The following is a 126,831-nucleotide window of genomic DNA, read 5'->3' as shown; positions in this document are numbered from 1 at the left end:
ACTTTATGTCTTATTTGCTTATGAAATAAGATATAGCCAAACAGACGATAGCATAGAGTCGAGTCGACTGACGATTTATGCATGAGCAGCAATTTTCAATATGATTTTATTTGCTGTTTATGCGTTCGCCTGACGTTTTTATGCACTTTACGAGCAGTAGCCAAAAAATAAAAAGGGTTGGAAAATTGAGTTTGGGAGTTCAAAGAAATTGCTTGCGCTTTTCAATAAAATAAAAGCAGTTATTTTAACTATAAATAAATAAATACTTGCATGACTTGAAATGCAATTAATTTTATAATATAATATACAAAAATCATTCATTTATGTAATTAATTTTGTAATGGCTTAGAAGAATATTTGAACTGCAATATTAAAATAAAGCAAAAAAGAAATTTCATTCATATAAGAATAAATTCATTAATATAATAATACAAGTAAAAATCATGTTACAATTGCTCAGAAGAATATTTAAATGGCATTATTAAAATAAAGCAACATAGAAAATTTATTCATTTATATACAAAGAAATGTTGATTGTTATATTTGCTTAGAAGTTTATTTCAATCACATTACTAAAATAACATAAAATAGAAATCTCATTCATATATTTATGCACTAAAGTCTGGCTCTAATTGTTTAGCTGCATTTTGCAATTAAAAATAAATCAATTTCCAATACTGATCGCAGCATAAAACCTTAACAAAGGCTATTGTTGCACTTTTTGGTGGCGCGCGTGCCAAAAGTATATTTCAAATTGCCACAAAAGGTAGCAGCAACACACCTTGCCACGAGCTGAGCTCAGCTCGATGACCAGCTGAGAATTTTTCACTAAATTGCAGGCGTCAAACTCTCGGACCGGGCAGCAGCAATAAACGCCAACTAAACAAAGAGGAAAAACTCAATAAAAGAGAGAGTGCGAGAGAGTGAAGAGTGTGTGGAGTTTTTCCAGAAGTGAGACGCGTGTCATTGAATTGTGATTGAGAGTGGAGGCGAACCCTTCGCTTGAGCTGACCGCCTGCTAGGCACCGTTACAAATTGTTGTGGGCGTGCCCAATCCGCTTAACAACTTCAAACTCTAAGCGCTTCACATTTCATCTTCACAGCCAAAAAAGGAAATTTCAGTTGAGCGTTAAAATCGACAAAAATCGTTCGTTAATTTTGACATTTGTCTTTTGTTTGACCAGCGGTCATTGCTTCTGACCCCGCACTGACCCGCAGCTAGGGTGACACACACACACACACACACACACAGTGAAGTTCCCCTTCATGTGGGTGGAATGCGCTTTGGCTGAGATTAAAAATTTAATTCGAAATTAGCGCAATTGTTGGCATTGCTGCTTCCTTTTTGCCAACAGCAAATGGAAAAGTAAAAATCAATAGCAAACAATAGCAAAATTTGATGCGTTTGTTTGCAACTGTCTGTGCATTGTTTCAATTTCACAATTGATTGCGAAAATATTTCTTGATTATTTTCTACAATTTTCAATGCATTTTTCAATCAATAGAGAAATTTGTTGAGGTTTTATGTACCACATAAGACAATAAAAATAATTTTATTTATTAAATGAAATGAATGTATAAAAGCGCATAGTACTAAATGCAGTTGTAATCGGCAGCAGCGCTGCGCTTAGCTAAGCAAGCAGCGCAGTCATAGCAAAAGCAAAAACAAGCGAAAGCAGCGCAGTCAAAACCGTGAGCAGCGAAAAGTTATGAGCAGCGAAAAATATGAGCAGCGAAAAAGCGAGAACAGCCGCCATATTCATTTGGCAACAACAACAACAAGAGCTGAAAGCGCCGTTAGCTCAGAGCGCAGCTTACCTAACTTAGAAGAAGCAGAGCGCGCAGTTGAGTGCATTTAAAGAGGGTGGGTACTGAACTTGGCATCTCTTAAGCTAAGCACCGTTAGGTTAGTGCTCGTTTAACTTGGAAGAAGAAGAGTGTTCGTATGAACTTAGCTTAAGAGCAAGAGTTGAAGAGTGCACTTACCGCTTAGGCACATGTCAAATTATGAAAAGCAGCAAACAAGCGAATTATTTAACACAATCACTAACACACATTTTTTTTAACACGCACACTTACACATTATTTATGCACTTTTTATTTCATTTAGCGCTTTGCCAGCAGCTTTGCATTAAACATAACAAAAAGGAGAAAAAAAGAAAGAGAGCGCATGCACTTGCAGCTAAGCAAGCAGAACGCATATTTAAGCAATTGATTTGCACTCTTTACACTTCAACATATTTATTTATTAAACACTTATATTTTATATATTTAAACACTTATTGCACAAGTATTAATTTGCACTTAGTGATCAATTGCCACTGCACAATTAGAACGTAAAAAAAGGAGAAAAAAAATCAAAGCTCTCTCTTGCCGCCGCGCCTAGCTTAAGAGAAGAGCGCGCGCACTTATTGTGCAGTAACTAAGAAAATATGAATTTACTATATTAAACATTGAATTTCACTTAAAAACATAGTTGCACATATGCAGCAACTTATACTAAGTTAAATAAACACACCGAACACGATTTTACTTTATTATTTGATAGTTAAAAAACGAATTTTCACTGCGAAAAAATTAGCACAGCTTCCCGCTTAGAATAAAGGCGCCGAAATGACTTACGATTGACGTGGGCGTGAGCAATTATGTAATGTGATAGTCACGAACTATCGATGATTACGCAACAAGTGCTTCTGATTAATTGAAATCGAATATTTATGCTTATTAAAGTAAATGCAAACTGCAAACGCGCATAAAATGGCATAATATGAAATATTAATATATAAAAATATTTATAAATAAAAATATAAGCGAATAGCTGTATTAGTTATTTAAGCTACTGCAAGCAGCCATTTCGAAACAATAATTAATATATGCAACTGTTTGTCTCTCTCTAACTTTTTCTAATCTTCACGCTGACCAAGCAACATTAGTGAGTTAACGCCCTCCGCAGCACCCCCGTAGGCTCTAATTTCTGCCGGACATATCAATCAGACGCAAAGAAATTGGATCGTGAGCGTGAGTTCAAGGGAAACTGTGTCGACCCATAATAAAAGCCAAACAATGGCGTGTTAATGGCAACTTTAAAATGACACCAGGCCACGGCCACCACCAGTGGCGGGGTAACTGGCTACTGAGCGAGCACCACCCGCTGTTATCAACTGGCTTAGAGACGTGCCCAAGAGCCGCGCCCCGCCGCCAAAGCGTGTGATAAATGAATGCACATAGAGTTGTTCACGCATAGAGTTGCCACTTAAATAAACTCAAAATTGTGCTATCAATTTCAACAAAAAATGTTTTATGTTTCAATTAGCTGTTCAAGCTAAAAACGCTTTGCCTATATATTTATTTATTTATTTGCAATGCTAACAGCAGCGGCATCAAATTGTCAATTGATTTTTGTGGTTTTTAGCAAAATTGTTGCACAAATTGTGCGCAATGTCAATTTTTTCTTGTTAACGCGCAGTTACAACTGCCACGCCCATTTTGGCACTTTAGCCCCTTGTGTGTTTTCTAGTTGTTTTTTGTTAACCAACGTGTTGATTTTATGGCCAACCACAATATAAACATAAATATTTTTATTTAAGCGTCGTTTTCAAATATTGGCGCAACTTCTACAACAAAATCTTCTAGTGACTATAAAAGTGCCCTCAATGTAGTTTAATGCTAATGTTAATGTTAATGCTCATAAAAAATTCCCCAACTACATTACACGACACTTAAATTGTCGCAATTGCTGCCAGCTTAACCCCACAAATAAAATATATAATGCATATAAAAAAACAAACTCAATTTAAATACAAACAAAATAAATGTAGTGCGTGCTTATCGCCGCTGAGCTCGATAAAGCGACGAAAAGGCGACTAGAAAATAAATTAAAAATACATTTTTCTTCACTCTTTACGTAAATGTTGAACACTTTAAAAAGCAACTTTGGAAAAGGCACATAATAAATATCAAATAAAATTCACACACACACAGACATACAATTAAATAAATGCATAGACAACTGTTACAATACATGTAGACGTGCTATAATATAATAAAATAAAAAAAGAGCGACACACACAAATTAAAATAACACCAAGAAATTTCAAGTACCTCAACTCAACGTGAAAGGGCAGCACGAATATATAAAATTGAAACAAAAAAGACCGAAGCGAAGCCACACGTGTGCATTCTCTTCAAAAACACATTGGAACCAATGAATTACAACGAATTTGAATACACTAACATTAAGCTAAATGCAACTAAGTGCTCAAAAATATTAAAAATATAGCAAAAATATTTTTTTTAATAAATTTATGAAGTGTATAGCTGTTTTTAAGCGTCTAAAAATATTAAAATATATATAAATTGTTTATTTTTCATTTTTATATTTATTAAAATATAGTTTTGTTATGTTAAAAATTTTATTTATATAAATTATAATCATTTTTGTCATTAAATAAATTTAAAATTGAACAAAATAATTTTTTACATATTTTTTAGCATTAAAAAAAGTGCAACTAAATCAAGTCTTCATTGGCATATAGCAAACTTTTTCTTATATTTTAACCCCAGAGTTCACAATTATCAAGACTAGACATGAAAGACACAAATAGGTTTAGGTGTTTGTTTATGTAAATTTGCAATTGTTTTAATTTATGTCGCTGCCCTTTGCGTCAGTGTCACGGCACTTGGATGTTAATGCTATATAATAAAATTGTATATTTATATAAAGTAAAATGTAAGCAGCACACACAAGCAGCAAAATAAATACTCTTTGAATTTAACAGTAATAATTTTAGTTGGGAATTTGGCTACTGGCTAAAGCTACCGAACATATTTATATACTCCGAGCTATAGAGCGCTCTTATATTAAGTGTGGGTCGCTCAGCTGCTGACGCTATCGCTGCCCATGTAATTGCCATGAACGTGACTAGCATATGTATATAGCATAAACAAAATAGAGCGGGGGTGTTGGGTTGGTAGTCAAATATTTGGAGCACAACGAATCGCCTCATAACTGTAGCAAAGACACAGTTAGTTCAAGAATTTTGTTAATTCTATTTGGGAATGAAAAATGCTTTTGGTTTACCAATAATCCGCTGATCCACAGCGACAGATCATTACACACGCGCTCCCGTGAAAAAAACCAAAGAAAATAAATTTATTAATAAAAATGTATCTTTAGCTGCTGCTGCGCTCTCCCTAAACTTGGCGCATTGCAGTTGTATCTTTTGTTTAGTTATTTATGGCACTGCCAGTCAAATGACATGCTAACTAATAGTATCATCATAATTTATACACTTGAACCCTCGCGCAGATGCTGACAGAGGTCACAACAGCAGCCAAATCGTAGGTTAATGCAGTTATTTTGAATAATTTGCAACCCCTGCAGTTCTAATCAGCAACAGCAGCGCAGTTGACGCAGGCATAGCAAAAGCAAAAGCAAGCGAAAGCAGCGCAGTCGAAACTGTGTGCAGCGAAAAGTTATGAGCAGCGAAAAATATGAGCAGCGAAAAAGAGAGCGGATTCCATATTGGATTCGGTAACAACAACCAACAAGAGCTGAAAGCGCCGTTAGGTCAGAGCGCACCTAAGTTAAAAGAAGCAGAGCGCACAATTGAACGAAAAAAAGAAGATGGCGGGTAATGAACTTAGCTTAAGAGCAAGAGTTAAAGAGCGCACTTACCGCTTAGGCACATGTCAAAGTATGAAAAGCAGCAAGCAAGCGAAGTATTTAACACAATCACTAACACACATTTTTTTTAACACACACACTTACACATTATTTATGCACTTTTTATTCAATTAAGCGCTTTTCATTAAACATAACAAAAAGGAAAAAAAGAAAGAGAGCGCATGCACTTGCAGCTAAGCAAGCAATACGCATATTTAAGCAATTGATTTGCACTCTTTACACTTCAACATATTTATTTATTAAACACTTATATTTTATATATTTAAACACTTATTGCACAAGTATTAATTTGCACTTAGTGATCAATTGCCACTGCACAATTAGAACGTAAAAAAAAGGAGAAAAAAAATCAAAGGCTCTCTTGCCGCCGCGCCTAGCTTAAGAGAAGAGCGCGCGCACTTATTGCGCAGTAACTAAGAAAATATGAATTTACTATATTAAACATTGAATTTCACTTAAAAACATAGTTGCACCTATGAATTAACATATACTAAGTTAAATAAACACACCGAACACGATATTACTTTATTATTTGATAGTTAAAAAACGAATTTTCACTGCGAAAAAATTAGCACAGACTCCCGCTTAGAATAAAGGCGCCGAAATGACTCACGGCGGGACGTGGGCGTGAGCAATTATGTAATGTGATAGTCACGAACTATCGATGATTACGCAACAAGTGCAATGATTAATTGCTAGATGAAATCGATTAAATATAAATAAAAAAATACTGCTTAACATTATTTTTGGCTATTATTATATTATGCATTTATATAAATATTTGTAGCAGCTCGAACAACAATTTCCATATGCCAAAACAAGATATAAAATATAAAAATATATCAATTCAGAATTTTTGTAGTGCGCGCAAATATGTGTAATATTTTTTTTTATAACCAGTGAGAGAGAGAGAGAGAGATCACCAGCTACTGCTGTAGCCGCTGTTGGCTGCACCACCCATGCCAGCGCCCATGCCGGCGCCCATGCCGCCGCCCATGCCGCCGCCAGCTCCAGGTGTGCCCAAACCATTGCGGGACATGCTGCTAGGATAGCCGCCAAAGCCACCCATGGGACTCATGCCCATGCTATTGTCTTGCTGCGCACCCTGCATATTGCTAAAAGGCAAGTTTATTAATTATTATTTATATTGAAAATTAAAAACTTACTACATATTTGCTTTGCCTTCAGATTTGGGCATGGCAAACTGACGCATCATGGACTGATTGTAGTCCTCGAAGGGCGCGGGCGAGGCCTGACCTTGTGGCATAGACGATGCATAGTTGCCGCCATGATTCTGATTCGAATGCAGCCACTGCTGACCGCCGCCAAACGAGGAAGGATTCACTTGTCCCATTTGCGGATACATGTTGGGCGCGCCGCCACCGCCGCCCATGTAATCCCAGCCGAACTCGGCCATGCCGCCGCCGCCGCCAGCGTGGCCACCATTTCCACCATAAGCCATATTTATAATTTACGTTTTACGTATTTTTTTTGTTGCCAAAAATTTAAACTCAACTCGCGTCAAATTTTTATTTATTAAAATAAATTTTTACGATGTTAACTGTGGGCGGGCAAGATTTTGACTGTCGAAAAAAATTTTATTTAAGCTACAAGCTACAGAAATGAGAGAGCAGCAAAATCGACGATTGCTAAGTTTTAAGAATAGTCATAGTTTATTTAATAAAATAATATTAAAAAAAAAATAAAGGCAATATCGATTTTATAGCATTATATAATTATATAACTTAAACAAATATTATTGCATTTTAATTTCATATAAGTTGAATTTAAAATCTTTTTATTTCAGTTTAAATTAATTAAAAGTACAACTTTTAAAATAAATATAGCTCAGCTTTAAATGCAAAATATAAATTAGCATTTTTTACTCCACTTTACAACTGTTTAAAATATTCTCAAGCATTTTTCTTATATAAAAATTCAATATTTTAAAAATGTTGCTTGATTTAAGATTAAAATTTCTAAGTACCTACAGCTGCTTATCGCTACAGCTGCGTTACAGTTATGTTTGAGCGTTTTAAAACAGGTTTATTTATGGTCGACAGGACACACAAAGGACACGCTCTACAAAGAGCGTAGACAATGCAGCTAAAGATGACCTCATAAATCGCCTAGTTATGAGGTTCATAAATATATAATTGCTATAGACACATAATGCACTTAAGCCTTAGAGGCTTAGAAGGACACAAGTGTCCTTGAGCGCGCCAGGAGCTGAGCACAGGTAAATGCTGTTGACTATTTTTTAATGCAGCTCAATATTTAAACAGCTCACGATTTATGTTAAAAAACATAAAAGCCACAAAGAAAAAACAAATGATTTAAATGCTATAAATAAATGCTATATAGGGGAATTTGTTTAGTCACCTGTTGAAAGCATTTTTTATAGCTAAATGAAAAATATGTGAAAATGTAGAAAATGCAGCAGCTAAATTTCATAAATTTGAAATGTCAACGCTAAAAAAACACAACAAATGTTGTTTTTAGAAACTATTTTTAGTGCAGTTCGCTCTCTCGCTCTTTGTCTAGTTTTAATTGCTGACAATTAACACCTTAAAGTCTTTTTGGTTGTTCATTTGTCTGCTGCCCCCTTTGATTTTGATTTATCAACTCTTTTTAAATTCCAAACATGAAATGCAATCGACAACAACAAGTCGAAAGTCATCGCAGTCATACGCATTAAGATACACTCGAAACGATTTAACTCTTTTGAACCCAGGAAACACCCACCCCAGAGTTCTGGCAACGTGTAGCGCGTCTATTCAAAAATTGTTTATGAAAACAAACAATTTCTGTAGCGATTAATCATCAGCAGCTATGCAGCTCGTAGCCCCTTCTTGATCTCTTGCCTGCTGCCCCCCAGTAGCCAAGCCAAACGCTTCTCCATGGCAGCTGAGCGATTAGGCACAAGCGTAGGGAGACTGTAGGCGTTGTAAGGGGAGGGGCGCGCGCGGGTTGTGGGTCTGAAAGTGTTAAATGGCTGCCAATTAGTGACGCTTGTTGGGCTGGCTCCATTGAGTTTGCTTTTCTAATTGGCTAAAATATGAAATGCGTTTCAATTTGATCAGCTAAATAAATCGTAGACTCATTTAAGTTTATAAGGGGGGGAGTGCGTGTATTAAAACGCAATTCATCGCTGCAGTGTGCTCAAAATTGATTAAATAATTGCTTAAGCTATGTTAATTGATTAAATATATAATAAATAGTGAAATAAGAGGCGAGTTTAAATAGATCGCTTCATATTAAAATGAAATTATTTGCCTCAGTTTGCGGCAGCTGTGCTCAACATTTATTAAATAATTGCTTAAGCTGTGTTAATTGTTTTTTACTTTTATTTTAAATGCATTTGGTGCCAGCTATAACATTTGAGGCTTATTATTGCAGCTTTTAGTATATATTAAATTATATGAACGAGGGCAAGACTAAGTAGTATATGCGGCGCCTTGGTTCCCACTACTTTCGAAGTGGTCAAGGAATTCACATACCTTGAATGATGTCAGCCTGGAGATCAGACGAAGAATCACACTTGCTAATAGATGTTACTTTGGGCTAAGTAAGCAAATGTGTAGCAGAGCCCTCTCTCGATCGAACCCTCTCTCGATCTACAATACGCTCATAATACGCAAGCTTCTGTATGGTCACACAGATGCAGAGATGCAGCTGCTCTTGGAGTGTTCGAGCGAAAAAATTCTCCGCAAGATCTTCGCTCCCGTTCGTGTTGGGGACAAACCACGAGCTGTATGAGCGTACGTTGTCCAGCCCATCATACAATAATAAAAGGTAGTGGACTGCGTTCTTCGTTTTGAGTGTTTTGGGTACTTTGCTTGAGTCGCTCGCTGGCGATCAGCACAAACTAAGTAACCCAAGAGCGCAGTCCGCTACCTTCTATTATTATATCATGGTCCAGCGCATTTTAATACAACGTTTGCGCTGGCCCGGACATGTTCTACGCATGGAGGAAGCAGCTCCAGCGAGAAAGTTATATGAAGCGAAAGCGAAGGGGACGACCGCGCCTCCGATGGTAGCAGCAAGTGGAGAAGAACATATCCACACTTGGGCCAATAACGGCTTGTTATGGCCACCCAAGTAAGTAAGTAGTATATATTAAATAACTCCAAGTATTATTTATACTAAGACAAGTTTAATTAAAAAAAGGTGAATTAAATTTATGGAATTTAAATATATACAATTTATTCAAAGCTTTTGCTAGCTGCCTCAACTCTCTCTCTCTCTCAATTTAAATAGCAAACTAATATTAAATAACTTCAAGTATTACTTATACTGGGACGAGTTTAGCTCCATAATTCATTCATTTATTTATTTTGCTGTTGATTTAAATTTATAACACAATATTTAAGGCTTATTATTGCAGCTTTTAGTATATATTAAATAACTACAAGTATTACTAATACTAAAATGCGTTTAGTACATAATTTATTTTTTTATTTATTCATCTTGCTGTTGATTTAAATTTATAATATTTTATTTAAAGCTTTTACTAGCTGCCTCAACTGTAACTTTATTAACAATTGTGCAAATCAATAATTTAAATAGCGTACTAATATTAAAAAAAATCTAAATATTACTTATACGAGTTTAGCTCCATAATTCATGCATTCATTAATTTATTTTGCTATTGATTTATTTATAACACAATATTTAAAGTTTCCTCTAGTTGTCTGCTACTTTATTAACAATTTCTCCCAACTATATTTTAAATCCGAAACTTGCTTGCTTTGAATAATGCTTTATATATATCATTAGCAGCCTTTATTGATATCGTATGTGACAGAACCCACTCATAGTTGGCACTTTATGTTCCCTGCTGCTTAATGTGCTGGGTCATTTGGTCAGCTGTGTGGCAAAAGGTCAAGCGAAAAAGGCTGCATTGTGTTTTTGCAATTTTAACAATAAAATGTGTAATATTTCAATTTTTCGTACTCGCATGCTGGGCCGGCTGCAGCTCCAGTAATAGAGTTATCACAATAGAGACAGAGCTGACACAATTTAAACTGCTGACCTCCCCCTTTTTTAAATTTTTATTTTGGCTGAGTTGCCACCGCATTTGGTCCAGCAGCATTGTCTAGTGTCTAAGGTTTATTGTTATTGTTATTATATATGCTACCAACTGGCCAAAACGGAACTATTTGCTTGCTCTAAAGGTAGGGCGGGGGTTGAAAAGTCTGACACGCGTTCGCCGCCCTCAGCATTGAGCATTGGGCATTGGCCTAATGACAAGGCCCGTCCAGCAACGGAAGCCTGTTCAAGTGCCTCTTAAAATTGTGCCATTGAGTCCGAAACTGACACCCGCACGAGCCGCACACACACACACACATGGACACACACATGTATACACACATTTTGACGAAGGAGTCAACTATCATAAAGCCGAGGCTAAATGATGCAAGGAGTGTCCGAGTCCTGACACACACACACAAAATCCAATAAATGTCATCAAATTTATTGCTTTTGATTCTGTAAAAGAGAGAAAAATTCTTTTGTTTGTCTCGGTTTTACAATAAAAATCTATTGCCTCTGTTAACACTGGACACCATTAGATACAACCCTTGGCATCCAAGTTTATTCAACTGAAATGTGAAGCAGGCCCAAAGATTAGTTTCAATTGAAGTTTCTTATATTGAACTTCAAACTTTGTCTATGAAAATTTATTTGTATCTCAAAGTGGGCTTAATAATCTTTCATTTTAGACTAATATTTATTTATAAATTGTTAGAGCTGTAGAAATAAATTTAAAATATGTTACAATCAATAAATATTAATTAAAAAATATTTTAGAATATATAAGTGGCTTAGTTCTGTTGCTGTAGTTAAGGAAATATAAATAAAGAAAGTAATATTCATTAATTTTTAATGAAAAAATATTTTAATTTAAATAGGGCTAGTAATCTATAATTTTTCACTAACAGGTCACTTGCTATAGCTGAAGCAATATATTTAAAAAATGTAACAATCAATAGTTATTTATTAAAAAATATTTTAGAATAATTTAGGCTTAATTATCTTTTATTTTTGATTAATATGTCGCTTGATTCAGCTGCTGTAGTTTAAGAAATTCAATTAAAAAATGTTATAATCAATAAAAGTTCTTTAAAAAATATTTAAAAATATTTAAGGCTCAGTAATCTTTAATTTTTCACTAATAGCTCCCTTTGTTTTATTGCTAGAGCTATAAAAATATATTTAAAAAAATATAACAATCAATAATTATTAATTTAAAAAAATTTAGAATAATTTAGGCCTAGTTAGGCTTTATTTTTGATTAATATGTCGCTTGGTTCCGCTGCTGGAGTTCAGGAAATATAATTAAAAAATGTAATGTTCAATAATATTTAATCAAAAATATTTTAAAATATTTTAGACTCACTAATCTTTCGTTTTTTAGAAACAGCTCCCTTGGTATCGCTGCTCGCGCTATAGAAATTTTTTTAAATGAAAGTTCTAATCAATTTACATAGCATATGCAATTATATAATAAATTAGCTTCACTCTATTTTAATTTATAGCTCTCAATAAGTCATATCATATCATATCTTTAGAGCCCTGGAAATTCCTTTTGTCTACGCACATGCAACTCAAGAGTAAAGACATAAATAAATAATTTATTTTACTTTTTCTTTTCTTTTTATGTGGGGCACGTATCCTGACTAACAGTTGTTCTTACCTACGAAACTGTCAACGCAATGTCAATGCTATTTTTATGTATTATTTTTCTTCTTTTCTTTTTAAGGGAAAATTCTACACTCAGCGCTTCCGCTGGGCTCGCTTCAGTTCACTTCCTTTTTGCTTTTTTAATATTTGAGTGTAATATTTCAGTTTTTTTTTCATTCTTGCTGGGGCTGTCTTGTGGTTGTTGCCGCTGTTGTCTGTTGTTATTGTTTGTGTTGTTGACAATTTGTTGCTTGCCTTGTTTTTTAGTGAGTGTTGCGGCTACGGGGGGCGGGGGCAGCACACACCGCTAAATAGCTACAAATTTATGAGCGTAAATGGCAAACGTAAATCAATTTTTAATGCATTTCCATTTAGTGCTCTGGGTTGTGGTCTAATGTCAACAACAAATTGATGGGGCAGACGCGCAAGGCAGTGAAGCGAATGATATTTGTAGTAAAAAAAATATTTATGTATTGCTGACTAAACTATCGTTTAGCATTAAAAAAAATGCTGCATTACTGTTAATACTAATGTTAAAAAATAATAGCATCTAAAATAAGTTAATCAAATAGTTACTTTTATTAAAGCTTTTAATATTCAGCCTAAATGTTTAATAGTTGAAAAAGCTAATGATATATATAAAATATGTAATATATATCCACTATAATTGAAAGATTTATTCTTACTAATAAAAAGTTTCTTATATTTAAATATGAAATTAATATAAGAGCTGCAATATTTTCTCAAGTTATTTATATTATTTATATAATACAAGTTATTGCTTCTATTAAATTAGGCAATAAAAAATTATATTCCTACATATTATTTAATGTAGGAATATTATTTTTGATTTGGTAATTTAATAGAAGTAATAACTTGTATGTAATATATTTTAAATAATATTTTTTAATAATTATTAACTTGCATAATAGCACAAAAATATTTTTTTAATAATATTTATACTAAATATAATTTTGGAATTGCTGCTTTAATATTTATTATTTCGCTGCTTGTTTATTTGTTTTAATTTAGCGTATAAAAAATTATTTAAAGCAGCGCATTTTAAGTTTATATAACAAAATTTACTTATTAATACAATTTTTGCTTAATAATAAACAAAATATTATTATAACATTTTTACAAGATTTTTTTTAAATATGTTCTATGCTTTTTTTTGCCTAAATCTAAATTGTTTTAATATTTTAGCTGCGTTTTAATGATTTAATGCTTGCATAAATATTTATAAAAAATTCCAAACATTATTTATGCATTTTAAAGCGCTTGTGTTAAAAATTTGTATAAAAAAATTATACCACAGGCTTTAAAATTATTTTATTTTGTAAGCTATGCATATTGAACAGCTTAACAATATTAAATGTAGTCAGCTTAGCTGCACAATATTGTAGCATGTTGCAAGCTTAGGTAAAACAATAAAACTGCTATAAAATTTAATTTTTATAAAATACTTTAGTATGTAAATAAAATATGCATTGAAAGCAAAATAAAATAAAATATGCAATTTTTTGAAGACTCATGCATATGCATAAAGGCAACGAGTGTTGCTTAATATAATGTTAGATTTAAATGCTATATACATATGCAAATGTACACACACACACAGATACACACACACATACAGCCATGTTTATTTGCAGCTTTTGAGTACAAATCCAATTTAATACGCTTAAGTTCTTACTTTTTTTTTTTTTGTTTTACTTTGTATTATATGCAGTAAGCGTAAAAAGAAAACAAATAAAAATAAAGCAGACAGTGTAGCAGCAGCCACGCCCACTGCACGCCCCAGCATATCGATTTTTAATTTTGCTTTATCTGCATTTTATTTGCGCAGACTTTGAACAATTTTTCGTTTTCTATGGTTTAATGTGCATTACAAGCGCTCGCGCTGTCTCACTCTAACACACTACTTCGCTCTCTCTTTTTACCGCAGCTAGTGTTAAGACTTGCAATTTAATCGCATTTGTATTGCAGCTTTTGTTGTTGCCATTTTCTTTGCACTTTGTGTGTTTTTTTTTTAAATGCAATTTAATGCAAGGCATGAAAAAATTGTTATATATATATATATATAGCACAATACGCAATGCAATGATATATGTATTTATATAGAGTGCTCTACTCTAACCAACCACCCACCCCCCCAAAACGCCCCATGCGAAGCCCTAAAGATGCGACCCCGAGGCGTTTTAATTTGCATTCGCTTTTTATTTTGTTGCTGTTGCTGTTGCTTTTGTTTTATTTTATGTGTTGTTATCGATATTGTTGCGGTTGTTCTTGTTATTGTTACTACAGCGCTACTGTTTGTTGTTGTCATTTTTATTGTTGTTGTTGTTGTAATTTAGCAGTGTGTTTATTGTTAGTTGGCAAATATCAAATAAATGCAGTTGACGCTCTAATTGGATTTGTCGTCGTCGCTGTTGGGCTCAAAGGCTTTTTGCAAGCGCTCAGTGCATGAATTTGTTGCGCAGTGTAAAGCGTATAATTTTTAAATAATATTGCAACATTTTTGAAACAAACTGCAAGCTAAAATTTGCTTGTAACTTTTGCTTTTGAGCTTGTCTGTTTGAAAAAAGCTACAAATTAAAATATTACAAAATGCAATAAATTTATTTTTAGCTTTATAAATTAAAAAAAAAATGTACTTGTTATTTGCAGCTTTAAAAAATTTGTTACATTTGTTTTTTTATATGTGCCTTTGTTTATTTCTATTTTAAGCTTGTTTAAATAGAATAAGCAAATATAAAATTTAATGCTACAAAAATAATGTTTTTTTTAAATCTTAAAATATTCTATTAAATTTTATAGCTACATATTTTATTACAATTTATTTTTATTTAATTTCTAACTATAAATAATTGTTTCACTTTTTTTATTTAAAGTATTCTAAAAATGTTGATACCTATTTATTTTATTGCTATTTATTTTAATTGAATTTCTTACTATAAATAATTATTTTACTTTTTCTTTTGAAAGCACATTTAATTTAAAATATAAGCTTGATTTATCTTAAATGCTTTTAATAAACTCTTCATAATTTAAAACATATTTTAAATTGTTGAAAATAAATGCATACAAATTTATTAAAATATTAAGCTTAAGCTATAAATATATTGAAAGCTTAATGCTTAAGCCAATTCAATTTTTATTAATAAAAGTTAAGTATATAAGTAACATTTAAATGAAAAAAAAAACACACACAGTAGTCTCAACTTTCTGCATGTATTTGTGCCTTACTTTGTAATGCGTTGTGGCATTTTGTGCTTGGGACAGAGAAATATTTTACGCGTTAATTAAAAATCGAAATTGAACTGCCAATAAAATGTTTGTTAACCAACATAACCGCAGCTGTTAATGTTAAAATGAAGCGACGACGACGACGTCGGCAGCGACGTCGACTGTGTGCAATGAAGCCAAGGCAAACGTTAACTGTAAAAATTGTAAAGCGTAACGATGTATATATCAATTTTTTTTATTTTAAGCTGCGCCCTACGATATCAACGAGAAAAATTTGATAAAAATGCGCGCTGGTAATAAATTAAATGTATAAATTCAATTTAATGAAATTTTTATTTTTATTGTAGCAAGACCGCCAGCTGACCGCTTAGCAGTGAAATAAGTAGGCGGACACACACACACACCCACATGTATGTGTGTGTGCATATTAAAAAACCATCAGCGTGTCAATATGTAATTTGTGAGGCATATAAATTAAATATCAATAAAAAATACGCACAAAAGCAGCTGGTTGCATACTTATGCAAGCAACTGTATGTGTGTGTGTGTGATCTATAAAGCCGCAGCCAAATTGATTTAAGTGCCGCTTCAGCTTGCAACTTGTGTTGACAAATTTTCTTTACATTATTTTCTATTTTTTTTTGGCTTGGCAACAATGCTGCAACAGCTACTGTTGCCGCAAGGGACTCAAATCGTGTGCAATCAACCGCAATATCTTAAACAAAAGCCACTGAGTCGAGCTCCTGCGCTCTGCTTTGTATAAGGATCAGGCTCAGCAAATTTGTCAACTGGCATTTCATTTTTCCTTCTTTTTGTGCTCGAGTTCATTAAGCCTCAAGGCTGCTGTCTACCTAACTATTAAATACCAATCTCTGTCGCTTCGTCCTTTGATGATTGTCAAATTATTAAGCATTTATTATGATTATTATATTAAGCGCACAGCAGGCAGCAGCAGGGACAATAAAAAAGGAATCAACAGTCCCACACAATGGCCGAGCATCATCATTAGAGATTTGTCGCTCTCTCTCTCTCTCTGTCTTTGTTGACAATATATATTATTTTACATATCAATTATTTCATTGTGCGACGACGCAAATATAATTCCCGCTTAATGCCTAAGAAATTTTTGAGCAAACAAATTGCATTACACATAATTTGCTTTTGGTAGCGACATTTGATATTTTGTCAGTTTGCTTCAGTTTTCAATTTATGGCTGCGTGGAAATTTTGTGCTGGAAAACTGCAAGCTATATCGATTACAGTTTGTTCTTTTTATTTATTTCTTTGGTGTACCACTATAAATACAAATTTGTCAAGCACTTTGTATAATTTTGTGGGTACAAATAAATAATTATCATATCTATTACTGAAATAAACAACAAAAAAAGATGGCGCATTTCTATTCTAAGAAATTTGCTAAATTTTTATTATATTAGCTGATTTCTTTCTAAGCGTAATTTATAATTTAAAAATTAGATGGCGCAGCAATTTTTCTATTAAAATGCTTAAAAGTTAAACACTTTTCTTTCATATATTTGTTAAAAGTAAATAAAAAACTAAAAAAAATATATATATATAGTAATATTTACTACAATAAGATTACATTTTTAATTGTATTTATTATTTATTGCAAGCACAATAATAATTTGTATGGTTAATATATTTATAGTTAATTAAACAAACGAAGTTAATTTTCAACTTACATACAATAATTTATGCATAAGCTAAAATTTACTTGGTTTTGTGTTTAAAATTTTAATTTTAAATATTTTATTGTAATCATTTTATTTTATTTAAAATTTATTTGTTTTTATGATTAAAATTTTAATTGTAAATATTTTTTGTAATCATTTCTTTTACCGTCGACTGTTTATAGTTGACATTAAATGAATTAATATTAAAAAAAAAAGTATAGCAAACGCTTTGAATCTATTTTTTACAACTAAATAAAGCTTTGACTAATTTTTATAAATTTTTAATACTATAAATTTTTAGCCAAATGCCTTTACTTAGCAACAATAAAATTTTTGGCTAGCATAAGCAGCAAATGTAAAGTACACACACCCTAGTATATAAATATATATATACCATATCGTCTTGAGGGTAATAATTATGTATTTATGCAAATGCGTTGTCCGTTTCGTTTTTTGTTGTTTTTTTTTGTGCCGCTGCCATGTTGAAAGTTAAAGTTGCAAAGCGTTTTGCCTCCATATTGACGCATCATTTAGCATTTTACGAAATTGTTTAATTCAATTATATACATGCATATGCTTATATGTATATAAAAGCGTCATTATATGCATATGTTTGTGTAACGTGCATGACACCCTCACACACACACACACACACACACATACGAACGCGCATTGATGGGTACATTAAAAAACTTGAACTGCCAGTTGCAAATTACGAGCAACAATAAACTTGTGTCAATGTTCGAGGGTGCTGAGCTCCCTCATATAAGGGTGTGAGCTTAGAAAGGGGGGGTACGGGTGGTGTGTGGGTGTGTGACAAAAGTCTTAAGCACAGCAGCAAGGAGTGTGCCAGCTAATTCATGTGTGTGTGTGTGTGAAATTCATTTACGTAATGCGTGAGCTCAGCGCAAAGTTCTCCAAGGATTTGGGGGGTGTGTGTGGGGCGTCTCTTTGGGGTGTACTTAGCGTTTCAATGCGGGCTCATATGAAAGTTTATGCGCGGATTTTTATATTGCTGAAAATTCGATTTCAAAATGCAAATCCCCATTATGGCAGCTGGTTTTACCTTAAAAGAATTTCCAAGCCAAGTTTATGAGCCCTTTAGGCTCAAAGCTGACGCAATTTGGATACCAAATAAACATAAATTGTGCCTATTGAAAATAATTGAAATGCAAGCCGCTGCATTTTATATATATGCATATATATTTTTTATCTTTAATTATGTGCTAGAAATTAAAGTTTGGGCGCATGTTTGGCATAACTAATGAGAGAATGTGTGAAGTGTGTGAATTATTTTTGAGGTATTTTTGATACCTTTTTAATGTGCTCATTAAGCCAGCAGCGGCTTTGGGCATTTGAGGTTTTGGGCTAAACTTTTCATTTTCTCATCATAAATTTTAGAAATGAAGCAAGCGCTGCTGGAATTTTATATATAAAAAGCTTGAGCTGCAGCGATTCTTAATTGTATGCCATTTAATTTAATTAAAAACTAGAATTATATAATAAATATGTATAATTAAAATATTTAAATTAAAGCTATATGTGGTTTAAATTAAATAGAGTTTATTATAATAAATTTAGAAATGAAGAAAACGATTCTGGATTTTTATATAAAAAGTTTGAGCTGCAGCATTTTTTAATTTAAAAACCATTAAATTTAATTAAAAACTAGCTTACTTTGTAAGAAATATATAATATATATAATGCGTGCTTTATTTTATTTAAGTAACAATTTCTACAAATTTTTAATGAACATGAAGTTTATTCGTTAGCTTTGTGACTAAAATATTTATAATAACTAAAAAATATATAAGACAGTTTTTATTTAATAAATTAAATACTTCAGAAATTGCTCTTATTAATTAAACATATAAAGGCCAAAGTTTGTAGTCCTAAAATTATTATTGGAGATTGAGTAGCCAAATAGAAAATAATTATTTCAATCATAACCAATTTTTTATATAAAAATGTATTAGAAAATATTTTGTTGCTTATAGGAAATAAGTTTATTTGCAATTAAAATTTTTAGAAATATTTTTCACACTTATTTTTGCTTGAGCATTAAATTTGCGCTATCATAACATTTGTTAATTATACAATAATATTTATGACAGTTTGTTTTCTTGCATTGAAAGCAACACGCATAATCCTGTGTAATCCTTAAATGGAAATCAAAACTGCAGCAAATTGTCAAACCTCTGTCATATAGACAAATCGTCAGACAACAAAAATAAAAACATAAAAAAAAAAACACAAAGCAAGGACAACAAATAGCCGCAGGAGCAGTCAGGATCGGAGCTCAGCTGGAGATGAAATTCGCAAGCGGAATTTATTCTTTTATGATGAGCGCACAACAATGGCAGCGATCGTTATATAGCATATATATAACATACATGTGTGTGTGTGTGTGTGTGTGTGTGTCTGTTGCCAAAACCTAAACAAACAATAAAAATGTTTCAAGCAGCGTTGAGAGCATTAAACATTGCACTTTAATATGATAAATGTAATTTAAACTATGTAAGCTTGTTTTTTTTTGTATAAAACATATGTTAAAGGTAGCGTAATGTGCACGCTAGAGGGCGCTAGCTTAGACATTGACCTGAAATGAAAATGTAGCCCGCAGTTTTTTTTTTCTTGTTAACAATTTGTAGCTAACTGAATTATTTAAGCTTTAACACATATACAGTGAAATGTAAGCCACACATATACACACATATAGAGTGAGAAAGAGCGAGATAGAGCGAGATAGAGCGAGCTAGCGCTAGAATTGGAGACAGTTGTTTGCAAAGGGAAATTTGAGCAACAAAAACTGACGCCAAAATTACAAAAAAAAGCTGCAAAAACAAAACAATGCGCACAGAGTAAGATAGAGAGAGAAAGCATAAGAGTAAGAGAAAGAGACAGCAGCTTGCAACTGCTGCTGCTTCTTTTTTATATTCGGGGGCAAGGACAACGCTGTAGCGCTTAGAATAAAGCGGAAATTGTCAAGCAAAATAAAGACACACACACTTACACAGTCACATGTGTGTGTGTGTCCTGCCTGGCAACACTTTCGCTTGTGGGTGGTAGCGCTGCCTGCCTCATAATGAAACCAGCTAATACATCTTGTTGACGTTTTGCGAGTCTGCGACAGTCGCGTCCGTTCGTCCGTCCGTCCGTCTCGACAGTCTACAAAATGCAAAAAAAAAACAGACACTGCCAAAGGAAGCGACTGCGAAAAGCAACAGACATTTCTATTTTTGGGTTCTCTTATGATTACTTTTGTCAACACCACGCCCCCCAACGCCCCCTCAGCCAGCTAAACAGCCTGCAAACTGGCACAACATTTAAGTAAATGCAACAATTGTCATTAAATTTTCATTTCGCACAAACAATTTAAAGTTCAGCCACGCAACTTTAAGTGGGGCGACTTGACGCTGTTTAGCATTTCGGCATTTAAAGTTGCTTTAATTTAATTAAAAAAAACAAGCAAGGAGTAATGTGCTTATATATGAGCAAGTCAATTATTTTAATATTATTATTGTTTTTGAAACTCAAGCTGACTTTTTTAGCTATTTGGACAATTTAAATAATATTGGCTTTGTATCTTAACTGTTATTATAAATGATATTTATTACATCAAATGTAATAGATTACGATCTTATATTTTTTTTTATTTATTGTATAGTACGTAGTATGCATTATAATAATTATTATTTTAATAATACAATAATAAATAAGTCAATATCGCAGCTAAAAAATTTATTTCTTAAAAATTGGTTGTGAATGACTATATATTTATTTTGTATTTATGGCTAAAAGATCATTGCAAAAATATAAATAATAAATACATAATAAATAAATACTATTAGTATTACTTTTGAAATAAATAAATAAATACTATCAATATATTGGTTGCAACTAAATTTTGATTATGCAATTTGAAACTTTATGCATAAACTCTTAAATTTTGTTAGCTATTAGCTCAAAAATATATTCGAGCTATGTTAACTTTAGCTACAACTCTAACTACAAATTTATAGAGCTTAAAATTAATGCCAATCCTTAGTGAACTTATGAGCACAAAATTTTAAATTCATTACTTTATTAATTCAAGACGGCAGATCAAATTTTTAAAAAGTTCAACAATTGTATTATACTTAATTGTTATTATATAATTTAAGTCTGCTAATTTTTATTTTTAAGATGAAAGAATAGCTGCTGTCAATTTAATAATTAAACGATTAAATATAACAATATTAAAATTAATATAATAAACAGGCTTAAATATTAGATTTGAATACCTTGTAATTTCACCAGTCGTCGTGGCCTGATCTTGCTTACTTGTAGCATTTACTGTATTTTAACGCCTGCCACTAAAACTACTTGCAACATAACTCATTTGCACTTGTTTATGCTACAGTCAGTCGGACTGGCTGGAATTTTTATCTAGACATTTTTGAAAGCCAATTAAATTTACATATGTGGCATGCAGCATGAATCATTGCCACATGCGGCACGCGCGCTAACATTTTAGTATATTTATGATATTTTAGTTGATGTAATGCCACATAAATTGAGCTGTGCCGCATGTGGCAAGAGCAATTAACAAGACACTGGGGCGTGTTAATTGCAGCCAAAAGAAAAATCATTTGAGTTATGAGCAGCTAAAATCAATGAAAATCTAGTGGGCGGCAGTTAGTTTTTCGTTGCTCCTGTTGCAAGGACAACAGTCTCATGTAACTGTTAACTGTTGCTTATTTACCTATGCGACAGGCAGCAAATTTAAGCCAACATCATTTGGTTTTCGACATTCACACTTTGGCCGAACGAACGAATTTTCCAAGGGTCTCTCTCTCTCTCTCTCTCTCTCTCTGTCGCTTTGCTGTTGTTGCTTTTCCTCGTTTAAGTGTGTAAATGTTTTCTCGCTTCGAGTGGCAAATACCAAAAATGTTCTGTGTACCGTTAGCTTCGTTTTTATTTCCCAGCTCCACTTGAATTTGCTTATTTGTGTATAAATGTATCTACAGCTATTTGTAGCTGTGTCTGTGTATCTGTGTGTGTATCTATAGTCTGTGTGTTTTGCTTTAAGGCTGTTGACATTGGTTTCGAGTTTACAAAGAAATCGATTAAGCGCAATCGAGTCGAAAGTCTTTTGGCACAAGGTCAATTTCTTAAATTTGGTTAGAAAATTAAACAAAATACATTTTAAATGAAAAATATACAGTGCTTGCAAATTTTAGAGAAATTTATACAAGCCGCAAGCAAATGTAACATAAATATTAAGCTATGAATGTATAGTTTATATATATAACAATATATATGTTGTGCACTCAAAGGCGCAAAAGTTATTGCAATTCAATTTTATATTCAATTTTTATTTTGCATTTTTATTACAACAGTTGACGTGCAATTATTATTTTTAATTCTTAAAGTAATAGATATTTTCTAATTTGTATCATTTAACTGAAAAATAATTTTTATGATAATAAATCTTATTCATTAACTTTTTATTTTAATACACAGCAGTAGGAAATTTGTTTAAATTGCTTTTGATCGCTTGGAAATTTATTTAAGCCTCAAATTTATTATATACATCATTATTATATTATATTTATTATATTGATATTAGATAGATAGACTTATTATATTGATATATATCAAATTATTAATGCATAGCTTATATATATACCAATATATAATATGAAGCTAAGGGTTTAAAAATTATTTTAATTCTATTTTTATTATAAAAGTTGATGAGTAATTTTTATTTGCATTATAAATTGCAATAATTTTGATTTAACTTATTTAAAAATTTTAATATACAATATACATAATCTGAATATCAAAAGTTTTATATTACCATTCAACTATTTCATTTTACATTCTTTACTATAAAGTTGACGCGTAATATGTTTGCATACAAAAGTGTTCTAATGTGGCCTTGATGACTTTACATCAAAATCATCAACATTAATAACTATGCTTAAGTATTAAATTTATATAAATAATGATAAAAAAAGCACATATACTTACAACTAACGTGTTTAATTTTAATACAAAGCAAAGTAAATTCAATTTCGTTTGCTTGGAACTGAAATTGCTGTAAGCCTTAAATTTCCCATGCCCAAAATTTAATGTCATACGTGTCTTTCTACCTTTATTTTATATATTTTTTTTTCAACGCATGTGTGGGCTGCACTATTAAAGTTCGTTTGTCAATTTAAATAAAATTATTTTATTGACTATTTAAATGTCGATTTATGTGCATTGTGCGTGATTTGAGCGTGAGAGACATTTTACGCTCTCGAGAGCGTAAGAGCGTTGCCTCTCATAAGCTGCTTGCTTTGCATAATGTATAGTTACATATATAATTGTCATATTAGTGCAAGTCTCTGATGTAGCCGCAAGGCACGTATAATATAAATTTATTTCAACCTTTTTTTTTTATATATATGGTTTGTTTATTTAAACGACATTAAGCATTTGTTGCATACACAATTTATTACGTTTTTTAATTATGCTTTGTGTTCTATTCTTTTTTGATTTTTCCGTTGATTTTTCTAGCGCAGACAAATCGGCGTCATTTAAAAAAAAACGAGTTTTAAGAAAATTCCAAGCGTAGGCTTTATATATAAAATATATACTTTACACTTAAATGAATTTTGTTGCTGCAGCTTGCTAATTTCAGTTAGAGCGAGCTAGCTATATATTTAATCTAAGCTGCACCCTATAATATTTTTTATTAGGGTTGCATTCCATTGTTCTGTTTGTTATCATTTCATTTTCGTGTTTTTTTTTTCTGCGCATCCATTTTGTTTTCTAATTTTAAAGTACTTTTTAGTAATTCATAAACGCACATGCAGCTGTTACGCACGAATTAACGTGCCGCATTTTGTGGCAGAAGGGGTTGCCACATCATAGCCAATGTATCTATGTGTATTTTGTATCTGTATCTGTAGCTGTAGCTGTAACTGCATGAAATGCAATTGGTGGCGTTGCAAGTTGCATGCATAATTCATGCCACAGGCTGAGCAGCATTAACAGCTAATAGGGGCAACAATCTATAGCACCCCCCACTCCCCACTCCGCTACAATTCCAGCAACATTTCCAATTTCTATGCGTTGATAAGGCTGCCAATTGAATGATCGATGTATATAAACTGTTAAACAATTAAGCTGCTCAGCTGGCAGTTAAATAAAAAAAAAAAATTTAAAAACTATTTCTACATAGTTTAGATAAGTTATATATAGCAAAAAGTTATATTTAAATATAGCAGCATTAAATTTATTAAGCACAGCATAAATTTTATGCTTATTACTTTTATTTTATTTATTTTCTAATAAGCACAAACAACGCATAATATATATATAACATTAATTGTGCTTTAAAAAGTAACTAAGTAAAATAAAAATTATAACTAGACTTAACAAATGTGTGAAAAAGCATAAAATTAAATATTTCTATGCCTAACTCTTTAAATTAAATTAGATTTTGTCTTTTAAGGCAATAATTTTGCAGCTTTACTGCTAACTTAAAGCATAGTTTAATAATTTTATTGATGTATAATAATTTTAAAACATTTAAAAATATATTTCATTACTAAATTTATTTTTTTTCCTTGCATTTCAAATAAAAATCTCTGCATGTGAATTTTTACCGACGGCATTTTATCAGCGCGTCAGCCCAAAGGACCAAAGAAGCTAAAAGCAAAGCTGAGAAAAAAATAACAACAACAACAGCAAAGATATAAAAAGAAACGAAATATGTTTAAATAAAGCAAACGCACACACACAGATACGAAGCCGAGCGCACACACACAAGCGCAAGCAGCAAAAATATGATTGAGCCAACGAGTAGCATAAGAAGAAGCGAAGAAAAAAAATCAAAATGAGAGCAGCGCCAGCAGCAACAACAACAACAACGTGAGTCGCTGTCTGTTGCTCCGCCTAAAGTTGTCATAATTTGCTTTTGCGTTTTATTTACCCGAAGATGAGGCTTGTCTGCTATATACACGCACACATACACATATGCGCATACATATATTGGTTAGCTTATCGTTTCGCATCGATTTGTGCGCCGTCGGGCCCTTTAGTGGCGCTCGCCGCAGTCGTCAGCAGCCGGCAAGAGAGCAAGCAGCACAGCGCGCTCTTTTTGATTTATGACACACAAGCACACACACACACACAGACATTGTAAGTGGCAATCATAAATGCGCGTTTGCATGCGTTAGAGCAGCACAGCTAGTGTGTGCGCTACAGCGCTGGCTAACATAACAGCAGAGAGCGCTGAGCGCATTTCCCCAAGCTGCTAACAGCAGCAGTTCGAAAGAGCGCATGTAAGCTAACATTTGTAGTTAACAGCAACAAGTAATAAACGCGTTTAATGCGCTTATGCATGTAAAATAGTTACTAAGTAAATTGCATAAAATAATTTTACACATTTTATATTAAATTTTTGTTAAACAAAAATTAACAGCTGCTTCAAGTTAACAGCGCCATTGCTTAGCAGCGCTTTTAGCAGTCTTATACTACAGACATTTCTCCAAGCTTGCAACTATGCTACGCACTTTATTACATGGCGCGCTCTCTCGCTCTCTCCGCTGTTACGCTTGTTGTTATTGTTGGTCTAAGCTTTTTGCAAGTGGCTCTTGCTCTTTGTGCTCTGTTGCTGCCACCCAACGGTTAGCGACACTTCGATTCGCTGCTGCTGTACGTCGGCTGCGCTGCTTGCGTTGGCTGTCGCTGCTGCTTTTGGCTGCCGCTGCTGCTTTTGCAGCTCTTTTGGCCATTTGGCTGCTCGTTAAATCCATAAAGGACATTCGGTGCTTCGGCTCCAGTTCATAGCGAACGACTGCGACTGCCACAGCGACAGCGCCAGTTTTTAACGTCAGCGTCAGTACAGCGGCAGCAGCCGCCACTTCTTGGCTTTTGCTCAGGCCGACCACCGACAGTTGCTCACACAGCAGTTTTACAGCTAATTTGCCATTCACAACAACAGCAACAACAACAACAATAACAACAACAAATTATTATTGCTAAATTTTGACACATACACACATACAAATACATTGAATACTGAGACTGCAGGCAGCACCAAAGCGCAGCCCAGTGGCCATTTAACGGGTTTTTATTATTATCAACGCCGCCGTTGCCGTTGCCGTTGCCGCCGCCGTCGTCGTCGTCGTCGTCGTCGCTGTCGTTGTCGTTAAGCGTTTGTTGCTGCTGCGGGCCGCACGCACGTTACTCATTTTTTTCTCGTCCCAGCCTCAAAGTGCGTGCATGTATGCGTGTCTGTGTGTGTGTGTGTGTGTGTGTGTGTGTGTGAGTGTGGAGCTTAGCGACATGTGGGCGGCGTGAGTCGCTTGTGGCAGCAGCGGGGCAACAAATTTTGTGGTCGCGCGTGTTTAATTAATCATAAAACAAAAAAAGAGCAACAACAACAACAACAACAGCTATAAATAGCGCGCAAAACAATTTAACAACAATTTCGACAATGTGCAATAAATCCAAATAGTGAGCAACAATTAAATTAAAAACAAGTCCTGCATTAAAAACAAAAAAATTAATCGAGCTGCCGTCGGCAAATTCAAGGAAGCAGCCAAAGCAACAAAACTAAAGATGCTAAAGCAAAGCGGATAAAAAGTTTAATAGGGTAAGTAGCGCTAACAATTGTTTAAATAAATAGCATAATAATAAAATAGTGTATTGATATAAAAGTAGTAATAAATTGTTGAGCATAGCTGGCAGCAGAAAAGTTCAAATAATAAAAGCTGCTACTGCTTTTAATGCATTTAAATTAAATGTATAAATTATTATAACAATAAATACTAAAGTGCATACATTTTAGCAATAAAATTGGCAATGCAAAGCGCATTTGTTGTAACAAAATTTAAAGTTAAAAATGAGTTGCTTGCAAATACTTAAGCAACAATTTCAAGCTCTTTAGGTACTAAAGGCAATTGCAAAATTTATCAGTTGCTATAACTTACATACATTATAAACTATAATCTTAAGCTTTAAATTGTTTAATTATTGTAGTCATATATATATAAAAATTGCTGCATTAAACATAAACCTACAGCTATTTGACTAGCTATAAAAATTAAACATTCAAAGTTAGCAGCAATCGCCAGACTTAGTTTTAAACTTTAGGGCTAGCATAAATATTTAATACAGCGTTTTGTTAAAGCTAAAGCTAGAAAATACATTTAATAATTGTAACTTAACATAAAACAGTTATTTTTTGCTATATAAAGTGTCACTTCAAATAATTTATAAAGACATTAAAATGCAATTTATAAATTTTGAAGCGCTTGCCTGCAATTAAAGCAAAGCTAAGTAAATTGAATTGAATTAAATTAAATATAAATATAATATATAAATTTAATTAAATATTTATTGTTATCAATTTCGCTAAGCGTCGATTGTTCATAGTTGACACTAAATAAATAAATAAATAAGTATTGCTTTTGATTATTATAAAGTTGCTTCTTTATTTAAGATCTGGCCAAGGAGGCCAATTATTAAATTTTATGGTAAATATAAATTTATAGCATATTATTATGCATTGAAAGCTGCGCTATTAAACATTTTATGCTTTATTATCCAACTGTTTTTAAATAATTTCTATATTGATATACAAAAATTGCTCTATCGATATCAATTGATAACAAAATTCGCAATCAAATTGGCATTGGCAACACTTAAACGCTCTCAGCAGCCTAGCAGCTTGTTCTGCTTCTTCTTCATCACTATTATTGCTCATATATTCAAGCTATATATTATTCAACCAGCCAACCATTCAATATTTAACTGCAGAATCAAAATCTTAAGTCAATCATGAGGCATAAGCTCAGTTATGTGTGCATGTTGCCTTGAAGGCAATTGATGCAAGCTGTGGAGAGTGAGGGGTGATGAGAGGGGTGGAGAGAGCTGGCAGAGGTACAGCAGCCTAAGGTGCTTGTCACACGTGTTGTTGTTGCTGTTGCAAGTGCAGAAATTGTTGCTGTTGCTCTTGATGTTGCTGGAGCAGTGAGTGGCGATTATTTAACTTTGACACTTTATGCGAGGACATGCAAACGTAACAACAACAACAAGTTGCATGTCGAGCTTATGTCAAAGTTAACATAAATACAACTACTTTGTGCCTCAAAAGCGCAACAGCAACAAACAAGAGCAACATGAGTTTTGTAGCAAGCGAGAGAGAGAGAGAGAGAGAGAGAGAGAGAGCGCAGCAGAGAGGGTGGCATAGGTAGAGCTAGTGGGATTATTGAGGTCTTGACATGGGCACACGAGATGCTTGCACCAATTGACAGCAACAGCCAAGGCAACAACAGCAACAGCAACAGCAACGCGTAGCTGAAGACAAAAAAGTTGCAAGCAGCAGCAACCAGCAGCAGCAACAAGCGCAGAGCTTAGCAGCAGCAGCGGAGGTGAAACAAAAAGATGACAGGTGTCAGTTGCGTGTGGCACACACACACACACACATATGTACAGTTAGTCAAATGTCAGCTGTTAAGCGCGTTTAAGATTTAAATAATGCGACGCTTCAATTTCAGTCGAGCGATAACAACAACAAATACAAATATGTCTAATTAAAGCTACAGTTATAGCAACCAGCCAACAAACTCAACCCCCCTAAGCAAGCCAAGCAAGGGCGTAGTCAAGCATAGGCAGCGGGGGCGGCAGCAAATAATAAAAATATATTAAATAACAAAAATTGCTTTAAAAAATTTAAAGCATTTATTTAAGCTTAATTTTATGTGCTAAAACATATTTTAATTATTAAATTAGCATTTATGTCATTATATTTTTTGAAAAATAACAAAACTATAAAAATGTTGGCCCAAGCTCGATTTTAATTTTATTCCAAAACAAAGCAATTAAAATGTTTTGATTTATTTAAGAGCATATTTATAAACTTAAAGTATAAACTTAAATATATATAATATATATATAACTTAAATATAATATAAACTTAAAAATTATTAAGTTTTATTGATTGATAATAATTTTGAAGTTTATATTATTTAATTAAAATGTCTTTCAAATAAATCGAAATATTTTATTAGTAATATTACATTATTTCATTATAATATTAACTAATTATTAAAAATTAAAAATTATATAATATTATTTATTAGTTTATTTATAAAATTTGCTAACGTAATAATACAAATTTCTATTGCTAAGCTTAATATAACTGAAAAAAAGATCAATTTTAAATTTACTGACTTACTTTACTTTTAATTTTATATGTTATTAATATGAAGTTTAAAAATTATATACAAAATTTTGTTTAAGTCTTAACAAAATGTATTACAATTTATGCTGTACCCCTCCCCCTCTAAATTGCGTGCTGCCTACGCCACTGCACTCATGCCTAATGCATTTATTGTTTTAATTAATTTATGAGTCGCGCGATTTCATTTAATTTTCAGTGACGAGCGCCAACGGCCATAAGCTTTATAAATTTATATAGACTTTAGACGACGACAACAACAACAGCAGCAGCTACAGTACGTCTGGCAAGTCTACGTACACTGTCAACAATAAATTCATTTAGCTGCTGCCAACGTCGCTTCATTTATAAACATTCGAATAGTCGTCGTCGTCTATTTTTCATTTTTCGCAGCACCCCAGCACCACCCCCCCACCCCTGCAGTTTAGTTTAATTTTATATTTGCATGCCACACATTTCAATTTTCTTTACGTTTTAGCATATATATAATTTTTATTTTAATAAATTCATTGCGCAGCAACTAAAACTTTTTTTGTCGCTGTTATGACAGCAATGTGTGCTTTAGTTTATATATATAGCATATATATATATTTGCTAGATTTTTGTCAGCTTTCATTTTTCAACATCAAAACCAAATATTTGCCAACAAGTCAAACCAAATTTTTATTATAACCTGCGTTCTATATACATTTTAGTTTTTATTTTATTTTATTTCTTGCTTGAACCTTTGACAAATATTTTTGCACGCCTAAAATCCGCGCACGCCACAAGCGCACAAATATATATATATATATGTAAATATATATAGCTGTCTATATAGCTAAATACCTATTAGCATTGCCCATTGCTTGATATATAGCATATGTCTGTATATATTTCAATTTGCCGATGATTTTTGCTTTTCATTTTTGCGGCTGTTGCTTTTAATAAATGCATTTGTGCGCTAATTCAATAAACCGCAACAAAAACTACGAACGAAACATTTTTATTGCACATTTCAAATATGCTAAGCAGACATAAACAGACCTACCAGCCAGCTAGACAGACAGACAGACGGACAGACAGACAGCTAGACATAGCAATATACATTGTAATGTGTTTTTAAATAGTCTGCGAAATATTTTTGAAAAATTGCTGCAACTAAATTATGTTATTAATGCGTTATATTTGTTTATACTGTTTAGAAAATATTTAAGCAATTTTAAGACAAGTCTGTTATATATATTTTGGTTTAATTACAGTTTGTAATTTCAAACTTTAAATGACATTGAACTAGTAACAAAATTGCTGCGCTTTACTGTTTATTAAAATTATTTAAACACACTTTGCTTTAAGTCCAATTTACATTAATAAATACATTTAGTAAATGTGTATATAATTAATTGTAAATTTATATAGCAAGCTTAATGCTATTATTTAATAAATACGCATAGCTTCATACAAGCATCTAACAACTTGCTACTTAGTTACTTTACTTTTAGCTTGTTTAAAATATTAAAAATATTTAAAATTATCAATCAAGTAATTTCATAAATTATTTTCTATATACTCACATATCTTGCCTCATTTACAGCTTTACTATATCATTAAGCTATGCTCATATATATTTGCATATAAATTGAATCAAATTTTTCATTTATCACTTAACATTAACATTGAGAAAATGCACTAAAAGTAATTTTAATGCATTAAATTTAGCACAAATAAATTTGTTAACAAGCAAATAGTTATACTGCATTTAAATTTTTTTATAAATAATTTATTAAATATTTTTTATTACATGCCAAGCTTTGAAAATGCCACAAAAATATTGAAATTTTTTTAATACTTAACATTAACATTGAATAAATGCACTAAAATTAATTCTAATGCACTAAATTTAACAAAAATATTTTTTTTTAATAAGCAAATATTTATTCTACATTTAAATTTGTTTATAAATAATTTTTTAAATATTTTTTATAACATGCCAAGCTTTGAAAATGCTACAAGAATATTTCAATTTTTTTAACACTTAACAAATCATTGACAAAATGTTCTACAATTAATTTTAATGCACTAAATTTAACACAAATAGTTTTGTTAATAAGCAAATAGTTATACTGCATTTAAATTTGTTTATAAATATTTTTTATTATATGCCAAACTTTGAAAATGCCACAAAAATATTTCAATTTTTTTTAACACTAAACAAAACATTAAAAAAATGTACTACAATTAATTTAAATGCACTAAATTTAGCAAAAATAAGCTTGTTAGCAAGCAAATAGCTATTGTGCATTTAAATTTGCTTACAAATATTTTTTTAAATATTTTTTTTTACATGCCAAGCTTTGTAAATGACTTAAAATGATGCCCAACTTCTATTTTACAACAAGTCGCTGCTTTAGTTAATTAATTATGCAGCTAGTAAACTAAACTAAAAGTCAGCGGTTAATAAGTGACATTAAAATTGCTTAAATATAATAAACAAAAGTAGTTAAAGCTAACTAAAGTAGCTGCAGGCGCTAAGCAAGTGTTCAAATACATAAAATACATATAAATATGCTTACAAAGTAAGGCATAAAGGTAAGCGGGGTTGCATGTGTGTGTGTATGTGTATTGGGGAGTACTTTGCATAGATTGTCCACTTTAGATTAAGCCATGAATAATTTATGTGCGTCTCTTATGATTTTAATTGTTTGCAATGGCAGCTTAACAACTTTTCCTGCCCCACAGTGCACCGCTCAAGTCTACAAGCTGCTACCCCCATTGATACTGGACTGGCCTTTATTATTGCTGCAAGACAGCAAAAAAAATAAAAATAAAAACAAAAACTAAAGAGCGTAGCATAAAAACGAAAGCGTAGGCAAAAACAAAGTAGCGCCCCAAAAGCAAATGCAAAACAATACAAATTCATCTACAAGGGCTACAGCGACGTGTGTGTGTGTGTGTGTGTGTGTGTGTGACCCCTCTCTACGCCGCCTGTGCTCACCACTTTATGCAGTTGGCATTGGGTCTGGGCAACTGATTGCGTCTTCAATGCGCCGCAGCCCGCCCCGCCCCAACTCAAACTCAAAAGAGACACGCAGACATTTGCATTTCTCTCTCTCATTGTGGCGCCACCCCCCCAACACCCCCCGCTCAACTGGTTGATTGCCTGTATGTCCGCCCCTTTCCATTGCTTGTCTGGCCAAACTGGTCGTCGCCCGTTCCATTTGGTTTCCTTCTTCAAAAATTATATGAAAATTATACCAATTCAACTCATAAAATTTTTTCAGCTTAATAAATTTTGCAGACATTTTGTTGCACGTCTCGTTTCCAGTTTCAAGTCCCGACTTCATTGGCTACAAAGCGCTGTCTCGCTCTCTTCTTCTTCTCTTTCTTCTCTCCCTTCTTCAGCTTGTGCAGTTACATGCTCTTTTGGCATATTTAAAACGAAGCTCATAAATTTGGCCAACAAACAATTCTCATTTTTTTTTCTCTTCAGTTCGCACTCTGCGCCGTCTTCCGCTTTAGGCTTTTCCCCAGCATTTTTTTTCTGCTGTCTCTGAGCCAATGGCTTTAGTTCTCAGTTCTCAGTGCTTGTCGCGCTCTGACTGCAAAAAAAAAAATTAAAATAAATAAATGTTCATCAACTGAAAGCTGCGCTATATAAAAAATATGTTAATTCAACTTTAAAAATACATTTAAAATTGTTATAAAAATAAAAGAAATAAGGCAATGCAACAAATTGTATAATTTTAACTTTTGTTAAGCAAAGTTATTATTTGCAAATTGAAAATTGTTATAAAAATACAAAAAAATATATCTGCATCAAATGGTAAAGTTTTTAACTTAAGTTATGCAAAATTATCATTTTTAAAAAAAATAATTTTTTTTGGTTGGATATTTCTATAAGAAATAGTAGCCCAATTGCTATAATTTAAAAAAATATTTTATAGTTTGGCTAATGCTATATCGATTATTTTTTTACAGCACTCATTTTAATGTTAAATGTTAGTAGTTCTGATATTAGAATATAAGCACATATGTTACGCTAAAAATATTTTTGAAAAATGCTGCAGAAATAGAATTAAATTCAATCAAAGTTGTAGATATCAATAGATCAATAAAAGTTCGCTATGAACAGCATATTGTTTTTAAACTCTATTGTTTATTTACAAAAAATATTTCTACAATTCTTAAAATATAGTTTAAAAGTTAAAATAATAGAGAATTACTTATTAAATATTAGAGCTTGAATGTGAACTTAAAATTTTGTTGACTTGCTCGCTTCATTGTAAATTTGTTACAATTTTTAAATGGCAGCTGTAATAAAAATAAATAAATCTAATAAAAATAAAAATATATAAATATATATATATATAAACTAAAAATGTATAGAATTAATTATTTTGCTTATTAAATAATCATAAAAAAATTTAAGTTAAACACACGCAACATAAATTTAAAAGTAAACTAAATCGGCATTAAATTAAATATATTTTAAGCTTTATTTCTGCAGTCATATCCAGTGCTTAAATTCCTCAATATTTAAGAAAACAAATTGCAACTTATGCGTTTACTCAAAATGAAGAAAACTTCTTCTGCTGCAGCAACAACAAAAAGTCCGAAATTGAAAAATACAATAGCGCATTGTTTACTCATACGCCGCGTTGGCTTTGGCTGCTAAGTTCATTCAGTTAACTTACTATATAACAAGTTGTATAGTCATTCATTCATTCATTCATTCAATGCGTGCTGTTTGCTGTGCTGCTGCGTGTGCCATCAATCAATCAAGCAAATTGCATAGAATTTTGATACATATCCGGTCCGGGTGCTTCGATCTCGATCTCGTTATAGTTCCATAATTAACAGAGAGTGTGTGCTGTGTGGCAAATGATTGACGCTTTGTTTGCGCACGAATTTGAATGTGAAGATTTAGAGTTCCTTCTGGACCACCTGCTGACAGGAAGCCCAACCCCCCAGTCCCCCACAAAACGAAAAGAAATGAAAGCCAAAGCAATTGCGGAAGTTTTAGGCGTAAATCGCTCAAGAAAATCAACTCAAGTGGAAGCAAGTTGTGGCCACACTCAAGGGTTACCAACTTTTCTTGGTCAACAGCAGCAGCGCCTCGTGCTAGGTGCCGCCCAACCCAACCCAACCCACCCCCTTGGCTTCCCTTGAGGCGCTTGTGCCTTGCATTAAACAAATTGATTTTGTTGCGAGCATAGGCATTGTGCTCAATCGATATATGTATGTGTATGTGTGTGTGTGTGTCTGCAATGATTTTGCTCCAACGCTTCTTGTTTACCTTTGCCAATAAATTCAGTTAATTGCCGGGAAATAATCATAAAGCAATCGCATCTAATGCGCTGCTCTGCTCTCGCTCTCGCTCTCTCTATCTCGCTCTTTCGCTTGTACACTGCTGCGTATACGCATTGTGAAATATACTCTGCTCATATGAGCTTACGAATTTAGCTGCTGACTGCTGCAAAGGTAACTCACAAATCGTTTTATGTGGAAATCGATTTTGCCGCTGACTTTGCTTTAATTTGATTAAAGTTTGCAGCAGCAGCAACGAAATTTGCTGTGGGCAGCGGCAACTTTAAATGCTTGTTAGTTGATTTTATTTATTTTATAACCAATAATTGATGAATTATAAGTATTTACATACAAAAATGTGCATAGAATTATTCCAAGTCAAGTTATTTAAGCATTTGGCATAATTTTAGCAAAGCTAATAATTAATATTTAAATAAAATAATTATTTTATACAATTTAAGAAATTTAATAGATTGTTTTTTATAAATAATTAACGTATTTTATAATTCAAGTTTGATCAAAGCAATTAATTTGTAGAACCGCTAAAATATTAATAAATAAATAAGAGTAATATAAAAATAAGTAAAAAATTGTAAATAATTAATAAAGTGCGTTTTATGTATTATAAAAATTAATTATTATAATATATTTATTTTTAACAAAGTTAATGTTAAATTTTAGCATTAGAGAAAAAGTAAATTTTAATCTTTTTTGAACGGAATTAAAATAGTAAATAATTTAAAAAATATATTTGCATTTATATTAATTATTGTATAATTCTTAGCATTAAGTGTCTAAATAAATTGTTATTATTTTTCAAGTAATTAATACAAACAAATTAAATAGATTATAAAATATTTTTGGCATTTATTTTAATTATTGTACAATTCTTTACATTAATGTATAAATAAACTGTATTTATTTGTCAACTAAATACAAATTCTAAATAATTAAAAATAGGCAAACAACATTTAAAGCTGGTACTCAATTTTGTTAATTAAATTAAAACATTATAAGCAATAATTTTCTTAAATGCCGCATGTGCTTACCTCTCTCTCTCTCTCTCACTCTCTCTCCAACCTTGTCTGCCTTGCTCTCTCGCTCTAAAGCTATGCATATATATTTTTTTGTAACTGAATATTTTTGAGTGAGTTTTATAACTCGCAAACTCAACTCGAGCCGAAAGGTTCAGTTACATTGCACGTAATCCCTTTTGGGTGCAACATTTCCGCGTGTTACGAGAGCAAACTGGACTAGACTAGACTAGAATATCGATAGATATATATATATAACCTGGTGGCTAAATGAGCTTTGATAGGCATAAAACCAAAAGTAAAGTAACCGAATGGGATCAAATCAAAGTTATGCTGAGTGATTCCAAAGTAATATATCAATAAATTACGTACACGGCACGTACAGCGCAGCAATAGATGGATGGCTAGATGGATGGATGCATACGGGAGAGTCCAAAATCGTGTCCGATGTGAAATTAAGTTATACGCCCCTAATAATATGCAATGCGCTACATTTATTCAACGGCCGATGACAAATGTTGCGACACGGATGGGGGCGACACCAGCAACAACACGAACTATTCATATATTCAAAACCAAAAATTTATCATAAACCCAACACTGGTTGGGGCCGTCTCCTTACGTGACTTACGGCTAAAGACCGAACGTCTACGGCACAGAAAGTTATAGCTATATAGAAATCGAGAGAGTGAGAGATATCGTTACATTTAATTAGCGTGCGAATATGTGCGTAAATTTGTAACATGAGCTAGCATGGGCGTAGGTCTGCATTACAGCAAAGGGGGTGTGGGGCTTTGAAAGCTAGCAATGCGAACTTAGTATTTATTTATAATTTAATGTTACATATAAAACTTAAGCTCATTATTTATTATATTTTTATGTGTGTGTCTGTAAATTATTCGAAATCTATTAATATCTTTTTAATACAGCGTCATATTTTTCTAATATATTTTTTTGAATTATTTAACATGTAGTTAATGTTAAATAATTTTTAAAAATTTTGAACACACGTTTTTGATCCTTTAAAAATTAAATTGAGTGAATATTAAATATAAAATAAAGTTTAATCCTATTTAATATTATTTTTTAATTAAACCTTATACAGAAAAATCCAAATATTATGATATATTTATAATTACAACACTTTTCATGATCTCTAAGCTCTAAGAATTGGTCAAAAATTAATTTTAAGGCTAAGAACAATTATTCTTATTTTTGTAATATAATAGTAAGCTTTAAATAATGTCAAATTTATTATTTTGTGTATAAACGGAATAAATATTGCTTTTAAAATAATTTTATAGATAAGAATCAAGTTATTTTAATTAAGAGAAAAAATTGTACACATAAATCTAATGATATTTAAAATTGTAAAACAAATTCTGTCTAAATTTATTTTACAGAATTTTAGCCCACCCCTTTTTTCGACACCTCTGCCCAAAGTCAATTGCCTAGCTCAACGATTTTTTGATAAATATTTCTCATTTTGTTTGCAGCGGTGCATGAGCCAAGCAGTTGAACTAGCCAGCAGCTGGAGATTGGAGTTGCAGTTGAAGCCAAAGCCGGCAGAGCGCGATGTGTTCGATATTTCGGAATCGCATTAATTATCGAGGCACTCGCACGGGCGGCGCCAGTGCAGGCGCTGGCGCTAGCGAGGAGCCAATGAGCAAGGAGCTGAACGCGGATAGCAACAACAATGCGGAGGAGTCGACGACGACGACGCCGCTGGAGCTGGAGACAGCAAGTGCTGCGGAGGCGGAGCAGTCGCAGCAGCAATCGGAGAACAGCAATGAGGCGCTGGATTTATCGATAATAACAGGCAATAATAATAATCGATTGCCAAGCAGCGGGCATGTGGCATTGGAAGCTTTACAACATACCAAAGTGGCGGTGGCACAATTTGCGGCCACAGCGCTGGCAAATGCCACAGCCGAGCCCAACGAGCTGACGCTGGTGCAATCGACGATCTACAATGTGCAGCGGCAGCATCTGATGCAGCTGCAGCTGATACAGCATCTACAAAGTCAATTGAAGCGAGCGGGGGGAGTGCTGAACGGGCAGCTGCAGCGAGAGGAAGAGGAGGAGCAGGAGTTGGAGGAGGAGGAGCAGCAGCTGGAGCTGGAGACTAAAGTAGAAGAGGAGGAGCAGAGTTTAAAGACTGAGCAGCAAGTGAAAGCGACGACGCCAACGACACCAACGACGACTGAGCCAGAAGCTGAGTCTGCATACTCCATGCCCATGTGCGATATAAGCTCCAGTTTGGCCAGCAGCATTATAACCAATCACGATCCCCCACCAGCGCCCAATGAGCCGAACTGCCTTGAAATGTTGCAAAGACGCACGGAGGAGGTGCTGGACTCGGCGTCCCAAAGTTTGCATGCAGCACAAATGCAGGAGGAGTATGCGGACTATGCGTCCAAGGAGGCGCAGTCACGTGGCGAAATCTTTAAGCATCGCTGCAAATATTGTGGAAAGATTTTCGGCAGCTACTCCGCATTGCAAATTCACTTGAGATCGCACACAGGGGAGCGTCCGTTTCATTGCAATGTGTGCGGCAGCAAATTCACCACCAAAGGGAATCTCAAGGTGCATTACCAGCGGCATACGCAAATCTTTCCGCCTATGCTAATGCCTGGGGTAATCAATGGGCAAACAGAGTTTACGCCGCTGCGACTGCCGCCGCCGCCAGCAGAAAAAGCAGCGCACGAAGCTGAAGCTGAAGATCTAAGCAAAACAGCAAGCAAATCCCCAACGCCTGAGCCAGCGCCAGCGCCGCCAGCAGCACCCCCAACCCCAGTTGTAGCTGAGCCAGAGCCGCCCAAAGAGCAGGCGAGACCAGCAAGCCAACCCAGACGCAATGGCAACCTGCGTGGCAAGCGTCCAAACTCCGCACAGCCCAGTGAAGCGCCTGATACGCCGCCTGAGCTGCCCAAATTGTCACGTCGCTGCAGTCGCGAATCGCTGCCCATTGCAGCCGAATACTCGCTCAGCCAAATGGAGCGCATTATAGACAAGTCCTGGGAGGACTTAATTGAAATAGACAAAACCTCGGAAACTTCAAAGCTGCAGCAGCTGGTGGACAACATTGAGAACAAGCTCACCGATCCCAATCAGTGCATCTTTTGCCAGAAGGTCATGTCATGTCGCAGCAGCCTGCAAATGCACATACGCACGCATACGGGCGAGCGTCCGTTTCGCTGCAAGATTTGCGGACGCGCCTTTGCCACCAAGGGCAATCTGAAGGCGCACATGTCCATACACAAGATTAAGCCGCCCATGCGCAGCCAGTTCAAGTGTCCGGTGTGCCATCAAAAGTTCTCCAATGGCATCATACTGCAGCAGCACATACGCATACACACTTTGGATGAATCGCAGCAGCAGCAGGCGCTGGATGCAGAGCGTCTCGCAGGCGAGGATCAGTGCTCGCAAAAATCTTTATGCAATTCAGATACTTTGGATTTCTCCACTACCATATCCGATCATTCAATTGAGCGCTCCGAGTCGTCACAAGGTGGCGACTTTGATGAGCTGCTAACTATGGACAGCACTGAGGATTCCATTGACAAGCCGCCAGCGGATGCTGCAGATGAACGCAGCCGTTCACGCTCTGATCTTGAAAGCAACAGCGAGCTGCCTGCTATGGATTTGCGTCTTTACAATGGCTCAACTGGCTCAACTTCGATGCTGAGCATGCCGCCGAATCTGCTGCTCATGGCTGCCGCACGCGAGGAGCTGCAGGCACATGCCAAGTTTCCGCTGCTGCCCTTCGGACCGCTTGGATTTATGGGTAAGTCGAACAGACACACAGCGTCTCTTTGTCTCTCAACTTTGACCTGCTGCAAATAAAAATTCAGCCACATAACTCAATTGAAGCAAGACAACGGCACTCCCCACCCCACCCCACTTTGTTTACATTCCTTTAAATTTATTTTTAAATCTTGCGCGTTCTCGCTTAAAACAATTTCCCACTTTTTTTGTGTTCATGAATTACGCGCTCTTGTCACACATTTTGACGCTGATGTTAATTTATTATATTTGCTAAATTTTAATGTCTGCTATCTCGCTCGCTCTCTCTCTAGGTCTGCAGGCGCCGCCAAATGTGTGCAATTTATGCTTCAAAATGCTGCCGAATCTCGCAGCATTGGAGTCTCATCTACAGAGCGAACATGCCAAAGAATCTACGACCCAACCAGGTCGCAATCAAAGCAATGAAACATCCGCCCCTAGCTATGGACCCAAGGTGAGTGCACAACTTTTCCAAACTGTTCGGCAAGTTCAATGAACCAAGCCTCAGAAAGTCTGCTCATGTCTCATATGCATATATAATTAAATGTTATATACATAAATTCATATATAATTCAATTTTGAATATAAAACTGATGGCAAGTAAAAAGTTATTGATCTCAGAGCCCATAACAGGCGATAGCTTAAATTAAATATTACAAACATATGTTAAGTAATTTTTTTTTACCATTCTATGCTTCTGGATTTTTTTAACATTGATTTCCAAATTTTCAGAAATTATATAATATTTAAATTATACAAAAATGAAGTCAAAAGTGTGTGGCCAAATTATTTGTTAAAGTTTTCTTTGCTAATAACACAATAGCTAAGAATTATGCATTATAATACATTTAGCAAATTATGTACAAAAAACAAAATTTCTTATAATTTTTGTCTCTTTAATAATTTTCTATACCTACTACATTTTTTTTAATTTTTTTACATTTTTAAAAGATTTTAGTAAGTTAGTAAGTTTTTGGTCTAAAAAATGTTGACTCAAAAAAAATTAGTTTAGAATAATAAACAATTTTAAATTTAAATGTTATTAAATGTTTATGTTTTTTTAATTCCACATTTAATTTTAATACATTTTTAAAAATTATTTTTTTAAATCCAAACTCACATATTTAAATTAAACTCAAACTTAAGAAAATTAAAATCAAACTCAATTGAAGCGCCTTAAAGCCCAAACGTCTGGCTCTGCCCTCACTTTCTTTACCAAACTTGTGAGGGGGGAGGAGAGATCCTCCCTCTGTCCCACTCTCCCACTCTCTCACTCTCCCTCTCTCTTGCTATATCTACTACATTTATTGAATTTTTCTAAATTTGTAAAAGGTTTTAGTAAGCGACAGTTTCTCACATTTTTAATTTGATTCTTATTTATTTACTATTTATTGAAGCTTATACTTCAAACTCAATTGAATTCAAGCGCCTTAAAGCCCAAACGTCGGGCTCTACCCTCACTTTCTTTACCAAACTCTCTCCTCCCTCTGTCCCACTCTCCCACTCTCTTGCTAAATCTACTACATTTATTGCATTTTTCTACATTTTTAAAAGATTTTAGTAAGCGACAGTTTTTGGTCTAAAAAAAAGTTGACTCAAAAAAAAATTAGTTTAGAATAATATACAATTTTAAATTTAAATGTTATTAAATGTTTATGTTTTTAAAATTGCTCATTAAATCTTAATACATTTTTTACAATTTTTTTTTTAAATCCAAACTCACATATCTAAATTAATTTTTATTTATTTACTATTTATTGGAGTTTATACTTCAAACTCAATTGAATTCCAGCGCCTTAAAGCCCAAACGTGCGCTCTGCCCTCACTTTCTCTCTCTCTCTCTCTCTCTCACCCCTTTCTCCCCTCTTTCTCCACACCTCTACTACTACTGAGAACAAATGCCAGCTGTCTGAGCTTAAGCATTTCTCCACTACTAGCATAATTACATCAAAATAATTATGGTCAGCTGTGCTGCTGGCCCGAGAGCTTCCGCTCAATGTTGGAAGCACTTAATATGGTCAGCGAGTTCCAGCTTTAGGTAGCGAGGAATACAAATTATGAGCTTTATTATTAATTGCTCAACTCGCGCGCTCGTTGCGCTCGTCTTCACGACTTTGGTCATTATTATGAAGAAATTGTGGTGCGGCCGCATAGTTAGCGCCTTAATTGTAAGCGTTCCGCTTTGTGGCTGCCACAGTTAGTGGCAACTTCTAACTTGCACTTGCAGCAAACACAGTTTGCAAAGTGTACGCACAGATTACAACGCACAATAATGCCAATTATTTATTAAAGTGCGTTGCTCACAGTTGTGGAGCAAGCAAAGCTGCCTTTGATGTTCACAACTGGGCTGGCTGGGCTGGCTGGCTGGGTTTTGATGACGCCACATGACTCGCCTTCAGCATTCATATATATACGCATATTTTTTATGCCACTGTGTGTAGTTTGGGTCTGCCATAACTTAATACATAATGCAGAGCATTTAAATATTGAGGAATGCTGCCCCTGCTTGTCTTTTATGCTCTGAACTTCGGTAGCAGGCAGCAGGGTTGAGTTGGGCGGTTGAGGCCTTGACGCAGAATGCGGCATGTCTCTATGACTAATGACGGTCGTTCATAGTATATTTTACATTCTTGCGAGTATTTCCAAAATTGGTAAGTGAATTTCTTTGGCAGTGGCGGGCGTTGGCCCCAGCAGAAACTTGAAATTCGTGCGCTTAGCAGCAAAAAAAAGTAGATGAAATAAAAAAAATATATAAAAATATTAAAATATGTTCATATAAATTCATAGCTAGGCCTCAACTGACTTTACAAAAGCTACTTAAACTGTTAAGCAGGCATAGTTTAAACAGATTATCAAAAGACTCAAATAATTTTTGATAATAATTTGCATAATTCTTGCATAATAAATTAAAACTAAGCAGCGCATTATATTAACGCTGACTAAGACGCTGATAAAAAATAAAAGTTTTTTTTTTTATTAATTGGCTAGGCATCGATCATATCTATATATATGTAGTTAAAGTGTGAAGCTTTTCAACAAAATATGCAATTTATTAACTAAAATGTTTGTATTTAGTAATGAAAAATTTATAAAAATATTTAAAAAAATTTATTTCATCGCTCTTTGTATTTTTAAATAATTTTGAACTAGAACGGAATAACTATCTTATAATTTCATTTTACAAAATATTTATTTCAATTATTAGCGGCTAGTAATGTTAATCTTTTAACATTCTAATTATAAAGAAATAACTTTGTTATGTATTTATTTTATTATTTGAAGCATTACATCTTTATAAACTTATTTTATGATTTCATTAGCAAATATTTTTGTTCGCATTCTTATTAAATTTAAAATTTACTTTAAAGATGCTCAACACTTCATTAAATTTGTTATATATTTATTTATTTGGTTAGTATATCTGCTTATCTACTTAAAGCTTATACTTTTTCACTAAGCTGATTTTCTGAAATGTATAGTGCTCTATCTCTTCCGAGACACTTTTTGTGTGGACACTCGCGAGCCAAACTCACTCACTCAGTCCGCTACTGTTGTCTGCTATATTTTGGCGCATTGGCCGCTGCTGTTGTAAATGTCATAACATTTTCAGTCAGTAATCAGCTAACATAAGTTGGTGCCCCCTATATGCTATAGTCGCCTAGTCTCTAGCTCTAGCTCGCTTGAGCTCGCCTATGCTTGCATATGCTCTGTCGTCATGCACCGATAGTGGTATCGATGCTCACCGCTCGAAATGGCATTAAGCCGTATGTCTTATGACTGACGTTAGCAGCGATTTTAATACTGGTTGTCTGTCTGCTCATTCTAGCCTCAGCATGGAGTGTAGTCCTAATCGTGTTATCTCGCGAGTGGCTTAGATATTTGTCTAAATGAACGGCACAATTCGCTAGTTAGTGATAATTTCAATAAGAGAAAATTAATATGTCTTAAATAGGATGCTGCGAAAATCATCGAGCAGTTGAGGCACAGACGTCTAGCTAGACTCAGTGAGTAGGTCGAGTGGTTAAAGTGTTTAGCGTCGTGGGCGCGAGCTTGGAGGGGTTGGTCGCTAGCAATCGTGCTAATGCGAAGTAGAGATATGATTTGCACTTGACTCGATTGGCTCTTTTGGATATGTAATGTGTGCTCGGTATGCAATCTCACATAGCACACATTTCTAAATTATGTACGATATGTATCGCTCGACAATAATTCATTTATATTGTGTTGTTAGTGTTCAGGCGTGGTCTCAGTCAAGAGCGAAGTCGACCACTCCACACACAACACAAGGTCACACGAGCACAAGTCCAACTAAACAGACTCGTCCACTCAGTAAGAGAGCACATTGTTAAACGAGCTTGTGGGTCTCCGATAAAAATAATGAGAGTTGACCTCGGCCGCTGGCGCCTGCCTACTGCCGTTTTTGGGCCGCCGCGTGGCCAGCAGCTCTGAAAAGATAGAGCCAAATCATAATTTATTATGATGAATCTCTAAGAAAACTCTCTGTTAAACCATATGTGTCAAATCATAAATACAAATGTTTCTCGAAGATCATAACTCTCAAATACATATAGACGCTTGTCACATCTCTCAGCAAAGTTTCAAAAACATCCAGTAGATGTCTCTTTTTGGTACTCGAATAGGCCACCTGTTAGTCGTCGAGCAAAATGGTGCAATAGTGAACGATGAGCGCATTCGCAGCTTCGCAGGTGGTCTCCCTTCTACCCCATCTTCTGATCATCGGCCTCATGACATTAACGTGCTCAGCAGCGTGACACCAAATCTGCTCTTTGTGACGCTATAAGAGACCTCGACCGGTCTGGCCCGAGTTCCGCGATTGGCTGTTTCCTCCGTGACGTAGCTCACTCGTTGTGTGTCTCGTCTCTTCTGACGCTCAGCGAAGCTATGCTCTGACAATTTAACGACTCAAAGTAGGCGAGCAGAGCCAGGCATGCTAGATGCGAGACGACCGAGCAGCGCAGCGAGAGACAGCTGGACTCGAAGCTAGACGTTTCGCTTCAGAGCTCGAGCTGTACAAAGCAGCCTGCATCTCGTGGCTCGAGTGCACGAGCGACGCGTTCTACTCATCACAACTCAGAGTCCCACACGGGTGTGTGCGAGAGTCGGTGCGGGGTGGATGCTCGGAGCATGGCATATCGCTCAAATAGTGAAAATAGAAATATGCTGACTAGCAGTATTTTGTGTCTCTGGGTACCTCCTCTAGCCTAGTGGAGCAGCTGACTGCAAGAGCCTACATGACTGCTTGTTATATGCCTTGTTAGCCGAGAATATGGGTGCGAGCCAATCACTGGCCTATGATCCAGCATATGCTTCTGAGTGACTCTATCAACGGCTCTGATGTCCGCTGGTCCGCCCAGCTCCGCGCTGGATCCGCCTGTCAACAACAAACATTTCTGCCACGTCTGTCGTCGCAATTTCAGCTCCAGCTCCGCGCTGCAGATTCACATGCGCACCCACACAGGCGACAAGCCCTTCCAGTGCAATGTCTGCCAAAAAGCCTTCACCACCAAAGGCAATTTGAAGGTAGCGCCAGCTCTCAACTTTATAATTCCATTACCTAATTTTATTCTTTTGTTTGACTTTTCTGCTCTCAGGTGCACATGGGCACGCACATGTGGACAAATCCCACTTCGCGTCGTGGGCGTCGCATGTCCTTGGAGCTGCCTATGCGTCCTGGTGGCGCGCCAGCTGCGCCAAGCGCTGAGCAGGAATTTATGCAGCGGCGTCCGGAGATTTTCTTTCCCTACTTGCCGCCGTTTTTCAATGGATTGCCGCCCAAGGTAAGTCAAGTAATCAGAATTAATTATAAAAATTAATCAAACTTAGTTTAAATTGCCAGCTACCTATATATAAAATCTAATATACAAGCAATATGTCTAAGTATTGTAATTTTTATAAACTTTAAATTAAAATTAAATTTTAATTATTTATTTTTTAAATTTATTTAAATTGAATTAATTCTGTAGTGCAATAATGTGAGCTTCAGACTGGGTTTGATCTTAAGCAGACTGAGCAGTCAACTCTACGCACTGTTAATGTTAATTATTTAAATAATTAATTAGTTTCGATACTTAATACTTCCTTAATATTTTATTATTTTTATTAAATTATAATAAAAAAAATGAATAAAAAACTTTAAAACTATATTTTTTTTAATATTAAATATTAATAAGAAATTTTTATTTTATTTTTTTTACTTTTAATACATTATAAAAAGCTTAAGCATCAATTTTCTTATATCATAATATTTTTAATACAATTCAGCTCTTCAGCATAATTTTGCAAAATTTATTTAATTAAATATTTAAAGCTGCTTTAAATCTTTTTAAACTAATTTTTTATTATAACATTTTTTTTTGATAATTTTTTCTTACACTTTGGCCAGCCCGGCGAGCTAAGTCCTGGCGCCTTTGCCAATATACCGCCGCCACACTTTCCCAATGGCGCCAAGTATCCGTATCCGCCGGGTCTGCTGGGCTTTCCGGGCTTTCTGGGCGCTCCACCACAACAGCCCTACAGCCACAGCCTGGAGCGTCCGAGCAGCAGCAAATCGCCAACGCCAGAGCCAGCGCAGAGTCCAACCTCGCGTGAGGATGATAACCACATATGGCATCCGCTTAGTCGCATTAAATTGGAGCATAATCAATGCGAGGATGCGGCTGAGCAGGAGCAAGAGAAGACGCCAGTTGAGTCAGAGCGAGCGGCGGCGGCGGCGGCGGCAGGTGAGACAGAGACGGAGGAATTGAAGTAGCTGAAGTTCGTACGTTTTTGGCCAATTGGAACACACATGGTTTTATTGTGGAAAACATATCTTGAGCATAACACATACGCTAAGCTTGTTCTAGCACACACACACACACAAATACACACATATACATATAAAATATATATATAACCTCTGTGTCTATATTAAATTTTAGCCTGAGTATAACGAGTTAGCAATGTCAGCGAAAAGATCTTCAAGGCATTTAAATGCATTAAGTTTAGGCCATAAGTTGTATATTGATAACGATTACCAATAACGATTAATCAAAGCTTACAGCACACACACACAAACACACACACATACACACTTAACTAATTTTATGGCTATTTAAATATTTAATACTTAATTATAATGTACTAAAATTTAATGCAAAAAGTAGTTACATGTAAACTGTGGTAGTTGCATCTAAAATCAGCCCAAATCATAAAACGAATGATCAAAAATATATATATAAAATTAAAAATTAAAATAAAGCCGGCAAATAAATTTACAAAAAACTGCGTTTTGAGTTTCCGGGAAATGCTTCAGATGCTTTATAAAAAATTTTTACTTTTTGACATTGCCAATAAATTCTGTCAAATTGGCAGCTTAAGTAAGTACTTCACACTTGTAGGGTGGGGCATTGGGGGTTAGGCGTGCGCCTGCCACGTTCAACGTCGTACATCATGCCATGCCCCGATTCCCCAATTGCTCTGGCGCCTGCCAAACGCAATCAACGCAACGCCCTCGAAAAAAAAAAACGCCTCCAAGTCTCAAGTAAAAGTGTTCAACAGATGTTGTGGAGTGTGCAGCACTTGCCACACACCCCTTCCGCCTCTTGCTGGCAGCTGCTGCTCAAAAGTAAGTCAAACAGTCAGTCTATAAATTATAGAGTCTTGCGCTTGGCGCACAAAATCGCGAGACTGCGGCAACAATTTAGAAAAAATATGCGCAATAATTTTTAGACAATTTACTAAAATAAAAGCTTTACCAAAATATGCATTTATTTTAATTTTTAAAATTTTTTAATAATTTATTTTGGCATATTTACATATATTTTAATTTTTAAAATTTATAAAAATATTTCTTTTTCACATATTTACATTTTTTATTATATGTTTGACATTTATTTATTTTCTATATTTTTCTTATTAACTTTTAATTAATATATATTTTATTGTATTAAAGTCTAACAACAATTTATAGCTTATAATATTAAAAAAGATTTTTGAAAGCTATTTGACAATTTTTAAGTTATCAAATTTTAGGTAATTTTTATGTATTTTAAATTTTATTTGGATAAGGTACTTGAAATATTTTTTTATTTACTGCTGCACATTTTTGTGAACTTAATTTATTTATTATTAAAATTCTTTTTACTTTGGAAAGCATCAAACATTTTTCTATAGTACACAATTGTAATATATAATTAATTCTAAGTTACAATTAAAATAAATAAATCTTTCTAAAGTTTCTGCTGCTTCAATATTTTTTACTTTTGTTAGCTGCAATAATTTTTTTTATATAAATCTATTTAATTCTTAAAGAAATTGCGTTTTATTTCAAACTTTTAGCTGCTATATTTTCATTGTTAACAAATTCTACTATTTTAATATTTTCCTTTATACTTTTTTCTTTATCTGTTTGCTTATTAACAATTGAATATTTTGGTATATTTGCTCATATATATTTTTGACTTTTGTCAGCTGACAATAAATAAAATAAATATTCTTTGACCCAATCTAAAAATATCACTTTATTTATTGTTAATTAGCAGACACTTGTCGTTTGTTGGCAACTGCTCTATTGTTCAGATATACACACTATATGCATGAATTTTGTCTGTAAAGCAACAAATTTGAATTTCTAGAGCGCAACAACTTAATGTCGCCCGCGAAATTATAATTGTTCGCTGAATATGACAAGTCGGCTGCCAACGCAATTTTAAAATAAAATTACAGACAGCAGAAATAATTTTTCACAAATTTCTGTCTGTTGGCATAAACACCTTCAATTAACAATTTCAATTGTTTGCGTTTATTATTATTTTGCTGTGTGTTGTTGTTGTTGCCTTTTGCATTTTCCACAATGTTGCGCTTTTCCACAGAATTTTTACTCATTTCATGGGCGCATATTTCATATGCAACAACCAAATGTGGCAGCCATAAAGTGTCAGACATGCTGCTGCTGCTGCATGCAACATGCGGCAACATGGGTTGCACCTATTAACAGCGCCTCAGACTGCGAGTGCGAGCCATTAAATCCAAGCGATCTGGAGCTGGCTAACTCCCAGACTGATGTTTGGCCTCCTGCAACGCAATGAGCGATGATATTGTGGCATGACGCGACAGGGCTACACTGCAAGAAAAATAAGCTAAATAGTATAAAAAATATGTATAAAAAGCCAGCATTAAATATTTAAAGCTAATAGTTATAAGTTATAAGCTCAGCTGAAAGCAAAAGAAAAATTGCAAAGACTTTGACATTTATTTTTCTATTTAAAATATATGCAAATTATTAAGTGCTAACATTTATAAACATTTATTATATTTTTGCATTATTTTTTGCAATTTTAGCAGCATATTTAAAATATTTTTAATATTATTTGTGCATTGTTTGCATAAAAACAAATTCTGTAAAGTTATAAAACGTTAATTCTACTTGCTTTAGCATATTACAAGTAAATAAATTACATAAAAAATTAAAATAAATTAGCTTAATTTGCTTTTAATATTTTATTATAATTTATATTATATTTTTAATTTTTTATATAATCTATACTGGTATAAAAAATGTTGCTAACATTTTGCAAATTAAATTGCAGACAATATCAAATAAATTCTATATTATGAATATGCTGTAGAGTATTACAAGTAAATAAATAATATTATTATTTTAATATTTTATTACGCCAAATTTTATGACAAATATTTTTTATATTTTATATAAAAGCATTTACAACTCTTTTTATCAAATAACAAATTTTGCTAACAAGTTGAAAATTAAATTGCAGAAAATATTAAAAAAATTGCAAACAATATTAAATAAATTCCGTAAAGATGTAAAACGATATTCTTGCTTTATATATATTCAAATTCTTTTAATATTTTATTATTCCTAATGTATTACAAATATTTTTTATATGTTATATAAAATCAATTTAAAGTCTCTTTTTAATCCATTTAACAAATTTAGCTAACAAAACATAAATTCCAATTTAATATTAAGCGCTAATTTTTGTTACCAACTTTTCTTGCAGTGTCTGTCTGCGGCTATGTCTAGTCGCCTCATTTCAAGATCAAGATTTCATAAAGCACAAATCCACATGCAAATATATATATATATATATATTCATAATTTGCATTTGATAATCTGGTCGCAGACTCTAAAGAGCAGCAAGTCGACGGCGAGTTCTATGCAAATTTATGTGGCATGCAATTTGTTTGATCTTCATACGTAATTAAAGAACTTTTCTTTCACCTTCTCTCTCATGCCTTTGTGGCATATGAATAATAATTGTGGCATGCAACTTATGCGTTTGTTGGGTGGGCAGTTGCGTCTGTGTCTAATTGTGTTGCGTGTGTGTGTGTGTGTTGCTTGCCACATAGACTTGGCGTTTTTATGAGCTTGCCACAGAATTTGGCAATGAAGAAATGGACAAGCGGCAAGCGTGTAGCGCGTTTATGGCACCCACAAATTCCGTGCTAATTGTTGCACTGTGGCACAAACAGAAAGCCACCAACCAATATGTGTGTATGCAACATCAGTTGCTGCTGCTGCTGTTGCTGGGTAAACTGGTTTGGTGGCAAGATCAGGCGCAAAGGCGTTTGCTGCAGTTGCGAGTAGTTTGCTTCAATTTTGCCTCAATTATTTCGCTTGTTTGTTTATGGTGGAATCTTTAATCTCTCTGGTCTCTCGCTCGCACACATGTGGCAAGCTCTGGCTCTGGCCGCAGCCTTGACGACCATGTTGCTGCCGTTGCATGCGTGGCCACGATCTAGACAACGTGCAACAACGTGCGACTGCGAATTGAGGCAACAACTTTAACGTTCATCTCTCTGTCTGTCTGTGCATGTGTGTGTATGTGTGTATGTGTGTGTGTGTGTGTGTGTGTGTGTATCTATGATCGTTTTGCGAGGAGGCTGACTTACAAGTGTTTGGCTAAAAATGGATTATTCATGTTGTTTGTCCTTGTTCTTGTCCTTGTCGGAAAAGTCTAAGTTATAGTTATAAGCTGCCAGACACTCTAGCTTAACATTCATTTATTGTAATAATTATTTATTTAACAATAAGCAATAAGCATAAGACAAACGTTATTAAACTATATATTAAGCTAAATTGCTTTATAAGGCATTTAATTATATCAAATAAATAAATCTAAAAAAAATACTATTAAAATTTAAATAAATATATGATAAATAAAAAAGAAATATGGTTAGTTAATAAAGCTGAGTACTAAAATGAACTTAGTTAATATTTGGCAGATTTACTCAAATCATACAAAATTCCTTGAATAGTCAAGATCAATTATAAATAATCAAGAAGTAATTGAGTCTAGTACTAAATGAACTTAGTTAAAATAAAAGTCATATAAATGAATTTGAGATATTTTTAAGGACTTAAGTCAAGTACTAAAACTAACTTAGTTAATATTTATCACATTTACATAAATCATACAAAATTCCCTTATAAATTATTATACATAAATAAGCAAGAAATATGCTTAAGTAATTAAGTCAAGCACGTAAATGAACTTAGTTAATATTTATCACATAGACTTAAAGCATATAAAATTCTTAGAAATTAATTTTGCAATTCTAAATATATTTGCTTAAAAATTTAAAAATTCTCTTGTTATTTTTATTTAGTTTTATTAAGCTTTACCATTTTTTAAATTAATTAATATTGTTTTTTTACCATTTGTTGTAGTCTTTTCTTTTATGCAATTAGCGCAGCTATTAAATTTTATTTCATTTCATTTTTATATGCCATTTTTTTTAACAAGTCTTATTTTATTTTTTATGCTACATAGCACTTAATTTTAATATAATACATGCTACTTAATTTTATTTTAATTTTCCATGTCACATTTTTTCACTTATATTCACTTTATGCTATTTTATTTGTATAGTGCATATTATTTTATATTTTTATATGAGCGCAGCTTATTTTTTTCATTTTTCATTTATTTTAGCGCATTGCTGCTTCCTAGTTCTGGCCACGTCTGTCCTCGTTGCTGTCTTTTGGCCAAGGCCACGCAGCTGTCGATAAGCTCAAATAGATTGCGCCACATGCGAGAGGCTCAAGCTGCGCCGCCGCTGCTGCTGCTGCTGCTGCCGCCTTGTGGCAAGAACAAGTTGCAGTTGTACTCGTATGTTGTGTGTCTGTTGCCGCATGCATTTTGCTTTTGCCAGTTGCTGCCACAGCAGTTAGCTTAAAGCGGAAGCGATAACGTCTAACAAATTAAGCCATGTCCAGCCACGAAAGTCTTTATTAACTTGTGCCTGCCATAAAATTCGCTCTCTCTCGCTCTCGCTCCCGCTCTCGCTCTCTCTGGCCCAATCAGTCATGCACATAAAGCCAACTGGCAGCTTTAGCTTTAGCCAAAGGTCAATGCATTCGAGGGGGTTGAGCGAAATTATTGTTGCTGCTTTGCTTTGGGGAATTGTAACCCAAAAAATATTTACTGTTCAATATGCTGGGCCCAGGCGATTGACCTGACCTCGCCACACACACACACATGTGTGTGAAGTGAACTGTGAGATTTTATGACAGCGCTGCGTCGCCGTCGCTGCTTTATGTTTATGCATATGCCACGTTCTGTTGCTGCCCCCATCTCCATCTGTGTGTGCCCCAGCAGTGTCGTAAATATAAACCTGCAACAAAGCCAAAGGTAAGTTGTTGCTATTTTCTTATGCTTATGGTTGAGACTATATAAGATGAGCTATGAATTTAGCAACGCCAGCGTATAATGCTAAGATTTAATATAGACAATTTATTTTTGGGCAAAAACTTTTGATTAGGGCATAAAAATATTTGCTTGAACTGCATGAATTGCATAAATTTTATGCATAAGCTCTTAAATATTATCTTAATGCTTAGGACTTAGTTTAATATGTTTAGCAACTTTTTTAAAATAATTTACTTGTTGAAAAAACTGTTTATAGGCTTTAAATAATAATAAATAAAATAAAATAAAAATAAATAATATGTTCTATGGCATTAAATCACAATTCTAGTTAGTTTAATAGCTTAAAAAAATTATATGAAAAAATGTATATTAAAAAATATATTTAAAACTTATAATAATATAAATTTTAGCAATGCAAATGTAATTTTTGGTTTGTTTTTAATGTTGTAATTAATTTTAATATATTTTAAAATGCATACAATTTGCTTTGCACACATTTTGTTTAACTCAAGGCATAAAATATTTAATTAATTGTAGCTAGACGCACTTTATTTTATAGAAAAAAAATCATAGATATAAATTTTAGTTTTTTTTTAATGTTGTATGGCATTAAATAACAATTCTATTTAGTTTTAAAGCTTAAAAAAATATATGAACAAATTCATGTTAAAAAATATATTTATGGGTTAAAGTTCTTGCATAAAGTTGCTGTAATTTTTGCATTTTTAGCAACAAAAATATAAATATGAACATATATATATATAAATATATATTTTAAATCTAAAGTTAGTAAAGAAAGTTTGTGTAATTTTTGCTTATCTAGCAAAAAGACTTGAAAATTAATTGTAAGACGCTTACAAATTGAATATTTCATATATTAAAATTTGCAATATTCTTAAAAATAAAAGTGTGCGTTAAACTTTAAAATAAACTTGAATATTATATTTTATTTTATATTAATTTTTGCATTTGTAGCAAAAAGTATTGAAAATTAATTTTGTAAGCAGCTGATAAATTTTAATTGAACATTTTATGAAATCAAATTTGCCATGTGCTTAATAATTAAATGCAATATTAAAGTGTTCGTAAAACTTTAATATTATATATAAACTTATTATTATTTATTAAGTTTAATGCACACTTTAATATTTTATATATTTTTAAAGCTCTACCTAAGCTAATAATTATTTACTTTAGTCGTTGCTTCATTGCTCTGAAATTGCAACATTTGTCATAAATTAATGCAATTTAATGCGTGCAATTTATAATTCCCAGAAATGTCATAAGTGCAAGCATAGAAGTAGAAGAAGCAGCAACGGCTGCTTTCACTTTTCCGTGTGCTGAGCACTTAATGGCAATAATAAAGTGGCATTCAACATTCAACACTTCTGGCTGCCTCGCTGTCTGGCCACATTTATCATGCCCCAAACCCCAGACGCGCGCTCCAGACGACAGACTATTTTGACAAGTTATCAACATGAAATGCAGCCAACAAGTTGCCACAAGTTGCCACAAGGCGCAGCACATTTGAAGTTGCTACGCCACGTCTAAGGGCGCGCTGTCATAATCAGTTGCATGTGTGGCAAGTTGGCCCCGAGTCTCGTCGTCGCTCGTCAGACGACAAGTGTATTTATGTTATGATTTGAATACCGCTAATGACAGCGGCTGCATTTTGGGTGGCAGCCTGGGCAGCCCCACCCACTTGTCTTGCTCATTTCAGCGCCTTCATCAATTGCTTCGCTTTGTTGTAGGTATTTTCACACCTTTTCTAATGTTCGAACTCATCATCATCATGCCACATGCTGCATACAAAATTGATTTCATTTAGCTCAGCAGCCATCAGCGTTATCGTTATGGCTGCCACACCCCCCACCTCGCCGCCCCACCTCGGCTATATGCAACTACTAGTCTATGTGGCATGTGGTGGCAGAAGAGTTACGAGTTACGATGAATATCTCGGCTTATTAAATTTATTTAGAGCTAGTCAAGTCCACCCGTGGTAAGATAATATAGCAAATGTTGTTTATGCGCTGCTGCTGCTGGCGGCTGCTTCTTCTATCTTCTTCTTATAAAGGGCTCTATACTTGGAATCCAAGCATATACATATGCTTATTTAACTATATACTTATATAATAATATAACTGCTAGTTTTAAAAATACAAATTTATTATAAACTTATTGTTGAGTTTGTTAACACTTTGCGTTGGTTATACTTTTTTTACATTTTAAATTTCATTCTGTAGGTTTATATATTTTATTAAAAATATTAAAATAATTTTAGATACTAATTAATTTTTACATTTATTCATTAAAATATTTTTAATCTTGCCGTAATCCAATAATTTCACTTGTTTACTATTTCGTTGCAAAATATAATTAAACTAATTAAGATAATAATATTTTTTTCTGCTAATATTACACTTGATTATTATTAGTAATAATAATAATAATTTATTTTCATTTAAATTACTGCCAGTGAATATTTTACTTTTTAACTATTATGTCAATTTAATTGAACTAATTTCATAATAATAAACTTTTTCAACTAACTAAGTACAATTGATTTTATTGTTTTAAATATTTGTTGCAAACATTTTAATTTAATATTAAAATTAGTAATAAGTATTTTCATATTTAATATTTTCTTAGATTTTTCTACTTTTATTTTCATATTTAATATTTTTTTAGATTTTTTTACTTTGTAGTTTGCAAATAGATTTTATAGAATTTTAAAAAATTATTTTAAATAATTTTAGCAAATTACAAAATAACTTGCATAAATATGTCAATGTATTTTAATTTAATTTCGCAAATTTAATTATTATTTTTATTAATATTAATGCACTTTATATGCAAACTCTCAATCAGTTACGCTTGCAGTCTATTAAAAGTGCTGCCGAATGTTGCCTCAAGTGCTTGCCACACAAGCGGCGCATGTTGCTGTTGCGTCTGTCCAACTGTCCGTCTGTCGTCTGCGGCCGTCGTCGTCGTCGTCTGCTGCCAAATCTCAGCAAGGCCGCCAGCAAAATGATTTGTTTGAAGTTTGATAAGCGGATGGGAATGTCGTTGGCATCTCATGCGAGCGACTGAGCGAGCGATTGACTATCTCAGGCATCTGCAGCGGCAACAATAACTAAATGACTTTTGTTTCCAATGCGGAGGATGCAGCTGAGCTGAGCGCAGAAAAAGCTGAAAGCTTCATGGCAGTTGGTTGACAATTCATGTTGCTGTCCACGAGTGATCCACATCCAGTTGCAATCGGCGCAATCAATACTTTGTTAGCCTTAGCTTGTATTGCTGTGTGTTAGTGTGTGTGTGTGTGAGCAACATGTTGCAGTTGTTTGGTATGCAAAAAGGCAACTTTTGTTATCGGCATGACAATCATTGGCTTGGCTCATCCGTGTGCCACAATTGCTCGTTCGTTTTTGCGCTTGATTGTCTTCGATCTGTGTGCGCTGCATGTAGCAACAACAACAACAGCAGCAGCAGCAACCAAGCTGAGTATGATGATGATGTTGATGATGGGAACGGGGCACGAAATGGCGACCGATGACGAGGATGTTTGGCTGATAGCATGGCCGCTGCCGCTGTCTGTCAGCTCAGCTCAGCTCGTTGTTATTGTTGCTGTTGTTGTTGATGATTATTGTAGTTCAATATTTGCCTTATGGCTGACTTTGTAGCGCTCGCTCAGGAAGCTCGTTTTTGTCGTCGTTGTCCACTTGTCAGTTGCATTCACATCAAATTAAATTGTATTTTGCAAAATAAATGAAATTAAAAGCCATGACAAGCGGCGAATGAGCAGCGAGCAATGGCGACAGCAGCAGCAGCAGCAGCAGCAGCAACAGCAGCAGGTTCATCTACTTGCTACACAAACTTGCTTTTGATTTGAGCTCTTTTTTAGCTTTTCATATATTCATATGTTTCTTTTGCTTGCTGCCTTTTGTGGCATGCAATTGAGCTGTGTGTTGTCTGTGTTGCACGCAAATTGCAGCCGCAGTGCCAAACATAGTTATGACCAAAGAAATATTTCTTTTAATGATAATTGTTTGCCCCAAAAGCCAGTAACACGCATTTGTTGCATTGAATTTACAGCGAAATAGCTAAAAATTCTTTATATATAATAAAATACTAAATATATTGTAAGACCTGAGCTGAAGGCTGCCATAGCCCAAACTCCATCGCTAGCTCTTAATTTAAATTATTTGTTAGCTCTTTATAAATAAATCTTGGGCTGCCTAACAATTTAATTTTTATACCATAACGCAATTTGCATCTTTTTTAAATTAATAATAATAAAAATCTTTTTTAAATTTTGCTGCTTACTATTGATTTGCACTAAAAATAAGCTAATATGTTTATTATTTGTTTACTATTATTATTTATTAAACTACAAATTTTATTTTATTAGCTGAAGCGTTTTTAGTTTTATTTTTATATTTTTAAAATGAACAAAAATATATTTGATGCTCTAAAAATTAATTTATTTATTGCTCTGTTCATAATTTTTAACTTAAAATATGCTTAAATTTTTTCCTAGCAATTATTCTTTCTATACATTTATTTTTACTTTTTTTTATACAGGGACCGTAAAAATAATTTTGAAGCTCTAAAAACTGATTAATTTATTGCTATGTTCATAATTTTTAACTTAAAATTTAGCTTACATTTTTTTTAGTGACTGACATATAATTTTAAATTAGTTTCGTTATGTGTCAATTTGGAAATTATGCATGGCAAGCTTCTAATTTGTTTTAAGCGTTTAAATAAATGCTGAAGTTCAGTTTAGCAACAGAGGGAAATAATTTGGAAAGTAAATCTTTAAGGCAAGTTGTAATAATAATTCTTATATTAAAAGAAGAAATAAAAAATTACTTTTTTTAATGCTCTAAAATGATTTAATAAATATTTAGCACTCTAACTTTTGCCTGAAACTCTGAAATAAATTCTTTCTTCTACTATGATTACTATTATTATTTATTTTAATTTACAAATATTTTTTAATCGGTTCAAAATGCTTTAATAAATACATGAGGCATTATTTTGATTGCTATTTTATTTAATCTAAATTTTTGAACGTTCCCAAAATGCTTCAAATAAATTTAGAGCTCTTGGCTCTTTTGAGTTTAGCCAACATTTATTTTGTTGCTGCTCTTTATTTTATTTACAGTACGCAGCAAATGGCCCTAATAAGTATAACTAATCAATTTAAAGTATTATATAATAACCAAAGCATTATAAAAAGTCGAACGAGAATTTGAATTCAGTTTGTTGCGCGACCTCAAGATGAGAACTTTTATAATGCTGCTGCTAATCGTTGTGCTGCATCAGGTGCATTGTATGATAGAATATAATTGTAATAAGGTCAATGAAGAGTTTTCCACTTGTGTCGATTGTGCATTAAAAACTTGCGAAAAGGAAGAAGAAGAAGTACAATGCACTGCGATTTGCCGAAGGGGCTGCGTTTGCCAAAAGGGATACGTCAAAGATCAAATAGTGAACGAATGTGTTTTACCACAAGATTGTTTATATAATTAATATATAAAAAATTAATGTTAATAATGTTAATTAACTAATGTTAATAATTAATGCCTGCAAACAAATATTAAATGTTTACTATTGTTAGTTTTTAAAATGTTTTAAATGCATTTATTTATTTTTTTGCATTTAGCCAACATTTATTTTGTTGCTGGCGAAATGGCCAACATTGAAATAATTCATATTTACAGTTCGGGCCTTGGTTAACCAACAAAGCAAATGGCCAAATGGCTAAATGAGCAAAAATGTTGGTTGGGCCTGGCAAAGCTCAAACAATTTTCGACATTTCGGTCATTTATTATTTGTGGCTGCCACACACACACACACATCCCCACCCCCCCTCTTGTTGATAAAATGAGCACTACAGTCCAATTAAAATAATAATTACATTTCTAATGTACTCGCAACTGCAATTTGTGTGTGTAGTTCAAGTGTAGCTAGTGCAAAAGGGGTGAGTGGGGTGAGTTGGGGGGTGGGTGGGGTGTATAGCATTGCATAAATATTAATGACGCTGCCTGCTCTGCCCGCATCTAACTAACGTTAAGTACAAGAGCAGCCCCCAAAGTGGGTGGTGCGGGCTGTGTGTGGGTTTAGCTAAAATGAAACAAATGTGCGTGTCGATAAATGTTTGTATTTTACACACACGCAGACAGTCTGTTGGCCAAATAGTGTTGGAAAATAAGCTGTGGTCACAATTTGCTGACTGTGGTCCACTGTTCATATTTACATTCTAAATAAATAATATTCTAATTTGACAAAGTAAACGGCAGTTTTAATAAATTTACAATACAAACCCAAGCAATGTTAGTTGGCCATGGAGCACATTTAATTTAAATTAAAATAGTGGCAGCTATAAATTTTACAAAAACTGCTTAATAATTACAACAATTACACAAGTTTATTAAGTGTGCTTAAGATTTGTTAACTTAAGCAATAAATTGTGTGAAAATTGCGTAAGAAAATAAATTTCATGTAATGAATATATAAAACATAAGTTTATTAATATATATTTTATCTATATATATATATTTTATTATATCTATATATATATCTATTTAATTTTTGCTTTTAACATTTTTGAGTTAACTTTGTTTTCGAAATTTTAAAATAATTGTTAGCACTATCATTTTTTTAAGACTTTTGCACATTGAATAAAAGTTTATTTTTCTATAACAACTAACAGCTTTGGAATATTTCTTTTATAACTTTTAGTAGCTCTCGAGTTGCTTTTGCATATGGCTAATAACCAATGCCAATTGTCAGGCTCAAAATGCAAATTGCTTATGTTCAATGCTCGTCCCTCTCTCTTGCTGTCTCGCTCTCAGCTCTGTGGTTGGCCATATTGGTGGTTGGCTTCAAGCTCAGTCTGCAGTCTGCCGCACGGCTTAGCATATGAAATGTTGCATGCCCCATCATTTCGACCTCCCTCTTTTTGTTGCCAGCATAATCCCCCAAGCTGACTGAACTGACTGTGCACCCCTTGGTGGCAGCCACACGACGATGACGACGACGACGACGAGTTGCAACACATTCGGGCATAATCATAATGCATGCGTTGCCCCCCCAACCACCCACGCCCACTTTTGCTATCACAGTTACGACTGACATTGCAGTAATTTCCAGTTGCCAACTCTTGCTCTTCTTTTTCGAACTGGCAACTGGCAAAGTTACCGCTGCGGTGCCGGCGGTTTTCATTTTGATGCGACCAAAACGCATTCACGGCTAGTGCACGCCCCTTGCACGTAATCCTGCCGCCTTTAAAGGACATGCCAGCGACCTCTGCTTAACCAGCGCCACTTTACGTTTTATCGCTTTGCCCTACGTACTTTAATAAACGTAACTGCGGCCTTGGATAGCAGTAAAAATTTTTATAAATAGTAAGTAATTTTTTTTAATGTGGAAAATATATTACAGAAAATATTTTAAAAATTAAACTGCGCGCCTAACATAAAAAAAATTGTTTAAATTATATAAATAAATTTAAAATGTAAAAATATGTATCAATAACATAAATAGATTAAAGAATATATTAAAGAAAATAAAAGAAATAAAAAAATAAAATAAATAAATACAAAATTAACAGATATATAAAGCATTAGCATTAATTAGTTACTTAAATAAATAAAATGCAATAAATAAATTTATTGTTGAATAAAAATCTAATACAAATTTATATTTGGCACATCAGAAAATTTAGAAGAGAATAACCTACTATAGTTTAATTTATAATTTAAGCAAAAGCTGACATATATATGTTAAATTATATAATTAAAAAAATATAATACATATTTGTATTTGTCATATAAGAAAATTAATCATTACTGTGAATTAATTTTCATAAATTTGTTTGCTCAACTTTAATTCTTATTAAACTCAACCCATCTTGTCATAATACAAGCAAAACAAATATATATATAAGCTACTATATATGCTTAAGATATAGCCATTGTTGTTGTTGTTGTTGTTGCTGTTGCTGTTGCACTCAAAGCGGCAGCGCAAGTTTATGTTTGGATTGAGTAGATATTAAAATGAATATTTTGCGGATAACATGAAATTGAAATTGCGTTCGGGGCTGGCTGCATGGCCTGCAAGTCTTTTGTGATGGCGGCAGCCGCAACATGCAACAGCAGCAGCAGTTGCTTATGGGGCAGCATTCCGATAACAATGAGAACGCAGAGCCTGGGATGACGACCAGGCTGATGTTGTGGCTGATGATGACGACGACGACGACAACGACGAGGGCCACAGTTTGTTGCATGTGTGGGGAGAGTGGGGGGCAGCTGCAGTTAGCGGCAAGTGGCGTGCCCGTGCCCCATCGGCTTCCATTTGACGCTATCGTGTAATGTGTTTAGGCTGCACACACACACACACACAGACAGAAGCTGCAGTCGCTGAGTTTGAGTTTGAGGCAGCGTCACTTCTGCAGCTTCCAGCGGCGTCCTCTGTAGATTTCCATATTAATAAATGGCCACAGCTGAGCCCGTGCAACGTGCGGCAAGCGGGGCATGCAACGTGCGGCAAGCTGGAGTTATTTATTGGCAGGCGTGCTCTCAATAAAATTATGGTTCATGCAGATTATGCGAGTGCAGAAACTTGTTTCGGCCAAGCGGCCACAGAGTCGAGCAGCTGAGGGGGGGCAGCGGGCAGGGCTGTGTGGCAAGCTTATTGTGGCCATGTTGAGGCAGCGATTTGGCGAGCCAAACGGGCAACTGTGCGGCAAAGTTGCTGCTGGTAAGTGGATTTATCAAAATGGATGCGAATGCTCAAAGCTGTGGGAGTTGCAATGCTGCAAGAGTTGCGCGCATATTTAAGTTAAAAATGTTGCAAAGCCACTGAAGCACAGCTTGTAATAAAATTATTATTAAATTACAATTATTATGCTTTACAAATTAATAGCAACAAAAGCAATGCAGCGCTACTTTTTGCTTAATTTCTAACTTTGAGCAGCTATAGCTCAGCTAAAAAAAATTTGACATAACTGTTTTATACCATTTTATGTTGCTGTTGAAAATACATTTCAAATGAGTACAAACAATCATGTTTTAAAAAATTATTTGTCAAAGTTATGGCCAAAAGAGTAAAAATACATGACAAATTTATATGAAAATATCGCACTTTGATAAGCTTTAAATCAGCGAATTGCCATCCGATTTTAGAGTTTTATGCATTGTTAGACTCGTGAGATGCATAAGAATAAAACTGCATTCAAACTTGGCAGTTTTAAAATTTTCGATATTTTGGCAAAAAACGTGATGTAACCCCTGTAAATTTTTGCCAAAATTGATGCCGTCTTCATTTCTTTTCACTTTCTTAACTTTCGAAAGCTATATCTCAGCCAAAAAAAATCGCACTGAAGTGTACTTTAGGCTTAATTTACTCATGAGATTCTAAATAAACAATATGCTGTTGTGTTCGATCAATAAATAAATTGTTTTAATAAAAAATGTAGACTGCTTTAATGCAAAGATATTGTAATGCTGAGGTAACTTTTTGTTTAATTCCAAACTTTGCAGAGCTATAACTCGGCTAAAAAAAAATCCGATCCAAATGCTTTATACGTCTATATGTTGCCCGTTAGGAAAGCACAAATTAAAATGTGTATAAGATTGTGTGATTTTAAAATTATTTGGCGAAGTTATGAACAAAATAGTAAACAAAGCAGCGAAATTTCTGTGAAATATCAAACTTTGATAAGCTATAACTCGGCGAAAAGTTGTACGATTTCAGCGTACATTGCATTGTTAGACTTGTAAAAAGCAGTTAAACAAAACTGCATTTAAATTTGGAAATGTTAGAATTTTCGATATTTTGGTAAAAAAATGCAGTGTTACCCCTGCAAATTTTTGACAAAATTTAAAAAATGTAAACTTTTAAAAGTAATGATGCAACTTTGTTTTTATGCTCAATACAAGCAAAAAACTGATAACTATTTAAAAATCGCTTGATTTTTGAGCAAGTTATGGCTAAAAAACCAAATGCAGCCAAATTGCTTTTGTTGCTAATTTGAAACTTTGAGCAGCTGTAACTTAGTAAAAAAAAATGCGATTAAAGCGTTTTATGCAAATTTGTTTAGATGAGAGTCTAAAAAAACATTTTGTTGTACATTTGAACAATAAATAAATTTTTTTGTTAAAGTTATGCAGTTACATCAGTAACAAAAGCTTGTTAAATTAATGACAAAAGTTTGCATTTTTACAAGTATAAGAAGCTATAACGCAGCTAAAAAAAATTACAATTTAACTGACAATATAATAAACACGTAGTAGAAGCAATTAATATTAATATTTGATAACAAATTTTTATTTAAAAATTGTTTTAGCACAGCTTTGAGTTTGGCATTGTTATTTAGAAAATACTTTTCCCACTGCCTTGTGCTGTGTTGCATGCAACTAGACCAAGTTGCTGCGGCAGTTGCAAGCCTGGTGACATCTCAGAGCCATGGCTAAGCAGCAGTGGCAGCAGCTGTACTCACTGCTCTGGCTGTGGACGCCAACACTTTGTGGCTAATTAACGTTCGTTTTCCAAGCTACGATAAATGCAGGCGCTGCAGCTTCAAGCGCGACTCTACGAAAATTTGCATATCAATTTGTACACACACATACACACACACACAAACCCAAAAAACAGCAACAACAAAAATGTATTAAAAACTAAAAATCGCATTGCAGGCAGCAGCAGAGCTAAAAGGCAGAAATCATGATTCTCATTATTTTGCTTAAAGCTGAAAGCCTCTGGAGCAAAAACAGTGGCCAGGCTGTAGTTGGGGGCGGGGACAGGCACGCCACAAGGCATTTAAGAGCAAAGCGGCCTCAGGACTCAAATGAAGATATGCAGATTAAAGCAGCGAGATGGCCAAAACCGCAAAAGCAGCAGCAGCAGCAGCAAAAAAAAAATACACAAGGCAGCGTCAATGTGGAAAAATTACGATGAGCATTACCAGGCGCATTAAAAGGTAAACCACAGTGGCTGCCCAGCTGGGTCACACAATGGGCATGGGCATGGGGCACATGCACTTGGGGCAACCAGTAGCCCCCAAGACCAATTCTGAGATATGAACATGCCGATTTTTTTTTGCTTCTGCTGGCAGCGCCTTTGCTTTTCATATGTGCTCAAGCCTAAGGCTGCTTAGAAATATAGCATAAGCACACTGAGAAAAAAGAAACAATAAAGATAAAAATATATTTTAAAAAAAGTTAAAAAAAAGTTTAAAAATTAGTTAAAATGCATTAATAGTATATATAATTTTCAAAATTTTTTTATAGATTTAAAAAAGTTTATAAAAATATCTAATATTAAAATGAAAAGATGTATTAAGTATTTAATTATTTAGAATTTTTTATTGACAAATTTTTAAAGAAAATTTAATAGCATATTTTGTATACATACATTTAATTAGGTTTATAAAAATATCAGCACATGTGTTATTAAATAAAAAAAATGTATCCAGTAAATGTAAATGTAATTAATTACAATTTTTACATGGTTTTTTAATAAATAAATTAAATAAAAAAAATAAAATTGCAGACGAAGCAGCTGCATATACATAGATATTTTCAAATAGTTACCATCGATTTTCGTTGGGTACCCCCTTCTCAACCATAAAACTAGTTCATTCACTTTGCGCTTATATTAAGCAAAGCCAGAATAAAAAGTGCAAATTTAAAAAATTTTTCAAACCCAAAAAATATCAGCACATGTGTTATTAAATTAAAAAGATTAATAAAGTCATACAAAACTCGTAGAAGTTGCACTAATTTAAGTTTAATTTAATTTCTAAAGGCCGCGACTCTAGTTGATATAAATATTTATGTTATGAATTGTGATGTATGTATTTTCATTAATATTTATACCCATAAATCAAAATACATTCATTTTTGTCATACGCAATACTTCGGCTGTTCAATTTAAATTGCTATAAAATAATTTCAACATGTCTGCTTTAAATAAAGCTTACTATAGTTTTAACTATTGCATTTATTTAAAATATATAAAAATTTTTGCTTTACATATATTTATTTATTTATTTATTTATTTAATTGTAAACTTATAGTTAAGTCTAAAGCTACTAGAACTTTCAGCTGAGATTATTTACTTGTTAACCTAGTTTAATTTATTATTAATTTGTTACAGTGCATTTGCTTGGGGCGCTGCAGTCTAGAGTCTTGGACTTGGACTCGGACTTGGACTTGCAGCAGGCGATAACAATACTACATGCGCCATGCTGCTGCTGCTGCCGCTGCCGCTGGCTGCTTGCAACTTGCAGCTCATTCGGGGGCGTCTTTGGCTGCAATTGTTCTTTTGCCGGCAAAGCAAACGCAAAACGCTTTTCATTTTGCAGTGTGTGCTGCTCTAGGCTGCGGCAGCGGCGGCGGCGGCGTCGATAAGCGTCGTCGCGCCAGTTAATAGCAACAAATAAATGCAACTAAATGCTGCACGGCATGGCGGCAACGGCAGCGGCAGCGGCGGGTGGCTGCCATATGAAGATATCCAAAACGACGACACAATGCTGCAGTTGCCGTTGGCATATCGCTTGCCACTTGGTTGCACGTTGTTGTTGCTGTTGTTGCAGTTGCAGTTGTAGCTGTAGTTGTCGCTCGCTTTTGTTTCCTACATATTTCGCTTGTCTTGCCCCCAAACTGCAGCCATTGTCTTTTTTTTTTCGCCGAGTTCCCAGTCTCGAGTTCCCCATTGTCCTTCCCCAAGCTTGTTGACCAAATTTGGTTTTGGCCAGCGCGTGATATAATTCATAATTCATTCAGCCGCGACATCTTTATTTGAATGTCGAGTGTGCAGCTTTGAACCATGGCCCCGTCTCTAACTATTTAAGGTAAAAGCTGCGCTAGCTTTAGCTTAAGTTTATGCTAGTTGGCCTACACAGGCTGTGTGTTGTATGATTTGCACGTTTAAGTTATGGCTTTAACTTAGCCATAGCATGTTCAGTTAAGAGTTCAAATAATGAGCCAAAGGCTGCTTAAAATATTGACAAGTCTGTTGACCTTTTTAGCAAAGATAATTGAAAGATTGTTATCTAAACTATTCACTTAAGCCATTAAAAAATTTTTTAAAAAATTTTATGCATTAAAAAACTATATATAATATTTTTAGATTTTTATTAATATTTTAGTTAACTATACGACTCATTTAAACAGCATTTACTACAAAAAGTAGCTTTAAAAACATTTAAAAATTCAGTATAACAATTGTAAGCTAAATAAATTAAAATAAACAAAACCTGCAGCTTGCAGTTTATATATCTTTATATATACAGCTGCATGCTTCTTTACTTTTCAATGAATTTAAATTGTTTGCAATGTCAAGCGTTAAATGTTAAACAAAATATTAATAAAATTAAACTTAATTATTTTAAAAAACTTAGAATTTTGTATTTGTACTCTGCATTATATAAATATATATTACTATAAAAAAAAAGTTACTATGCTTACTTAAATATTCTAATAATTATTTTTATTCAAATGAATTAATATTACTACCAAACTTTGGTCATTCTTCTGTACTTAGAAATTCTATAGATGCAAAAATCCTAAACAATTAATATTAATACAAAAATCAGCTCATGCTCCTGTACTTAGAAATTCTATAAGTGCAATAATTGTTATCTAATTATATTAATACAAAAATCAGCTCATGCTGTTGTACTTGGAAATTCTATAAGTGCAAAAATTCTTAACAATAAATATTAATAAAAAAAATCAGCTCAATCTTCTGTATTTAGAAATTCGATAAGTGCAAAACTTCTAAACAATTAATATTAATACAAAATTTAGCTCATTCTTCTTTACTTAGAAATTCTATAAGTGCAATAATTCTAATCTAATTATATTAATACAAAAATCAGCTCATGCTGCTGTACTTGGAAATTCAACAAAGCTCACACTATCAACTCTAAAATTTAAACTAATTTATATTAAAATTAAAGTAATCGCTGCTGCATTTATAATTTATTTGCCATGCATGCTTTATCTTTTCTCATGTTACATAATTATGTTTAGCAGCACTTTATTAATTTGCATTGCATATGTGTGACGTGTGTTCTCGTTTTTTTATAATTTTTTATTTTTTTTGGGGGGGCACTTAAGGCAATTAATGCAAAAGTTCAGTCGGCACGCTAACCATTCATCAAATAACTTTCAACACATTTCAAGCGCCGTTGCTAATTGCCACACAGCTCTGCCTCCCTCTCTAGCTAGCGCTGTCTCACTCTACGCTTGCAACGCAGGCGCATTTGGTAAGCGGACAAGCCGCCGTCACAGAATCTTATCTGTGCATCTCTCTCGAGGCAACGCCAAGTTGTCGCCAAGCTGCATTTGAACTTGTTGCCGTTGTCGTTATCGTTGTTGTTGTTGCAACTTGGCGTTGCATGTTTTGCTCGAGGCGCGAAAAAAGTGTTCAACTTACAAAAAAATTTAATAAGCGCAAACAACTTCATAAATTCAAGCGAAAGACTCGACTCGAGACCAGTCACCTGACACCACAAGACGCAGCAGGGGGGGGGCCAGAGGCAAGTGGCAAGAGGCAAGCTTAGCCAGCACGACAGCAACACGAAGATACATTTAATATTTAGCCATTAAATGGCATTTATAATGGGCTTATCGTGCTCACATCAACTTTATCACCCAATTTAGCGCAAATTCAAAACTTTTATTATGCCACAGAGTGCAACAAGTCATGCCACATGCAAAACGCAAGAGAAGAGGGGGGAGTTGAGCATATTGCAACTATAACAAAAATCAGACAAGACAAGTAAAATTTGTTTAACGCATTGTTTAAATAAAGATTTAAATAAGGACGGAGGAGGCTATAAAATTAAGCATTTATTTAATATAAAAAATTAGTCTTATATTTAATTTTTGTAGCATTTTATTTACTATAAACATGCAGCGTTTTATTTATGTCGTATATATATTTATTGAAGCTAAATGTATGCCCGATAATTTAATTTTATGCATATTAAAGCAAAGTATTTTATATTGTATTCTATAAATATTGTAAAATATTAAATAATAAAGCTTGCAGAAAAGAAAATTATTTGCAAATGAATTTCATATATTAAAAAATTGATAGTAATAGTATTATAAACTGTTTAAAAAAATTGTTTAATAATATTGTATATAGAAAATTAATATATATATAAATTGCCAGTTTTAATAATAATAATATTGTATAAAGAAAATTAATACATATATTAATAAATATGAGAATTGTAAGTTTTAGCATTGCTAACTGCATTAATTTAATAATAGAATTTTATAAGAAAATTTTATTATTCTGTGTTCAGTTTATTTATAAAAAATTTTTCTTGCAAAAAATATAAATTTGCTAAAATAAATAAAATGCTTGATTAAAAAATGTAAAAATTAATTAAAATAAGTTACAATTAAAATTTAAATAAATAAATAAAATAAAATAGTAATAGTATTACAAATTGTTAAAAAAAAATTGTTGTCAATATTATTTGTATTGAGTAAATTTAATAATTTCAAGGTTTATTTAACAAGCTCGGCTAAATTATTTTAATTAATATTTAATACATTGATACAAAAATTAAAAAATAATTATTGTTGTAAGTTATTATACTTTAAATTTGTTGCTGTCAATTGTAAACACAGCAATAAATGAAGCTTAGGCGCTTTAAAGTTTAATTAAGCTGTTGAAATTCTTTGCTAAGCATTTGTCAGTCTTGCTTTGAATAATTTAATTGTTCCATAACTTTTAACTGCTCTATGCTTTGGCTAGCTGCTTGCAACATTAGTTAACATTTCTTTCAAGTGTGTGTGTGACAATAATTAAGCGTCGAACACAAATTAGCACTCGGCATTGAAATGCCGCAGAATGTTTTTCTCAAAAGCAATCAGAGCATCGAAGTATGCGCTCTCACGATCATTATCCGACTCCATTTGGCGGCTCATTTAATGAAGCTGCGCCGCTTGTTGCTTGCCACAGCTAAGCAGAGTAACTGTCACTTGCAACAAATTTTTAGCAGCAGCCACAGGCGGCGGCGGCGGCAGGCAGCAATTGCTCCAGTTTAGAATTTTTATAAGCGAAAATTGCAATATCGTATCGATGTGGCAGAGCCAGCCAGCACAAAGTTGCAACGTTGCAAGGCTGGCTTGGGTGTTGAAAAATTGCCAGCACCTCTGACATGCCACTTACGCCACTTGCCACACACTCGCGCCACACAGCACCCCACACCACACCCCAGACTAAAGCAAAGTTGAGTGAGGCCTCGCACTTGTGTCACGATCATGGGGCAGGCTGTTGGCCATTGTTGCACACATCTAAGCTAAGCTGTGTGGCAAGCAGCGCGACGTACTTGCGGCTGATCTCACAGAGATTGCGTCTGTGGCGCGGCACTTTTGGGGCTGCGACATCATCGACGCGACGCGACGCTCAAGCGAATTGATGACCATGGCCACAGCCTGAAGTTGCAACAACTGCCAGGCCAGAGCTTGCAACACAGGCGTTGACCGCGCCGCCGCTGCTGCTGCGTCTATTTAAGGCCGAGATTTGATTGTCAAGCTCAGATATGCCAATTTCTCAGTCTCTCTCGCTCTCACTCACACTCTCCCTCTCTCTCTCTCTCACTTTTTAGCTTTTGGCAGCTCACAGCTTGTCGTACATTGTTCTTGCGGCTATGAGTATAGAATGTTGCAACAGCAACACAGGCGGCAGTCGATTGATGCGATTACCTACCACTCTTCGCTCTCTCTCTCTCTCGCTTTTGACCAAATGGAAAGTGTCAATATAATTGGCCGAAAAAGATTGTTGCCTTGGCCAAATTAGGCAGACACGTTTTTCCAGGAACATTCAAATTGTCAGCAGTGCCAGCTGCCAGCTTGTTGCACCCACTGCCTGTGGCAAGCAGCAGCAGCAGCAGCTTCGTTCCACACACACACACACGCACACAATTCAATCAGTTTTCATTTCTATGCGCAAAAGCCATAAATAAACGACAAAATCCATTTCATAAGAACATCATCAAAATGCCAACTGACAGTCAAGCAACCAACTGACAGTTGCTGACGCTGCCAACACTTGCAACTTGCAACAGCAACTGCGGTAGCACTTTGAGCTTCAGCTTTGCTGCATAAATGGCTAAAACAGCACTAACGTTTGTCTTCCATACTCTTACCAAAGGTATTACCAATTATCAAACTGTGCTATATAAAATCTAAAAATAAAGTTTAAAGCTTTTTTATAAATGCGCTTATATATTAATAAAATTTATTTTACTTTTAGTATTGATAATTGTTTGCAACATTAATTTATGTAATTAAAAATATGAAGAAATTTATTAAACTATTAAAAAGTACTATGCTAAATCAAAATTATATCAAAATAAATTCTTACAAAATATTTTAGCCACTAACAAATATAATTAATTAAATTTAGCATAACATAAACTTTTTGTTAAACTATTTTTTAATATAATTTTATTTATTTGCAATTTTTACACACAATTTAGAGCTAAACTGTATAGAAAAAATATTTGAAATTTTTTAAAAATATTTTCATATAAAATAAATTCTTAAAAAATATTTTAGCCACTAAAAAGTATAATTAACCATATTTAGCATAACACAAACGTTTTGTAAAATATTTTAAAACCAAATATTAATTATTTACAATTTTTAACACAATTTACAGCTAAACTGTGCATCAAAAAAATACTTGCAAATTTTTTTAAAATATTTTAAATACAAAAAAAATGTTTTGAAAATTATTTTAAGCATCAGCAACAAATTTAGAGCACTAATAACTAGATTAGAGTTTAAATGAAGATTTCCAAATATGCAAACTAAATGTATTCAACAATTTTAGCGACAGTACCAATTTTAGAGCTTTACTCAACATTTATATTTAAACAATTTTAGTGCAAGCGCAAATTATTTCTTTATTTTAATATTATACATTTTGTTTATTTTTTAATTAATATGCTGCGCAATATTTTTGAGCACATCTAGCAGTGCTTTGAACTTAAAAGAGAGAGCATTGAATTGTCGTATTTTGGATGAACACAAATCTTTATTTGCTCGACTCTCTGTTTTGCATGTCACAAAGACTTTCACATTGTGACGTATTTATGGATATCAAGTGCCACAATTTCTGCACTCGCGTATTCATCTTTGTCTGCCCCATTGTCCCACACACACAAACAGACACACACACATACATATACACACAGCTAGAACCGATTGTTGCTGTTTATATGGAGAAATCCAGTTAGTTACGATTCAACCTTATTCCAACTCTTCTGCTTCGACTTCTTTTTCGACTCTCTAGTCGCATTCTCACAGCTGCTCGGCTCTGCACACAAATCATTCAGTTTAAGTTTGTTGCAAGCTTTCTTATGACGCAGCATATGTCGTAAATATTGCTTTATACATATTTTATGTGCAATTATTTGTGCATGTTGCAAAAGGCAATTCGAATTTATGTAGCAAAGTTTAAAATTATGCGAGCATTAACAATAAAATTTTGTATTAGATTCAATTATAGATATAAATCATAAATTCATGATTAAAAATATATTAAGAAAAAGAGAATTTTGCGCATTTATTTTTAAATTAAATTACATTATATACATTTTTGTATATTAGTTAGTTTATTTATAGTTTGAATTGAATTTATAAAAAGAGAATTTTGCGCATTTATGTATCAAGTTTTAAAGTTTAAATTATATAAGCATTAAAAACATACAAATAATAATGTATAGCATTAACAATAAAATTATATATTTATTTGTTTATATTAGCAAATTTCTTCATAGTTTAAATTGATTTTTATAAATATAAAAAGGTATAATCGAATTATTTTTAAAATAAATTACATCGCTAACAAGTTTTAAAAGCTTAAATTATAAAAGCATAAACAACATACGTATAATATTTTATTAATTAGCGAATCTAGCATTTATATTATTTTAAAACGATTTTTAACAATAAATATTTTGTTTATCAATTTCTGTTTGTAACTTAAATTTGCTCAAAGTTCTACTGCGACTAAAAGCTTTACAATTATTAACTAGTAGCCTTAAATTATGTAAATAAATTCAAAATAAATTATTAAAGTACTTTTCAATATTTATAATGCATTTAAATTTTTTTTTAGATTTTTTTGTATTAAAATAAATTTGTGCTTGCTGCATATTGAATTATCAAACTTAAAGCATTTGGCCACAGCTTTAAATTGTAGCCATATCAAAAGTATAGCTATATATGAACTTTAACCACTTTATACCTCTCTTGTACTTTTATCTCTTATCTTTAATAGTTTTGTTTCGCCTGAACGTTGTAACATAAAAATTCTTAAAGAGCGCGACGTGTGCATTACTCTCGCCTCTGGTTCGGACTCGAATAATGTACTAGACACTCTCATATGGATGTTGGCTGGACACGAATGTGCTACAAATAAAATTCGTTTTTATTATGCAGACCAATAATATTTCCATTTGGCGAATTGCTAAGTGCCACGCCCAGTCGTCAGGGGGGGCGCACTTTACACGACTGTTACGCTTTGATTGTGATAACTCCCCAGAGAACAAATCAAAATAAAACGAGTAGACAGCGACGACACTTGGACACAAATATCTTGGCATATGAGCTTATGAACATATATGTATATATAGTATGTCCCCATAGCCGCAAAGGCAATGAAGACAGCTGGCAAAAAAGAATTGAGTGAAAATTGTTATGAGCAAAAGTTCTATTACCTTTAAGATTGAATAGTCAAACTTGCTGTAATTTTTTTGGGCTGAACCCTTCAACGTGGCAGCAATTATAGCATGTCTGCCCTCAAGGTCATTAAATCATTCATTCCGAGTCATTTAATAATTATTTTCTACGCTGCCGCATAATAATTCATTAGAAGCTCAAGCTGGACTCGAGCAAAATAATAACTTAGCAACACCCACACCCACCCCACTAGCCATTCAACAATATATTGTGCCACTATGTGTGTGTGTGTGCGTGTATTTGTGTGTGTGGCAAAGGGGTACGTATAAATTGTTATGAGCAATCGTGCAGCAGGTCAAAAATGATAAACGGATATGGGCGAAGGATATTTTTGCTCGTATTTCGTTTCCTTTTTCCGATTGTTATGCGTCTGCCCATTGTCGTTGAATAATTGCACTCCCAGTGTATGGAGTGCCTCCCCCTTTATGAAAAGTCTGTGGGGCGTGCAACACAAAAGGCCAAAAGCAACTTAAAGCTGTCAATATTTTGACTTTTCCTGCTACAATTCTTTTGCTTCTCCTTTTGCTATATAGTGGGCGTATAATTAATGGTCTGGGCGTGCGTTTACTATTGAATGGCAAAATATTGTGCAAAAAAATTGGTAAAAGGGTTCAGTCTGAGATTGCTTTATTTATGGTAAAATAAATTGAAATGTCAAACGTCTATGTATATGGCTGGCATATCATATTCCATGCTAAGAATTGTATACAACGCACAAAGTTAATGCAGCTTGGTGGGTTCAAATGTGTTTCAATTGTCGAAACTCCTTACGCTCCTCCGTCCTCCGTCCATTGTCAAAATGCTCAAAGTGCCTCGACATTTGTCTAATGTAATCGAAACTGCGCTTGAGATTGAAATGAAGACGGATAGAGAGCGCCCAAACTTTTAGCAAAATTGCTACAGCAATAACAATAAGCTAAGCTTGCGTGTCATGGGCGTAGTCAGCAAGGGGGAGCTGTAAGTTATGGCATACTTTTTGTCATAACTTGCTCAAAATTGAACTAATTTTTAAATTTATTTAAATGCAGTTTTTTTGAGATGCATCTCACGAGTCTAACAAGGCATAAAACTCTGAAATCGGATGCCAATTCGCTGAGTTATAGCTTGTCAAAGCTTAATAATTTCATAGAAATTTGTCTTGTTTGTTTACTCTTTTGTTTATTACTACGCCAAATAATTGTTTAAAGCATACAACTTTATAAGCAACTGAATTTAAGTTTCCATACCAACATAAAATGGTATAAGACATTAAAATCGGACGCCATTAGCTGAGTTACGGCTTTTCAAAGCTTCAAATTTAATAAACAATTGTCGTTGTCGTTGGCCTTTGTTACATAATTTTTAATTGATCATATTATGCAGAAAATATTTAGTTAGAGTCATTACATTTGTTTATACGAATTATTTTCGTTGAGCTACAGGCAGTTACAATTCAAAATATGCCCAATTGCTTTGAATTTCAACACAGTTACAATTGTCGTTACATTTGGCCCTAGTCCTGAGCGCGAGTAACGAGTCAAATGCACTTGCGCTAATAAATTCAAATTCATAATCCACACACTCTCCCACTCCCGCTCTTAATTGCACGCATACATACATTTGATTGACTTGTGACGTCACGCGCTCTACTTGAAGCTGAGCGGAGTCAGTTGTAATTTGACACGCGTGAAGATCAATCAGCTGTCAATGTGTGTGTGTTTTTTGTTATTAATTTAATGTGTTTAAGCTTAAAAGTAAGCGCAAGTGCTAAATGTTAGTGCATTAACTAATGTTAATGCCTAAAAGTGTTAAATAAATGCTTTAAAGCTAAAAAAAAAATAATTGCTAGTGCGTGGGAGCAAAGTCGCCGCCATTTGCATTTTTTCGTGTAAAAAAATTTTAATGCGCAATTAATTAATACAGACATATAGTAGTGCAATAATATAATAAATGAATGTGTTTTGTGTTAATATTAGTGCATAATGTTTATAAAGTGTGCAAATTGTGCATTAAATGTGTTATTTTTGTTTTTTATAAAGTGAGCAGCTTGGAAGTTCGCCGCCTTCGTGTTCGGGCGAAGGGCTTAAGCAAGGCTTTCGCTGCAGCGAATTAAGAAGAAGAGCAAGCGCTTAAGAGCAATAAGATAAGAGTGTGTGTGTGTGTTTTTTTTTCATGTGAGCAATAAGATAAGAGTGCGTGTGTTTTTTTTTTCATGTGTTCCTATTGTGCGCAATAGGATAAGAGTGTGTGTGTGTTTTTTCTTTTTTTTCGGTGTTTTTGTGAATATCAAAGAGCAACTAAATGCAGCGCCTGCTGAAATGTAAATAAATAGGTAAGTCATGAATGTGCTTAAGAAAAAAATTAAATTAAAAGTTAATGCAAGTATTAAATTTAATAATAGACACTGTTTATTAGCCAGCAAAGTCTTTAGGGGTCATCTAAGGGTTAATGCATGCTCGCTCGCACAACAGAATAAAGTTGTAAAGAGAATAGAAGAAATTTGATTTATACTTATGTATGTGTGTAAAAACGAAAACTGAAGCCATGTAAAGCAAATGGAGCGATTAACGGAACTTAGCCATGCTATGCGAACAGCGAGAAATTGTCTTTGCATTTTTGCTTTGCTTTTGCTTTGCATTTGAGTTGGAATTCCCAAGCAATTTGTTTTTTATTAGCATACTTATTATTTTGTCTACTTATGACTTAAATATCAAAGTAATATTGCCATTAAATTTCAATCAACATGCCAAGCACAACGCACACACACACACGCACAGTGGTACAAATTGTTAGTTCACTATAACATTAACTATTAATTTATGCCCTTCATAAATTATATGCCTCATTATATGCGCGCTCAGGTGCGCGCGCCTTGTCTTGTAGTTCGTGTGCTCATAACACGACACATAAAATGCCATAAAATCGAATTTCATATTTCATATAAATCAGTGGTGCGACTCACGTTTGCGCCACTGTCGCGCCCACAATAAAGTATTCGCAATCATAATCACGCATTTAAATCATAAATTCATGATTATTGATTCCCCAAGCTAAGTAAATTCAAAGCAGGCACCAAAACATGAACACAAAATTGGAACTGGAACTGAACTGAGCTTGAGAGCTAAAAGCATAAATAATTTTTTGTATGTTGGTGTTGCATGATAAGTGGCAGCAAATAATGCGGGGGAGTTTCCAGCTCAGAGTTATATAAAAATATAAAAAAATTTAATAGCAAATAAAGCGAGAAATTTTGTGGGTGAAAAATATTAAAACTTTTTATTAACTATTGTATATAAATGCATATTTTAAACTTTTTCTTCGGTGTAGGAATTTTTTATTAAATTTTCTTAGCTGTTTTTCATTGAAATAAATATGTATAAAATATTTTAAATATTTTGTAATGCATTTTTTATTAACTATTGTATATAAATGCATATTTTAAACAATTTTTTGTGCATAGCAATTTTTAATTAAATTTTCTCAGCTGTTTTTCATTAAAATAAATATGTATAAAATATTTTAAATATTTTGCGCTGCAAATAAATCTATTATACATTTTAGTATTATTTAGCTAAATAAATTTAAATATTCATACAATTTTTTCAACTGTTTCTCACTCAAGCATTGCAGCAACAATTGTTGATCTCATAATTTGCAAATTGCTTTGTCGCAACTCTCAGCCGCCTCTTTTGCATCATAATAAACACGTTCGAACAATAAAAATATCAAAATGAAAAACAATTTCATTTTTCAACAAGCGGTTTGCATTGTCGGCCAACAATATTTGCCACTAATATGCGGTGGCAACTGCACAATGGTCATAGAGTCGCCACTCGAATGCATATTTATGAGCACTCAGCAAGGCCGGCACGGCCACTAAACAAGTGGCAAGGTGTGTGTCTGTGTGTGTGTGTGTGTGTGTGTGTGTTGCACAATTTGCATTTTGGCCGAGTGCCTAGCCTAGCGACAATTCCTCATAATTCGCGCCAGTGTGTGTGTGTGTGTGTAAGCTCTCTCTTTTTATTGTTGCCACAATATGCGGCTATTGTTGGTTGCAGCCACATGTGGCAGCACGTATATAGAATATATAAAACAGTTGCTGAATTGAAAATGCTTAATGCAAAAAAAAATATATATAAGTTATCATAAAGTGAAATCTATAAGCCGCAGACACTTGCCACAAAGCGAGGCAGCTTAGGGTTCAAAATGGTTAAAATATTTAAAATAGTTCCACAGATCTGGAACGCGTCGCTCTAATTCAGCGCTGTCTATAACCTCAAGCTGTTGGGATTTTTTGAATTTAACTGCTAAATAGAATTTGTTCGAAAACTTGTTTCAGCTTTAGGGCTAAAGTTACTTATGAAAGGATCAGCTTCCAATAGATATTTATTAACATTCCACTGTCAAACGTTTAAAAATTATAAGAAATTTGCATACACAAATGAAAGTAAAGCACTTACCTGAAATTGGGCTGCAGCTGTTTGGGCTGTTGATTAATAAATAAAGTTTTTTTATTATACGAATTTATACGCATAAATAAAATGCGTAGCTTACCAGTAGCAGTAGCTGGCGACTTATTCAGTTGCTCATTAGACATTTTTATCTCAAGCTGCAATTGTTAGTTTTAATTTTTTATTATACAATTTATTATACACATATTTTCTTACTTAATTGTTAAAACAATTTTATTTGCTGCAACAATATTGTTCACTGCTCGAACAAATTTTTGACTTTACTGCCAAAGCTGGCCTGTTAACATTGTAACTGTAATGTTAGTTATAGTTCACTATTTTTTATGTAACTATTTTTGATTTAAAAATTAACAGCTTAGCTGCAAAAATTTGCATTGCAATTCATCTCAAGTGCAGTAAAAGTTTTTGTTTGCGGTTCTAGGCCGCTGCACTGAGAAAATAAATCTACCGCATACAAAAATTTATAACGCCAACTTTTCTCATTAAATTTTATAAAAGGCGGCATATTTTAAACTTTTTTTTTTGTGTCGACAATAGTAATGCCATTATCTTACCTGAGCTTGGTCGGGGGGGCTTGGCAAGGATGACAGCCAAAGGCTCTGCAGTAGTTTGAACAAGCGCTGAAGCGGCAACGAAACTTAATTTCTATTCATTTGCTAAAATTTCATTCACACACACACACACACACACATAGATATAGACGTAAGGGGCTGGGGCGGGCTGCAGTCATATTGGCAGCGAAACTTTTGTCTTTCACACTCGTGAATATAATGCAACGAATAGAGAATTGCTTGGGAAATTAAGAAAACTAAAGGTAAGCAGATTAAAGAAACGAAGCATGAAGAAAATCGAGGGGCTAGACGCTGGCAAAAAATAGTTTTCCAATTAAACTTTATCCTTTTGCTTTAATTTACCGGTTTCATGGCTTGTCGCCTCTTTCAACCGCAGCCCAAAATCAGCCTGCAAAAATTCCATTTTAAAGTTTCTTGGCCAAAGCTTTTCATTTTTCTGCAGCAGCGTTTTCTTTAGCCTTTAGTTACGAGAATTGCATTTAAAGCCACAAATAAATATAAAGGCAAAACACTGGCTAAAGCATTAAGCAAAGAGGAAATCGCAACAACAACAAAAACAAAAAAAAAATGCAGCTCTTTAAACGACACAAAATTGTGAACATTTTTCTCTCAGAATTGTTCCCAATGTGTATTCTGCCCCCAATATTAATTTGGTCAATTTATATTTTATTTGGAATTTTTAAATTGGTAACGTTTTTGAGCCACAGCAACAAAAACAAACAAACAAACAGCAGAGAGACCCAAACATATCGCAATGACCCATCGCCCAAACTAACTCAGCAGCAGTGTGTGTGTGTGTGTGTGTGTGTGTCTCAGTTAAGTGGCTTAAATGGATCGACAGGCTTGCAAACAAGGATCGTCATAAGCTTGCACTGGGGACAGCTAAAGTGCACTGTGAGAAATTTTGGGTTCTTCAAATTTTTCTTATACACTTTCTAATAAAAATATTGTATTTATTTATAAGCCTGAGGAACAAATAATTCCAATATATATTTTTTTTAATAAATAAAAATATTCTAAAGCTTTTGCGTAGTTAACTGAAGATTAAAATGTATAATATTTAATATAATAATATTTGCCGCTTACAAAAATTAATTCTACACTAAAATAAATTATTACAAAAAAATATGATATGATAAATAAATGCTATTAAATAAATAAATAGCATATGAAAACTTTAGCGCTGTTTTAGAATATTTATTGCTTATAAAAATTGTTGCTACACTAAAATAAAAAAATGACAAAACAAAAATATTAATATTAAAATAAAAGCAAATAAAAAAAATTAGTAAGCTTTAGTACAGCTTAAAAAATGTAGCAAATTTGTCGAATATAAACTTAAATAAATGAAGTAAAAAAAAATAAATATTAATAAATTAGCTACAAAATTTACTTAAGCATTTAGCACGATTTAGCTTAAATAGCAAATTTTTTGCATTGATTTTTTGGAGTGTAATGTTGACATGCTCCCACACTGTGCGCAAAGTTTGTTTCTTTTTCATTTGTGAGCCATTGTCTTAGCGCATATGGTTATGATATTGTTGGCCCAAACGCATATGAATATAAACAGCTCAGAATCTTTCAAGTCCAGCTACTTATCCTGCCAGCAAGTGAGAGTAAAAGGCAGAGCGAGAGCAGAAGCAGCTCGCGCTCGCCTTGGGTTCGGACGGCGGCAGGACGTGTCTCATCTGTGCCTGGGCACAGTAGCATGCGAGATAAATCAATGTGTCAACACCTCTTTTTGTGCTGTCAGTTTTTTATGGTTTTCGATGATATTTCGCCTATTGTCAGCAGCAGCAGCAGCCGACGACGCAGCAGCAGCAGCGAAGTTTTAACCAGTTTGGGGGCCTCTTTACCCATTTGGTTAAATCGCACTTTGTGGAGTTGAAGCCACTGACATGAGCGAGCGCTCGTTGTTGTTGTTGTTTTTTTTGCCGGCTGCTCTTTTTAGCACAAGAATTATGGTTGCAACGCCGCCGCCGCCACCAACTGCTTGCCCCAAGTTGAGGCACAAACATTTCAGAGCAATGCAAGCGGCATGCGGCTCGGGCTGCAGCAACTGGATCAATTTCAGTGGCAAACGTGTCTCGTTGTCAAAAGCGCGCGCACTCCCCCCCTCGTTGCAAGCATTTGTGGCACTGACTGCTGCTCTGCTGCTCGTTTTGTATTGTGAAATTTGAAATGTCTGCTTTTTAGTGAAGATTTATGGCAGCCTCGTTAAATTTTAATATAAAATAAAAGTAAAAATCAAAAGAAACAAAGCAAGCGATGCATTCAAAGTCTGCCAAGTCTTTCGTTTGCTGCGATTGACATGCAAATCGAATTAGTTGAGCATAAATCAGCCCAAAGCCAAGTTCTTATAAACAATTATTACAAAATTTACAAGAACTCTCATAAAATAGAGACTAGCTAAAGCCCCACGGGCTACTCAGGCTCAGGCTCTTGTCTATAAAGCTGCCAAAGCGTTTACTAAGTGGGGCCGCCTAATAGGCCGCTTAGGCTCACTGTTTTCATTTTTAAATTAATTCTTAACTGCCGTTGCAAATTGCCAAATTGCAGCAGCAGCAGCATCGACTTGACTTACAATAAACAAGGCAATGTACAATGAATTCGATTTGCTTGAATGCCCGGGCATTAGTTATACCCCAAACTATTAAAGCTCGAACGTTTAAAGGAAGTTAACACTTTGAGTTAGCAAGCTTATGACCTTGAAAGTTACACGCGGCTTGCAAAATATTTTTAATATTAAACATAAATAAATTTATTTTTGCAAATTTATATGACATAAAATATTATTTCTATTCATTTATTTTAATTATTTAGCATGCATTTTATTTGTATATTTTTATTCCATTTTTTGAAAGTTACGCTGTTATTTAATAATATTTTTAAAGCATAAAAATCAAAGGCAACTTGATTTCTCTTTCTTTATTTATATTTTTCAAAATTTATAAAATATTATTTCTAGCTCAAAATTGATCTGAAATAAAATTTTCTCTATAAAAAATTTTTTTAGGCAAATTAAAAATTTTTAAAATATTATTTCCAACTCAAAATTCAATCTAAAATTCTATTTAATTTAAAAATAATTTTTTTGCAATTTATTTGCAATTATTTCTAACACAAAATTCAATCTAAAATATAATTTTATTTATAAAAAATTTCAAGCATTATATTAAATTTTATTTTCAATAAGCTGCTATAAATTAAGCAATTAATTGCTTTAATTAATTTAATTTTAAAGCATAAAAAACATAAATTATTCAATTTTGTTACGCTATTTATATTTTTGCAAATTTATATGGCATAAAATATTATTGCTATTGATTTATTTTAATTATTTAGCATGCATTTTATTTATATATTATTATTAATACATTTTTCTTTACATTAAGCAATTATTTGATTTAATTTAGCAAATATTTGAGCTCTCAATGATCTGATTGCCTAAATTTAATTTGCCCATTTAGTGCAAAGAGACAAAAAACATAAATGAGAGCAGGCCAAAGAGCGCGGACACAAATGCGGGCAATTATGGTTGGGTAAAGAATCTTGAAAAAGTTCAAATAACTTGAGAGCTGTAACAAATCATTGCCAGGGCAACTTTGTTGTCAACCCAAAGCCATAAATGCGAGCCGTTTATGAAACATAATTTGATCGCAGCCAAATGCCGACAGTGACAACAAGTTGCAGAGAGGGGGGGTAGGTGGTGTAGAAAAAAGTGCGTGCGTTATTTTTGGCTTTTGAGAAAGACCGCCCGAGAGTAAAAACTTGTGTCAAAAGTTCTCGCTTGAGCTTTCTTCAGCGACTTTGAAGTGTTGGCTCGTCTCTCGATCTCGTTTAACGTTCATTTGTGGCCAAAATGGCGAGAGGCAAGGCTGTGCTCGTCTTGGCTGCTGTTGGTGTTGACACATAAATTGCGATTAAAATGATTAATGCTCAACGCACGGCGCAATGTTAATTGCCACGACTTTAACTGCGCTCTCGCTCGCTCACTCGCTCTCTTTCTCTCTCTTTTCAGCTGCTGTTGCCAGCTATTTGCATAAATTTGTTTTGACGCTTGTAATGAGCTGTTTGTGGCATTTTCACTTGGCCGCGCGTTTTATCGAAAAACTTTTATCAACAATAATTTCCATGTTCGTTTTTAATGTTGCTGGTTTTTTTTCTTGCTGCTTGTTCGTTCGTCTGTAAACATATTTGAAATTATTATAAGCCCAAGCCCAAGCTGCTAATCAAGCTAATCTGCATCTCCGAACTACAAACGGAAGTTCGGAATTGCCGCCACTTACTTCACTTCCAAGCTCCCAATCTCTTGTTTTCGACTCTTGTCGACAATTTTGGGCCAACACCTTTTGCCATTGGGTGGTCTTATGACTTGACTGCGTCTAAAAACTCATAAATGAGTAGAAAAGCCACAAGCAGTTGCCAATTAGTTGCTTAATTTAGCGTAAGTTTCACCCAAGTGCAAAATTTATACAAATTAAAGCAAACAAATTTTCAAATGCTTAAAAATTAAAAAAAATTATTTTTATTTATATATAAAATAGCAAAACTTAATAGCTTTGAATTAAATAATTTTTACTTAATTTTGTTTGCCTATTTATTATTAAATTTATGCGCTCATGTTTTTAGAACAAAACAAACATGTTGGTTAATCTTCTAATTAATTCCATGAATAGTTAAAGATTTCATTTGTGTGGCCATTAAATATATATACATATGTACATATGTGGGCGTATCATAAATAAAGCTCACAATGCATATCAAATCAATTCACAAATTGTTAAAAATAAAAACAAAAAGCGCTTCGAGCTATTCAGCTGGAACTGAAAAAAAATTCACTAAAAATTGGATGCTCATTGTTATGTAAATTACATTTTGAATGCTATAACTAAACAAATTTAGAAATATATACAATTTATATAATTGTATAGCCTAAGGGCGTGTTGTATAAACGATTGCTTAACGTTTTTTTTTAGCAATTGCACAAGCACAATAAGTAAATCAATCAATTTGTTTGTTAGATTTTTATATTTAATTTAGTATTTCCGTTATGAAAATCGAAAATCGCTACTCACACTCACCTGCGCACAATAATTTAGAAGCTGCACCCTTTAAATTGTTGCTCATTGTCGTAAATGTTTACAAAAGCGATGCGAGGCACACATACGAAAATTTATAATCACAATAACAGGCAGAAAATTGAACAATAATATTTGTTAACGCTCGACTAGCGACGCTGGGACGCGCCCAATAATTTTATTGAGGCCCCCCCAAAACATTTAACAGTAGCAATGAAAATTTATAGAATTTGCTGTTGCTGTTCGATTTTCATAAAATTAATGAATATTTAAATTGTGTATTTTTGTAGTTTGTGTGTGTGGCCGGAAACGCGCTTAGCTAACTCAGCTGCCACCTGTTTGGCAACTTGCAACAGCAACAACAATTTTGAGACAGTTTTGAAATCAATTTGGCATAAAAAAATATTTCAAAAATATTCTAAATTATTTGCAAATCCAAAATTAATTTAAAGCTAATAAAAAAATTATCTCTTTAATTTTTATAAAAGTAAAATATGAATTTAAATGAAATCAATTGATTTAGTAGCAAATAATTTTATTAAAAATTTTTTTAAATTAAATTAAAGCTTAATATTCTATTTAAAACTATTGAGTAAATATTAAAATTCTTGAATTGAATAAACACAAGTTAAAGTCTGCAGTTAATAATTTAAAATATTGCAGCTACTACAACTTGCAACATTCACTCGTGCCCCGCCACACGCTTGACCTGCAGCTAAGTTTTCATTCATGCCGCCTGCTTGCCACATGACGTCAGCAGTGGCAGTGGCAGCAGCAGCAGCTGCGTAGCATCCGCTAATCGAGTATAGCGAGAATTGTTTGTGTCAGTTTGCTTGGCTGATTTGTTTGTTTATTTTCATATGGCGAGGGGAACTTCGCGCTGATCTCTTTATGAATGAATGAATAATTGCCGTCGTGCCAGTGTATTTCAAACAATTTGATCGATTAATCGCCTCTGCCAACTCAATACACCTGACGCTGCTGCTTTTTTTTCTCCTATTTGTTGTTCGAGCTTGAAGCTTCAGCTACAGCTACATATGTTCATATGTCTGCCCACTCAGCCGACATGACTATTTAGAGATGAATTATGCAAACGCGAGTCAAAGATCAAGCAAGCAGCTTGCAACATAATGAATAGAAATAGTAGAAATAATACGCTATAGTTAAATTTGCTTAGAATGGGGTAGCTTGGTTAAGAAATTGAAGTAGTTAACAAATATTTATTTGTATGGGTAGCTTAGTTAAGAAATTGAAGCAGTTAGCAAATATTTAATTGCAGTAAAAAATATGTTTAAATTATTTGTAAAAAATATGTTTAAATTATTTTTTAAATAAAAATATTTCTTACTATTTTATTTACATGCAAAACTATTAAAAAACATTAAATTAGTTGAAAAAAACTTTTAAAAAATATTTAAAAAATATTTTCTCATAAACAAAATTTATTATTAACATCTTATAGACATTTTAATTATTTTTTAGGCTAAATGCATTTTATTAAATTTGTAGCATATAAAATAATTAATAAATTGTGTTAATATATAAAAAAAGCTCAACATAAAGTACAAAATTCTTTGTAGCATTAAAAATAAGCTTAGAATATATTTTTTTATTGCTTTACAGGGTATTTTGCAGCTTGTCTTAAATATAGTTAAATATATTTATTTGTTTATCTGAGCGTTATGGAAAATTTGTTAATTGCGTTTAAATGCCAGATGCTTTGCTTGAGTTTTAATGAATGAAGTATTTTTTTTTAAAACACATTCCTTTTATGTAAAAAAAAATGGCTGCTGTTGCTTTTGAAGTGAGCGAGCTTAGCCAAATATTTTACATAGATAACTAATAATGAATTACTAATAAATTTGCAAAGCACTTGCTGCAATTTAAAAGCAATTAATTTAAGTAAGGAACTCACACGTTGTTGTGTCTTATTTTTTTATTTAACGATATATTTGTGACATTGAAATGAAAATTGCTGCGTGAATTTTTACAAGTTGGCAACATGTTGCTGGCGTCAAGCGCAGTGAGCAGCGCAGTCGGCGCAACTCTCGATGCCCGATGCTCGATGGTCGTGTACTGACAATAATTGCCGCTAAGCTGCAAGTTGCATGCCCCCTTTTGGCCTCAGTGCAACGTTTTTGTTGGCTGGCAATAGAATAAATGGCCAAAGCCTGAGGCTGAGCCTAGACTTTGTCTAGTTGCCCAAAAACAACAACAACAAAAAAACGAGGCAAGCAAGCAGCAATGTTGCAAGCTATTGTTGTTGCTATTGTTGTGTGGTTGGGGCGACGTTGTCCGTGTCGCCAATGTCGTCGCCAGAGTCGCCTTCGATTGTCTTGTTCGAATGAAATTCACGGCTTGTACTTTTGTTACGATTCGTTTGGTTCAACGGCTGTGGCAACTTTTTGCTGCAGTTGTTGTTGTTGCCACAGCCGCTGCTAATGACAATCTCATAGACGCTTTTTCCACAGTTTGTCCAAACTGTTTGTTGCCTGTCCAAATGTACATGATTTGAAACACACAGCGCACGCCCCCCTCCCTTGCCCGCCCTTGCTGCGTAAGCGTTTCGTTTATTTATTTATTGCAAACTGCAACTGCAACTGCTGCTGCTGCTGCTGTAATTGAAGAACTCACAACCTTTCAACTCCAACTCCAACTGGCTGCTCATGTTCTAGCAACAGCGCCAGCTTGTTGCCCATGGCGGCAGCAATTTCAAGAATTTCCATGAGTTGTGTTTGCGCTGACAACAGCAACAGCCACAGCAACTGTTGCAACCTGCTGACCTGCTGGCGGCAACAACAGTCGCGTCTGCCCTTGCCCTTGCCACATGCAACAACACGCATTGCTCGGGATCAAATCGATTGCCAAACAGTAGCCAAAGTTGCTGTTGCTGCTGTCGCGCCGGCAACATTGCTGCCGCTGCTGTTGTCGTTGTCGCATGCTCAACTTTGATTTGTGCCTATTTTACAATTTTTTTTCGCTCATTGCTGCTGCTAATTTTGCGTTCAACTAGCAACAGCTGCAGACAGTTGCCGCCAACAGCAGCAGCAGCAACAATTGCTCATTGCCACATTGGCACCTTAGCAGCTACAATGTTGCTGCTGTGCTTGTTGTTGTTAGCAAACTGTAGGGCATACAAGCTGAGCATATATAAAGTTAATGACATTAGGAAATTATTTAAAAAATGCCAAATAATATTTTTTAATAAAAGTAAACAATATTTTAATTAACTTAATTATTAAAATATTTAAAAAAAGAATATTATAATATATAAAAAATATTCATAGCCTTAAAATTTCAATTACTTCAGCAACATAGAGAGAATTTGCTTGAATTAAAAAAATTATGATGAAAGAAATCGCATCTATTTTAAAATTTAAGTTTAGTAAATCGCTTAATAATATAATATTTTTATAAGCTATATTTTCCAAATATATATATAATTGTTGCTGCTGTTGCTTGTTGTTATTTCTTACTTTGTTGCTGATATGAACTGTAGGGGAATTTATACTAAGCATATGAAAAGTAAAAAAAAATAATTATATAAAATATAAATGATTATTTATTTTTAGTAAAAATTGCGAAATAATATTTTTGGGAAAGGCTACTGATTTTCGAAGTTTTAGCTCTGTAATTAAAATAATTGTTAAGATAAGTACAAGTTTTATTATAAGCATAAATTAATTTTTAAAATTAATACACACATATTTTTTTTAACAATAAACAGCCTATTACTATATTTTTTAAATAGTTGCTGCTGTTGCTTGTGCAACTTAGAATGCTGTAGCTGCTGCTGCTGTTGCTGTGGCAAGTAGAAAAATAAAAATTACACGCGCATAAGCATGTTTAGCTCCAACACTTAACTTATCAGCGAAAAGTTAAATGTGCTCGGCGCATTCCTGGACACATTATGGGGCAGCAGCCATTGCAGCAGCCATTGGGCAGCTTGGGCAACATTGCTGGCATATTTAAATTATGGAAAACATAAGCGCGCGCATTGCCCGACGAGCAAACATGAGCAAAATCAAAAAAAATGCCAACAAGTTACAAAAATAACTCGATGCAGTGTCCACTTAAGAGACAACAGCAACAGCCAAACCAGCAGCAGCAGCAGCAGCAGCAACCAGCAACTTGTTGCTGTTGTGAGTCTCGAAAAGAATTCGCGCTCATTGGACTATGACATTGGAAACAGCAACAAATGCTGAAGCGACTGCAGCGACTGTTGCAAGCGAGATCCTGTGGCAACTGTTGCTGGAGAGTAAGCGACAAATGAAGCTAACAACTTGAACGGCGTCTGGCAGTCGTTGCAATTGCCATTGGCTCTGGCAGCAACAACAATTGCAAATAGCAACGTGCAACAGCAACAACAGCAACAACAACAACTGCAAACAGCTTACAACGACAATTATAAAATGATGACAATAAGAACAACATGCGATGATGCTAGGACCAAAAAGACTGCGCGGCGATACTCTCACGATCTTGGGGCGATTGTAGGGCCGCCGGCAATGCAGAAAATTCAGCCGAAACAGCCCACGAAGCAACAGTTGTCGCCATTGCTGCAACAGTTGCTGCCGCTGCTGTTGTTGTTGTCGACAAATGTGTTTTCGATTGGTGCAGCAGCCGCAAAACGGCGCCAATAATGTACAGACAGTTGCATGCAACTCCCCCCCAAAAAAATTCAAATTGCTTGAAAGTTGCATCTGCCTTGCAACTTGTCGTTGCGATTAATCGCCACAGATCTCAACGCTTTAGTTAATTTTTACTATGTGTGTGTGTGTGTGTGTGTGTGTGTGTGTGGGTGGCGCCACCAAGTTGCAAGCCCACTCACTCTGATCTGGTTTACTCTGTTAATTGCCAAGCAACTTTTATGACTCGCCCCATTGGTTGCAACAACAACAACAGTTGGCTACTGGCATTTTGCATATTTGGCTTTGGCTTTGGCCTTATCCCATGCTGGGAATTGACTGCAAGCTGTCGGCCTTATAATTGCTGCGGCTTTGTCACAAGCTGCGCGCTCATGCGCTGTTAACTCGGCCTTTTAATAAGCGAAGTAAAAGCTGCATTAACTATTATCCACCTGTGAGCTTATAAAATAATTGAAGCTATGAATTGCCGGCTTAAATGCCCGTAGCACATAATTTTATTAATTTATAAGCATTAAAACTAAATTAACTAAGAATGCGCAGCGCAAATAAAATAAATATAAACATTTAATTTGCTACAATAAACGCTTAGCTAAGCTTTAAAAGCGTGAGCGTTAGAAACAAATTAATTTCTTTTATGTAAATAATTTAATAAATATATGAAAGTATTGCAAATATTTTTAAAACCCTGCATAATACTTTCTTAAAAAAATTCCAAATTAAACATTTTTAGCTGCACACAAAAAATTTTTTTATCTTAAGAAAATAAAGCAAATTTAAGCTAAATATTTGTATTATTTTTTTTAATATATAAATTATTTAATGCATAAAATTAAAACATTGCAAACTATTTGAAACATTTTAGGACTAATTTTCAATCAAAAATAATAAATTAAAAATATTTAACTGCATACAATAAATTTATTGTAAATAGTAATAATATGTAATTGTGCTGCATATTTGTTATTATTTTTTAATATATAAATAATTTAATTCATAATAAAACCAATTGCAAACTATTTGAAACATTTTAGGACTAATTTTCAATCAAAAAATGTCTAAATTAAATATTTAACTTTGCAGGACCCAAAAATATATTTTTTTATATTTAATAATTAAGTTAAATTTCAATTTAATAATTAATTATTTAATAATTAATTATTTAATAAATTAAGTCCTATTTTGCTAATTTTTATATTTAATAATTATTTATTAAACAAAAATATTGCAAACTATTTGAAACGTCTTAAGACTAATTTTCAAACATAAATAATAAATTAAAAATATTTAAACGCGCACAATATTTTTTTGTATTAAAAAAAAATACACAAAAAATTGTTTGCGCTGCTAAATCTTTTTTTTGATTAAAAGAAACTTACAAAAAATTTAATTAAATGCGCAGTATAATGAGAAAGATGCTTTAATCTGATCTGCGATCAATAAGCAAAGCGGAGCGAGTTGCTTCGATATCCTTTTGTTCCCATTGCTTTTGCTTGTATAATAATTTTATTTTATTTTATTTTAAACTCGGATACCGAGACAGCGGGAGCAACAACAACAACAACAACAACAATTTGGGTTTAGGGGCTGGCTAGGGAGGAGGCTTAAGGCAATGTCGAATGTTATGTTGTCACGATATCAAAGCATTTTAATTGGCCGATTTATAGATTTAATTACGTATTCATGCGAAACATCGAAACCGTGATTCGTAAAAACACACAACGCGCCACAGTCAGCAGCAGCCCCAAAAAGACAGCGGGTGCGACTGAAGAAAGAAAGAGATGGAGAGAGAGAGGGAGAGAGCGACGATTGTAAGCAAGATCTCAGGCTGATCTCTGTGCGCAACGAAACGCAGCAGATCTTAACGATTTGGAAGCCACAGCAAGAGGCATGCCACACACACACAAACAGACACACACACACAGACTGTGGCAAGTTGCAACTGCTGAACTTGAGCGCCACACGCCGTCGTCGTCGTCGTCGTCTTCAACATTTTGTGGCAAGTAGTTGTGGCCAAATGCTAAAAGGGCCAAAAGCACAAACTGCTACATATTCATTTTTCCAACTTGCAACTGCAACTCCAGCTGCTTATGTATGCGCATCAGCTGCATATAGCGGTAGCGAAGGCGTTCGGGGCGTGGCATTTATGAAACAATTTTCGGTTGCACATTTCATTCGCCGTTTTTAATATCTTTATTGCTCATCATGCTTGTCATTAAAAATGTGAATAATAAAAACATAAAATCAGACACTCCAGCCAGCTCGCAATTGTTGCTGCAAAAAGCGAAATTATTAAATGTTTTTTTATACACACACATTTTTTTGTTGTTGTTGCTCGTTTGCTGTCTTGCATTTTAAATGCGCGCACGCATTTTAATTTGCTGTCCCTGCTCTTGGCCCCGCGAACTCTTCAGGCAGCGCTCACGTAGCTTAGGCACAGCTTGTGGCAGAGCTCTCGCTCTCTGTGTGCCACTGCCACGCACTTAATTAGAATGAGTTCAACATATGTACAGTGGGCAAAAATTAAAGTCAGTTTGTACTTTAGTTGTTAATCAAATTGAAAAACATTGGGCAACTTAAAGTTATTTGAATTAAGCTGCAATTCATTGATTTTAATAATTCAGAATAATTATAGTATTATAGAATAAATAAGAATTACTTACAAAGGATTTATTAGAATTTTCTCAACTACCTTTTTTATGTTTTTCACATATATATTTATTTACAATTTATATATTTAACATAATTTGTAAATTCTTTGACTACTTACATATTTGCAGGATTTTTATAGAGTCAGCCTAACTTTTTTAATGTTATATTATATTTAAGATATTATTTAGACAAACATAAATATAATATTGCTTCATATTAAAACAATATATTTATATCAAATATTTTTTAGTTTTAATTTTATTATATATTTCGACTGAGTTGTACATCAAATATTTTTAGTTTGGCTAACATTTTTAATCTTATTATTATTTTATGTATTTTTTAAATACTTGTTGTATATTTTTTATATATTTTTTATGATGAATTATTATTGTTAAATTATAAATTATCAATAATTGTGTTCGTGACACATTTGACAATTGCGAAGAGTCGCTAAGCATCATGTATATATATAATATTTTAATTTGCCATTTGTGTATTTTAAATTGATGACTTAATGGCATAACTAAAATGATTTCATTGTTGTCACAATTATTGAAAATTATGCGCTTAGATTGCTGCTGCAACCAACAGCTGCTTTATTATTGTTTGATTTTTATTATAATTTTTCCCACTGTGCAATTGCCCACAATTTATGCGCAACCAAGTTACGGCCTTTACTTAGGCTTTTACCAGCTCACCACTGCCCCTCTCTGTCTCTCTCACCTCTATCCAATATACACTACACTCTCTTTTGTCAAGTCCGGCTACGACAAAATTATTCAATTTGAGTGCCGCACATGACAGTTGATTTCAAAAATTTCATCATAAATGTCAAAATTGAATTGTTTCGCTCGTTGATCTTATCCGAAAATGTTTATTTTGTTGGCGTATTTGGCACAGCTACCGCGGCCGCTTGACTTGCTTACATATCGTGCCAAATTATAATATAAAAGCCATTCGATTTATATATTTTATGCTCAAGAAGTGTCGCCTCGCTGATTGTCACAATATTTTTGCCAACTTTAGTGTGCGAAAATGCAAAAGCAAAAGCAAGAAGCGTGAGCCGAGTCGTTTTTATAATGGAAAGTTGTATTGTTGTTAAGCATAAATAAAAGCACAATTTGTTGCATTTAAAATGAGGTAAATGCAAATTGAAAGTAACTTTAATTAAAATGCGCTTTATTTATGAAATAAAAACAAGCATAAAGTATTAAAAATATAATAATGCAGTGGACTTTACATTTTATTAAACAATTGTTTACAATTTAATTTTTTTTTTAATTGAATTTTAAGTACATTAATGTTCAAAGTATTTTTTAATTGATTTAAAAAATAAAAACACACTAATGAAATGAACTGAACAATTTTTTTTTCAAATATTTGCACAATTTATTGAATTAAATTGAATTTTAAGCACACATTTAATTAAAATATTTTAAATTTATTTAATCGCAATACAAATAAAATTTTAAAATTATTAAATTAATTTTATTTAAGTAGAAAAAACAGTTTAAAGTAAACTGAACTGCAAATTTTTTTCATAAGCGTTGAAAATCTCAGCACTTTTGCGACAATGAAGCAATAAAAAAGTACTAGCAATTAGGCATAACTACAATTAATACTCCTGAGTAACTTAAAATTGCCTTTAAGCCCTTTAGGCCAAAAGCTAAAAGTGATACTTCCCGTCTAAAGCGACAAGCGAAGCTGTCAGCGCCTTTATGGCCAACAAGCATATCGTATAACAATAAAGGGTTGCGCACTATACTATATAGACATATATAAATTCATAACCACAACAATTTTGGTTACACGAAGCGCTGGGAAAAAGTTTTGGGGGCAAAAGTTGTGGCTACGGCGTTTAAGCCAAACGCAGTTAACTAAAGTGACAATCATATTAATTATTATATCAATGAGCAAAAGAAGAAGCCACAAATATATGTTAAGCATAATATTAAAGTCAAAAATAATTGCAGTTTGCAGTTTTGTATTGCGCTGTTGAATTTCTCAGCATGACGATCGATTTCAGTTGCATCCGGTAAGCGAAGCAGACCAGCCCACCCCACCCCCTCGCGCCTTAACACATTAACCAACTGAACTGGTTAGCTGTGCAACTTATTGTTGTATTCTTTTACAGTTGCGGATATGAATTGCAATTGTTGCCCTTTTGTTTAACGTTTGTTTGCCATTGTTGTTGTTGTAAATTAACATATCATACAGTCGAACAGTTGGGCTCACTGTGTTTGTGTTTGTTAACTGGGGTTTGGCCTGCGTTTAAATGTAAATCAGAGCGCACATTAATTTTCGCATACAAGGAAGTCGCACGGCTGCCAGTAAACACTGTAATTGAATATGATACACACACACACACACACGGACACACAGACATTCATTAATAGTAGACACATGTATGTGTTTTGGTCAAGCGAAAAGGTCAGAGCGGCAGAGCGACAATTGGACTTGGACTTGAAGCTTGCACTTTGGAGCTTAAGTCAAGCGGGGGGGCGGGAGGCGCGACAAATTCCCAACGGAAATCAACGTCTTTGATTTCAGCATATCAATTTCTTGTACGTCTGTCTGTGGGCGGCCAAAGGCGTGGCCGACAATGTCAAATGTTTGAACTGCAAATATTTCTCACTCTCGCGCAGCTTATTTGCTACTGAGGCTTATGTCTGTTTAATCAACAATTGCATAGAGTGTAGACTGATAAAGAGTGGGGTGGGGTGGGGGTGTCGTCTGCTTACTCATAAGGATATTTTCAAACATCTTGGCTTCTTGAGGTTTTGACCGTAGCGCAAATATTTGCACACACACACAAATGCAAGCAACAATTATACAAAAGATATTTACATAGACATAGATACATATATAGCTAAAGCTATTGATATTTTGTTGCTGGCTAAAGTAGTTGATTTGCCTACTCAGCTGGCTGAGAGTTTAACAAGCAACAAATTCGTATTGAAAATTTAGTGAATTATGCAAAAATGCAAGCTAGAAAATTTTGAATAAAATAATAAATAAGCTTAAAAATAATTTTAAATATATTTTTTATATAAAGTATAAACTTACTCTTCTAGTTTCGACTTTTTAAAAAATAATAATTAAAATAATTTGTCAACAAATGCACTGATTTTTGCAAGTAAAAATAAAAATATAAATTTACTAATAACTGTGTTTAAATTTAAAGCTATAAATTGTATTAAATTAAGCTATGGTCAACTTGAACTGTTGAAGTCAATAAAACTAAAGTTGCGTTATAAACTTTAAGGCAATTACAAATAGTTAAATAATATGCAGCCCATGAAAAAAAATAGTATATTATATATGGTAGATATATAGCTAGAAACTTTGACAATTATATTTGACAACAGCAACACATACACACACACACACACGCATACATTGTTAGCTATGCACGTGCGAATAAAAATGGCCGCAAGTTCATTATAATGCTGTTTGATATAAATATTATTTAAAATAAATTTAATTTAAACTTTAAAAATGCTGCGCTGCTTTTCAATAAATTTTTAAAATTTGGCTAATGATTAAACTTAGCATGCCAAATTTGCTTAATTTTATATAGTAGCTAAATATTTTATTGAATAATTTTAGCAGCAATTCTGCTTTTTATTGACTGAAATATAAATTTTTAAGTAGAAGCGCTCAGGTTTTTTAATAATTTTAGCACGACTAGCTTGCTATAGTTGCTCAAGCACAATAAACAAGCTGTATGCTATATGTATATAGCATATCTGATAACAACAGCTTTGTAGCCAACACAATTATAAATTCTACACTTGCTGTTCAATTGTTGTTGCCCTTGATTGCTGCTGCACTTGCCACACACAGTTAGAGACAATAGTTGGTGAATATTATTTGCACAGCTATAACTAATAGACGCATGCAACATGAGCATGCAACTTGTGGCAACAACACAAAGGACACACAGTCAGAACTCAAATTGTTTGTGTTGCGTATAATTTGGTGACATTTGCATTTGAGAGAGAGAGAGAGAGAGAGAGCTAGAGCTAGTTGTGTGGCTGTTGTTATGTAAATTTAGATATTGACACATTGATATAACAATCAATATTTAAATTGTAGCCTTTGATCTAGTGGGGACTTCACTTCCAGTTATTGTTGTTGTTGCAACAAAAAGACAAGTTGCTGATTGCAATCAAATACAAGTTACTGATAACTAACAATTTGGAAAGTTTATTGTTGTGGTTGTGGCAAGAGAAATATAAATTGCAATTAAGTTTTGCATTTAAACAAAATATATTCAAACGAAAAATAAATATTTATTAGGAATTTTTATAAATATAATAACTCTTCAATTTTTGCTTGATTTTAATTTTTACAAAATGCTTATAAATATTTTTACTAATTTTTTAACTTAAATGTGCGTTTTTAAAAATTAATTTTAATTTTTGCACATTCATAAATATTTGTATTAATATTTAATAAGCGTAAAACATTTTTACAAGTTAATTATAATTAATAAGCAACAATACTCAAATAATTATAAATATTTGCTGCTTAATTATAAAATTTTTGGCGCAGTTTCTTATACAATTAAGCAGTTCAATTAACAAAAAATAAACTGCACAACAAAAAATTGGAGTAAATTATAAAAATGCTGCAAATATTTTTGTTTCAACTTCATGCAAGCGCATTAAACGTTTAAGAAAAAGAAAGAAAGAGCCCGCTAGAGATAATTGGCAGAAAAACTGTCAATGTCATTGATACGGCTTGTGCTTGTTGTTAAGGGGTAGGGTGGGGGTGTCTTAAAAGCACCGAAGGGCAAGAAAATTGAGCAAAGTAACAAGCTAATTATGAGAGTTTGTCTAATAGGCTTAAAAACGGTGAAAGCCAAAGCGCCAAGGGTCATGCTTGAGAGCAACAGACACAACTGACTCGACAGAGTGTGGCAAGCTAAAGTTGCAACTTCGCTGCCGTGGCATGAACTGAACAAAAAGTAAGCAGACAAGAGACAGCAAAGGGTTAATTAGAAGGATAATTAGTGCGTAATCCGATATGTCAACAATGTGCCTTGCGGGTCGTCGTAGCGGGGGCAGCTTGTAATGAAATTTGGCGACGAAGCGAAAAGTTATTACAAGGCCCCAAGACGAAATACAAAACCCAAGCAGGCCAGAAAATTATGATGGAAATTCCTTAGCAAAAGTTTAAGCCTTGAGGCCACAAACGCGCGACTGCGACTTTAAGTTTAAGTGTTGCCTTAAATTATGCGCCAAAAATAAATATGAATAAACATTGGGGCACGCACAGCAGGTGGCAACTTTATGTGGCATTGGGCGCCAGCCAATTAAAAGGCACACTCGAGGGCCATTAAATAAGTTTTTCTGCCTTTTGCAATTAGAGAAATATTAAAGTGTCGTTAAACGAGTCGCAGGCGCAGTTTGTTGCATATGAATCATCAAATTTGCTCATTTTATGACGTTCCAAGAGACGAAAGTTGAGTCAAGTGAGTATTTATGACTTGGCAGATTGACAGACCAGCGGGGATCAGTTGGTATGCCGCAGGAGTTGTCATAATTTTAGCAGCTAGTGTTAATAAAATTTTGTTAATATTAAAATAATAATATTTAAAGCGCTCTAAATTAAACTGCTTAAATAAAAACATATTTTTAATATTTAAATTGCTTAAAATAATATTTGAAAATATTTAAAGCATTCTAAAAATATTTAAAATTATTGTTTTATATTGATATAATAATATTTAAAGCTTTCTCAATAAAATTGCTAGTTTAAAAACTATAGTTAATATTGTAAATTGTTAATTAATTGCCAATAATATTTTGAAATATTTACTGCCTTAGAATTTTTTAAAATTATTGTTAATATATAAAAAATTAAATATATTTTAAAAAAAGCTTTTAAAATTGCTTAGTTAAAAAAAATATTTAATATTGTAAATTGATAATTAGTTGCCTTTAATATGTTGATATATTTAATGCCATTTAGAATTTTTTTAAATTATTGTTAATATTAAAATAATAATATTTAAAGCTTTCTAAATAAAATTATATTTTTAATATTGTAAATTGTTAATTAGTTGCCTATAATAATAATTGACATAATTTAAAGCTTTTTAAAATTTTTTTAAATTATTGTTAATATTAAAATAATAATATTTAAAGCGGTCTAAATAAAACTGCTTAATTAAAAACATATTTTTTATATTGTAAATTGCCAATTAGTTGCCTATAATAATATTTTGAAATTTTTGTAGCTGTTTAAATTTTTAAAAAATTAGAAGCTTTGAAATTGGTAAGTGTAGTATCATTAAAACAATTGTTTGAACTAAAAAACTTAATGACGTAAACAATTTCAAGAGCAGAAAAAGTAGAAAATTGAAATATGTGAAAGTTGAAGTTGAAGCGCAGACAATAAATTGAAAAAAGCAGAAAATTATTGTTTACAAAGGCGCAGAGCAGCATAAAAACTCAGATATGTGCAGAAAGAGATATCAGGAGAGTGAGTGAGAGCGAGCTAGAGCTAGACAGCTAGACAAACAGTACGAGAGAGAGCTGACAAAGCTGTGAAGATGGAGGAACAATTTGTTAGTACGACTCGAACATGGCGCTGGCGTCTGTGGGTAAGAGTTGAGTGCAAGGAGTGGAGTGGGTAGGGGGGGAGGGCTGGCAGCCTGATGTGGCGCAAATGAATTGTATTGGCAGCTAGCAGACGCCGTGTGTTAAAAAAAAAGCAGGAAAAAATGCATTTATAATAAATTTATGCGCTTGCGGATGGGCAGGCGACATTAATTAATTGAACTTTTCATAAAGCTATCTAACAGATACAACAGATACAGCCATGTTAGCTGCATGTTGCAAGTTGCTACTGCAAATGTCTTAGTTGCAACTTGCAGTTGCAGTTGCAAGTCGATGCTTGATTGCTAATTGCCAGGCAACGTTGTCAGCTTGCCCCACTGCCTGGGCTAGTTTTCACTCTCGCACATGTGGCAAGGAGTGGGGGCAACAAGTAGATTTACAATTTGTGATACTTCCCGTACTTCAGCAACTAAATAAATATTCATCTAGCTAACGCAACTGTATTGCGTATGTATGTGTGTGCGTTAAAAATAAAAAAATATTCATCTCAGGCGTCAATTTGAAATTGTTTAAGTGATTTGTTTACACGCGGCAGCGTCTATTAACGAATTTATGTTAAACAAAGGGAAGTCGTTTGTTCAGCCAGCCCCCACCCCTTCCTTAGCAACCACCCTCAACTTATAGACACAAGCTTGTGTCTTAGTCTATGTCTACTACACTTCATAAAATATTAATCTGCTGATTTATGTTTCTATTTTCCTTTTTTATTGGAGCCTCTAACTCGAACAACTCGAAGAAGTTTTTTCTCAGTTCCAGCTCTGGTTTGCAGTTTGTTTATGTTGGCCCCGTGGCACGTAAAGTGGCAGGGAAATTGTTGCTGCTGCAGCTAAACAAGCATAAACAACAATATCTATGGCCCCGCAAGCTGCAAAACTATTTACGTTTTTAATAAGCAACAAAAAATCATAAGCAACAATTTTTGATGTGCCACTTTAAGTAAATTTCAGTTGCATTTTAATGCTTAAATTTATGCTTAAATTAACTTAAGACTTAGCTATGCTCAATTTTTAATTCAAAGCTTAAAACTAAAAAAAAATTGCGCTGCAGCAAAAGCTTTTGAGTCATAACTTGCTCAAATATCGCGCGATTTTTTATAGTTTTACAGTTTTATGCTCGTTTTGTTGCTAAAAACAAAGTTGCGTCATTACATTTTGCATTTTACAACTTTTAACTTGGCAAAAATATCAAAAATTCTAACATTTGCTATTTTAAATGCAGTTTTGTTTGGCTGCATCCTACGAGTCTAACAATGCATAAAACTCTAAAATCGGTTGAGATTTAGCTGAGTTATAGCCTATCAAAGTTTGATAATTTCATAGAAATTTGTCTTCCCTTTTTACTCTTTTGTTTATAACTTTGCCAAATAATTTTGTTACTCAAACATTTTTACACATATTTGTATATTGTTTTCAACAGCAACAAAAAATGCTATAAAATAGCTAAATCCGATTTAATTTGGCAGAGTTATAGCTACTCAAAGTTTGAAATTTATATAAAACCAAGACGGCATAATTTTTGCGAATTGATTAAATTAAATATTTTTGAATTTTTCTTATCAACTTATATGATATATTTTCGAAAAAGATTTTAAAAGAATTTAAAGAATTTTGATATCTTTTTTAATCTTAGCTCTTAAGCTGCTCATCAACTTTTGTTGCTTTTGCTAAATTGCAAAGCTTAAAAACTTTTTTTTCCCAGTCCCTGGCGCTTTGTCATTTTTTCCAATCGTTAATTTAACGGAAATATGCAAATCAGTAATTCAAGTGTAAACTTTTAGCAGTGACTGTAAGGCCATAACCAACGCCATCCTTTTGGCCAATGACACAGCAAAATGCAAAATGAGATAAATTTTGAACCTTTTTCACAATTCAGCGATTCGATCGAAGAACCTGCGCATTTGAATTGTTATTAAAAAAAAAAAAAGCAAAAAGCAAAGATGAAAGCGCAATGCAAGCGGAAAATATATTGTCAGTCAAGAGTGGGCTGGGGTGGGGTGGGGTGGGGTGATGGCAACAGTGTTGAGCCAATCGCAATGTGAAATTATCATAAAAATTGCGCAAACTCCGTGCGTGACTTTAAAGTCGAATGAGCCGACTGAGCAGTCCTTTGGCTATAGCTTTGGGTGTGCCTGGGGTGGCTACCAGTCCAGAGTACGGACTCTGGTGGTGTCTTTGGCGCATTTAATATTCCAACGTCATACGCGTTGTCATTTTTCGTTGTATTTGATTTTAATACGAGAATTTCACATTTTACAATCAAATTAATTGGTCACGGCTGCCGCAGGATTACAAGCGAGGACGAAGGACGCCAGAAGCAACAGCGTATAGCGTTTAGCTTAAGCAAACAAACAAGTTCGGGGCTCAAGGGATGCAACCACCCAAGATATGAATGAAAAAGGGGCAAGAGGCAGCAGCGCAAAATTTTCATTGTCTGCATTTGACGCTTCGGCGCTCTCGGTGCGCACGTGAAAGACGCGAAGCGTCGCTAATTTATGCAAATATTTGCTCAAACGGCAGCCCAGGCCCAGGCGCAGTTAAATTGGTTCCACGATATTTATTATTTTGTTTAAAAGCAGAAATTATTTTTTTGTCGCTCGATTTGTTGCGCGCTTTTCTAAGCCCTCAAATTAATTTGTAATACGTTGGCAATTTGACAGATGAATTATCGCTTCGATATGCTCGTCGTATTGCTAAAGCGGCTGCAATTTATGTGTGAGAATCAATTTGCATCTCATCTTCAGCCTCAGCCCCCTTTGGCTTAGTTTGATCTCTAGCCAGCTGTGAGGCCAAAAAGCTCTTGAAACTTCAAAGTAAACTAGCAGCTAATTCTACGATTGGCATTGGACTCAACGCTATATAAACTAAAGCCAGCAAGATCTATGGATAAACGCTGCAGGGAGTTTAGTACTTGAACTATTCGATTTACAGCAAAATTAGTTGCTTAGCACTTGAGTTTGCCTAAAAGAATTTACAGCAGCTAAGCAACCAAACAAAATATTCTTCAATAATTTTTACAGACTGCTTAAAATTGTTAAATTTAGAACTAAATTATTTATTAATTTATATATTTAATATTTAAGCAATGTTATGTATATTAAAAAATTTCAGCTGCAGTTAACTAAACTTAAAAACAAATTTCGCAATTACTTAGCACTTGAAATTGCCTCAAAGCTAAACAAAATATTTAAAATATTCTTCAATAATTAATTCAGTCTGCTTAAAATTGTTGTAAATATTTTGAAAAAAATTATTTATTAATATATAAACTACTTAAGCAATGTTTTATATTAAAAAAGTTAACTTAGCTTAAAAACAAACTTGTAAAAAATTTAAAACTAAATTATTTATTAATGTAAAAGATATTTAAGCAAAGTTTGCTGTACTTAACTTAACTTAGTAACGAATTCTGCAATTGCAGCCAATTCTTTTATATATATTTTTTACTAGTTGCACTTCCTGCATTAATATGCGTATTATGTACAACCGTTAGCTGCTCTTAAACTTCGCCAAATTGATTTTTATACCTTGTTTGCATCCATTAAAAGACACTCGAAGACTTTGTTTTGACTTTGCGTGGCTGCAAAAATTAATTAATTAATCAATTATGGAAAACACATTCGGGCACAAGCCTGAACACCTGCTTGCCACGCCCCTTGCCGCACACACCACACGCCCGCTTTTGGCAATGCCACATTTTGCAGTTGTAATGTTTTTTTTATGGACCAATAAAAATTCTTTTTATGGCCACAGATCAGCGGCGGGCGGCGAACATTGCCCCACAATTATGGAAGTATGAATTGTGCTGGAAGACAGAGACAAAAGCTCTCTGAGAGCAGCTCAGCTGGAAGTTGAGTGCTGGGGCTTTAATTAAATTTTGATTTATAAAAGCCAAGACGACCACACACAACTTGAAATGATCGAAAACTAGTTGAGAATGAGTCAGCAACTTTGTATGCAGCTACTAAAAGATTTACTACGGCGCTGGGCCTGGCCCAAAGCAGTAAACTAGCCAAGTTGCATGGCAAAGGCAAATTTCAGCCAAATAGCCAATTCCGAGTGTCCAGTCTTGAGTCCCTGGCGTATATTATATCAGCATAAATCAAAACTTTCACTTAGCACGCTCATTTGTCTCAATGAAGCGCAACACACACACACTCGAGTGTGTGTCCTTGTGTGTCCTGCAGTGTCCTGCGCGCACTCAAAATGTGATAGAAATCTATTACAAGCTCATATCATATTTTATTTCCACTCTGACTTTTACTTTGTTTACTTTTTGCTGTGTGAGAAATTATGAAAAAGCTTTTTTATTACCCACCACCCCCCACCCACTGTTGCTTTCTCTTTTTTTACGATGATGATGTGCAGTCAGCCAAGTGTCCTTGCCGTCCTTTTTGGCTAGCTGAAGTGACATATTAAATTTAATGGAAATTGATGAGCGCTTATTATGATATGAGATAGCCACAGCTACTAGTATGTCCTTTTTTTTATACATTGGTGTGCGTGTGCGTGCGTGTGTGTTTGCTTGGGTCAGCTTGCTTTTGCTTTTAGCAGCAGCTTCTTCTTCTTTTTTATCATAAAAGTAATTTTTTCTGCTGATGCGCGCAACTAAATTCATTGATTCAATTTCCTCGCTTGGCTTTTGGGGCAGCACAACAGCAAGCCAAACCGTCTATAGCTTCAATAATACATATGCTTATAATATTTCAATATTTGCCAAGGAAATGAGCGTAAATCACGCAAAGGGATAAAGCAAGGACTAAACATGGGCTTGCTTATTCAAGGGCGAGCAAAAGGGATTTGGGGTAGATATGGGCAAAAGAGCAGATATCGATTTCAAGCTCTAAATAAAATATAGTGAACAGTCAATATGTGGAATTTAATAAGCAGCAAGTACAAAAAAATAAAATATTAAAACAAAATAATTAATAAAATAAAATGAAAGGTGTTTTTTTATAGTTTATTTGACTTATGTAGTTGAATTTGATTTTATCAGCTACAAAGTTACAAGTTAAACAATAATATAAATTATAATTTGCACAATACTCAATGCTCTTATTTTTAAAACTTAAACAAAATTTACAAAATCAAAAAGCAACATAAAAAATTAAAAATAGTCTTATTTTTATTAAAAATATTGCACTAAAATTTAAGCTACATATAATATCTTATTTAAAATTATTTTCAAATTCAAAGAGCAACATAAAAAATTAGGCATCATTTAATAATAAACATAAAAAATAACGCACAAAATTTAAATTACACATAATATTTTATTAAAGAATGAAATCTATTTTTCAAAATCAAAAAGCAACATAAGAAATTAAGAATAATCTAATAAAAAAACGTTAAAAATTTGCCACAAAATTTAAATTACATTTAATATTTTATTGGAATTTATTATTCAAAGAGCAACATTAAAAATTAAAAATAATCTGAAATTAAACATTAAAAATATCGCACAAAATCTAAATTATATGTAATAATATTTTATTTTAGTGTGGAATTTATTTTGCAAAAAATTAATAATTTTTCTGCAGCTGTTTAAATATTAAAAAAAATTATAATTATAAAGTAGTTACATATAAAAGCTGTGGATTATTATTATGCTGATTTTTATTAACACTATAATTATAATAATATTTTTAAAGTACATAACTTAATCCAATGCTATATTCTGCCTTAAGCTAATTATATTTTATGCATTTCTATAATTTATTTTTTTCAATATTAAAAGCCTACGAAATGAATGTGCTTAATATTAAATTCGCACTTGAATTGAATGCAGTTTTATGACTAATAATGCTAATAGCTAAAATAAGCTTAATGCATTTAGACTTAAGCCTAAGCCTTAAGCCTTAAAATGTATTTAAAAAAAAAAAAATAAAAAAAAATTTAATGTCAACTATTTCTATAGCAACGAGAGGGGTCTGGGGGGGGGTTTTAACACTGCATAAACGCTTGTAAGTAGTTAAATTTAAATATGCAACTGGCGTTAATTGTTATTGAAGACGCATGGCAACATAAAGTGGCGCCCAAATGTGCAACAAGCGGCAGCAACGACGGCGGCAACTTCTTTAACTTTTTTTTTTGACAATTTAATTGAGTTCAAGCTGCAGCGGCAGCGCGATAAGTCAACTTAAGTCAAAGCTTTGACAATTATTATTGCTCAGCTGTCAGCAGCAACAAAAAGAAAAACAAGCAGCAACAATTAACAACAACAACAACAACAATATACTTACGTTCATATGTTAAGCGTTGACGTCCTGCTTGAGCAATTAGCTTGGCTGGTCTTTTGGGTTTGAGCCATGCGCAGACGCTGGACACGTTCGCTTTGGTGCGATATGTGGCGCCTCTGTTTGCGTCGTCGTCGCTCTTATAGATTTCAGGCACGTTTCTAATGAATTTTATGACGTAAAAATTGAACCTTTTATTTATATTTATTTAGCCAAAGCCAAGCAATTTATCTAGCCAAACTTATCTAGTCGCTCAACGTGTTGTCTGTCATTTTAATTCGCTTTGCCCCGCAACGTTTGGGAATTATAAATTTCTTAATTGACGCGTTAAGTTCTTAACGCAGCGAAACTTACAAATTTTTGTATGTCTGACTTAATTAATTGCCGCTTGGCTTTGCCTTTTGCGAACGTGCTGGGAAATTCTTTATGTATTTGCATTATGCGGCTTATGCTTTGGGCTTGAAAATTTTCGTGTTGGCCAAGCCACTTTAAACGTGGCTAGCAACCAACTTGATTTGTGTCTCGCCACGCATTCATGGGAATTTTATTTTATTTTTTCGCCAGCTTTTTGTTTTTATCATATGCCAACTGAATATCAATGGCGCATTTATAAATTATGAGTTTATTACAATTGTCACGCATTTGCATTTTGTGTTTGTCGTGTTGACCAAAATTCAATTTCAATGAGGCGCTAATTTGTTTTATCTATAGAGCATATCTGTAAAATGTGGGAATTTTTAATTTTGGGTAGATGTGGAAGCATAAAAATATTTATTAGATTTTAATTTTTGATAATTTTTTAACCCAACTAATTTAAAAATGATTAAAATATTAAATTGAATTTCTAACAGCAAGACTTTAATATTTTGTTCCGTTTTAAACTAGTTGGGCTTAATATGGATCAAAATATTAAAATATTGTTAGAAATTCAAATTATTATTCAACAAATTTTATATATGTATTTAATGCATAATATTTTTTATATTACAATTGTTTTAAAATTTAAAATGCTTAGCAATTTATTTAATTATTATAATCTTACATTTATATGCAATTTTCACTATTATTGTAGTATTTGAATTTTTTTTGGAATTTTTTTGACTACGTAAAATATTTAAAAATTTCCAAAATATTTAAATCTTGTTTTAAAAATGTTTTTATTAATTATTGCATAGGTTTTTATTTATTACAATTTTTTTAATATAAAATGTTAAGCAATTTTCACTATTATTGTAGTATTTGAATAATAATAAATAAATTTATTAAATTTAAATATTTTGCTGTTTAAAAAATCACACACATTTTAAAATATAAAAGAATTACATTTTTGAGTATAACTCTGTGTTTGAAAAGTTCATAAAAATGTTTGTTACAAACACAAAAATATCAAGAAAAAAAACATAAATAATAATAATCCAACTAACATACACTTTATGCTGCTAAAAACATATTTTTATATCAATTTTCATCAAAGAAATTATTTTTATTAACTTATTACAACTCCACAGTTTTTTTTGCACATAACTTTGAACTACATAAATATGTAAAATATTTTTCAACTAAATATTTGTATGTAATGTTTGCTTAGAAGAAACTAAACTGCTAGTGCTCACTTAATGTGCTAAATTTATCTAGTTAACCATTAACTAATTAATCAATTACATACTTGCTATAAGCAACAGTTTTACTGCTCATTTTAGTTTGTTATATTTTTCATTTTGTGTGCGCGTTATCTTCTCAGCTAATCGTCATATGTAGAGCTCTCAGGTTTACCTGCCCGACCTGCCGCTTAACTCATTTCATTTCAAAAATTTCGGGACTGTTGATGCCGGAACATGCGTCATCTTTGGCGACACAACTGGCGAGACGCAGTCGACGTCGCAGTCAGCGCTGTCGCCTGCCATAAAAAAAAAAACGTTCGGGTGTCATCAACTGAGGCTCGAGCTCTTATCAATATTTTCCGTCAAGTAATTTATTGGATTTCTGTCCTGTGAGCTGCGCACAGCGCACACATTGATCCTGCGCCCAAAGGCTACTTGTCCTTAGCCTGTGAGTTATGCAGGAAGTGTCTATGTATGTGTGTGTGTGTGTCTTGTCACATTTTTATTGCCAACTGTTTGCCTGCTGGCATCGATTCTAATTTTGTTTTGCTTTTTTTTTATTAGTTTTCCTGCTTAGAATTAAATATTTTACAATTTTATGTTTACCTTTTGTTTGGGCTGCACCTTTAACAACTTTTAATAGACTTCTGACTATTATCGACTTAGCAACAGCATTAAAAAAAAAAGTGTTAATGTTACCAAAACATTTTGGAAACATTCGGTTTTCAATTAAGCGCAGTTAATTACTATTTGATTAGCATCTCAAAGCATTAATTGCATTCTTACTTACGCCAGGGCGTAAATTCTGATTTATTTCCAGACACACACAAATAAAATGAAAATAATACGCGGGTCGCTCTTTATATATTTAAATGTCCAATAGATGAGTTTGCATTGATAAGTGTTAAACATTTATTCTTGGAAACTGTAACTATAAAAGAAAAAATGCATTTAGTGAAAAAAAAAAACAATTAGCTTAAGTTGCAGACATTGAAATTAATGCATTGAAGATTTTCAATGATTAAAGCAGCTCAAAATGTTAAAAAAATATATATAAAAAATCATTAAAATTCAAAAGTGTATGAAACTTAATTTGTTATTAGTAATTTGATTTTAGGTATCAACACATTTTATTTTAATACAAGGCAGTAAAGAAATTTAATTAATAATAACATTTATAATATATATACAATTATATAAAAATTTTTGAATAATATATTTAAAGTCTTTAAGCAGTCTATACAATTTAATATACTTACTTAAAGAATTCCTTTAATATTGCTGCACTTGCTTCAAGCTTCAAGCCAGCCACACAATTTAGTTGACTGTTCGCTAACCTTGCCACAAAAATAAAATTCGTCCTGGCATTGATTTCAGTTTGCTGCTGCCGCCGCCAAACAATTTGTCATAAACATAAATCATAGCTGAGCGCTAAATCCAACGCCTAATGCAAGCTACGACTCCCAGCTTCGATTTCTTCTCGAGTCTACGCACTGGGCGAACAATGCCAAGACCAAGAGCAAGTCTGGCCGGAAATCAGCGCATATTTCACAGCAGGATATTGGCCTCTAAATTGCCCCGCAAAAATATATAATGGTCTGCAAGTTATAGCATGGGGGGAGTTGGCTGCTGCTGCTTCTTCTTTTTTATATGATTTTCAATTATATGTGAGGAAAATGGCAACGCAGAAAAGTTGTTTGCACATATGTCGTATCTCATCATATTATTTGTCAACGCGCATCCTTTTGTGTCCTTTGACTGCCCAACAGCCACCCCCACTACGCCACCTGCCAGGGCAGCGCTCACATTTAGTGGTGAGAAAAGTTTCAACAAAAATTACACAAAAGGGGGAAAATTTATACACACACACACAATTCAATTAATTGTGACAAATAATTTATGAATGTGTGTACATGTGTGTGTACATGTGTGTGTATAAAAATGAAAAATTCATGTAGCTCAGCAGATAAATGAAGAATATGACAAGCATTTCCAATTTGACGCTGATATCTTTCTACACTTTTGGTGGTTGACAAGTTGCTGCTGCTGCTTCTTCTTGCCACCAGCTACTACTGCCGCTTAACCCCTTTTAGTGCAGTCAGTCAGTTATATGATATGGCTAGGGTTATAGCTCAGACTCTGGCGAGTGGCATTTGAGCTTGTTTCGCACTTCGTTGACTGTCATTTGAAGTTGCTCTAGCTCTGCTTCTTCTTCGAGGCAGTACAAACAAACGTTGTGCATATTTTCTAAAGCGTTTTTCAATTATAGCAGCAGCGCTATATGCAATATGATAGCCCCAGCATTAACTTCAAGCAGTTGATTACTTAGCCACAGTTTATTTGCTGTAGTAAATTAAAATTTTGAGCTAAAGCGCATAGTTCAAAAAGAATTTAGAATTAATTGTACTCTTATTATATTAAAAATATAAAACAGTCAAAGACCGCAAATTATAGTAAAATTTTTAAGCACAAAATAAAATTTATAACTAAATATTTATTATAACTTTATAAAAATAAAAAAAAAAAAATATTTTATAAATTATTAATAAATATTTATGCATTTACTAACTTATTTTATTAATTTTAAATACAATTTTTGTATATTTAATGAATTTCTTAGCCCATATCATAATTTATATTCATCATCACTTTTTTAAAAATCAAAAAAAATATTTAAAAAAATGTTTATAAAATACTTATGCATTTGGTAGCTTTATTATTTAATTTTTTAAGTTAAAATTTTGGCGAATTTAAAATAATTTCGTTAGCGCTTTTTGTTTGCAATGCAGCTGATAGCTTAGAGCCTCTACGCTATTTGTTGCAAATCCTTTTACGCTTCTTTCACACTTTCATCCAAAGTGTGGACTGTGAAGCATGCCGGCAGTGGTGCTTGCACACTCAGCCTCAACACTTCAGCCTCAGCGTCTGTGGTCAAAGCGCGCACCAGTTGTTCACTTCATTGTTGGTTGGGTGAAAATCTCTTTATGAATATTTGAATATTTATTTATGCATTTCCATTTGCGCTCAACAGGTTCGAGTAATGTTAAAAGGAACTTAGATCCATAATGAGAACGGTAGCATATCAGCAGCAGCAAATCAAAGATAAACGCAGCAGCGACACTTGTTGTTAAACAAAAAGCTGTCAGCAACTGCTCTCAGCCACTTGTATGTGAATAAAAAAAAAGGAAATGATTTTTTTTAAATATACTTGAGGCAAATTAAATGCATACTTAGCAAAGAATGAAAAAAAGATACAATTTATAGCCAGAAGTGGATAAATATTTGAGCAGATGCGGCCTGAGCCACACACTTAATTTTTTATGACATACATATGAGTGGGTGGGGTTGGGATTTTTGGCAAAATTGCAAAAGTCTAAGCGTGTGTGGGTGTATCTATAAGATACATAGATGGGCTAAGCTTATGTGCGTTATTTATGTGCAGCTTTAATGCTTAGGGGGGGCAACTTCTAATGAGCAGGACGCGCAATTAACGTAGCACATACGCCAAGGTAAGAGAAAGGGGCGAGTGAAAGTGAAAGAGAGTGAGCGGCAATTAGCCAAATTGCTTTATACACATTCATACAGTCGAGAACGAGGCTTCATTTATGAGCGGCCTCAACTAATTGTATTTTGACGCCAGCGCATTCATCATTAAGCGCTCTCGAGCCTCGCTTAAGCTTAATGTTGTTAAATTTATCAATTGGGGGCTGCTATAAATGCAATCGTTGCAGTTTTTTGTGGGCGTGGCTTTGCAGCAAAAATCGTTTGGCTAATTTCCGTTCAGTTTGCGTTTGCGTTTGAGTTTGAGTCCTTGCCGTTTATTTTTATTCGTGTGCACTCCATTTTATACTTTTCGCGCTGCTTCTTCTTCTTCTTCTTTTTTTGCTGCTGCTGTTTTTGGTCTGCGGAAATGCCGAAAGTGCATCTGATTTATGTGCGTCGAAACTTTCAACTTTGTGCCCTCCACACAGTTTGCAGATACGCGCAGGGTTGACTACCCGCCACCCCCTGCCCCTAGCACACGCCCACGTTGCCTTCCACCTGCAGACACCCACACACACTCATTCGTACGTGTGTGTGTGTGGCAACAATGGAACTTGAACCGTGAACGTGCAACATGAGAAGGCAAAAGTTGCGGCGGCGTTAAAACTAAAATTCCATAAATTAAACGTACACTGCAACAAAATACAGTTGAACTTATTAAAGATGGGGCTGTTTAGCATTTTTACAAATATTTTTATTTAAAATTTCTGTCATTTATAGCGCCGAGAATTAATTTTAAATTAATTTTATGCCGTACATTGCAACAAAATAAAGTTGAACTTATTAAAGAAAATATTATATGAGGCTGCATATATTTAAATCATAGTATTTTTTAAAGAACTTTTGGCGCTATGCAAAAAATTGCAGCAAATAAAGAAATTTTTAAATTGATTGTATTAATTTATGCATTTTCAGCGGAACATATTTGAATGCCTAAATTTATTTAATATTATACAAAAAAGGGGGTTAAAATATTTTTTAAGTTACTTTTATTATGTTTTGCATAATTTGCATTAAATTTGCTTTACAAAATTTGTATTTATTAAGTAGCAACAACAAAAATAAACAAATATTCATTATGATTTAATAAATTACATTTTGTTACATTATTATAGCAAGCAATTGTCCATAGCTGTCAAGCAAATTAAACGAAACGAATTGAGTGCTTTGTATTTTTTAATAGTTTAGTTAAAGTTTGTGCCTTTGCAAATTGCTTACAACAACTTTTTTTTACTTAATATATATTTTTAAAATAAAATAAAATATATAAAAATAATAAATAATATTCTAGTGCGAGCAGCAGCTTTTAATTTAAATTACTAGACACTAACTAAAGCAAATAAACATGCTAATTATAATTTTTAGTATTAATAATTATTAGCCTTGGCTACTATTTAATATTAAAACCACAAAGGACAAACTGTTTGTCCGTATGATTTAAAATTATATAGGAAAAAATAATTTAATATTAATATTTTCACAAAAAATATATTAATCATATATGAATTCTCTATCTCACTCTCTCTATAAATAATTTCTTTGAAATTAATAATAAATATTTCCTTTTATGCTTTCAGGTAAGTGGAAATTTTCTTTGCCACATATACTAAGCTCAGTGTACTCGCTGGCAGCGCTGCTCTCAGCTGTTGTTGCTGCTCGAGGTAAGTGTATGTGTGTGCTTGTGTGTGTAGTGGGGTTGGGTGGAATAAAAGTTTTGCGCTCGTTGCCGCTATAAATCACAGATCTTTTTACATAAATTTATGCTTTGCCATTTGCTGCAGCGAATCTTTTATGTTACTTGCTTTTGCTTTCTTTCTTTCTTTCTTTCTTTCTCACTGCCTTGCTGTCCAGCAGGCACCTGACGCCCACACAAAAAGGGCGTTAGCATTGGGGGCTAAGTGCAGCGGCAAGGACTCTGAGCTTATCGTCCAAAAAATATGAAAACTACCTTTGGCGCTTGGGCAAACATTCAAACTTGCAATATATAAAGAAAAATGTTGAGCTCAAAGCAAATGGCGTGCTTAACTATGTGTGTGTGTGTGTGTGAAAGAAAGAGAGAACTGCATATAGAAAAAAGTTTGAGACTGCGAAAACTTTTGACCTTTATGTGCTTGCAACTTCAAACGTGCAACATATACTAGACGCATGTGCAGCTTATATAAGTGCAGATAAATTTATATAGTTATATACATGTGTGTGTGTGTGTGTGAATTGTACTTTCTTCATATCCTGACTAGCGAAATTTTGTGCTGAGTGGCAGAAAAAAACTTGCAGAGTAAAAGTGCAAACAAATATACTTGCTTAAGTAATAGTAGGAGTATATATTAAGTATACGTATGTGTATAAATTATTTGAGTGCGTGGGAGCTTGTCTGAAGTTCAAATCTCAGCGTCTAAAGCTAAAATTAGTGCGAGTTTGAGTAATAATAAAATCTAATGTAACTACAAAGTTAAAAGTAACATTTACTTTAGTTGCTTATACTTATTTTTAATGCAATATGTGCAGCAATAGCAGCTCAGTAAATTTTAAAGGTCAAAATTGCAGAAATGATATTTAAATATTTTCATAATGCAAAGCTTTTCATATTTTTTATTGTTATTGTAGTAAAAAAAACTAAACAAAATTTATTATTTGAAGCAATTTTAAGTTCAAATTAGGAAGAAATTAAAAAGATTTATTATGATTTTTAATTCATTATCCATATGTTTCATATATATTATATATTATAAAAAGAATTTATCATTTGAAGCAATACAAAATTCAGTTAAGAACTTTTGTCTGTAAGTAACAATTTTGTTCTTTCGTTTGCTTGCTAAATAAATATCATATTAATATATATATAGATCGAATACTTAAATGATAATAAGTCCACGTTGTATGCACTTATGATTAGTAGTCAATCAAATGGTTAAATTTTTATACATTAAACAGTTTCAGATGCAACAATGTCCTCATTTTAAAAAACTTGGGGGTAAAGTTCAATATACTATATCTTTAATTTCGTCATAATTCCAATTAAATTAATAATAATGCTCAAAATGCATTTATTTATAGTTTAAAAAATAATATAAATATAAATTCATTGAAATTAAAATTTATAAATATTTTTTAAATATTAATATACACTTTACATACCAAGCCCTCCCACTGTACTGGCCACAAACTACGCTGCACAGTGGGCATCGTTGCAAATCTTTAGAGCTGTCAAGTCAATAAGTAAATTAAAAAATATTTAAATAAAATGAATTAAATATTTAAAATCAAATTTGTCGTTCTGAAGCATAAAATATAGAGCTCAAGTGTTTATAATCTTTTTTAATGCGTTTTATTTTTTTAATAAACTGCATTCACGTTTAATTAGTTAATTATTTATTATACATATAACTATAATGTAGCTAAAATGCAATGCTAAATATTTTATATATTATTAAATTTTAAATTGTATACTTTGTTGCTTATTTACTAAAAGAATAATGCGCCCTAGACTTAAGTAAGGAGCGATGAATGCATTGAGGCTATGCAAATATGAAAGTTAAGAAGCAGCTGCTGCTGCTGCTTGTCGGCCACTGGCCTCGCCTTCGCTACAGTCTGCGTCTGCTGCTGCTTCTTCTTCTTCTTATGTTTTGCCTACTAGGTGGTCAGTGTTGTGTAGTCATAAAAACTGGCAATGGCCAGTGGCGCATGTGGTGCATTCATTGCCTGAAGCCGTAGACAGCAGGAACTGTTGCTTGATGTCTGAGCCTGGAATATAGTCGTAAATAAATGCAACTAGCTAAGGTCTCGCTCTCTCTCTTTCTCTCGCTCTGGCGACAACTTGCAACTTGGACTTTTTGGTATTCAAATGAGTCTAAATGAGTCGACAAGACGACAACAACAATCATCAACATGCTGATGATGATGATGACGTTGGTTGTTGCTCATCATGATTAGCATGTGGTGCAGCATTTGAGCCACTTTGCTGTTGCTGTTGTTGCTGCTGCTGCTGTTGCTGTTGCTGTTGCGACTTGTTGCTGCCGTTGTTTATACGCATATTTCATGAATCAAGTTGGCAGTGTTGGCGTGTGTGCGAAATGTGCGACGTTTCTTTAATTTATATGTGAATGCGCACGCGCAGTTGCCAAGTCGTCCCACTGTCCTGGCCACTAACTACGCTGCACAGTGGGCGAAGTAAATTAAAAAATATTTGAATAAAATGAAATAAATAAATACATATTTAAAATTCAATTTTTCGCTCTGTAAGTATAAAATATTTCAATCTCAAGTGTTTGCAATTAATTATGGAAATATTTACATTTATTTTTTAAATAATTTTAAAAAATTTCTATTGTAGACGCATATTAAAATATTTTTAAACTTATATTTTTATATGATAAAAATTTAAAATTAAATTTTTCACTCAGTAAAATAAAATATTTCAACTTCAAGTGTTTGCAATTATTATGAAAATAATTTATTTTTTAAATAATTTGCAAAATTTTCTATTGGAGCTGCATATTAAAATATTTCTAAATTTTTATATGCTATTTATATTTTATATACGCTATTTTTTGATAGATATAGACTAGCTAGATTTTTTTAAAAATGTATTTTTTTGTTGCCACATAATTATGATCAAAATAATTTAAAATCGAATCGAAACTCACCTATAATTTGACTTACATTAATATTTAGAATTTTTGCTCACTATTAGACTTGATGTATAATTCCAAAAATTTATAATATTTGCGGCATTATTAATTTTGGTTTTATTTTTAGTCGAATTTTTCTCTTTTTAATTTTTTCCAAAATTTATAATATTTGCTGCTTTATTAATTTTGGTTTTGAATATTTTAAATCGAATTTTTCTCTTAATACCCACGCGTTTCACATTTTTGCTCAATATTTGTTATGCTTGCCCCACTGTACTTTATTGCCAACACGCAAGCGACACAAAAGTCACAAAATATTTTGCATATTTCGCTGTCAGCGTCGTCGAGTTCAACAATTTATGGCCTACACTGTGGCTAAGTGGATCATTTCGCTGATCGCAGCAGTCCAAGGACTACGACTAAGGATAACGCAAACAGGATTGCCTGCATGCTAAATTGCGGTCAACTGATACAGATACTGAAGCTTAGATGCAAATGCGCTTTGATTTGAATACGGCCCAGCCAATGGCGCCAACATGTAGAGCCGCCCACCGCCCCCCAACCACCCAACTACATTGCATTTGTTTCGCCGCAAAAGTCGTGACTAATTACAGAAATTAAAACGCTGTAATTTAATTATGTATCTGCGATTTGTTATCGGCGCTACAGCTCGCCACAGTCTCGTCGAACGCCCCATAATGAAAAACTATATATATATAATATATATATAAAGGTTAAAGCAGCTTGGGCATCCGAGACAACACGACTCAAAGATAAATAGCAAAAAGTTGTGCAAGCATTTCTGTAAGCGGAAACGCTCGTTTCCGTTTGACATTTGCTGCGCATTTAGTGTATTATAAATCCAAATTGAAGTTAAAGCAGCTGCTTAAGCTTCAACGCATTGATTAACACATAATGCGCTACGTGCCTGACTGTTATTTCAATTTGCGGATATGAGAAAATGTCTTTGCTTTTAGCCATGTCAACAAAGTCAAGTAAATTCAAATTCATTGCAATTAGTATAGCGCGACGTTAAAGCTAACAAATAAAATTATTATTGCACATTGGCTTAGAAATGTTCAACATGCTTATAAACTCATGCAAAATTATTAAAAACTTTGATTTAAATTATTATTTAGCCAAGTAGACAGACTTATAAAATTAAATAACAAACAATTATGCGCAAATTAAAATATGAGTAAAATTTCAATATTATTTTTATTAAATTTATTAGCTTTAAATTTATTAAATATTTATAAAAATTAAAAAAAATTTATAAATATCTTTGCCAAGAAGCAAGACTAAAAAAAATAACAATCAAATATGCGCAAAAGTTATGGTTTTAATATTTATAAACAAAGAATTCACAAAATTTATAAATCTAGACAAGACTTAAAAAATTAAATAACGAACAATTATGCGCAAAGGTGAAGTTATGGTTAATATTTTGAACAAAAAAATTCAACAAAATTATTAAAAACAAAATTTTAAATAAATAAATTATTTCTGCATTTTTTTCTAAATTAATTTATAAATAATAATAAAAAATAATAAAAAAAATTATATAACAAATATGTTTACTAATATTAAGTTAAGTAAACATATTCGCTATATTTATTATTATTGCTTATTTTAAGTAATAAATGTATGTCTACATATTTTCTTAATAATTGATACTTATCTAATTTATTAAATAAAAATAAATTATTTCTACATTTTTTTTGGGTAATTCTTTGACTTAGTTTTGCATAACTTATCTAAATATTAAATAATTATGGGGCATATATCACTTAATAATAAAAAATATATAAGATAAAATTGCTTAAAAAAGTCAAATTAAACGTAAGAAAAAATTTATATTTTATTTCTTTAACGTAATTCTCGAAACTTTCCATTTCTAGTGCAGCAAGTGCTTTTGATTTTGATTTTTTATTTGCAATGCAAACAAAATTCAGTAAATATTCAAATATTTTGCAGCTCTGGAAAACTCCATTCAAAACATGTTTTCGATTCAAGCAAATGCAACATAAAAATGCAAAACTGAATGAAATAGCAACAATACCCTTTTAAATACGCATATGTAGATTTCAGTTTGTTGTTGTAATTTACAATAACGCGCAAACGTATTGAATTTGTTCTTAATTTGAAATTCGCAAGAATTTGAAATTTTAGCAAATTTGCATTTCAGGCGAATTTAACAAGTGGACTTCAGTTTGAATGCAAATGCGTTTTGGTCAATGCCCAAAGTATTTTTAATTCAAGCAACAAAATTTTCCACTTGTTTTCATTCACAAAAAATTGCAAAATCAGCGCCGGCAAATCTAAGAATTTTCAAACCTTTAAAAAACGATTTCGTAAATTTGTTGTGCTTTTGAAACAAATGTGCGCCAAATATACAATTTAAATTAAATGTCTGGGGCTGCAGGCAAATTCAAATTTATAGATCTTCAAGCTCTCCTCGGTGTGTGCAGAAATCTTTTTATTGCAACGTGCCCTGGGTGGGGGAGGGGGTGTGCATTTGTTTGTTTTCATTATGGACGCAGTTCAGTAATTCGCGTTTTTCAACGAATTCGTCTCATTTGCCATGCACTATGCGCTAACAACAAATTTTTAGCGCTAAAGCAAACGCAGCGCACACAATTTTAATGCCCACTGTCAATATTTTGTTACTAAATAGCGCAGGCTATAGTTGGTTTAATTAGCTGTTAGCAATTGCATCCGGAAATCCAAAGCCAATTATTTGTTCTGAGAATTTTTTGATTTGATTTGTAATACAGCTAAATTAGTTAATTAATTAATAAAATAAATATTTTGCAGAGCTCAAATTTAATTAGGAAATTTGCAATTGTTAATTTCAAAGAATTTGTTGAACAATTAAAGGATGTTTTATATTTGTGCAATTCATTATGCAAATTAAAACAGTAAATTCAATTTGTTTAATGACTTAGACTTCAAAGAATGTTACAGCTAATACTCGAATTTATTAGAATGATTAGTTAGAATTATTTGAAGTCTTAAAACTATTTTATTACCTTAAATAGCTTTAAATTTACTTTAATTTTAATAAAAACAGCAAAGAAAAACTAAGAGAATTAGATCAATAATTTTACTATTTAATTAAAGTTAAAAATAAAAACTATATATATTTTGGGTTAAATTTTTTTAGAATTTAGTTTATTAATGCTTTATTTTGTATTGTGTGTCAAAAATTCTTATTTTTATCAATAACATTTTAAATATAATGCAAACAATTATTTTTAAATGCAAACTTTAGTTAGTTAATTATTATTTTGCTTTAATTATTTGTCTTAAAAACAGCAAAGAAAAACAAAGCATCTAGTTTAATATTTTAACTATTTAATTAAAGCTTAAAACTAAATTTTTTTTTTTTAGATTTTATATTGTTTATATTTATTAAGAATTTATATTTTATTTTTTTTTATTTGTGTACCTATCTAAAAGATTTATTATTTTCATTTAGATTAATATACATATTTATTATTTATAAGGAATTTAATTTATTATTCTAAATGAATGCCTTATTTTTTATTTGTGTGTCCAAAAGATTTTATTTAATTTTATTTCAACAAACATTTATTTTTAAATGATAACTTTAGTTAGTTAAATTGTTGCTTAATTATTTGCAACTGTTTAAGCAATTTATAATTATTTTATGTGCATCAAATTGGCTGCGATAAGATCGCAAAATCAACTTGAGCAATAATTTGTGTAAATAATTTGCCACTTCACACCCAAAACACAACAAAATAAAAAACTCTAATTTTACAAGCAGCAGCAGCAACCAAAGCAACAGCAACAACAACAATTGCCAATCACGTTTAGCTCAAACAGCAGCAACAAATAAAACGAAAAACATTCATGAGAGCGCGAAACATTTTGTTGTTATTTTGTAGTTGACACCCAAAGGCGCCGCAGCAACCTCCCCGCAGCAGCAGCAGCAGCAGCAACAGTTGCTGCTGTTGTTGGGCTAGTCGAGACTTGAAGCGACTTTGTTCGCCGTCGCCAACAATGAATTTTGGCTAACTGTTGATTTTGCGGTTATTTCTATGTACGGCAGCCGAAACTTGCAACAACAACAACAACAGCAACTTGCAACAATTAAGAGGTGTGCTCGGGCCAACTCAATTATGTTGCAGCATAAGTGAACTCGTGCCACATAGTTTCGTATGCTGCTGCTTCTTCTAACAATTTGCAACAATAAACGAGACTTTGCCATTTGCCGTTGCAATTTGCTGGCAATTCATAATAACTCTGGCCCGCTACCACCCACAGGGCGCTAGTTAAAGCTGCCCAAACTCCAACTCGAGAACGGGGCAATCAAATTGGCAAAAACCTAAATACGAAAAACCACCAGAGTTGCTGTCCAGACAGCAGGCACATGGGTGGTGCATTAGGGGGGCGGTGGGGGGGACAGTCGTTCATAGAAAATTGCAGCAATTTTACATTTACAGCAATTGGGCGCAAATGTGAACAGAGCAACGTTAACAACAACCGCAATGGGAGAGAGAGAGAGAGAGAGCGAGAGAGCGAGAGCGAGTCCAAAAGTTGGTAAAAACATGAACTTAAAAATACATAATTGCATATTCCATCCACCCGGCAACGTTCGAGGCACGGCAATTGAGATCCCAGACACAGTTACAGACATACAGATACATAGATACAAATTCGCAGATACATAGATACATAGATACAGATACAGCCTTAGCTGCTGCACCAAATCAAACTGGAGCCCAGTTCAAGTTGGACACATAACAAACTCGTAGCTGACAAACAACCAAACACTCATACGTCACGTTGATTGGCGCTGGCGCACAGTGGTGCAAAAGCTTTAAAATAAATTTGTATAGCAAATGAATTAATAACAAATAACTAAAGTAAACAAGTCAAGCTCAACAGATTTAAATTAAATAAAATACAAGCTATTTTTAAATTATTAAAAAATTTAATTTATATAAAATACAAGAAATTTTTGAATTTTTAAAAGAATTTAATTTAATAAAATACAAGCTAATTTTAAATTAGTAAAACACGTAATTTAAATCAAATACAAGAAATTTTTGAATTAATAAAAATATTTAATTAAATCAAATATAAACCAATTTTAAATTAGTAAACAAATTTCTGATTTTTAGAAATGCTATGCAAATAAATAAATTCTTCAAAAAATGCAAATAAATAAATTCTTCAATACATTTTTTATTTTATATAAGAAATGTATTGATGAATCTATTTTATTATTTATTATTTTATATAAAAAATGTATTGAAGAATTTATTTATTGTAATTTTATTTAGTTAACTTGCTAAATTTCATGCTTTTTAACAATTGTTTATATTTAGCTTTGTAAAATATTTACAACTAATTTTTTATTTCTATTTTGGTATAAAAACATTTGCCAAATTGACAATTTGGATATAAAAAAAATATATCTATATAAAGCTGCTTGCCTAAAATTATTTATTAAATTTAATTCATGCTAAAATTATTTTTTACAGTGCAGTTAGTACTAGTTATTGTTGTCTTTAATTGTTATACACAAATATGCTGCAAATATTAATTTAAAGCAATTTTTCAATTTAAAAATTAGTTATATTAAAATATTTATATGCAAGTTGAAAAAAAAATTCCAAATAAATTTCGTACCACTGTGCTACAATGATTTCACATAGCGGAAGGCGTCCCACTGACTGTAAATTCAAATTATATATATACAAAAAAAAAAAGACAACAACAAAATTGAGAAAAAAAGGCAGCAAAAAAAAAAACAAAACAGAAAGAAATGTGAGCAAAGCACATGAACACTTTGCACTCTGCAGCGCAACTGAGGAGCAAGCGGGGGGAGAGTGTAGTAGGTGGGAGGGGAGGCTAAAGTAAAATAGCAAAACGTTTTGCAGTTAAAGCAGCAACAAAACAAAACAGAAAAAGAAACAGTAAGAGCGGGAGAGAGAAAAAAAAATTGAGGCAAATTTCATGACAGGCGAGTAATTTTGTTGTGATTTTTTGATTTGACCCAAACACACGGCAACACACACACACATAGAAACACACACACAGATACAAACTAACTATTGGCTGTTTAAATTGTGCAATTTTTGTTGAGTCGCTCTCGCGAACAAAACGGCAATTATGCCGCTTTTGAGTTAACAAAAGTGGGCGGAGAGTGTGCGAGGGGGGGGAGGGGGGTTAAAAATATATTTGAAACGCTTAGATTTGGCATTAAAATACGAGCAAAGGAGTTTGGTTTTTGGCATTCGATTGATTGCAGTGTAACTAGCAGCGCCAAGGGAGCGCCAAGTGGGTGGGTGGGTGGTTGGCAGTGGGTGGCGTCAACACACAACTCTAAAGCGTATGCGGCTCTACGGTCTGGACCAGGGCCAGTTGATTTACAATGCCGTAGCAAACATATGCGCATCGATGTTAGCAAAATGAGAAATTAGATCGAGCGGCTCTAAGCGCAGAGCAACTGCAGCAGCAAATACAAATCACTCCCAGCTCGTCGCTCGCTCGCTCGTCGCTCTCGCTCTCTGTCGCTTTTGTTGTTTTGTAAAATTGCTGCTGGGATTGCGGCGCTGCTGCTGCTGCAATTTGAGCTGCGCTCTTGTTGTTCAACCCACTGGCCATGGTAATCAACTTGCTGCTGCTGCCCCCGCCCCCTTCAGTGTGTGTGTGGCGCAAAGTTCATCACGACGCGCGAATTGCAAAGCGCGTTTCGCTCTTGTGTCTTTTTGGCCAAGATTAAGTTCACGTTCCGTTTGGTCAACGCCCACGGGGCAGTTCCACCAGCAACTTCGATTAATGCCTCATCATTTGCAATGGCAAACCGAAATTATTCTGACAGGGCGTTACCCAAGCGAAAAGAAAAAAAACCAAATCTAAGTTCAGACATGTCATGACTTCCACTCGTTTGGCTTTGTCTATCGAAAATGCGTCTCATTTTGGCCAAATGGCTGTCAACTTGGCCAACGACAGCAGCAGCAGCAACTTGTGTCATTTATGAACTACAGACAATGTTGCTGCTCCCCCCACCATTGACAAATTTGTAGCTTTAAACTATTGAAATGTTTTGCCAAACAAAAGTCAACAAATACAAATAAATGATAGCGCCTTATATGGCTGCCAAATTTATTGTTTTAGCTTTAGTTACTTTATATGGTTAACTGTTTATCAAAAGCAATTAAAGCTTCGTACCAAAACTTAATTATTATAACTCTAATAATCAAACATTTATTTATTAGGCAAAGAATTATTAGCACATAAAATTAATAAAAAACAATTTAGAAATATATAAAGTGCAGAAAATCCGAATCTAAAATGCAGCCTTATTAAAATAAATAATTTTAAATATTAATATATAATTTTATAAATATATAAAGTACAGGAATTTTGACTTGACTTCAATGACTGCAATTTATTCCATAATTTTTATACTGCTAATGAAGCAATGAAGAGTTTTAAATTTTCTTAGAATTTTTAAAACTAATAAGAAATTTTCGAAATATATTTCTATAAGGCAATGCAAAGTTTTAGAATTTTTTTTAGAATTTTTAAAATTAATACAAAATTTTTTAAATATATAAAAAAAGAAAAACTGACTTGACTTCAAATATATTTTAGAGATATTCCATATAAAGCAGATAAAGCAGTGTAAAGTTAAATCTAAGCAATTTTCCTAGAATTTGTTTTTTACATAGTTCAAAGTTAAAAAAGTTTAGCAACTAATCCAAAGCTTTTTTAAACAAATAAGTTTTATATATATCCAAAACATTTTAACATAATATAAAGAGAATTTATTGGCTGAAATCTTTGCTGGTATCAATTTCTTAATTCTAAACAGAATTTTTGGTACATAAAAATATATAAAAAAAATTTTAAATATATAAAGTTTTGGTAAGCTGAATTAACTTCAAAATTAAATTACTTTGGAGTTATTTTTGCAATTTATTTCATCATTTTTCTACTGCTGTTAAAGCAATGCAGAGTTATTAATCTAAACAATAATGTTTAAAATAGTTTAAGCTTAAAAATTAACTATTCTTTAGCTTTCTTAATCAAATAAGTTGCTATATCTAACATAAATTAAAGCGATTTAATTGGTTGAAATGTTTGCTACCATTTATAAACAATTTCTTAAAATTTACTTCTGCCCATTTTGACTCACTTAAAATGAGCGCGAACCTGATTCTGATTTTTAATTTGCTTTTGAGCTTTGATATAAAATTATGTGCAGAGTTATTGACACTTAGCGCTTTTGTTTTGTGTGATTTTAATACAAATATCTAGTTCTATAAATTTGTATTTATTGAATTATTTTATTATTAATTTGTTATTAATGCTGTGGCAGAAGAACAAGATTTCATTGTTTTGCTCTGAGTTATTTTATTATTTAATGAAATTGCTACTCTGCATTTTTAAGCAATTTAGGCGAGCGCCTATGCAACAATAGAAATTTGTTTAAAAAATAATGGAGCTTGTTACAAAAGAATGTTGCTAATAATTTTTACTAAAATTTAAAGCTTTAAAATTTAAAATTAACATAAGAAGACAGAAAAATGCTATGAAATTTCATATTCAAAGTTTAATATCAAAAAATAAGCAATTCAAAGTTGCTTAAACTTTAAACTATTAATGCTATTAATATAAGTCAAAGTTAAATAATTATCAACAAATATTATAATATTTGCTATAAACTTAGAGTTTAAGGATTAAGCTTAGGTTCGACTCTTTTAGCTGCAAGATTAGCCACATGGCTATTAATATTCAAAGTTTAATTATATCAACAAATATTCAATTCAAAGTTGCTTATTAGCGTTAAACTATCAACCATTATTGCTATGAATATAATAGTAACAAATATTCAATTCAACATTTCTTATTAATGTTAAGCTATAAACTATTAATGCTTTGAATTTACCTTTTTATAGTTAATATAACTTAAGTACGACTCTCTTAGCTGCACTTCAGCTGATTTTAGCTGCAAGATTAGCCACATGGCCTTTAATATAATTCAAAGCTTATAAATATCAACAAATATTCAATGCAAAATTTTTTTTATTAATGTTAAACTATTAATGCTAATTTTATAATTCAAACTTTAATAATATCAAATATTAAATATTTCAAAATTTCGTATTAATCTTAAACCCTAAATTAAATTAAAAATATTAATGCTATTAATATAATTCAAAGTTTAACAATAATCAACAAATATTCAATTCAATATTTCGCATTAATGTTAAGCTACAAACTATTAATGCTTTTAATATAATTCAAAGTTTAATAATATGAACAAATATTCAATTTAAAATTGCTTATTAGCGTTAAACTATTAATGCTATTAATATAATTCAAAGTTTAATAATTATAAAGAAATATTTAATTACATATTTTTTATTAATATTAAACTATAAACTATTAATGCTATTAATATAATTTAAATAATATCAAAAAATAAACATTTCAAAATTTCTTTTTAATGCTAAACTATTAATGCTTTTAATATAATTCAAAGTATAATAATAACAATAAATATTTAATTCAGAATTTCTTTCGAATGTTAAGCTATAAAGTTTTAATGCTTTCAATATAACTAAAAGCTTAATAATATCAATAAGTAAGCATTTCAAAATTCCTTATTATTGTTAATGCTATTAATTTATTTCTTTAAGTAGTTCATATATCTTAAGTGCGACGCTCTTAGCTGCATGATTAGCCATTTTGATCTATAGTTAAGTCCAGGCAATATGCATTTAATATTCACACAATGCAGCATAAATATTTGGCCAAAGCTTAACGTAGTGGGCTTAGCATAAAACGTGCAGCAAATGCAGTTTGGGGGGTGGTGGGTGGGTGCGCTACAGTTAGTAAATCAAATATGCCACAAATGACAGCAAACAACGCCCAATGCACAATTAATACAAAGCGGGTAAGCAATAGTTATTATGAGATGGTGTCGATTACACAAACAAAGAGCAAGAGAGGGGGAGGGTTACGCCCACACAAAGCAAGCAGCACGTGCAAGAGACGCAAGACACAACGAGGAGCTGGAGTTGGGATTCGGATTCGGCAGTTCGAGTTGAAGTTGAAGACTGTCAACTAATCCTGTGCATAATGTTGCCTAAATGCGAGCGCATGTCGAACGTCAAGCACCTCAGCTGTTGTGACAGCACTAAACACACACATACACACACATACTGTACACAGTGGCTGCTATAAGTAAGCCTCCAAATCTGCCGACATCAAAATGCAGCAGCAGAAACGGCAACGGCGGCGGCAGCAGCTCAAACGTTTCCATTGTGTGTCCGCCAAATGATGTGCCAAACTGACACTTGCAGATACATAGATAGCCCAACTGCCTGCCCCCCACCCCACAGCCAACACCATTAAGCCAGCCAAATAGACAGAGAGCGCAAGAGAGAGAACGAGAGGGCGAGAGGGGAAGCTCTGACTGCATTGCATATTGTTATTCCTGTTGATTTTTATGTTATGCTCTTGTATTGGCCCAATGGCCATGAAAACGTTTTGTTGTTGCTTTACTTTTTTTTATTTATTTTATTTTTATTTTTGTTGCTCTGTGACAATTTCAGGCAGCAGGAAATAATAAAAATGCAAACAAATCGTTAGATTTTGGTATTGAAGTGTTAGTTGGGCTGTGATTGCTGTTGCCTACACTTGTTATTGTTGCTGTTGTTGCAATAAACGCTAGCGGCGCACAGTGGTGCATTGACAGCGGTAATGTATATAAAAAAGTGTAAAACAAATTTATAAATTTATTTGGTAAACTGCTTTATTCTTTTAACTACACTCACTTTTCAATTGAATTTAAAATGTATATAAAAAAGTAATATTCAAATTTATATATATAGTCAAAAGTGCTTGTATTTAAAAAAAAATTTAACAGTTTACTCCATTAGTTTATCAATGTTAAACTATAATAAGTTTTTGATATTATTTTTTACATTTTTTCTAGAGTTACTAGCAATAATTTGAAAACATAACAGTTACTTTGTTAAATTACTGAAAATATGAACTTACTTAAACAGTAAGATGCATTTTGGAAAATATTTAATGGCACCGAATATTTGCTTACAATATTTTAAAAATATTATCAACAAGCTTGTTGAATGTAATTTGAATTAATAATTTAGTGAGCTCATAGAAATAATTCCAATTAATATAGTAAAAAACAAACAAAATATTATTTTTATCTATTTTATTACACTATTGAACAAATTTAGTGAGCTCATGCAAATAATTCCAAATTTTATCACAGAAAAAAAACAAAATTTGCTTTTTACATATTTAAATTAAATTAATTTAATTAAATATAGTTATAAGCGTTTTTAATGCGTATAAGAATTTTAGAAAGAATTTAATAGCACCTTAAAATAATTTAAAAATATTTTCAACAAGCTCAAGCATCAAAGTTTTGTATGTAACGCAATTAAATTCCAAATTTAATCTTGAAAAAAAAAAAACAAAATTTGTTTTATATATTTTTAATTAATATTCAGACATATTACATATTTTTTATACTATACACAATTGAACAAATTTAGTTAACTCACTGAAATAATTTCACATTTTTTGGTAGAAAAAAATTAAAATTTGCTTTTTATATAAATTAATTAATATACAAACATATGACATATTTTTTATACAATTAGTATTAATACAGCATTTTATTTTATTATATTTTTTAAACAATTAGTTAGTTAGTATAAAAAAATGGCATAAGCTTAAATTTATTTTTCGAAATTTTATCATAAAAAAACAATTTCTTTTATATACATTTTTATTAATATACAGACATATTACATATATTTTATACAACTACAATATATACAGTATATAATTTTATTATATTTTTAAACAATGAAGCTTAAGGTTAAACTTATTTTTACTATAATAATTATTTGCTAACAATGTAGGCTGTATATGTATATCGAACTTACACAAATAACTTTTGCCACACTGTGCTGTGTTAGCTATGATGATGATGTCGAAGCGATACGTGTATCAGCAGCAGCAGCGCTTGGGTCGAGTAGCCAGTCAGCCAGCCCAGTCAGGCAGCCAGCCAGTTAGCCTGGCCTGTATATTCGTTTACGGCTGCCGTCGTCGTCGTCGTCGTCGCTGTTTAGAAGCCCGAAACCGAAGCCGGGCAATTTGTGCAATTTTTCTTGTTTAGATTGTTTTTGTGAGTGGGTGTGTGTGTGTGTTTGTGTTTATGCCTGCGATAAGCTCAAACAGCAACCATAACCATTCTCATATTATTTGTAAGGATTTTTGCATTTATTGCAAACGCTTTCAAGGATTTTCCTACTACCCGAATATGGCTGCAATAGTTATCTTAATAGTTATCAGACGATTGTTATAGTACTCACTGTTCCCTGTTGTTGTTGTTGTTGTTGTTGTTTCTCACAGTTGCGTAGCCAAGGCTTAGAGCTACTGCTGCCAACTTTATGCGGCCGTAAAATTTTATGCCACAAACATAAATGAGACATTTACCCGGGCTAATCGTAGAGTCTCGTGTCGTAAATCCATTAAAAAGCGCAAGTCGAAAAAAATAAAACACGTTAAAATATAAAAAACGAACGTATTGTGACAAAGTTGAAAATAAATAAATAAAATTGCTGCAATTTGAGTATTTGCCAGCAAATTAACATTGAACATTGCCCCATGTCAGTTGTAAATTAATGAACAACCCTTTTGAGCTGAGCCACCCTAATGCTACCCTAAGCAAGGCAAGACGCTGACATACGCAGGGGAGGGGCAGCCAACATGTTAAGAACACGATCGTTGAAAGATCGCAAGGACTTTGCCACGCGGATAATGATGACAACTTGTAGACAGCTTAGCACATGGGGCATGCCACATTCATTCACAATTAGTTGCAGTTGCAGTTATTAATTTTGTAAGCAAGCGAAAGGACTGGGGGATTATAATAAAGATATTTAAAGAATTCCTAGACAGCAGCTGAGGAAAATATTTAAAAAGAAAATTTACATTAAAGAAATTATGAAACTAAATAAAGCAATTTAATTTAAACTGCAATTTTAAAAAATATATTATAATATATTTTACTAAATAGTATCAAAGAATTCCTAGACAGCAGCTGATTGGGCTTGAGGCAAATATTTAAAAAATAAAATTTACATTGAAGTGCATCAAATTATGAAACTAAATAAGACTTTAAGCTAATTAAATTGAAACTGCAATTTTAAAAAATATATTACAATAAATTTAACTTCAAAAAGAAATTTATTTTCCCTAACCTTATTAAATTATTTAATTGCATTTAAATTTTATAAGCAAAATATATTTTAAACTAATTCAATTTAAGCTGCAATTTTAACAATATATACAAAAATTTTTACTAAATAGTATCAAAGAATTCCTAGACAGCATTTGAAAGCGCTTGAGTTAAATATTTAAAAAGAAAATTTACAAAAATATATTGCATTAAATATAAGATTAAATATAATAATATAAAATTATAAATAAATACATTAAATAAATTTCTGTTTTAAAGTAAAATAATTTACAATTAAATAGTGAGGCAAAAATAAAATTATTATCAAATTAGTTTATTTTAAAACAAAAATTTATTCAACATAACATTATCAAATTATTTAACTGCATATCAATTTTATAAGCAAAATATATTTTAAACAAATTCAATTTAAGCTGCAATTCTAAGAATATATACAAAAAGGTTTACTAAATATTAATAAATTATTTTGTTTTAAAAAAGAAATTTATTAAAGCGAACTTTATCAAATTATTTTAAATTTTATAAGCAAAATATATTTTAGTCTGTATCACAACAAAATCTATTGTTGTTATCAAATATTCATATTTTGTTCTATGCTATTTTGGTTTATAAATATTTATAAAGCTCAAAAATATGAAATGAAGCTAAAAATGCTTAGAAATGTGCTATAATTATTTTTAGCAATAATCAGAGATGATTTAGCATTTGAAAAGTTAGTGAGTTACTTAATAGAAAAAATTGTTCAAAGTATAGTTAGACTTTGATTTAACTATAGGAGAGATATATTTATATTTGCATAAATATTTAAATAAAACAGCAAAGCATTAAGTTTCCATTATTTAAATCTGCATAAAAAGTAAACTGATATCGTAACTTATTAAATTATTTAAATTTGATTAAATTTTGTCAATGACAAAAACTTAATGAAGGCGTTTTGGCTAAATATTGCAGCTTTCGCTTTTAATAGAAATTATTAGTAAACAAGCAAATAAAACGAAATTTGATATCATAAATTTCAGAAACAATGTAGAACGCATTTAAATATTAATAAAGCAGTCCAATCAAAAGCTACTAAAAACTAAACTAATACAAAATAATTATGATGAACTTCAAGCTAGCTTGAATTTCAAATCAAGTCAGACAGACTGACAGACAGACTGACTATAAATAATATGCAGCTTTTGTTTGTTTGTGTTAAAGTCATTGAAACTATGCCAAAGTTAATTAAATAATTTAATGTGACATTTGCCAAAACCAGTTCAAAAATTCATCATAGAATGTTCAAATATTTCTGGTAGTACAACATTCACACACACACACACACACACATACACAAGCACACAGCGGGTGTTCAACGTTAAAAAGATGACAAAGCGTTGTCAACAAGAAATTTTTTGATT

The 126,831-nt window shown here is 32.9% G+C and overlaps 2 protein-coding genes and 1 long non-coding RNA gene across 3 annotated transcripts; 1 reads left to right on the top strand and 2 right to left on the bottom strand.

Annotated features, from left to right (window-relative positions):
• Positions 1-6,426: 6,426 nt before the first annotated feature.
• Positions 6,427-7,223, bottom strand: LOC108607777 (glycine-rich cell wall structural protein 1.8). The gene is made up of 2 exons (XM_017998810.1): positions 6,853-7,223; positions 6,427-6,801 (listed from the first exon to the last, which is right to left on the bottom strand). The coding sequence occupies exons 1-2, from the start codon at positions 7,146-7,148 to the stop codon at positions 6,606-6,608; spliced, it is 492 nt and encodes a 163-aa protein (XP_017854299.1). The 5' UTR covers positions 7,149-7,223; the 3' UTR covers positions 6,427-6,605.
• Positions 7,224-26,728: 19,505 nt separating this feature from the next.
• LOC108608010 (homeotic protein spalt-major) lies at positions 26,729-46,835 on the top strand. Its single transcript, XM_033294953.1, has 7 exons — positions 26,729-26,946; positions 37,352-39,642; positions 39,935-40,095; positions 44,863-44,932; positions 44,977-45,182; positions 45,254-45,439; positions 46,045-46,835. The coding sequence occupies exons 2-7, from the start codon at positions 37,431-37,433 to the stop codon at positions 46,408-46,410; spliced, it is 3,201 nt and encodes a 1,066-aa protein (XP_033150844.1). The 5' UTR covers positions 26,729-26,946; positions 37,352-37,430; the 3' UTR covers positions 46,411-46,835.
• A 28,958-nt stretch (positions 46,836-75,793) lies between these two features.
• LOC117135042 lies at positions 75,794-76,809 on the bottom strand. The gene is made up of 4 exons (XR_004458960.1): positions 76,749-76,809; positions 76,636-76,690; positions 76,542-76,567; positions 75,794-76,481 (listed from the first exon to the last, which is right to left on the bottom strand). It is a non-coding gene; the product is annotated as an uncharacterized LOC117135042 (long non-coding RNA).
• Positions 76,810-126,831: the final 50,022 nt, after the last annotated feature.

Source organism: Drosophila busckii, chromosome 2L (genome assembly GCF_011750605.1).
Source record: "Drosophila busckii strain San Diego stock center, stock number 13000-0081.31 chromosome 2L, ASM1175060v1, whole genome shotgun sequence".
In the NCBI taxonomy this organism is placed as follows: domain Eukaryota; kingdom Metazoa; phylum Arthropoda; class Insecta; order Diptera; family Drosophilidae; genus Drosophila; species Drosophila busckii.
Note: the sequence above shows the minus strand (reverse complement) of the source record. Positions and strands in the feature narration are given on the sequence as shown.

What these genes read in the sequence shown, in the direction of transcription:
- LOC108608010 (XM_033294953.1), top strand. Translation starts at nt 37,431, where the DNA reads ATGTGTTCGATATTTCGGAATCGCATTAATTATCGAGGCACTCGCACG. An exon ending in CGGACCGCTTGGATTTATGG is followed by an intron (nt 39,643 to 39,934) that starts GTAAGTCGAACA and finishes CTCTCTCTCTAG; the next exon opens with GTCTGCAGGCGCCGCCAAAT. An exon ending in CCCCTAGCTATGGACCCAAG is followed by an intron (nt 40,096 to 44,862) that starts GTGAGTGCACAA and finishes TACCTCCTCTAG; the next exon opens with CCTAGTGGAGCAGCTGACTG.
- LOC108607777 (XM_017998810.1), bottom strand. Translation starts at nt 7,148, where the DNA reads ATGGCTTATGGTGGAAATGGTGGCCACGCTGGCGGCGGCGGCGGCATG. An exon ending in GAAGGCAAAGCAAATATGTA is followed by an intron (nt 6,802 to 6,852) that starts GTAAGTTTTTAA and finishes CTTGCCTTTTAG; the next exon opens with CAATATGCAGGGTGCGCAGC.